Raw genomic sequence first — 144,179 nt, forward strand, 5'->3', positions numbered from 1 at the left:
AGACTCTGTAACATACCTCGGTATTCAAATCACTAAAGATAGGCAATCCAGAAACTCTGTAAACTTCAGCCCTATTATAGAAAAGTCCCAAAAAATATTTAATCACTGGCTGCAGAGAGACTTGTCTCTAAGGGGTAGAGTTCTGCTTTCGAAGGCAGAAGGAATCTCTCGTCTAACCTATGCTGCTCAGTCCTTACATGTCGATAACACAATCTGCAAATCAATTGATAAAATGTTAAACAATTTTTTATGGAAAAACAAAACCCACTATTTACGAAAATCTATTACTTTAAGCGCATATGACAAAGGTGGTTTGAATTTTATTGATTTTGGTGCACTCAACAATACCTTCAAGATAAACTGGATAAAAAAATATTTGAAAAATCCCACATCTATCTGGAATTTCATTTCACATCATGTGTTCTCAAACTTAGGTGGCCTTAATTTCCTGCTGCTATGTAATTATAGCATTCCAAAAATACCTCTGAAACTTTCTCACTTCCATCAACAGGTCCTTTTAGCGTGGGCATTGATATACAAACACAATTTCTCTCCACAGAATTGTTTCATCTGGAACAACTGTAATATTGTTTATAAAAACAAAACATTGTTTTTGGACAGATGGTTTAACAATGGTCTTGTTTTAGTTGGTCAATTGTTCAAAAAGGATGGGCTGCTATATAATTACTCTGAATTTCTAATGAGATATAATGTACCAGTAACGCCTAGAGAATTTTCGGTGGTATTTGATGCTATCCCTTCTGGTTTGTGCATGTTATTCAGGTCCTCTGGCAGCTCTCCTCTCATATCATTCAACCCTCCTGATGTGTCACAGTCTCCTCTTGGTACTGTCTGCCTCTCATCATGTAAACTTCTGAATTCCAGAATAAGAGCCATGTTTCAGGATAGCCTAGTTTCCGTCCCACCAGCAACATTTTTTTGGAACAACTTTGTGAATGATGTTGAATGGAAGAAAGTTTGGTCGTTACCACAAAGATTTTTTTTAACAAACAAAGTCAAAGAGATTTCATTTAAATTGCTACACAAATTCTACCCTGCAAAACAATATTTATCAAAGTTTAAAAATGATATAGATGTTGAATGTTCTTTTTGCCAAATGCATCCTGAAACATGTGTCCACTTATTCTGGTCATGTCAGTTCACTTATAAGTTCTGGAGAGACTTCCACAAGTTTATCGCTGATTTTGTCTTTTCTGATTTTCATATGTACTATAAGAATGTTATTTTTGGTTTTCATAATTTTAATCACAAAGATAAGTTTCATATACATAAATGTAAATTCTCCAACAGAAAGCCTCAACTCTGCACTTAAAAAAGAAGTCGAACAATATATAAGGACAATCTCTACTTCAAAAAACACAAAGGCTTTAAAAACTATCAACATTTGCAAATCTCTGAATCTGTTTACATAAAATATGATCTCACCTTTATTTACTTATTTTTTTCTGTTATTTTTTTTATAATTTACTTTCTCTTTTGTGTCTTTATTGTGTTTTATCTTCTATCTATTGTTTTTGTGATGTCTCGTGTGTCTATTTTGCTCTGTTTGAATGTATTTGAAGTATCAATAAAGTAAGAAAAAAAAGTTCATGTGATGTGGCTAAACAGTCCATCATTTCTTAACATTCAGCCGGCCGATCTGAACGCCAAGTAATATTACATTTGCGTTTATGTTCATGTCTTAGAGACGGGGGAACGATCGCGTTGCGATGCCGTCCGTATACTGTGGAGCGACGCTGACTGTCGGAGTGTGTGTGTGAATCGTGTGCGCCAACACCCGTTTGTCAATATTGTTGTCCGTCTAGTTTATTCTGATCCGGAATGTAGGATGCCGGCTAGTTCTGCGGTAATGGGCAGCCGCACCGTTACAACGTGGCTCTACAAATTAGGAGGTTGAAAGTGGTATCGGAATTGAACCGACATTAAATGTTACACAGGCTTACCATGTGAGTTTCCAAGCTGGATTTCCTGCATATTTGTGATATCAGGTCTATGAAAACTACCAAAATGTATTTAATTCAGGAATTTAATTACGCAAAATGTGATTTTGATGCCCACAGAAGCCATTCAGCAAATTGAAAAGGAAGGGGAGGGGTCTCAACCTGGTGGTGGTGGGTTTGGAATGGGCCCAAATGTAAATGTTCAAATAATGAAGTACACCCTCTCATTTGCTCTCTCTCTCTCTCTCTCTCTCTCTCTCTCTCTCTCTCTCTCTCTCTCTCTCTCTCTCTCTCTCTCTCTCTCTCTCTCTCTCTCTCTCTCTCTCTCTCTCTCTCTAACACACACACACACAGCACTTTGGTTTCACTAACTACTGTATCTTGCCGTTTGCCACCCCACATATTTCGGCAAATGTGTAGTGAGTTTAGTATAGCAATGATATGCTAAAAGTTGTAGGCTACAGATATAACATGTCAACAAACCACCAACTGACACCCTTGAAATTAGTCACTGCTGTCGATATGATTCAGTTGCTATATAGGAACTCCTCCTCTTGCATCTTGGACATCATTCCCACTAAGCTGCTCAAGGAGGTGTTTTCAACTATCAGCCCAATTATTCTGCAAATTCTTAATAATTCTCTGGCCTCTGTTTTTTTCCAGACAATTTTAAGCATGTCATTGTTCACCCATTGCTGTCCCTAAGTAACTACAGACCAATCTCCAAACTGTCTTTTCTATCTAATGACTCTGAAGAGAATAATTTCTTCTCAATTGACCTTTCGCAAAGTACCGCCCTAGAACGGTGCTTGTCCAACCCTACCTTAGCAACGGTCCGTCAAGCTTTCAAACGCACAACAAAATGCCGAAATGGTGTGCCTATGGGATCTGCAAATCTAGAGATGTCTGAGAAGTTTGGAGGGGGTGTAATTTTCCTTCCCTTCCCGAAACCCAGAAAGCAAGAAGCACAATGTCGGCAATATATTTCGCAGTATAGCAAACCCCATTGCCAGCTTAATCCACCCAAAATCAACAAAAATACCTGTCTGCTCCAAGCTAAGCTTGCTACTAGCTATTATTTATAGCTAATACAGCTAACGTATTATTACTGTTACTTTTACCCACACAGTGCGCTGATTTCTTCCTTCATGTTTTGATGTTTTCCAGCTTCTTCCTGGATAGTTCTGAAATGCTTGACGGGCAGTACCTAAGGGGGGCGGGACTTTGCGAAAGGTCAATTGATTTTTTTTATGAACACTAATGGTGATTTTAACAGATTCCAGTCTGGTTTTAGAGTACTTCATAGTACCAAGACCACTCTAGCTGAGGTCACTAATGACCTACTGCTGACTGCAGACAGAGGCGACTGCATGATTTCAGTTCTTTTAGATGTAAATGCGGCCTTTGACACAATTGATTACAACATCCTCTTACATCGCTGAGAGACTTGGGTTGGCATCAAGGGCTCAGCTCTTAGCTTGTTACGCTCTTACATCACCAACAGAACTTTTTGTGTTGTTCTGGGTAACTCTACTTCCTCGATGGCTCAGTCGAGTTGTGGTGTCCCTCAAGGCTCAGTTTGTGGCCCCCTTCTCTTTTCTATATACATGCTGCCCCTTGGCCAGGTCATTCAAAACCACGATGTGCTTTACAGTTTTTATGCTGACAACACTCGGTTATACATGCCACTAAAATCCATAGATCCTAGCACTCTGGCAAATCTCACAACTTGCCTATCTGACATTAAATCCTCAATGTCTGAACATTTTCTCAAATTTAATGATGATGAGTCTGAGGTCATTCTGTTCGGTCCCGAAAATTCCCTCAGCCCTTTTGTTACTAATCTTGGTGGTATGTCAGGTAGTCTTAAGCAGGCTGCTAGGAATCTTGGGGTAATATTCGATGCTAACCTCGGTTTTGATGATCAAATCAGCATGTTGTTCAGTCACACTTTCTCCAGCTGAAGCTAATCTCCAAAATTAGGTTATTTTTATCAATTACTGATCTGCAGAATGTGGAACATGTACGCTTTTATCTAGTCTCAGCTTTAACTATTGTAATGCAATTTATTCTGGTATCAGCAAGGGCTCCCTCCACCGTCTGCAGTTAGTACAAAATGCCACTGCTCGGCTCATTACCAGGACAAAGAGGCATGACCATATCACTTCTGTGCTTGCCTTTCTACATTGGCTCCCTGTTATATTTTGAATTGATTTTAAAATTTTATTGCTAACTTTTAAGGCTTTAAATGGTCATGGTCCTACATATATTTCTGATTTATTGACCTGGTATATCCCCTCTCAACCATTACGATCTGCAGATGGGTCCAGGTAGCATACCTGTTCGAATCCCCCGTGTTACCTCCAGCTTGGTCGGGAGTCCGTACAGACACAATTGGCCGTGTCTATGGGTGGGAAGCCGGATGTGGGTATGCATCATCGTCATTGCATTAGCACCTCCTCTGGTCGGTCAGGGCACCTGTTCAGGGGGAAGGGGGAACTGGGGGGAATAGCGTGATCCTCCCGCGTGCTACATCCCCCCGGCGAAACTCCTCACTGTCAGGTGAAAAGAAGCGGCTGGCGACTCCACATGTATTGGAGGAGGCATGTGGAGCCCTGCAGATGGAGGCAGATTGAGCCCTGCTGGTTATTCCTTGGTTTCGGTTTGTTACGAAGGGTGATCAGGCTTTGTTGTTAGAGCCCCCACGCTATGGAACACTCTTCCTGTCGAACTAAGACAAACCGAGTCTCTAGCTTATTTTAAATCTCGTCTAAAAACGTTTCTTTTTATGAAACCTTTTACAAATGTTTGATATTTGTTTTTATTTATTTATACTGTTTTTCTTTTTATTCTTATTTATTTGGCCCAACTCTTATTTTGTCCTTGTCTGGTTTTATTTCCTTGTAAAGCACTTTCTAACATTGTTTTAGAAAAGTACATTGTAAATGAAGTCCATCCATCCATTATCTTAACCGCTTATCCTGCTCTCAGGGTCGCGGGGATGCTGGAGCCTATTCCAGTAGTCATTGGGCGGCAGGAGGGGGGACACCCTGGACAGGCCGCCAGGCCATCACAGGGCCCACACACACACACACACACACACACACACACACCCATTCATACCTAGGCACAATTTAGTATGGCCAATTCACCTAACCTACATGTCTTTGGACTGTGGGAGGAAACCGGAGCCCCCAGAGGAAACCCACGCAGACACGGGGAGAACATGCAAACTCCACACAGAGGACGACCCGGGATGACCACCAAGGCTGGACTACCCCGGGGCTCCAACCCAGGACCCTCTTGCTGTGAGGCGACCGCACTAACCACTGCGCCACCATGCTGCTATATATATATATTGTGTGTGTGTGTGTGTGTGTGTGTGTGTGTGTGTGTGTGTGTGTGTGTGTGTGTGTGTGTGTGTGTGTGTGTGTGTGTGTGTGTGTGTGTGTGTGTGTGTGTGTGTGTGCGTGCGTGCGTGCGTGCGCGCGCGCGCGTGCGTGCGTGCGTGCGTGCAGCCGGATGCCTCAGCTTTTCATGCCGGGGATCGGGGGTTCAAACCCCGGTTGGGACAAGTCTCCAGTAAGAGACTGTGACTTAGACTCATTATGCTATACAAGCCAGCTACCTTGGACAGGAGTGAGAGTAACATGAACAGAGTCATACCGGCTTGGCTGTCACATGGGTTAACAAAGCCCGTACCAGGTGTTTGAGAACCATAGCAACCTTATGAGAAATGGACTACTGGAACAAGGCATTTATGGACAAGGGCTGAGAACCTGGAACTGATGAAACGCTAATGTAACAGCAGACCCCTGGAGAGGGGCTATGTCAGCGGTGGTTAACCATGTGCCTTTGAGAGCCATGTTATGCAGCTTTTCCTTCCAACCCAACTCCACACCAGGTGAGTTCACTGATACATTATTTCTCTTTGGTTGATGGATTGCTAATCAGTGAGAAATCATCTGGTGTGGAGTCTCGTTGGAATTAAAACCTGCATATACATGGCTCTCCATGGCACATGGTTAGACACCCCTGGGCTATATGAAGTGAATGTTGGAACTGTGGACCAGTAGGAGACCTACTTCCATGCTGACCCAGAAGCAGCTAGTGGCTCAATGTTCAGACATCAATAGAAGGAAGCTACTGTCATGACTTGAGATGCTCCAACAGGATGACTATACAGTTCAGCACCTTGAATGGCCACCCAGTATGCAGAAGATACATGAGGACAGATTCCAACCAGCTGAGACAATCCTACCAGCCATGACAGCTGAAGCTGCTGAGGTTCAAATGAGAATCATGGCCACACTAAAGACAGTCAATCCCCGGGCATGGCTTCCATGACTCAGTGACAAAGTATCATCACAAAGCCTGCTTGTGGATGTAAACACAGCTTTATGAAACATCTCAATTACCTCCATAACAGAGATCAATGAGCTGTTATATGCCACTGCAACCATAATCCTGGAGCTGCTTGGGTACAGGATTAAGAACACAGGTCACCAACAGTACACAGTAACACAGTGGAGAATGATACCGATGATGAAGGAGCTACACAAGGGTACAGCACCTTCAAACTACTGGCTGATAACCTGACTGTCCACAACATGGAAGATCCTTTCAGGCATCATAGCAGCTAAGCTGAATAGGCACATGAGTCAATACATGAGTGAAACTCAGAAATGAATTGGGAACAACACCAGAGGGTCAAAGCATTAGCTGCTGGTTGATAAAGCAGTCACCTAAGACTCTACATCAGACAGACCAACTTAAGCACAGCCTGGATTGACTATAAGAAACCCTGCAATTCAATGCCACACACCTGGTTACTGGAGTGCTTGACACTATACAAAGCCAACACGACACTAATATTCTTCATCAAAAACTCAATGCGGCAGTGGAAAACAACACTAGAGGCCAACTAAAAGACAATCACACAGGTAACCATCAAATGTGGTATATACCAAGGTGATGGACTATCCCCACTGCTGTTCTGCATAGGCCTGAACCCCCTCATTCAGATCATCACAAAGAATGGATATGGATACAGGTTCAGAAGTGGAGTTACCATCGGCCACCTCATATACATGGATGACATCAAGCTGTATGCTAAGAATGAGCGAGACATTGATTCGCTGATCCACCCCACCAGGATGTACAGCGACAACATCGAGATGTCATTCAGATTGGACAAGTGCAGTTGAATGGTGGTAAAAAGAGAAAAAGTGGTGAGCACTGAAGGGGTTTAATTACTGCGTGGCAGGATAACAGACATACAGGACAGTTACAAGTACCTGGGTATCCCAGAGGCAAATGGAAACCATGAGGAGGTAGCAAGAAGGTCAGCTGCAGCTAAATACCTCCAGAGAATGAGGCTGGTCCTGAGGAACTAGCTCAATGGGGAGAATAGGATCCAAGCCATCAACACATACCCTACCAGTCATTAGATACCCAGCTGGAATAATAAGCTGACTGAAGGAGGAGATAAAGGCCACAGACACGGAAACCCCTCACAGTTCATGGAGGATTCCACCTGAAATCCAGCAGCCTGAGACTCTACAATAAGCAAAAAGATGGGAGCTGAGGGTTAGTGAGTGTCAGGGCTACCATCCAGGATGAAACAAGGAACATCAATGAGTACATCAGAAAGAGGGCCCCCCAGGATGAAGTGCTGAGTGAATACCTCAGGCAGCAGAAGACAGAGTGCAGAGGATGAACAAAATAGGAGGCATCATGAAAGATCAAGCCCCTCCATGTGACGTACTATTGACAGAAGATGTAGCTGATATTGAGAAATCCTCCCAGTGACAAGAAAAGGCTAGACTGAAGGAGAGCACAGAGGCTCTGGTCATAGCAGCACAAGAACAAGCACTTGGGACCAGATCAATTGTGGCAGGGGTCTACCACACCAGACAAGCCCCAAGATGAAGGCTCTGCAAAAAACTCCTGAGACAGTCCAGCACTTAGTAGCAGGGTGTGTAGCGCCGCATTAAGTAATAACGCCGCATTATGTAATAATGTAATACATGTTCATATCATTATGTAATAACGCCACGTTTTTTTCAAATCAAGACATACATTTTGGTTGTTTATTACATAATGCACCAAATTATTACATTTTCTTCATAAAAAAGTGTAACATCCGCATTTTGTAATAAGTTGTTACATATTGCACCGGTTATTACAAAATGCGGATGTTACACTTTTTTATGAAGAAAATGTAATAATTTGGTGCATTATGTAATAAACAACCAAAATGTATGTCTTGATTTGAAAAAAACATGGCGTTATTACATAATGATGTGACAATTTATTACATTATTACATAATGCGGCGTTATTACATAATGCGGCGCTACAGGGTGTAAAATGCTAGCTGGGAGAGCGTACACTGAAAGGCATAACCAAGTGGCTGTGATAGTGTACAGGAATATCTGTACTGAATACAAACAGGAAGTCCCCAAGTCCAAATGGGAGAGACCACCAAAGGTGGTTGAGAATGGCAGAGCTAAAATTCTGTGGGACTTGCCATTCCAGACTGACAAGCAGGCGCTGGCTAGCCAACCAGACATTGTAGTGGTTGACAAGGAACATATTACAGCAGTAGTGATTAATGTATCAATCTTGAGCGATGACAACATCAGGAAGAAAGAGCTGGAGAATTACCAAGAGCTGAGGGAAGAACTAGATCGAATGTGGAAGGTGAAATCTATAATAGTCCCAGTGGAAATAAGAACACTAGGGTCTTTGACCCCTAAACTCTGAGGGCGGCTCCAGCAGATTCCCTGGAACGACATCTGAGGTCTCTGTCCAGAAGAGTATTGGAGCCTGTCCCCTCCCCTCTTTAGAGTGGTGGGACTTTGCAAAGAGAACAGGTTAGAAATAAACTGCATTCAAGTGACCGCAACCTACCAATCATAACTCTATATGGGAAACTTGGCATATCATGTCAAATGTGTTCGTACTTGAATTTTTAATTTCTCATCAAAAAAAAAAAAAATCTGCCTGCCACCAACATGGGCTTTCCAGTGGGCCTAGAGTCAGAAGACCCATCAGCTCCCCCTTCTACTCCGGAAGCATCATCTGCATTTTGAATATCTTACTACATCTGACCACATTAAAGGGACATTTCAGCAACTACTGATGGTCTGCATTGCCTATTAAATATGTAACTTGTGGAACTAATTTACAGAGAAAATGGTCTTTTCCTGTTCAGAGAGCCTGACCCACAGTTACTGCATGTACCAGCAAGTACTGACCGAGGACACAACCATCTTGACAAGCCATAATGCTTCTGATAAACCCGCTCTCTCTCTCTCTCGTAGTCTGCTTTTTACTTCCCAAAATGTGTGACTTTTTTGACATGTTATCCTTAAGCGGTGCTAACAAAGAATGATTTGGTCTCTGTACATGAATTATTACGAGAGCCGTAGGAATGAAGGACACAAACACAAAGGTAGGTGAAAGAAAAAGGTTTAATGGTAGGACACATGAAAGGTAATATACATTAAGACAGCTGACAGTACGCATTAACAACCAAAAAACTAAACGGCAAACCATAAATTCACAGAAAGATAATTGGAACATCAACAACAGCTGTGGAGTGCATAGGTGACTGAGGAAAACTGGACTGGACTCCGGGCTGGAGTGGCTGGAATAGGGAGCGGTCATGATGCAGATTGTATGGCACTCTAGTTACTGAGTGTAGTGTTGTTTTTGAGTGCAGTCTTACTTTAAAACCCATCCTTGCTTGAAAGTGGGCTTTATGATATATCTTAGCGAACACTGTCCCGGATGGGATATGGTTTGCTACAAAGCACAGTAAAGTGACTTTAAACAGTTTAGTGATATACCGGAAAACATCTAAAAAAGTCATTTTGGTAAATGATTCTGTGACCAACAACTTAAGAAATCCTGATCTATAAACCCCCATTCATTACTCCATGAAGACTAAAACACGTTAATAATCACCAAAACGCATTTGACCTTTCTTTACGAATAGCAGCCAGGAGCCAATAATCACATTGGTTGTACATGTCAAAATGAGGAGGAGCCAGTGCAAAACACAATGTTTAGGGATCTAAACAACAATGTGTTAGAAACTGACAAGCAATTGTTTTTCCTTAGCAAATAACTAGTGTGAATGCACACAGAGCAATACAAGTGATGGACACACAAATTCACCTTGAACATAAAAAACCTATTAAAATAATTACATTTTGTTTATACTTTTTATTATGACACAAATCACTTTTGCATTGCACTGTCGCTCTCACATTGCTACTGATAATAAAAAAAAATCCTTTACAGCATCCCATTGTTTCCACATGTTCAATTAAAATGTATTTTAGAGCTATATACAATACCTATTCCATCTGCACAACCACTCCGGTTGAAAGTTATCTACAGCTCCCTAAGAAATGTCTGGCAATTATTATATTGAATTTATTTTTTTAATTTTTAATTAAATCCTGTGTTTGTGTCCCCTGTGCAGCCACATCTCAAAGACTTGGTCAGTTGTGTGGAAGCATACTTTCCCCCCTTTTATTATGATCAAGAGCTTTCCTCCAGGCAAGGAGGTGTTGAGTTTCTGGGTGCCTGCTTTACATAGGTGCTTAATTAATTTGGGCCTTATTGAGTTATCTGTCACTTGATAATCATTCGCTTGAGGATTCTGTCTCCCCAGTGAGACAATGGCCCTTTATGCTAGCTACTCTTGTTTATGCAAACACTGGCCCATGTGCCAGGCCAAACCCAATGGCATTCAATGCGAGTTCATATACATTGTTCTCACCTTGCTGTTGGAGCCAGGAGGTCTATCATGCTATTGTGAGTGGAGATGATACAGCCCTGTGATTTTAACCTACATCCTATGGGTATTGCTATTCACTGCATAAAACTAATTGATTCTTTACATTCGGGGAGCCAGTCCATCATAATTGCAAATGCAAGGTTAAAGCAAACGGAACTTTTCCCTCCACAAATGTTGACTTTTAGAATTTATCTAGTTGTAGGAAAATTCTTCCATTGATGATAAAACCACTTTTTGAGTAGCTTTTGAAAGGCTGGTATGTATATCTATCAGTCTGACTTCTCTCAAAAGCCAGTACAGAGTTTATTCTTTATTTCAGATCCCCATTAATCACTGCCTCAGCAGTGGCTATTCTTCCTGGGGTCTAACAGTACAAATGGCTATAGTAAATGATCACTTTTCATTAGCATTCATATTTTCCTATATTATGACGATACTAAATATCTACAAGTGAATACTTCAAGCTTCATCCACCATCATTATAGCTCCAAATTTGTGTCATTCATTCAAGCATTAGGTGACAACAAACACTTGCAAACAGGTGCTAGCTGGCTGGCTACTTCCTCGATGTCTCTGAAGACTTATTCTATGAAGTCTCACACACTGCAATTTTGGCTGCCGTGGGAAAATTTGCCAAGTCAGGTGTTCTGACGAGTTATGCTGCGTCGTCGAAAAATGCTACCATAGCGCGAATTGATAGCAGTTTAACCCTTAACCCTAACCTCGCCACCGTGCTCAGAACCGCTAAGTAGCACATCTCGATCAGTAGCAAACATTGACAGAACACCGGCTCAAAGCGGTTCATTGTGGACGTTTGCAGATCGGGTGGCTCTCCCGGGGTTGTTCAGTGTGACAGGGTTTAAGCTGCTATGTGTAGAATTTTTATGTGATTGTGTCAACCTCTATCTGTACAAACACAATGATTGTATTAGTACAGACATACATACACTACCGTTCAAAAGTTTGGGATCACCCAAACAATTTCGTGTTTTCCATGAAAAGTCACACTTATTCACCACCATATGTTGTGAAATGAATAGAAAATAGAGTCAAGACATTGACAAGGTTAGAAATAATGATTTGTATTTGAAATAAGATTTTTTTTACATCAAACTTTGCTTTCGTCAAAGAATCCTCCATTTGCAGCAATTACAGCATTGCAGACCTTTGGCATTCTAGCGGTTAATTTGTTGAGGTAATCTGGAGAAATTGCACCCCACGCTTCCAGAAGCAGCTCCCACAAGTTGGATTGGTTGGATGGGCACTTCTTTGAGCAGATTGAGTTTCTGGAGCATCACATTTGTGGGGTCAATTAAACGCTCAAAATGGCCAGAAAAAGAGAACTTTCATCTGAAACTCGACAGTCTATTCTTGTTCTTAGAAATGAAGGCTATTCCATGCGAGAAATTGCTAAGAAATTGAAGATTTCCTACACCGGTGTGTACTACTCCCTTCAGAGGACAGCACAAACAGGCTCTAACAGGTACTATTTAATGAAGATGCCAGTTGGGGACCTGTGAGGCGTCTGTTTCTCAAACTAGAGACTCTAATGTACTTATCTTCTTGCTCAGTTGTGCAACGCGGCCTCCCACTTCTTTTTCTACTCTGGTTAGAGCCTGTTTGTGCTGTCCTCTGAAGGGAGTAGTACACACCGGTGTAGGAAATCTTCAATTTCTTAGCAATTTCTCGCATGGAATAGCCTTCATTTCTAAGAACAAGAATAGACTGTCGAGTTTCAGATGAAAGTTCTCTTTTTCTGGCCATTTTGAGCGTTTAATTGACCCCACAAATGTGATGCTCCAGAAACTCAATCTGCTCAAAGAAGTGCCCATCCAACCAATCCCACTTGTGGGAGCTGCTTCTGGAAGCGTGGGGTGCAATTTCTCCAGATTACCTCAACAAATTAACAGCTAGAATGCCAAAGGTCTGCAATGCTGTAATTGCTGCAAATGGAGGATTCTTTGACGAAAGCAAAGTTTGATGTAAAAAAAATCTTATTTCAAATACAAATCATTATTTCTAACCTTGTCAATGTCTTGACTCTATTTTCTATTCATTTCACAACATATGGTGGTGAATAAGTGTGACTTTTCATGGAAAACACAAAATTGTTTGGGTGATCCCAAACTTTTGAACGGTAGTGTATGTGATCTTGTGATCAATATATGTCTGTGTGTACAAACATGGGACAATCATGGTCAAAATTTAGATTATTCTGCATTTAGTTTCACTCTGTGTCCCTTGGTTCGAAACCCTGCGGAAACTGCCATACTAATTTATGGCACCATTCGCGTTATTGCCAATGACAATTCTTCAGGATTTGACTGGATCGTGCAAAACATTTTACGATATCATTGGTTGGAATGTTGCTCACCCGCCCACTTGAGCTTGGTGACACAATCACAAAAAGTTGACTGTTGTAGTAGGGGAGGTTAAGGTGATGAGACTTTAATGTAAAATTGGTATAACAAATTGTGATTATTTTTGGCACAAGTTGTTGAATATATTCGTATGGATGTTTATGTTTTGTTTGTTTGTTTTTTCTTCTTCTTGTTTTTGTATTGTCCAATTTTGGCATTCATCCTCAAGAATCAATTCAAGCATGTCATTATAAATATAAATGAAAACAAAGTTGTCCTCTGAACAGGAAGGGGGGCAAAAAAAGGGGAGGGGGGAAAGGGAGAGAAAAGGATAATTTACGCATCCATCTGAAATTGATTGACATACATCTGACCATTCACATGAGCTCTGCTTTCCAGTGTGATAAAGTCAGTTGTTTTACTTGTTCTGTCAGTTTTTCTTTGTTGGTTTGTATAGGCCTTGGTGTGCATTGGAGAGAGGGGGATAGAGAGGGGAAGAGAGCGGGATGGATTTTGTGAGAAGTGAAATTGTCGTTAGTGACATGTATGTACTGTCACTGCTGTCAGAACAGCAGCTAAGCGCTAAAATGAAGGTCAGTTTCTGCTGATAGTGAAAACACCCATCAACAAGGACCTTTCTCTCCTGCATCCTCCCGCTCAGTCTCCCTCTCAGCTTAACTCCTGTCAACATGAATAAATGAAACTGACCAAATAAATAGACAGCTGGCACTCCTTAAAAAAAAGTCCTTGTCCATTACTCCAAGACAGTCTTATTTTTATTCTATTGTGACAAATAGGCTACCAATGCCAACGCTGACTGTCACATGGTTGTATATGCACAACACATGGAAATGCACGTCATATATTCCACCCAAAAATTAGATATTGCCCCCAAAAATTAGCAAGTGGCTTTGGTGTGTGTGTGTGTGTGTGTGTGTGTGTGTGTGTGTGTGTCCGACCACTCAAGAATGGCGTGCCTTGTGTTTGTAACGATTCTAGAGAGATTTTTCATGTTTTGTGTAGACATTTAACTGACACTCATCGAGAGCAACTGTGTCCGTCATGGAGATTGGCTTTCCAACCGCTCCAACTGAAGGCTGAGGACGCGGCTACCTATGCCATCCTTGTTGCCGCTGTCATCATACCTTTATTCATTGCCATTTTTACTGACACGCAAAAGTGGTCTTGTCTTCTTTTTCTCTGATGAGGCTGCCGCCTTTCACTTCTCCTTCGCCGGCAGCAGCACTGTTGCTGGGTAGCGTGTCGCTGAGTGTGCTGCGGAGAGTCACCCGGGTCACGCTGAGCGAATGCTTCCTGGGGGCCGGGCGACGCGGCCGATGACACATGACATCCTTGAACATCTCCCGGAAGCGGGTGGACATGAGGTTGTACAAGATGGGGTTGACGGCCGAGCTGAGGTAGAAGAAGACCCCGGAGATGATGTGAACGTACTGAAAGGTCTCCAAGTGTTCTTCAGTCCAGTCACTGATGAAGCTCCACATGAGGCGGTCGGTGTGAAACGGGGCCCAGCAGATCCCAAAGACCACGACCAAAACAACTAGAGAAACAGAGAGAAAAGGAGGGAGAGAATGGGTGTGAGAGAGAAAGGATAGAGGTTAGTAATGGAGGTGAATTCTGCGAAATAATCCACTTGCACTCTGCTGTAGTTTGAACTGCTACTCTATTTCCCTTTTGAGTCGTCCTCTCACTTGTGTAATGTGTGTTAATGAGTAAAATCGCTCTATGAGGTGTGTGTCACAAAATTAAAGTATCTCCTCTGGATACACAGACTTACAGTTTTGCAAATCAATCAACATACATTTGAATTCAGTTGCCTTCATTAATTACCATTGGATTAAATTATAATTTGATTTATGATTGAAATCATTTCACTTGGGCATCCTCCTGGCTAAATCAGGTAGGAGTGTACCATGTCAGGTTCACTCCTGATTGCAGATTAAATCCAGCCATGGGACCTGGTTGTAGACCTGCTGGTTGTCTTTCCCCTGCTGTTTTCAACCTGTCTCCTGTCTGTCTCTACTATCCAGTCAAATAAAGTTAAAAAATGTCCACCCAAAAATCAAAAGACATATAAGTTTAACTGAAGCCTTCATGCTTCACAGTATGTGCTATCGTTATGTGGTTAAGTCAAACGCAATAAAACTTGCACTGTTTCTGTCAATGCTCCACATCACAGCTCTCGTCCAAAAGGTTTCACGTATCAGGAAAGAACCCAAAAGCAGATGGGACAACCAGGTAAGGGAGGAAATCAAGTCTTTACTGAAGTGATCGATCTCAGGGGTAGAGCAGGAGTTGGCTCGGTGGCAGGTAGACAGGCAGGCAGAAGTCCATGAATGGCGACGTTCCAGCGAAGACTGATCCACAGTGGAGGCTTTTTTAGGGTGCTGGCGATCGCTTTGATGTCAAGGGAGAGCGGCGATTGCTTTGATGGCCAGCTGGTGTACCGGGGTGAAGGGGGGGGGGTCAGCAGGTGTCAAGGGCGATCGCTTTGATGTCAAGGGCGAGAGGCTGATTGCTTTGATGTCAAGGGAGAGAAGGCGTGACCAGCTGGTGTACCGGGGTGAAGGGGGGGGTCAGCAGGTGTCAAGGGCGATCGCTTTGATGTCAAGGGCGAGAGGCTGTGACAGTACCCCCCCTCCGAGGGGCGCCACCGGGCGACCTATCAGACCCGTCAGGGTGCGTCCTGTGGAAGTCCCGGATGAGGTTCGCGTCCAGGACAAGGCGACGAGGGACCCAACACCTCTCCTCCGGGCCATATCCCTCCCAGTCCACGAGATACTGCAGGCCGCGACCGCGGTGATGAGAGTCCAGGAGACGACGAACGGTGTAAGCCGGATGATCGTTGATCATACGAGGAGGTGGGGGCGGGGGGGCCGGAGGAACTAGAGGGCTGGTAGAGACAGGTTTGAGGCAGGAAGGAAGGGTGAACCCGGAGAGTGCGGGGCAGCTTCAGATGGACCACAGAGGAGTTAATGACTTTGACAATGGGAAAGGGACCAATATACCTGGGGGACAGTTTTTTAGCGTCCGATTTCAAGGGTAGGTCCTTGGTAGAGAGCCATACCTGGTCACCGGGGGAGTAGTCCGGAGCAGGGGTGCGATGACGATCCGCCAAGCGCTGGTAACGGCGCGATCAACAACAGTCAGTACAACGGTGATACCGTCGGAGGCGGGCAGACCAGAGACGAAATCCAAGGACAGATGCGACCAGGGACAGTGTGGAACAGGCAGGGGCGCAGCAGACCGGCACTGGCCAGAGTGGAGGGCTTATTCTGGGCACAAACAGGACAGGCCGAAACAAAAGACCCAGTATCCTCCGTCATGGAAGGCCACCAGAACCGCCTACGGAGGAAGGCTAGGGTCCGGGTTACTCCAGGATGGCAGGTAAGCTTGGAAGAGTGAGCCCACTGCAACACACTAGATTTAACAGCATCTGGAATAAACAAGCGCCCAGGGGGACTGTTACCTGGGTCAGGCTGAGTCTGTTGTGCTGCCATGACCTCCCTTTCAATGTTCCAGGTGACAGCCGCAGCCACAACCACACAGGTAGAGGGAACGATGGTGTCAGGTTGGAGCTTGGGCTCAGACTCCTCTCCATGCACACGAGACAGAGCATCGGGCTTGGCATTCCTGGAGCCAGGTCTGTACATCAAAGAAAAATTAAAATGACCAAAAAAGAGCGCCCACCTGGCTTGGCGCGCGGTGAGTCACTTTGCTGACTGGATGTATTCCAGGTTCTTATGGTCAGTCCACACTATAAAAGGAAGCTCAGACCCCTCCAGAAAATGTCGCCATTCCTCCAGTGCCAATTTCACTGCCAGGAGCTCACGATTCCCCACATCATAGTTCCTTTCAGCTGGGGAGAGACGGCGAGACAGGAAGGCACAGGGGTGTGTCTTGCCATCCTCACTGGAGCGCTGAGAAAGGACCGCCCCCACCCCAATCTCAGAGGCGTCCACTTCTACAACGAACTGCTTGGTTGGGTCTGGCTGGATGAGGATAGGAGCTGTGGTGAAGCGGTGCTTGAGGGCTTGGAAAGCTGCCTCTGCTACAGGGGTCCACAGGAACTGTCTGGAGGTGGAGGTAAGAGCGGTTAGTGGGGCCGCAATGTGGCTGTAATTGCGGATGAACTGTCTGTAGAAGTTGGCAAACCCGAGGAACCTCTGAAGCTGCTTACGGCTGGTCGGGCTTGGCCACTCAAGAACCGCTCTGACCTTGGCGGGGTCCATTCTCACCTGCCCATCGGCCACGATGTAGCCCAGGAAGGTGACTGACGGGGCATGGAACTCGCACTTCTCTGCTTTTACGAAAAGGTGGTTCTCCAGAAGCCGTTGAAGGACTTGGCGGACGTGCATGACATGCTCTGACAGGTCTCTGGAAAAAAATCAGGATATCATCCAGGTAAACAAAAACGAAACGATCCAACATGTCACGTAGGACGTCATTGACCAGACTCTGGAAGACAGCTGGGGCATTAGTGAGACCAAACGGCATCACCAGATATTCAAAATGCCCAAGGGGGGTGTTGAAGGCAGTCTTCCATTCATCTCCATCTCGAACCCGGACCAGGTGGTAAGCATTGCGGAGGTCTAGTTTAGTGAACACTGTGGCTCCCTGGAGAGAATCAAAAGCGGAAGTCATGAGGGGCAGAGGGTACTTATTCTTGACTGTGATGTTATTGAGGCCTCTATAGTCAATACACGGCCGGAGGGTCTTGTCCTTCTTGGCCACAAAAAAGAACCCCGCACCAAGGGGTGGCGATAAAGGGCGAATAAGACCAGCAGCCAAGGAGTCCTTGATGTACCTCTCCATGGACTCCCGCTCAGGCTTGGAGAGGCTATATAGACTGCTGGGGAGGGGGGCGCCTGGCAGCAGGTCAATAGCGCAATCATAGGGGCGATGAGGAGGCAGGGAGAGAGCTTGCTGCTTGTTGAACAAGGCTTGGAGGTCATGGTAATCTGGAGGCACCATTGACAGGTCAGAGGTCTCAGAGCTTGCCACCTGACAGGGGACAGACTGAGGCAGAGCAGACTGGAGGCATATGGCATGACAGACGGGACTCCAACTTGAAATTCTGGCCGATGACCAATCAATATGGGGACTATGCTTAACCAGCCAGGGATGACCAAGTATAATGGGAACAAATGGAGAATTGATAACAAAAAAACTTAGCTCCTCTTGATGGTTTCCCGACAACAGGAGGCGCACAGGCTCGGTCTTAGAGGTTATCCGGGCCAGGAGACGTCCATCCAGGGCATTAGCTTCAAGAGGCTGGTCCAGATTCACGGTGGCAAGACTTAACTGCTTCACAACACTTGCATCCAAAAAGCTTTCATCAGCTCCAGAGTCAATTAAAGCCAAAAGTTTAGTGGACTGACCTTTAAAACTGATGGTAGCTTGCAACTGGGTACGTGGACGAGGAGACAGAGGGCAGACAGTTGGACTTACGAGGATCCTCCCCCTCCCTCGTGAGCCTGCTAGTTTGATGGAACGGTGAGGGCAGGAGGCGAGAAAGTGACCAGGCTGACCACAATACAAGCAGCTGTTCTCGGTGATGCGGCGTTGACGCTCCTCCGGGTTGAGCCGGAAGCGGCCGAGTTGCATTGGCTCCGAAGCTGGGGAAGAGTCACGCCTCGGGCTTTCTCGGAGGACGTCAGCCTCAGTCGAGCGAGCTCGGCCCCCAGAGTTTGGAGGTGTGGCCCGTGGAAAGTTGTAGTGACCAGGAAAGCGGCGCGTCCGCTCTCTCCTCCGCTCCCGGAGACGGTTGTCCACACGAATGGCCAGGGTAACCAATTCCTCCAGCCCTCCAGGCCCGGGGTAGGAAACCAATTCGTCCTTTATGGATTCGCTTAGACCGTTGGAAAACCCAGCCTGGAGGGACTCGTTGTTCCATCCGCTCTCCGCTGATAGCGTACGGAACTCAACTGAGTAGTCGGCGACGCTGCGGGAACCCTGGCGGAGAGAGATCAGTCTTTTTGAAGCATCCTTTCCCCACACGGGATGATCAAAAACCTGGCGAAAAGCAGTGGTGAACTCAGCGTAGGATGAGAAAGTGGAGGCCCGCACTTCCCACACCGCAGTAGCCCAATCCAGAGTGCTTCCCTGGAGAAGACCCATGATGTAAGCGACTTTGGCTCCATCCGTGGAATATGACTGGGGCTGCTGGTTAAACACAATCTCACACTGCATCAAAAAAGGGCGACAAAGTCCAAAATCTCCATCATACTTATTGGGCGGGGCAACCCATGGTTCCTTAGCCGAAGTTGATGGCGCTAGGGGTGGCGGAGTTGGAGGGGCGGATCCCGGGCTAGCGGAGGCACTAAATTGGGTCTGGATTCCGGAGATCTTTGAGCTGAGCCCACGGAGGGCATCAGCCATCCCCTGTAGCACCTGGCTGTGCTGGCCGAGGACCGATTCCTGGTTGGCTACAGCCTGGCAGACCGTGGCCAGGTCTGTGGTGGAATGGTATGCTGGGTCCATAGTGGCTGGAACGTACTGTCACGTATCAGGAAAGAACCCAAAAGCAGACGGGATAACCAGGTAAGGGAGGAAATCAAGTCTTTATTGAAGTGACCGATCTCAGGGGTAGAGCAGGAGTTGGCTCGGTGGCAGGTAGACAGGCAGGCAGAAGTCCATGAATGGCGACGTTCCAGCGAAGACTGGTCCACAGTGGAGGCTTTTTAAGGGTGCTGGCGATCGCTTTGATGTCAAGCGATGTTTCAGCTGGTTGGGGTGTATCCTCATGTATCTCCTGCATACTGGGCGGCCATTCAGGGTGCTGAACTGTATAGTCATCCCGTTGAAGCCTCTCCATCTCAAGTCATGACTGTGGCTTCCTTCTAATAATGTTCAAACTTTGAGCCATGAGCTGCTTCTGAGTCAGTGTGGAAGAAGGTCTCCTTTTGGTCAACAGTTACCACATATGCTTCATATAGCCCCTCTCCAGGGGTCTGCTGTTATAGTAGCATTCTGTCAATTCCAAGTTCTCAGCCCTTGTGCATGAATGTCTTGTTCCAGTAGTCCATTTCTCATCAAGTTCTCCTGGTTCCTCAACACCTGACACAGACCTTTTTATCCAGGTAACGTCCAAGCCTGGTATGACTCTATTCATGTTGCTCTCACTCATGTCTGAGCTAATTGGCTTGTACAGCATTATGAGTCTAAGCCATTGACTGTTACTGGAGACTCGTTACATACATACATACAAAAACAAACACACACGCACACAGACACACAGATACACATTCCCCATACTTTATTTAGTATTTTACTCACAAATCACAGATTGATACTTTTTTCTTTTTTACATTATATGGCTACTGAATGTGTCAGTTTAAAATGTTGGCGAAATACTTCATATTTATGCATTTTATTGGGTCAGTGGTGCAGTCTTTACACTGCTGCTTCACAGCAAAAAGGTCCTAGGTTGGATTTCCGACTGGGGCGGGTTTGGCACTGGGGCAGTTGCATGTTCTGAGCTGTAGTAGCTATCTTTTGTGTTCTCTGCATGTTCTCCTCATGCTCCGTTGGGTTATCTCTTGATTAGCAGCATTTCTGTGTGGAGTTTGCATGTTCTCCCTGTGCTCACATGGCTCCAGCATCAAAAAGAACCCCGATAAAATCATCCAGAACACTTCCCTGCCCAGTTCCTGACCATGGCATGGATATCCACATGGAATTGGTCCCTGGGTGCTGAAGAAAAGGGGTTGCTCACTGCTCTTGGCTGCCCCTGGAGGAAGGATAGCAGGATGGAAAAAATGCAAACCGAACATTTCTTCAGCCACCACTTCCTGCATGTGTGTGTATGTGTCCAGTGTGTGTCAGCTGTAAGATGAATAAAGTTTCTCTTCTCTTATTTTTGTTAAGCAGTGCATCATCTCAGTTCATGCCTCAGAAATTAATATCTGGTTGTCTTGTTGAGCAGTTTTCCTACTTAACGTTGTTGACCAGCTAGTTCGTTGTCAGCTTCAACTGGTAACAGACAGAATGGAATGAATATCTCAACCTGGATTTGCTTTGACTGACATTAATGATGAACTAATCCATTCGATGTCACTATCAGTCTCAGAATGGACCATCACTCTGCCTTTTGTCTATTCAAAGCTTCCGTAGTGTAATCTGCAGTCATTCCTGCTTGATTGACAGACCTCATCACCTTATTATAACACTTTGGTCTGATTGAGCCAAGTTCTCAAATAATGTCTGAGCAATAACATAGGAAATAGAAGTAGGAAAATATTGAACAGGAATACACTGAATAAACCCTAATTCATCCCACGAAGTGATTAATTATTCAATGCAACAAGGATGTTAAATAGGAAAACGGAACTTACAGTGGGAAAAAAATGTATATAGCGGTTTTTTTTTCTTCTTCCTGGAAACCATCAATGGTGTTGATAAAAGTGCTCAACAAATGAGGAGCGGAATATTAAGATAGTGGTAGGAAAAAAAACCGGGGGGCGGGAAATTTCTATCTATCTATCTATCTATCTATCTATCTATCTATCCACACACACACACACACACACACACACACACACACACACACACACACACACACACACACACACACACACACACACACACATAATCCCGTGAGTTAAGTAAATTATTTATGAGACAGTACAAGCCTGTTTCATGCCATAAGAAATCATCATGTTTCTTTTAACAAAGTTATATAAATATATACTTAGCACAAAAAGTAAGGAAATTTGTGTTTGGTAGATTATTTCTTTGTTGTAATAATGCTTCTTGGCAATAAATCTTATACCGCTGGAAAGCCTGTTTATTTGCCTTTTAAATGGTGCCACATTTGTAAGGAACATGCATTCGTGGGATGAGCAGCAGAGCTGAGTATGTGGGTTGCGCCCATGAACAATTTGCCAGATCTTCTCTGCCAATGCCAAACAGCTTATTTTGCTGTTGCTATTGACTCTTGTTTTGAGCTTCTGGTACCCCAGGTGCTGACAATCAGGTGCCTGATATAATATTTATTGCCAAGAAGCATTGTTACAACAAAGAAATAATCTACCAAACATACATTTCCTTACTTTTTTGTGCTAAGTTTATATATATATATATGTGTGTGTGTGTGTGTGTGTGTATATTTATACACACACACACACACACACACACACACACACACACACACACACACACACACACACATATAATCCAGTTAGTCAAGTAGTTTTGCTCCTGCACAGTATGTGCTATCATTATGTGGAGTCAAACTCAATAAAACTTACAATGTTTCTGTCAATGTTCCACATCACAGCTCTCGTCCAAACGGAAACTATATGTAGGCTGTATCTTTGAAAGAAAAGTTTTTTTTCATGCTTTTTCTGAGACAAAGCCTAGATTTGTATTCCGCTTTCCTGCCTACACTGCAGAAAAAAATAGTTGGACACAATTATTTAAAAGTGTTTTTGTTTCTGAGACAATAACTGTCTACCATTGAGTGTTTCTTTTAACAAGTTATATGTAGATTAATCTGTGATTTGTGGGTAATACACTAAGTATATCAAATAGATTAAGTATAGAGAAAAACATCTATTTCTTTGTGTCAAATTTTTTTGAATGAATTATAATGTATTTATATAAGCATCCATATTTTATGCTGGATTTTGTCATCTGAGAAGGTGACCTTCAGGGTCCCTGATAGTTGAGGGAAGGAGTTGTACCTGTTCAATTTACCCATCAAGCATGAAAATTTAAACTGCTTACCCTTTAGGTCCCTGCTCATGCATCTAACCTTTAGGCTATAGCCTTTCAAGCAAAAATGATAAAAATCTTAAATTAATACTTTGACATTTTGAATATGGACAACCTTTTTCTAAATGATATACTGGCAATGTCCTTGGGCGGTGTTGCTTAAAATAGAGGTTAGGTTGACACCAAGGCCATTTTGCTGACATTTGGTATTTGTTATGTCCTAGAGCTATCTTATCATTCATCGGGTGATGCACATTTCAAGAATGCAATGCTGCACAGAAAAGTGTGCAAAATGATATGGTGACTATATAGTGACTCAGAATACTACATTATGATTCCTTGATCAGATAATGCCATTCATGCACTGCATTACCTACGTTAGGAGTGTGAATGAGGCCCTGAGGTGTTTTGACATACATAGTCTGTTTGACATACAAGGACCTGACGGCATTTATATCAATTGTATGCATTATACCAAGATACAATCAGATGTAATTCACTTGCACAGCCAGCCTGTACCATGAGAAATAATCTCCTTCATGCTTCCTCTCACTTTCACCTCTGACCTGCACCAAAGCACATTTGCTGCTTCCTCAGGCTTTTCTGAAAAACACAATTAGATGAGCTGTCGTTTGATTCTGTGTTTTTGGTAGAGGACAGAAAGGGCAGGTTTTTCTTGGGTGTTGAGTGTCACTATGAATTATCGTGAAAGTCTATCACAATTAATTAACATTAAATGAAGAATAAGCTGATGACATAGGAATGGAAAGCTGTCTATTTAAAAAAAAAAGACACTGCGATAAAGCTTCTACTTGCTATATGTTCATAATATTGCCAGAGGAGATGCATTGCACTTGAAAAAGAAAAAAGTGACTTACCTGCGGAGTTGGTGGACAGCATGACATGGTAAACAGTTTTTTCAATAGATTCAAAACCTTATACAGAGTAATTAATGCCTATAACCATGCTGTCATGAATATGGTACATTATAAATATAGATGCAGGCAACAATTGGAGGTTTCAAGCCCCCTGACAAGAACCCTAAACATAACCATGTCATGCCATATTAAACGTGTGCAGCACTCAGCCATCTGGTGATCGTGTTCCTACCTCAGCATAAAATGGCTTGATTTCTTCATAGTGAACGTTTGATGTCTAAAATGTAATATTAAGGCAGTGATGCCACTTAGATTTGATTTGTGTCAATGTTTCTTGATTCTGTTACCTTTGTGAGCATGTCATATTGAGCATTTCAAAACATGAAATGCTAACAATGGAAGTGAATGAAGCTTGATTACAACTCGGATAACATTTAATTGTGATATTGCATACCATTGATCGCTATGCCATAATGAGTTTTCATAACATTGAATGGAGTCTCTACTCTGGCTGATTCACACATACAATTGATGTCTTTGGAGATTTAGTTAATATTGTCATCACTCAGTCTAAATATGATTGACTGATACAAAACTTGGTACTGTTGTTTTAAATAGGTTGTCTGGCGAGTCCAGGTAGCGTAGCGGCAGAGGTGGAAAAAGTACAAAAATATTGTACTCAAGTAAAAGTACCAATACTTTGATGAAATATTACTCAAGTAGAAGTAAAAGTACTCATCTGAAAAAGTACTCAAATAAAAGTAAAAAGTAGTTCATTTGAAATGTATTTTAAGTAAAAGTTCCTTAGTTACTTTCTTTGTGTGGGGTGTGAGGGTAGTAAAATAGGACAAGGGGTCAGAAATCCATAACTACTTTGTTTTTAATTAAAGAACAAGTGTAACAAATGTAAGCGCAATAACAACAACTTCACAACAACTGAACTTCTTGTTCAGTTTAAGTAGCATCTTAAAGTTAGTTGAGCTCATCCATTTAGTGGTACAACATTAAACATGCTTACTCTCACGTTTTCTCTCTCTCACTCTCTCTCTCACACGCACACACTCTCCCTCTCTCTCCCTCTCACCCTCTCTCTCTCTCACACACACAGGTAAAAAGTACAAAGTAATGCCCACATGATGATGCTCATAACTGTTGCTACAAAGTCAAACTGACATAAAGGAGCAGCAATATTCCAGAGGAGACATGCTTTTGTGTGTGTGTGTGTGTGTTTGTTAACCGTCAGAGAATGAGAATGTGTTAATGCCATCTCCACAGCTGCAAGAGCGCTATAGAGGGCATGTGTGTGTAAGTGCGATAACAACAAAGAATACCTACACAAATTTAAGTGTAATTACAACAACATACATGTCAACACCAACAGCTGTTATACTGCAAATCAAGGCCGCTAGTTTTGTGACACCCTGAATCACCTGTAACCTAGTCTACAAACTTCTTGTTCAGTTTAAGCAGCTGCTGATTTTCAAAGTTAATTGAGCTCATCCATTTAGTGGTAAAAAACATTAAACAGGCTTGTGCACGCCTACTTTCTCTCTCTGTCTCTCTCTCAGAGAGGTACAAACTACAAAGTAATGTCCACATGATGATGCTCACAAGTGTTACAAAATTAAAGGAACTAACATAAAAGAGCAGCAATATTCCAGAGAGGAATATTGCAAATCAAGGCCAGTAGTTTTGTGACACCCTAAATCACCCATAACCTAGTCTACAAACTTCTTGTTCAGTTTAAGCAGCAGCTGATTTTCAAAGTTAGTTGAGCTCATCCTTGCTCGCTTTGCAGTGAACAGTAATCCAGCACAACTGAAAAGCCGCTCGCAGGCAGCTGAAGCAGGCTGGCCAGTGTTGAGTTTCAGAGAGAGTTTTTTTTAAATTTGGAAAGGAGTTTAGCAAATCCATATTGTTTGGGATACAGGCTAGGTACCCTTCCAACTCCCCTGTACCTTCTGACCTTCTGGACTTCATTGAGGAGAAGAAATCATCTTCATCTGAGGAATGTTGTCCAACTTGCTCCACTTCCACCTCTGCCATCTGGTCAAGGTGTTGTCTGACATAAGCCAGACCTGTCGAGTGACAAACAACACATTTCTGACAATTAAGACTTGATTAATTTACCAAGAGTGCACCATAATGCATAATGCCTTATAGCACTGACCACATTGTATTGAGTATAAAACAAAGTAGATCTCCAATAAACTGTTGAAAAGCAGTTTATTATAAGATGCAATCATACCTGTTTCTATGACATCAGGCCTCTCTGTCCAGGTGGTCTTGAACTTCGGTAGAAGTATTGCTGCCGCAATCAGTTCTGGGTCCATTACAGGGCACCATCCTGAATGGCTTTGATGAGTGGTAGACACATCTTGGATGAGGTCTCCTGCCTTTTGAGTTTTGCTTGTGGCTGACATATCACTGGAAGAAGCCACCCTAAGTGTGTGTTGGTCTCTGACTTAAGTATGTTCAAGGCCTTTACCAGAGGTTTCATCACCGAGCAGTAATCAGTCAGGAAAGCAATTTTTGCTTGAGTCAGCCTGGCATAAATATAATACAAACAATTGTTAGGAAATCAAGCAGGAAAAGTTAAGTTTCAAGTATGTAAACACACATTCACACTTTCATACTGTTGAAATGCAAATTAAAACTTACGTTTTCAATTTGAATTCTTCACAAATATTCCTGATTGCCTCCTCCCCTTTCTCTTGTATGATCCGTATGATTCTCTCCACAGCCATGAATGTTGAATTCCACCGCATTTGATTTGGTCAGATGAGCTGGAGTCGGCAATGATCTTCCACAACTTCTGCTGCCATGTATGAAAGACCCGTATTGTTCCACATGGCTTGACATTTCCCAAAGGCTGCACGTGATAGTCTCTTGTATGTGTCCATCTTCTTTTCTGCTATCTCAGCATCTGTTGTGGCAACTAATTTGAGAAGATGGCATGCACACCTTTGGTGTGTAGGAAGTTGGTACTCCAGGCCATTATCTTGCTCCAGGATACTGAATGTGTCCAGGTAGTTGGCTGTGGGCTCATCATCAATTGAATCTCTGTCCGACTCAGCATCTGATTCTGCATCCTCAGACTGGCTCTGTTCTCCGAAGACACTAAAAGCTTTAACAAAGTTTGAGCCACTATCTGTTGTGGTTCTCACCACTTTGCCCCTAATTCTATACTGACAGTGTATGTCGTCAAGTGCCCCTGCAAGGACATCAAAGGTGTGGGACCCTCTTAACCTCTTACATGCAAGCGCAGCTGATCTCCTCTCAAAGGTTTCTTCATCCACCCAATGACCCGTCACCCCAATAAAACTTTGCTGGTGTGCAGTCCAACAATCTGTAGTGGTGGCAACGTAGCTCACTTTACTGAGATGGGACATGACATTCTTCTTCATCTGAATGGCAGATGCCTCTAATCTTGTCCAGACAGTGGGCCTGGAAATGACCTTGCATTGTGGATTTAGCGTTGTCAAAAGTTCTTTGAACGCAGGTTGTTCAACCAAACTAAATGTATGAAGGCCCTCACATATTAGCCTAATGATGATCTTGTCGATCTTGCCTTGTGGCACACGGCGGTTGCCTCCCACTGTCATGGCATCTTTTATATTTGTTTGCTTGCTTGGACTTGGTGGATTTGCTTGGTGGGTTCGCTTCCCTGGCTTTGCTCGGCTGAAAGCCAACTGTTTCGATGGATGTTTCCTATGTGAAAAAAAAGAAAAGGGTATTATCAGTAGAGGAATCAATGTGGTGCTTATTAAACACACTGAAATTAAAACTTTGATAAATAAAAGTTTTCTATTTCTTTAGTCATCACATTTTGTCTATTACATTGTATTAAGCACAATATGCCACAATCCAGAGGGCATTACAATGCTGCACCCTTCCCAACAAAATCAATGATTTGGATTTGAATGCTAAAATTGAGATTTCAAATCAACATCAAAAGCCAGTGTGTTTCTATAGCCTACCAGTATTATGATACAGAGGAAGGAGACATATCAATGCATGTGTAATCATCATAGCTGCTTGCATGCACACAAGAGCAACAATCGCCTACTAGTGATCTAATCCCTTGTCGTCGATATGAAGGAGTCAGAACAATCTTTTCTGGGTCTGCCTAGTAGGCGGGGAGCTACGAGGCCTTACCGTGCAGTCGTGCACCCTCCTTACAATCGAACGAAACCAACTTTTTTTGAAAGGTCTGACCATGCTGAACATGTTAACAAATGTTAACATTGAAAATTTTGGGTTGCACGTCATGTTTCAGGTACTCAATGCATTTCAATGTATTTCCCTCCATTGGCTCTCCACGAGCAAGGGGAAGGTGTGACATCTGTCTCTGCATGTTTAATCACATCTAGAGGACACAAGCTTTTGGAAAATGTATGGTTTCAGTGGTATTATTGGCTTTCCATAATAGTAGAGACCAAAATTTAAAGTCTTTCTACTTGATTTGCCTTGTAAATCGAGTAGAAAGACTTTACATTTTGGCCTTTATTATTTAGAGAAAGCCACTAATACCACTAAAACCATACATTTATCACTAGATGTGATTAAACTTGCAAAGACAGATGTCACACTTTCCCCTTGCTCATGGAGAGTCATGTTCCTGTAATTGTAATGCATTTCCAATGGAGGGAAATACATTGAAATGCATTGAGTACCTGAAACATGAAATGCAACCCAACATTTTCAATGTTAACATTTGTTAACATGTTCAGCATGGTCAGACGTTTTTTAAAAAAGTTGGTTTCGTTCGATTGTAAGGAGGGTGCACGGTAAGGCCCCTTAGCTCCCGCCTATAGTGGAGCAGCGCTGAGTGCCCTGTAATGTTGGTTAGGCAAAGTGCCTCACACTATAACCCTCTCTGTTAACACAGTTGATACATTTGATTTGACTGTAAATTCAAAGACACAATCAAATTGAAACCCGTGGCAATTTCGACGGGGTAACACCGACTATTCATAGCAGCTAAATTTAACCAAGGCTAATTTCCCCGAGTCCACTCAAGACTACTAGCAACTAACAGCTAGCCTTTACACACTCAAGTACCAGGGGCTAGCTGTTATGCAAATTTAGCCAATGTCCTAAAGACTTAAACAGACTGCAAATATACATTACGCGTTTTGTATCTGTTTGAAGTACGATAAACATGCGGATTGTCGGCTGGAGCGAGTTCATTTGGTACTTAATGATGTGTCACGTTTGATTATGTTAGCATAGCAGCTAATTAGAATGTGCTGGCTAGCTGTGGGGTTCTTCTACTGTCAATGGTTGCAGGTGCTAGCATAAAAATGCCCACGAAATGGGGTGAGCCTGGGTTGGCTATATTAAATAAAACTACTAATGAGACAGCAGAAATACTTACTGTTAGAAGACTAGACTAATACTTTATGTCTATCTCTGCGCAGATGAAGTGGATTATTAAACCGTTATAAAGAATCGTACTGACTACCGAACTTCTGCTGGAGGGAAAAATGCAGGCTTCGTTTATTCGGTCGTTTTGGAAGAAGAAAAATGAACAGCGTCTCAGTGACGTAATCAATCCGCGCATGCAAGCGCAACATCGCCCACTTGTGGACAAACAAAGTCGTAAACAAAATAATAGTACACAGTAACACATAGTCATACAAATACACTGGTGTCATATCTCAACACTTACCAAAACATGCTTCTGCAGATTGTTGTTGAAAGCAGACAGGTACTTCACTGCTGGAAGGCACATCTTGCACTGCATGATGATGCTGTTGCCTTTCCTACGCTTGAACAAAAAGAAATCTTCCAAATGTGGCCAAGGATTTTTTTCTTCATCTAGTTCTACAGACTTCGATGTTTCAGCTTGAGCTTCATCTATTATTTCTAGGTCCGGGTCTTCTGGACCGCGACCGCTGGCCGTGCCTGCTTTATCGACCTCCATTCTAGCACTAGAAACTAAAAACTTCGCGCCCACTAACCTAGCTTGTCCGCGCACGCCCTCTATGTTCACGCGCCAGTGCTAATCACATCATCATTTGTCACTGTTGGTTCTGGCCATTGGTTTACTGTCTGGTTCTGGCGCGTATTTTTCCCCTGTAGGTTGAATTGTTATTTTTACTCAGTAACGGATAGGATTTATAAAGTAACTAAGTACAATACTTGAGTCAAAACGTACTCAAGTAAAATACAAAATACCGATTTTAAATTGTACTTAAAAATACAAAATACACAAAAAAGTATTCAATACAGTAACGTGAGTAAATGTATTTCGTTACTTTCCACATCTGCGTAGCGGTCTATTCTGTTGCCTACCAACATGGGGATTGCGGGTTCGAATTCCTGTGTTACCTCTGTGTAGCCCGTGGAATTAGATACCACACAGGACACAATTACTTCCGGGGTTCTTGTAGCTTTAATTCTATTGTTTGAACCTTCGAATGCAGATCGTTTTACTGAGCGCATACATTCCTGTGTCTTTCGAGCAAACAGCTCATAAATGTTCACAGATGTGGCAAGTTTAACAGAAAAGATTTTAAAAAGGGAAATAATAAATACAAAATACGGTGCAAAATACGGCAGTGGACTATGTACGTTAAACAGGGTTTAACAAAGACATGTGGAACTTCCTGAAGATCGCGCAACTTCTCACTCTGTCAGTTACCTTTAAACAGAATTAAAATGCATATAAAACCTTTACATCCCAAATACAATGGCATGGTGTGGCTTTATTCACGCCAACATTACCTTGTCATGCCTGCAATGGCGAACAGCGGTCGACGGCTCGCGCCCAAAATCACCGAACATCAACTCCAGTAGCGTCTAAATCAAACCATCTTGTCAAATTACCGACATACAATATTGTTTGGAATAATGTTACAGGTATATTTCACAAGATATTTACCCTTACTTACTACGGAGTCAGAGCACTGTCACACCGCAATCTTCAGGCGCTCCACACAAGAAAAAAAAAAAAGAATACCCAAGATGCACTTGGATAACTTGCACGGAGTTACAATAAAAGTCCGCCACTGCCACTTACTGGTCAAAACATGCAATGACAACCAAAACTATAAAAATACACTCACAATCTGCCTCACAATTTAAATACATCAAATGACATTTTACATGGCTTGACAGTGTAACAATTACATATATTAACAGTTAAACTATACTACATTTAAGTGGAAAATCATTTAACATATTTAACAGATTTACCACCCGGCTACATACTCCCCTGCAAATATAGTCAACGTCCTCGGTGACTACGAAACATGAACTGACTCAAATACTCCCTGCAAGGCCTTTTCAAAGAGAGCAGCACCCAGGCTTGTCAAAACCTTAGAGACCATGTCTGTGCTGACTGAGACTGCATTACAGGCCGACTTTGGCAGATGAAATGGGTTTGAATGAGATCCAGCCATTTCCCGCTTGCTTTTCCTAATGGCAGGTTTAGGTGCATAGGTTCTACGTCCTGCTCCACCAGCATCCTCTGTTAGTGCGGGCCTGTCCCTGTTTTCAATAATGGGCAAGTCACTGTCGCTAACGTTTGGATGCACATCATTAACACATTCTGTTTCTGTGCCACAATTTCTCATATCTGAATAACCTTCCTCATGTCCTTCACCGTCACTCTCATCTGTGGGTGCTGTCACATGTAAACTAACACTTTCTGCTGCAAGAGGCAGGTTAGGTACTTGCACAAGCCGGCGAGGGATGACTTCCTCAACAATAACAAAATCAGCCTCAGGTGACTCAGGCTCATCCTCAGCTACAGGCTGTGTAGTGGTCTTTAACCTAGTTCTAGTTCTTGGTTTGGGAACTGGTTTCGCACAAGGTCGCAACTCTGACCTATGAACTCTTTTAATGGGACCTCCCTCAAAAGGTTCAACAGTGTGTGTGGTACCCTGGATGTCAACTACCTTGTAGACTGTTGAGGTCCATGTGTCCTGAATCTTATGTCTACCTGGGGGTCTGTGACGTAGGAAAACCAACTGACCAATGTCCACAGGAGGACAATACACCTTCTCATTTTGCAGTGAGATCCTCTCAGCTGCCTTCTGCTCTGAGTACTCTCTGGCTCTCTCATGTGCCTGTCGGAGTCTCTCCTGATGAACAGACAACCAATCCTGTTTCCTGTCTGACACACACTCACGCCCTAATAAAGCATCTACTGGGAGATGTGGCTGGCAAATAATAAGGCGAGTACCCTGTGGTGGAATGAGGAGTGACATTATAGGCATATACTACTTCAGACAGATGCTCTGGCCAACGCTTTTTTTTCTCTGGCGGAAGTGTCCTTAACAAGTCATGGAGTGTGCGATTGTATCTTTCACACTGACCGTTTCCCTGTGGCCTGTAGGGAGTTGTCCGTGTCTTTTTAACCCCATAGAGTTTGCACAGCTCTGCTATAATTTCACTCTCGAAATTTCGACCTTGGTCTGAGTGCAGTCTCTCTGGGACCCCATATTTCATGAACCACTCCCTGAGCAAAACTTTAGCTGTAGTGTCAGCCTTCTGGTCTTTGGTAGCATACGCTTGTGTGAACTTTGTAAACACATCGGTCACAACAAGGACATTTTCACGGCCATCTGAAGCTGCCTCCAACACTGTAAAATCAACAGCCACCACTTCTAGAGGTCGGGAGGCCAGGAATGCCTGAACTGGAGCATGGATTTTTGGCTGAGGCATCTTGGTCAAAATGCACCGCTCGCAGTTTTTAACCCAGCTTTCCACATCCTCGCATAGCCCTACCCAAAAACACCTCCCTCTTAGCAAGTTTACAGTGCGCTCTATGCCCTGATGTCCCATGTTGTTATGTACATTTTCTAGAACTTGGTCCCTCAAACAACTAGGCACGAGTAACTGCCACACTTCTCCATGACGTGGGTCTGTGATAACCCTGTACAACAACCCTTCTCGTTGTTGTATGCATCTCCATTGTTTCAACAATCTTTTCACTTGACTAGACAGGGCTGCTCTCTCTCTGGGACATGGCCTCCTCCCCCGATCCCAAAATGCCCTAAACTCTTTTAGGGTGGGGTCACCGGCCTGAAAACCTACCAGCTCCTCTCTGGTATAACCTGGCAGTGTGGGGGTGTTGCCCTGTTTAGTACCTGTCTCACCAGACCTCGACTCCCCAGCACGGATCTGTCTCACTTTGTAACACTCCAGACCTCTAGAGACAAGACCAGGATCCAGAACTGTTCCTCGCTCAATCAGGTTACACACAGTGATACAGTCGTCAAAATCCGAGTCAGGGTCTGTTTCAGGCTCCCCTGCAAACTCCTGCCTAGAGAGAGCATCTGCGGCGGCATTACTGCAACCAGGACGGTACTTAACCTCGAAATCAAAAACAGACAGTTGCGCTACCCACCTCTGCTCTATAGCACCTAACTTGGCTGTCTTGAGGTGGCAGAGGGGATTGTTATCAGTCAGGACAACAAACTTTGAACCAAGCAAGTAACCCCTGAATTTTTCAGCAACTGCCCATTTTAAGGCAAGCAACTCCAACTTCATGCTACTATAATTTCGGTCATTCTTCTCAGCCTGGCGTAGTCTGCGGCTAGCATATGCCAGGACACGTCTGGTGTCACCTTGCTGCTGACACAATACAGCGCCTAATCCATGCTGACTAGCATCTGTCTCAACTACAAATGGTTGTGTGAAATCGGCAAAACCCAAAATGGGAGCAGAGGTAAGTTTTTCCTTTAACTGCTCAAAGGAAGAGTCACACTCTGGTGTCCACATATTACAAAACTGGTGACCTACTTTCCCTGTCTTTTTCACACCTGAACATTTGTTGACTAGGTCATGCAGTGGCCCGGCAATCTGTGAGAAGCCTCGAATGAATCTCCTGTAGTAACTACAGAAACCCAAGAACGACTGCAGCTCTTTGGCAGTGGTTGGGACCTTCCAGTTCTTAACAGCAGAGACCTTGGAGGGGTCAGTTCCTATACCTTCTGCTGACACCTGATGACCCAAAAACTTTACTGACTGTTGTAGAAAAGCACACTTCTGCTACTTCACCTTAAGGCCCGTCTCTGCCAGTCTCTTAAACACAGTCTCAAGTCTCTCCAAATGCTGCTCAAATGTCTCTGAAAAAACCAAGATGTCATCTAGGTAGACCAGGAGTATCTGAAAAATGAGATCATTCATAGTAACTTGCATAAGTCTCTGAAATGTAGCTGGACCGTTACAAACACCAAAAGGCATTCTCACGTACTCATACAGACCAAACGGTGTAGTAAATGCAGTCTTAGTCCGATCTCTCTCATGCATAGCTACCTGGTGGTATCCGCTCGCCAGATCTATGGTCGAAAAGAACTTTGCCCCTCTCAGCGCATCAAAACTCTCATCAATTCTCGGGAGCGGGAATGCATCACGTCTTGTCTTTGAGTTGAGTTTCCTGTAATCTACACATAGCCTCAGACTACCATCTGCCATTCTCACTAGTACTATGGGCGAAGCATAAGCACTAGAGCTTTCTTGAATGACCCCTTTTTTAAGCAGCTTGCCAATATGTTCCCTGACTTCACTGTACTGTGTGGGTGGGATTCGTCTGTATGGCTGTGTTACAGGTATGTCATCTGTCAGATGGATCTCATGTTGTACTTTGTCAGTGTGGCCCAGATCTTCATCTTCTGTTGCAAACACAAAAGAGTACTTCTCCAGTAACAAAGTCAGCTGTGCTTGCTGTTCTGGGCTACCACAAAAATTGAGCTTGCCGAGAATTTCCTGCACATCTGTCGGTGTTTCGGGGTGTTCACTGATACTCACTTGTTCAGTGTCTGCTGAGATTCTCTGGAACTGTACCTCACAAAGCTCATCACTTTTCTCACAGTCTACCTGAGTCAAAACCCCTTGCCTAGTCCGTGGCCCTAGCCAGATATCTTCATCAGACATGTTCATGACTCGGACTGGAAAAATGTGATTGCCCGATGAAACCAAAGTAGGCACAACAACCAAACCTCCAGGAACGGGGACACCCACAGACTCCAGCAACAAAAAAGAACCATCCTCACTCACGGTCCTGAGTCCCCTAGCCATAACTGTAGCAGCAGATGAAGCAGGTATATGGACTACATCCTTACCAGCTACCCTAGCGAAAGAGAGTCTGTCTGTTGCATGTACTGCATGAAGATGATTAAAAGCCTCTCTCCAGTTTGAGTCAAACCTCTCCTGCAGTGTGGTGTCAAACTCAGTGTGTACTAGCTCTCTGCATTTTTTGACAATGTTCATCCCTATTAGACCTGGAACAGAGGAAGAGTGTTCAGAATCTTTAACTATCAGAAAACCTCGCTCTGGGATAGTCAGACCCATGGCTTCTACATCAAGCTCCACATAGCCCATATAGGGTATGTCTAATCCATTAGCTGCAGTGATCTTTAACCACTCAAATGCCGGGTGAATGTCTTCACCTTTCACTGACAGGTGTTCCCTGAAAAAACTCTCAGAAATTGTACTGACCTGGCTACCAGTGTCAAGTAAGCAGGACACTGTAACACCTCGTAGTTTCACCTCAACAGTTTTACATTCTCCGACTGCACGCTCTAAGATCCTGCTTCTGTCTGGAGTCTCTTTTGGTGAGCCAGCTTCCTCCCCTCGAGTTGTGTGGCTCATGACAACTGAGGGTGCGAGTTTTCCTGCACTACATAAGAACTAGGTGTTGCGTCCCCTTGACCCCCTCTGGCCTGTGAGCATTTTCTTGCAATGTGACCTATGCCTCTACACTTGAAACAGATAGGCTGACCATCTGGTGTGAACTTTGGCTGGGGTCTAGGTCGTGGCTTGGGCTCTACGAATGTCTGTTGAGTGCTGCGCTTACTCAGTTCACCTACAGCAAAGGCTAGATCAGCGAGTGTTTTGCCTAACTCTGCTAGCTGTTTTTCTTGATGGGCTACTGCTCTCCGAACATCATTTAATGCAATACCTTGGTCATTGTTTGTTTTAATAATAGAGCACTGGGTTTCCAGAACCTCTGATGTAACTTGGTTGCTCTTTATGACCCTGGGACGATGAGACCTGCTGTCCTCCATCTCCCACAGGAGGGCCTCGTCCCTCACATCTAGAAGACTGCTCTCTGGTTTGTCCCTAACCATTTTCCTGAGTTCACGCCTGAGTGCTGCTTCTCTTAAACCCTCAATAAACCGGTCTCTGAGCACAGTTTTCTCATTAGGTATTACATCTGTGGACTGTTTCACTACAGAGCTCAAAATCTGGGATAGTGCATGGGAGTAGTCACGGAGGTCTTCTCCATCAGTTTGGTTACGGTTGTAAAAGGTCTGCAAAAGCTGTGTGGAACTGCGCTTTTCCCCAAATGCATTGCTCAGGTAAGAGTATAAATCACTGGGCCCCACTGACTGACCCCTCATGCATAGTCACACCTCTTCCAATGCAGGGCCACGCAATAGAGATAGTATATAGTCACATTGTTCTTCTGTTGTTTGCTCTCTGTATCTTAAAACCCTTTCAACCTCTTCAATAAACTCTTCGACAGATCTCCTGTCTGTACCACACTCCCCACTAAATGCTTGGATCTGGCGTTCTCTTGGAACGTAGATGTATGAACGTGTGGGTGCACTGTTATCACTTGCTCTCTGAGCCCTTGCTTCACCATTTAACCTGGTGAGCTCACCTCGCAGTCTGGCGAGCTCTAGCATGGTGGTCTGCATTTCTTTTGTAGCACCTTCACCTATACCCGTTATGCCACCTGAGGTGTGGCCATTATCATTACGTGAACTCCCTTCATCACCAGAATCACTAGACATAATGATATATTAATCTTTACTCAGTCCAGTATAAATGAGGATATTTAGTTCAAAACCTGGTTCAAGGATACTACAAGGACAGTCTTTAACTTGGAGCCTTGCTGAATCTTGGTCTTTGTAGCTGAAGTTAGCGCTGGAGTCCTCTGCGCTGGTACGGCTGAGTCGTGTGAAACAGGAAGCACCAGAACCTCTTAGAGGCCCTCACGTCGTCTCTCGCTGGTCACCACCTCCACAGCAGGATGGCTTCAGACTCAACACCAACGGACGTCACCAGCAATCTTCACCACTGCCGTATTTTTTTTTTAAGTAAAAATAAGCCACTCTGTTGCCAATTCAAAAAAAAATGTTTTAGCTACACCCCACTCCTGGTACCAAAATTATGTAGCCCGTGGAATTAGATACCACACAGGACACAATTACTTCCGGGGTTCTTGTAGCTTTAATTTTATTGTTTGAACCTTCGAATGCAGATCGTTTTACTGAGTGCATACATTCCTGTGTCTTTCGAGCAAACAGCTCATAAATGTTCACAGATGTGGCAAGTTTAACAGAAAAGATTTTAAAAAGGGAAATAATAAATACAAAATACGGTGCAAAATACGACAGTGGACTATGTACGTTAAACAGGGTTTAACAAAGACATGTGGAACTTCCTGAAGATCGCGCAACTTCTCACTCTGTCAGTTACCTTTAAACAGAATTAAAATGCATATAAAACCTTTACATCCAAATACAATGGCATGGTGTGGCTTTATTCACGCCAACATTACCTTGTCATGCCTGCAATGGCGACCAGCGGTCGACGGCTCGCGCCCAAAATCACCGAACATCAACTCCAGTAGCGTCTAAATCAAACCATCTTGTCAAATTACCGACATACAATATTGTTTGGAATAATGTTACAGGTATATTTCACAAGATATTTACCCTTACTTATTACGGAGTCAGAGCACTGTCACACCGCAATCTTCAGGCGCTCCACACAAGAAAAAAAAGAAAGAATACCCAAGATGCACTTGGATAACTTGCACGGAGTTACAATAAAAGTCCGCCACTGTCACTTACTGGTCAAAACATGCAATGACAACCAAAACTATAAAAATACACTCACAATCTGCCTCACAATTTAAATACATCAAATGACATTTTACATGGCTTGACAGTGTAACAATTATATATATTAACAGTTAAACTATACTAAATTTAAGTGGAAAATCATTTAACATATTTAATAGATTTACCACCCGGCTACATCTGGCTTGGTTGGACATCCCTACAGAGACAATTGGCCGTCTCTGCGGGTGGGAAGCCGAATGTGGCTATGTGTCCTGGTCACTGCACTAGCACCTCCTCTGGTCGGTCGGGGAACCTGTTCAGGGGCGAGGGGGAACTGGGGGAAATAGCGTGATCCTCCCACACACTACTTCCCCTTGGCAAAACTCCTCACTGTTAGATGAAAAGAAGTGGCTGGCGACTCCACATGTATCGGAGGAGACATACGGTAGTCTGCAGCCCTCCCTGGATCGGCAGAGGGGGTGGAGAAGCGACTGAGATGGCTCGGAAGTGTAGGGTAATTCCTCACCTCACCGCACCTGTCCCGTAACCTCTCGAGAGGTCGTTGGGGCACCGCTGTTTAATCCGCAACCAGTCCTCACCATCTCTGTCTGTCCTCAACTGCCCTCTGGCCAATTACCCTGCCTACAATTGGGGAGGAATAGGAGGAACCCCCCCCCCCCCCAAAAAAAGTCGTCTGGTGAGCTCAGCAAGTTTCACAGCAATTGACCAATCACAAGCTGAGTTATCAGCTAAAATGTCTGAATATTTTTTGGCCACAGAGCGTGCATAACAAATTTAACAACATTTGGTCAATCCAATTATGGGATATATATTTTTGCCATTTGTAGCACCTCTTATTGGTTGTTAATGCAATGCCTTCGCAAACATAGTTAGTTAACAGCCTTTATCATTTACTCAAAGTTTCACAACAATCAAGCAAATTGTCGTGGAGCAATGGCCATTTTTCTTTTAGGCTATATTTCCTTTACTAGCTAATATCTTCAAAATATAAAAAGATATATATAAAAAAAAATCTGTAAAGAGAATCTGTAGGGTTTGCACCCATACTTTGTTCTGGCCAAATTTGGAGTTGATTGATTAAATTGATCAAAGGAGCAGGGAAAATGTGTTTTTCAAAAAAAAAAAATCAAAATGGATGCAAATGTATTTACAAGCGAGCATGAGTGGTCCAATTGGCAGAGTTGTAGAGTATATCTGCCTAGATATGTGTCCCCAGTTTGGTCTAATTTGGAGCAATGGTGTACAAGAAATGGCCTATCAAATTTAAAAATTTGGATCTTTGATTATAGCATCAACATGTGGCTGGGGACAGGGGCATTTCCTGGATTTTAGGACACTTTGGGCTTAGCCCAGACTTTTGTAGGGGGGTCTGGGGGGGATCCTCGCCTCGAAATTTTTTTGATAATTAAGCTGTATTTTTATGCTTTTTTTTAATACACTCTGGCTCCTTGTTTACATTCATTCAAAGTACATGTCTTAATCATTAAAAACGTGAAATGTGTATGAATTGTGATGTTAAAAATATTAGTTGTTAGAGTCAAGATTCAAGATTCAAGAGTTTTATTTGTCACGTACACACAAGTACAAGTCCTGAGTGCAGTGAAATGAAAAAAAGGTACGAGTTATTAATTATTATTAGTATTGAGTAGAAGCAGAATACTTCACAACTGCTATCATTAAACATTTATTGACTTGCGACAATACCAGACTAGAGGAAACAAAGTTAAATGTATTTATGTTAACATTAGTTTATTGGAATATTAAAATGTTCTCTCACTCACTCACACACACACACACACACACACACACACACACACACACACACACACACACACACACACACACACACACACACACACATACACTCACGATTTTCAGATACAGTTCATGCAGTGTTAGGGCCCTACCAAATTCACGGCCGTGAAAATCGCGTCACGATCCGTGAAATCAGCCTCTTCCCGTGTAATTGACCATTTGCCGTGAAATGCAGTGAAATGCAGAATTTAAGTGCGCAACCAGTTTGAGAAAATACTGTGCTGACATGATTGACATTTTGGATGCGCGAATAAAAGCATTCACGTGTCTAAGACATTGATTGGTTAAATGAGCATCCGGGGTGGTCGCAATGATCATAGTTGTTACTAGCATAGTTTGAGTTAGCTGTCGCCAGCATGTTAGCTTAGGCCCTAACGTGCTGAAGATGTCGAAATCTAAAGCCTCAAAAAACACGACTGCAGACGACAGAGTAATTGAGTTTGGAAAACATATTTTACACGCTGATGGCGGGAAATTATTTTGTACGAGTTGTAATATCTCCTTAGATCACAGTCGACGAGCAACGATTCAGCGTCACTTGGAAAGTGAAACTCATCTCCACAAAAAGAGGGCTGCCGAAAAAGAACCACAAGGTGGTTCGGAGACGAGTCAAACGAGAACATTACGCAAAGTAGATTTAAACAACCAGCGGCCGAATTCCTGAAAGCAGTGCGCATTTTTGACCCTGCACAAACACTTATTTTGACGGTGGATTTAAACTCACTCCGCACGGACATTCCTGGATTTGACAAAAACTGTAGGCTGGAATTGCCGAACTACAAACACATCGCACAAGAGGTGGACACAACTTTACTAGCGCTAGCTTTTTGGAAATCCTCCGAATCTAGGCTACCACACCTTGCTAAAGTAGCGTGGCGCTGTCTGTCAATCCCGACGAACTCTTTGGACGCGGAGAGGGCCGTGTCAAAACACGGACAAGTATTTTCATCGCAGAGACAGAGCATGAAGCCAAGCACCATCGCAGGATGCTCAATGCTTACATTAAACCACCAGTACGGTTATGCTGTGTACAGTAGGCTGGGCTATTCAGGCCCTGTGTGAATAAAAAGTGTAATTTAATAATTGCCGTGAAATGTCGCATTTTTCTTATAGATTCCGTGAAATCTGTGATTTTCGAGAAACTAGGTCCGTGAAATTGAGCGAAATGTACCGTGAATTTGGTAGGGCCCTAAGTGTAGTGCTGCACTGTTCCTCTCCATCATCTGCTGCTCTCTTTCTTCTCCCTCTCCGTCATCTGCTGCTGTCTCTCCCTTCTCTCTCTCCATCATCTGCTCCTGTCTCTGCTTTCTCTCTATCATCTGCTGCTCTCTGTCTGTCTCTACGTCATCTGCTGCTGTCTGTCCGTCTGCCTCCATTGTCTGCTAGAGGGTGGAATCAGGGTGGAAGTGTACTTCCTTGGGTTGAGCATTGCGAATCGGTCTATGATGCTGTTACGATCTATGGCACACGCAGCCTCCCTCTCATTTGACATCACTGCCAGGTGATTGAGCCTGTCCTGACCCACGATTCTTCTCATCCATGTGTGCAGCCGGCACAGAGCACCAAATGATCATTCGCAACTGCAACAGCTAACAGGAATTGCTAGTGCTGCTTGAGGTCAACAGGCAATTTCAACCATTATTAAAAAATTACCACGTAGGCTAAATTCTTACCCTTCCTTCTCTTGCAAAAATCCAAAAAGATTGAGTTGTTTGTTGCTTTTCCTGCACGCTCTGCCATTTCTCCTCTACTCGTCTTTTCTCACTTTAACTTCTGTCATGTCACTCAGCTCTGACCATCAAACCCTCTCACACGTGTGGCGCGTGCATGCACGCACACACACACACACACGCAGACACGTAGGTAGTTTAGAGACTTGCATTTATTTTGACAGGCTGTTACGTTATGAAGACTATCAGACATTCACACACGTTTTTTGTCGGGCTTCACATAGGCTTAAATTTAAAATCATATTTGGGGCTGCACTCAAAACGTTCGGGGATTAAGCCCCGGCAAAATGACCTGGCGATGCTGATGGCTGGGGATATTTTGCGTTGCTAGCATTTGTACATCAATATCTATAACTGGGCAAAGTTTCATGCCTTTATCATGTACCACTGCACAGGAATTGGCAAAAACATTTCTGAATAGCAAGTAATAAGTTGGAAAACAATAAGGTTTCAGCCCTTGGGATTAAAACTTTAATAATAATAAAAAATAAAAAAATAGTAGAAAAATAAAAAGGTTTCAAGCCCAAATCTATCACATAATGAAACAACAGCTCAGTATCCTCTGACATTTCCAATGTCTGTGCACGCATCTAGACACCCTCCTCCATTGTGTCAGGGGGTTCTACAACTCAGGGAAGTTCATTATGTTTGATAGAAGACCACCTCAGAGAAGATTATCCTGCTTGTTATATGGCTTCACTTTATGAAAGAAGTAATAAAATTGACATAAAATAATCATTTTGACCTGATTTTTTTTAAAATTTAGCTTGCCTATTATTAGCCTACAAAAGCTTTATGAAGCACATTAATTTGGACTTGAACAGGAATGATGATGAGGCCACAGTATTGACAATGATCTGCTATTCAGAAATACCTGACCACAGAATGCTTTAGTTTACCAATCAGAATTAAGTATTCAACATAGCTGAGTAATAAAGCGAAAAATAAGATATGTCACATTTTTACTTGGAACTCCCCGATTTCTCAGTGATATGTACTTTGTCGTCATCATTGGCGGTCACTTGAAGCAAGTATGACTGTCCTCTCTGTTGGGTTGTCTACTTGTGGGTCTTTAGATGGCCATAGAGGCCAATCCACAATCCACATCCTTTGGTGCAGTGTGGACAGGGGAAAGTGGTGGTGGTTGAGCCTTTTTTTTCCCGTGTCCTTGCGGTGTTGTTGCTTTTTTTCTGTGCCTCAGTGGAGTTCCATTTCATGATGTGTAGCTCCTTTCTGCACAGATTTCCTTCAGGAGCGCCAGTTGAGTGCAATGTTTTCCCAGTTGCTTGATGTGATGTTGAATTTCTTCAGACTAGTCTAGATATTGTCCTTGAAACGTTTCTTTTGCCTGCCAGGAGCTGACTGACCTTCCTTCAGCTAGGAGTACAGAAGCTGTTTGGGGAGACATGTGTTGAACATGCGGATGACATAGCCTGTCCATCAGAGTTGGTGCTGCATTGTTGTGGTGGTGATGCTCGTCATGTTGACTTCTTCCAGAATGCTGATGTTTGTGTGTCTGTCCTTCCAGTTGATCCTCAGGATCTTTCGTAAGGATCTTTGGGGGTATTGTTCTAGGGCTCTCAGGTGCCTGCTGTTGGTGGTCCATGACTCTGCTCCATACAACAGGGTGGGGAGAAAAACAGCTATGTACACCAGGAGTTTTGTTTTGGTCTTTAGGTTTCGGTCTTCAAAGACTCTTTTCCTGCGTAAGCACCAGTGGCACAACTCTGGCTGACCTCAAGAGGCTCTCCTCAAAAAAAGCCTGTCGGCTTTTGAGAAGAGAAGGCTACCGAGGTAGGGGGAAGTGATCAACGTTTTCAAGAATTTTGTTGTCCACTTTTGTGGTGGGCTGGGTAGATGGCTGGTTGGGTGGCTGTTGATATAGGACTTTCTAGACCCAGGGCTCTGTATGCCTTTGCAAAGGCATTCAGAATGTCCTGGAGGTCTTCTGCAATGTGCTGCGATGGTGTTGTAGTCTGCATACTAATGCTTCATGTAGGGCTGTCACAATTATTACATAATAGTCTGATCGTGATTATTTGACCTGACTGCAATCATTTTGCATAATTAGAATATTTTCCATTCATTTGTATAAAAACAGCTGGATGAAACTAACGGAAATGTCATATTTCCATTACGATTTCCACGCCGTTTTCCACCGTGTGTTGACTGGCGCTCTTTTGATTATGTCCTCTTGTGCCCCCCCTGCGATGGTTTAATGGCACATTTGACCTGACCACGATCATTTTGCATAAGTGTTAGAATAGTTTCCATTCATTTGTATAAAAAACAGCTGGATGAAACTAACAGAAATGTCATCAGTATTCCCACATCGTTTTCCACCGTTTGTCGTTTGACTGGCACTCTTTTAATGATGTCATTTTGTTGCGCCCCTGGCACGAGTGTTGAATTAGCGCCAACAAAAAATTGACAAAAAATTGTCGTCAAGAGTATATCTACAGGACTGATTAATCTTGTAAAGGCTCCTTTACTTTATGGTCCTTTTTCTGGAGAACTCCCCAAAATTGAAATAGGGGGCAAAAACCTGCTTGATCGCAAATGTAATAATATGCACATCAGGAGAACACTTACGTCAGACGGGAGCTGTGTTCCTAAAGCATTGTATATTTGGAAGCTAGCTTTCCCAATGTCTGTCAGCGAAAACATATGGTCTGAATCTAACAAGTTCTTCATACCCCATAAAGTCAAATAAATTCACTTGAAGATGCTACATAAATATTACCCATGTAACACATTTTTATGCAAATTTAAAGCAGAAATCTCAGAGAAATGTTCATTCTATAAAACAGACGAAGAAACTATTTTACATTTATTCTTTAATTGTCCGTATTCCTCAAAGCTATGAACAGATATTGGATTAATCATTTTTGATACATTTAACAAACTACTTAGTATAAAAGAAGGTATGGTCTTGTACCTTGATTGCACTACTGGCTCATCTACTGTGGATAATGCTGTCAAAATTCTGTGTTTGTTTGGGTAAATTTCACATTCACAAATCCAAGGTGATGGGCCCAAGTCCAATATTCGATTATTTAACATTGATCTGATATACTTTTTCAAGCCCTTACCAAAATAACCTCTAACGAAAAGGCAATGAAAACATCTATCATCTTGAAAAAAACAAAACAAAAGCAAAACAAAACAAAAAAAGGCAATGAAAACATCTCTCATCTTGGAAAAAAATACTAAACACGTTAGATAAATGAACAGCCTAGCCTAGATGTATATATTTTTTTTCTGAAAGACTCCTAACAGTGACTTTTATTATCATCATGTGATCTTCGACCTTCTAAGTTTATTTCTGTGTCTCCTTCCTTGTTGATGTATTTTATTTTATTCCTTTTCTTTTCTTTTTTTATTGTATTATATTTTGACTATATTTGTTGCTTTTTATGTTTTGACTCTCCCATGTACTGAAACTCTGACATTGCATTGTTGCAATGTAAAAAAAACAAAAAAAAAACAATTGTACATGACAAAAAATTAATAAAACATAACATAAAATATGTTAAAAAAATTAGCGCCAACAATGCTTATTCTATAATATTCGACGACTGCATTTCGATGAACATCTGTTGGCATTAACATCATAGACATAGGTTCAAAGCCAAACACCACAGCACCGCTGAGCCCATTAACTTGGAGGAGGTGATATTTGCAGCAACAAGGTGGCGGTCAAAAGCACTAATACCACAAATTTAAAAAATAAACAAAATCAAACAAACAAAAAAGCATATATAGATCCACCACCTCACCCAATTCACCGAACTTGGAAAGTACAGCCACCGCCGCAGTTCCATCCAGGCAATTGACTGTTCCTGAAGCTTTAGGACGAGTGTAAACGTGGCAGTACCAGATGGTAAGTGTTGACAGTAAGTGTAACGCAGTATATAGCCAAAGAAATGCAGCCGTCCAATACGGTTGAAAAACCAGTATTTAAATAAATGCTGCAAAAGTTTGACAAGCAGTACGAATTACCAGGAAAATACATACATCTCCAAAAGTGAAGGGTGATATTATTTTGATGTGGCTAAATGATGGACTTCTTAGCCAACCTTTCAAAGTTAACAAGTAAGCTTTTAATGACCGTAAGTCAAGCAAGTCATAACAGACACAAGTTTGTATTGGTCTTTGCTAAATCCTTTTCTTGGCCACCGATGCGACCTTATCTATTTGCCTACTCTTTACCCTAATGGTGGGAAATAGCATGTTGTCTAATACAACTTCTCTCATGTCCCAATTACCTTCCATCACATCACCGCTATCTGTAACAGCTATGTCAGTTTTTAACATGTTCAGTATCCCACAACATAACCAAAACATAGACACTTCAGTTGCATTGTGGGTAATATGCAAATGAACTTGGAGCAGGAACACTTTAGTAGAATTCAAAGTATGTGGTAGTCTGCAGGCCTCCCGAGATTGGCAGAGGTGGTGGAGCAGCAACCAGGACGACTCAGAATAGGGTTATTGGCCAAGTACAATTGGGGAGAAAAAGGGGAGGGGGGGCCCCAAAAATAATTAAATTGTTAACCGCAATTATTCGTATGACAATTAATTGTCAACTAAAATGTCATGATCGTGACATCCCTAGCTCCATGATGATGGTGTTGCAGACTTTGCTCTTGGCCTTGAACCAATTAAGGTCTGCTGTCAGTTCTGTATAGGATTGGGATTCCCCATGGCAGCTCTTCACCAATGAGGTGGAGTTTGGCAGCAATAAAGATGGCAAACAGGGTGGGTGCGATGATGCACCCCTGTTTATCCCCTGTTTCCACAGTGAAGGGCTCTGACTAAGAGCTGCTGTTGCTGAGCACATGGTGTCATGTGGAAGCCTTCATATTCTGATGTATTTGTCAGGCAGCCATATATTGATAGTATGCTCCACAGAGCCTTGTGGTCTACTGAGTCAAAGGCCTTTGTAAGGTCTATGAAAGCCATGTAGAAAGGCTGCCTTTGCTCACGGTATTTTTCCTGGAGTTGGTGTGCTGTAAATATCATGTCTGTATTACCTCTGGATGGGCGGAAGCCACACTGAGATTCTGGGAATACTTCCTCAGCCAGTGGTAGCAGTCAGTTTGCGATGATGCGAGCGATGACTTTGCCTGTGGTTTCTAGCCCCTTCCCCAGGTGGGGTGAGCAGAGTGGATCCTAAAGAGGGCTGCTCAGCCATGGGTGCAGCTACCAAAGGGCTCTTTCTACCTTGTTCTAAGATCCCAGAGACTGAATCTAGCACCCACTACCTGATGTGCTGACTCATGACTAGGGGCTTCCAGATCTCACAACCCTGCCGCCGTTGTCACTTGCCAGTCGCCACAGGACTTAATCCGGGATGTTAGGGTTGATTCCTTTTATGGAGGATGCCTGTGCATGACTGTTTAACGTGGGGAGACTGGTGCACAGACAGCCACCACATGGTCCTTGACAGATCTGGGTCAGGATCCAGTGGTATGAAGTCCAAGACGACTGGGGGCCCATTTCTGCTGCAGCCTTCATTCACCTTCCCAGCCATTGTGACACTTCCCTAAAGTTAGCCATCATCCTCCGCCTATTCCACCGTTGAGGTCTTGGTTGGATTGCACTTTGTCAAGGATCTCCCCCCTGACCTTACCACCATGGTTGACCCTACTAGGAGCATAGTTCCAGACGGCATCACTCTCGGGATCTCAGGACCACGCAAGCTTCTACACCATGACAAGGTGACATCCACAGAGAAGGATACTTTGTAATCTCCCGGTGACCCCACCATGAGAAACACTCAGTAAAGAAAGGTCTGACAAGTACCACTGGTGTCATCACAACATATGTATGAAGATGTTTTATTTAATTTAATTTTTGACCAGTTAGCATTGCTTCAGTAAACTTTTATGAGAAGCCAACTAGGATATCTGCCTCCCTTAGGCCATCTCTTTTTTTGTGACTTCTATGAGCCTTTCATAATTGTAGCACTCCAAAAAGCTGTTGTTTACTGGGGGTGCTGTTGAAGTGTAATGATGCCTGCTGTTCCATTACCTTAAAAAAATAGAATGTCTTAGGTAAAATATCAGAAGGACTTCATCTGAGAAGCTGGTAATTTTCAAATATCTGTCTCCTTGCTGAACGTTCTCGTAAATCAGATGATGGCAGGAAGAAGGATTATGTTGAAGTGAATACTGATGAAGATGTGAAGGAGCAGATACCTGTGGTGTGGGAAGATGGTGGCACCAACTCAGGTTTGCAGTGGCCTCACCCAGTACCAGTGTCGGAAGACGGCAGTGCAAAAATATGTTTGCGGCGGCCTCAACCAGTACCGTCCATGCAGTGTCTTTGCCCACATTTGTTTCTAAGTTTGTGTTTTTGTCTGATGGCTGGGAGAGCTGGCCCTGGGTCAGATGGAAGAGCTTGGTCTGCTGTGTCCTGTGGGCTCAGGCACCCCGGAGCTGTGCCCGAAGAGGAAACACTGAGGGCAGTCTGACAGGATGCGGAAGTGGGGCAGGCTAAGCTAACTGCTAGCCCATGCAGACCGGCAGTTCTGATAACACCAAGGGCAGTCTGGCGGTGGCCTCACCTAGTGTTGACTTTTATTGGTGTCGTTGTGTGGAGTGCGGGTAGGTGTGTCGGGGGTGTCTGGCTGGGAGAGCTGTTTCCGTTGGGCTCAGGGACTGCAGCCCTGCCGGAGCTGCACCCAAGGGGGGGGACACCGAGGGCGGTCTGGTGGGACGTGGAGGCGGGGCAGGCTGGGCAAGCTGCTAACCCATGCCGACTCGCAGTTCTGACAGTCATCCTGGCTAGCATTTGTTCTCTTGGACAATGATTTTTTTTTTTGGTTAGTTGGTTACATGTGTTTAGTTTGGATATGTTTCGTTTGGATATATGTGTTCTTAGTTTGGATATATGTGTTCTTAGTTTGGATATATGTGTTCTAGTTTGAATATATGTGTTCTTGTAGTTTTTGGATATGTGTTTTTATCTGTGTTGCACTGCTGTGGGCTGGGGGAAACAATATTTCATTTAATTTCATGTACACAAGTACATGAAGTTAAATGATAGTGTTCCTAAAAAATAGATAAATGGATGTATGCATTAAACCAGGGGTAGTCAGTTGTTCTGGCATCATTGGGCAAAAAATCCATAAAAAAAACTTTCAGCATATTGTAATTCAAGTAGTCTGAGAGAAAACTAGACTTCTGCAACTCTTCTTGGCTCTGTATTCAGGCTTTGGAAAATCTAGGTCGAAGTGGAAGATTTTAGCCAATCATGGGTCATTTCAGAGAGAGGGTGTTCCTATTGGCTATTCTACAAACGCAGATGTGCATGTACGTGATCAATTCGCATCTGTCCTCCTGCCTCACTGGTCACTTGTGATTGTAACCCTAACACTAAAAATCAATAAGACCACCTTAAAACATCTGCTTCACATGAACAATATTAGTGTAATGAAGAGATTCACTAAAAAAAATGTATAGATTAACAATACAGATTTCATTAGTCTTGCTAACATTTCCTGGTTGTACATGAGTGTAAGGGCCTGAAGAGTGATGTTGAGGTCATTTGGAGAGAGGAGCTTGGTGGAATGATACAAGGCAGCAGAGAGAGAGTGAGAGGGAAGGATTTGTTTTGGAATGTTAAATGTTACCTACTGCTGTTTTAAGGGGCCATCATATGAAATTCAAGGATGTTTTGCTAAGTCAAGCTGTCAAGCAATACAGGTATTGTTTTCAACTCATGTTTATTCTAGAGTGACTTGCTGGTTATTTGGTAGGAAATATTTTCTAGGGGATGGTACTCACACAGTACAATATACACAATTACTACACTGGTTAAAATTAGCGAAGAATCATCAAATACATTCCATAATGGAGAACTCTATTCCCTTTCTTCTCAGTTCTCCCTTCAAGGTTAAATTCTGGACTCCGACATGCTGGTTTAGGTATTTATTTATTTATCAACGGATGGCTTGTGCCAGTTTTAGAAACTGTTGTTTTAAACTGTTTTCCACTCTTTTCTTTTAAATGCATCAAAATGGGGGTCATTAGCAATCAGTAGGATAGGCTTTTGAATTCATAAGCATTCCCTAATCTCTTGACACTTTGCTATTACTGTCCTTTGCACTTGACCATTACAACAATGTATTTAATGTATAACTTCTTTATTCGGTAAATATAGTGTTTAGAAATAGGATCAAGAAACAATTTCAGCATCTTTATAGGCAGAACTGAATAATCTTGTTCAAGAAAGCTTTGACTGATCTGACTGTGTGGGTGATTACATCTCCCTATCCTTTAGGCCATGTGCACCAGGGTGGTGCTTGACCACCATGCTCCTTATTGAAGTAAAAGTATTTAGCAGTCTATTTCATCGATGGTATCCACTTAAAGAGTAGTTATAAATTTAAATAAGGTAACACCAGGAACATAGGAAATATCTATAGAAAAGGGCCCAAAAAAAGGGTAGTTTGACACTCACATAACATCTTGGTGACCTGCCGGCGCCGGGCTTTCTGCTGCTGTGTACGGAGGTTACAGAAGCTGCCTTGTTCAAAGCCTGACTTGGCCTCAATCGCTTGCAGCATCTTCTCTCGTTTCAGCTGCAGGCCAATGAGCATGTAGAGAATGCTGATGGTGAGCATGGGCAAAACAAAAAACAGCAATGTGGTCACCTGGATCGTCAGATTGTATATCCAACGTGGTTTCACCAGCATACAGATGGCAGAATCAGGAATCCCTGCATCTGGGTTTCCATTACCACCTGCATCTGGGTTTCCATTACCACCAAGGCCAAAAGTGCGACTGGGCAGGGTGGAAATGCCATGTAGACTTGTGTTGGGCACAGCACACAGCACTGATAGACCCCAGACAGTCAGGATGACACGCTTGGCATGGGTGCGGGTCACCACGTACTTGGCACGCAGCGGGTGCACCACAGCGATGTAACGCTCCACACTCAGTGCTGTCACATTGAGGATGGAAGCGAAGCACACTGTCTCGAACAAGAAGGTTTTGAAATAGCAGCCACCCTTTCCAAGGAGGAAGGGGTAGTTCTGCCACATCTCATACAGCTCCAGGGGCATTCCCAGCAACAATACCAGCAGGTCTGACACTGCCAGGCTGAACAAATAGTAGTTGGTCGGGGTCCACATTACTTTGTTCCGCGAAATGACGGTGCATGTCAGAACATTCCCCATGGCGCCCACCAAGAAGATGAGGAGGTAGGTGAGGCAGACAGGGAGGAACACTGAGGAGCGACGAGGCCCCAGATATTTCTCCAGATATTCTTCCTCAGTTAGACAAGCATCTACCATTTCAATGCTGCTGCCATTGACACCAGAGGTCAGGTTACCACAGTTAAGCTCTAGAAGGCAGCCCCAATCACCTCTGTCAGCAGGGAGTTCCAAAGAGCAGTTGTGACTTGACACCATGATGATCCTGAAAAAGCAAGAAAAAAAGAAGTGTTATCATAAAATATTGAGATGATTTATGGTAATTTGCATAACATTTGATGACAAAATTTCCAATAATCAATAATCTTACAGTGTGTGTGTGTGTGTGTGTGTGTGTATATATATATATACACACACACACACACATATATATATATATATATATATATATACACTGCTCAAAAAAATAAAGGGAACACATAAGCAATGCAATGTAGCTCCAAGTCAATCACACTTTTGAGATATCAACCTGTCCAGTTAGGAAGCAACACTGATTTGTGAATCAATTTCACCTGTTGGTAAATTGTCTAATTTCCACCAGGTGGAAATTAGACAACTTGCAAGACAACGCCTATAAAAGGAATGGATTTGCAGGTGGTGGCCACAGACCATTTGCCTGTCCTCATCTTTTCTGGCCGATCTTTGGTTAGTTTTTCATTTTGCTAGTGCCCTCACCACTAGAGGTGGCATGAGGCGGTATCTGCAACCTACAGAAGTTGCTCAGGTAGTGCAGCTCATCCAGGATGGCACATCAATGCGTGCTGTGGCAAGAAGATTTGATGTGTCTCCCAGCACAGTGTCCAGAGCATGGAGGAGGTACCAGGAGACAGGCCAGTACACCAGGAGACGTGGAGGGGGCCGCAGGAGGACAACAACCCCGCAGCAGGACCGCTATCTGGTCCTTTGTGCAAGGAGGAACAGGAGGAGCACTGCCGGAGCCCTACAAAACGACCTTCAACAGGCCACTAATGTGCAGGTTTCTGCTCAAACAGTGAGAAACAGAATGCATGAGGATGGTATGAGGGCCCGACGTCCACAATTGGGGCCTGTGCTCACTTCCCAACACCGTGCAGCCCGATTGACCTTTGCCAGAGAACATCTTGGTTGGCAGATTCGCCATTGGCGCCCTGTGCTCTTCACAGATGAGAGCAGGTTCACACTGAACACATGTGACAGACGTGACAGAGTCTGGAGACGCTGTGGAGAACGTTCTGTTGCCTGCAACATCCTCCAGCATGACCGGTTTGGCGGTGGGTCAGTGATGGTCTGGGGAGGCATATCCTTGGAGGGTCGCACAGACCTCTACGTGCTAGCCTGAGGTACCATGACTGCCATTAGGTACCGGGATGAGATCCTCAGACCCATTGTCAGACCATATGCTGGTGCAGTGGGCCCTGGGTTCCTGCTCATGCATGACAATGCTCGTCCTCATGTGGCCAGAGTGTGTCAGCAGTTCCTGTATGTTGAGGGCATTGATGCTATGGACTGGCCTGCACGTTCCCCAGACCTGAATCCAATCGAGCACCTCTGGGACATCATGTCTCGTACCATCCGCCAACGCGATGTCGCACCACAGACTGTCCAGGAGTTGACCGATGCCCTGATCCAGGTCTGGGAGGAGATCCCTCAGGAGACCATCCGTCGTCTCATCAGGAGCATGCCCAGACGTTGTAGGGAGTGCATACAGGCACGTGGAGGCCACACACACTACTGAGCCTCATTTTGAATCGTCTTGAAGAATTTCCACAGAAGTTGGATCAGCCTATGTTCTCATTTTCCACTTTGATTTTGAGTATGATTCTGAATCCAGACCTTAATGGGCTAATGATTTTGATTTCCATTGATCATTCTTAGGTTATTTTGCTCTAAACACATTCCTCTGTCTAATAAATAAAGATTTTCAGCTGAAATATTTCATTCATCGAGGTCTATATTGTGTTTTTAGGTGTTGCCTTTATTTTTTTGAGCAGTGTATATATATATATATATATATACACTACCGTTCAAAAGTTTGGGATCACCCAAACAATTTTGTGTTTTCCATGAAAAGTCACACTTATTCACCACCATATGTTGTGAAATGAATAGAAAATAGAGTCAAGACATTGACAAGGTTAGAAATAATGATTTGTATTTGAAATAAGATTTTTTTTACATCAAACTTTGCTTTCGTCAAAGAATCCTCCATTTGCAGCAATTACAGCATTGCAGACCTTTGGCATTCTAGCTGTTAATTTGTTGAGGTAATCTGGAGAAATTGCACCCCACGCTTCCAGAAGCAGCTCCCACAAGTTGGATTGGTTGGATGGGCACTTCTTTGAGCAGATTGAGTTTCTGGAGCATCACATTTGTGGGGTCAATTAAACGCTCAAAATGGCCAGAAAAAGAGAACTTTCATCTGAAACTCGACAGCCTATTCTTGTTCTTAGAAATGAAGGCTATTCCATGCGAGAAATTGCTAAGAAATTGAAGATTTCCTACACCGGTGTGTACTACTCCCTTCAGAGGACAGCACAAACAGGCTCTAACAGGTACTATTTAATGAAGATGCCAGTTGGGGACCTGTGAGGCGTCTGTTTCTCAAACTAGAGACTCTAATGTACTTATCTTCTTGCTCAGTTGTGCAACGCGGCCTCCCACTTCTTTTTCTACTCTGGTTAGAGCCTGTTTGTGCTGTCCTCTGAAGGGAGTAGTACACACCGGTGTAGGAAATCTTCAATTTCTTAGCAATTTCTCGCATGGAATAGCCTTCATTTCTAAGAACAAGAATAGACTGTCGAGTTTCAGATGAAAGTTCTCTTTTTCTGGCCATTTTGAGTGTTTAATTGACCCCACAAATGTGATGCTCCAGAAACTCAATCTGCTCAAAGAAGTGCCCATCCAACCAATCCAACTTGTGGGAGCTGCTTCTGGAAGCGTGGGGTGCAATTTCTCCAGATTACCTCAACAAATTAACAGCTAGAATGCCAAAGGTCTGCAATGCTGTAATTGCTGCAAATGGAGGATTCTTTGACGAAAGCAAAGTTTGATGTAAAAAAAATCTTATTTCAAATACAAATCATTATTTCTAACCTTGTCAATGTCTTGACTCTATTTTCTATTCATTTCACAACATATGGTGGTGAATAAGTGTGACTTTTCATGGAAAACACAAAATTGTTTGGGTGATCCCAAACTTTTGAACGGTAGTGTATATATATATATATATATATATATATATAACGGATACAGGAAAAAAAAGGTTTTAATGCACTGCATTGCATTAAAACTTTTTTTTTCTTTTCCTGTATCCGTGTTGATATTCCGCTCCTCATTAGTTGAGCACTTACCACACCATTGACGGTTTCGGTAAAAAACGCTATATATATATATATATATATATATATATATATATATATATATATATATATATATATGTGTGTGTGTGTGTGACGTTACTTTATTAGAAAGTGAGAAGAGTACTTTTATTTTGAAGTTTATTTGCTCCCTCTAGCCTTCCTCACGCGACTTTAATTCGGGAAATAGTTTGCTCCCTGGTAGTCACGGTAACAGTACAGTCCAGCTTTCCATGCAGAGTTTCATATGTTTGCGCAGCTCCTGTGTTTATTGCTTCTATCTACGTTTGTGCCTTGGAGAGCATCGTCTGTAAGTTCAGTTGTGACATTATTTAAGTGATTGATGATGTCTGTTATAAGAACTTCGTTGTATTCATGTTAATGTAGCCGGGTGGTAAATCTGTTAAATATGTTAAATGATTTTCCACTTAAATGTAGTATAGTTTAACTGTTAATATATGTAATTGTTACACTGTCAAGCCATGTAAAATGTCATTTGATGTATTTAAATTGTGAGGCAGATTGTGAGTGTATTTTTATAGTTTTGGTTGTCATTGCATGTTTTGACCAGTAAGTGGCAGTGGCGGACTTTTATTGTAACTCCGTGCAAGTTATCCAAGTGCATCTTGGGTATTCTTTCTTTTTTTTTCTTGTGTGGAGCGCCTGAAGATTGCGGTGTGACAGTGCTCTGACTCCGTAGTAAGTAAGGGTAAATATCTTGTGAAATATACCTGTAACATTATTCCAAACAATATTATATGTCGGTAATTTGACAAGATGGTTTGATTTAGACGCTACTGGAGTTGATGTTCGGTGATTTTGGGCGCGAGCCGTCGACCGCTGTTCGCCATTGCAGGCATGACAAGGTAATGTTGGCGTGAATAAAGCCACACCATGCCATGGTATTTGGGATGTAAAGGTTTTATATGCATTTTAATTCTGTTTAAAGGTAACTGACAGAGTGAGAAGTTGCGCGATCTTCAGGAAGTTCCACATGTCTTTGTTAAACCCTGTTTAACGTACATAGTCCACTGCCGTATTTTGCACCGTATTTTGTATTTATTATTTCCTTTTTTTAAAATCTTTTCTGTTAAACTTGCCACATCTGTGAACATTTATGATCTGTTTGCTCGAAAGACACAGGAATGTATGCACTCAGTAAAACGATCTGCATTCGAAGGTTCAAACAATAAAATTAAAGCTACAATAACCCCGGAAGTAATTGTGTCCTGTGTGGTATCTAATTCCACGGGCTACATAATTTTGGTACCAGGAGTGGGGCGTAGCTAAACCATTTTTTTTAAATTGGCAACAGAGTGGCTTATTTTTACTTAAAAAAAAAATACGGCAGTGGTGAAGATTGCTGGTGACGTCCGTTGGTGTTGAGTCTGAAGCCATCCTGCTGTGGAGGTGGTGACCAGCGAGAGACGACGTGAGGGCATCTAAGAGGTTCTGGTGCTTCCTGTTTCACACGACTCAGCCGTACCAGCGCAGAGGACTCCAGCGCTAACTTCAGCTACAAAGACCAAGATCCAGCAAGGCTCCAAGTTAAAGACTGTCCTTGTAGTATCCTTGAACCAGGTTTTGAACTAAATATCCTCATTTATACTGGACTGAGTAAAGATTAATATATCATTATGTCTAGTGATTCTGGTGATGAAGGGAGTTCACGTAATGATAATGGCCACACCTCAGGTGGCATAATGGGTATAGGTGAAGGTGCTACAAAAGAAATGCAGACCACCATGCAAGAGCTTGCCAGACTGCGAGATGAGCTCACCAGGTTAAATGGTGAAGCAAGGGCTCAGAGAGCAAGTGATAACAGTGCACCCACACGTTCATACATCTACGTTCCAAGAGAACGCCAGATCCAAGCATTTAGTGGGGAGTGTGGTACAGACAGGAGATCTGTCGAAGAGTTTATTGAAGAGGTTGAAAGGGTTTTAAGATACAGAGAGCAAACAACAGAAGAACAATGTGACTATATACTATCTCTATTGCATGGCCCTGCATTGGAAGAGGTGCGACTATGCATGAGGGGTCAGTCAGTGGGGCCCAGTGATTTATACTCTTACCTGAGCAATGCATTTGGGGAAAAGCGCAGTTCCACACAGCTTTTGCAGACCTTTTACAACCGTAACCAAACTGATGGAGAAGACCTCCGTGACTACTCCCATGCACTATCCCAGATTTTGAGCTCTGTAGTGAAACAGTCCACAGATGTAATACCTAATGAGAAAACTGTGCTCAGAGACCGGTTTATTGAGGGTTTAAGAGAAGCAGCACTCAGGCGTGAACTCAGGAAAATGGTTAGGGACAAACCAGAGAGCAGTCTTCTAGATGTGAGGAACGAGGCCCTCCTGTGGGAGATGGAGGACAGCAGGTCTCATCGTCCCAGGGTCATAAAGAGCAACCAAGTTACATCAGAGGTTCCGGAAACCCAGTGCTCTATTATTAAAACAAACAATGACCAAGGTATTGCATTAAATGATGTTCGGAGAGCAGTAGCCCATCAAGAAAAACAGCTAGCAGAGTTAGGCAAAACACTCGCTGATCTAGCCTTTGCTGTAGGTGAACTGAGTAAGCGCAGCACTCAACAGACATTCGTAGAGCCCAAGCCACGACCTAGACCCCAGCCAAAGTTCACACCAGATGGTCAGCCTATCTGTTTCAAGTGTAGAGGCATAGGTCACATTGCAAGAAAATGCTCACAGGCCAGAGGGGGTCAAGGGGACGCAACACCTAGTTCTTATGTAGTGCAGGAAAACTCGCACCCTCAGTTGTCATGAGCCACACAACTCGAGGGGAGGAAGCTGGCTCACCAAAAGAGACTCCAGACAGAAGCAGGATCTTAGAGCGTGCAGTCGGAGAATGTAAAACTGTTGAGGTGAAACTACGAGGTGTTACAGTGTCCTGCTTACTTGACACTGGTAGCCAGGTCAGTACAATTTCTGAGAGTTTTTTCAGGGAACACCTGTCAGTGAAAGGTGAAGACATTCACCCGGCATTTGAGTGGTTAAAGATCACTGCAGCTAATGGATTAGACATACCCTATATGGGCTATGTGGAGCTTGATGTAGAAGCCATGGGTCTGACTATCCCAGAGCGAGGTTTTCTGATAGTTAAAGATTCTGAACACTCTTCCTCTGTTCCAGGTCTAATAGGGATGAACATTGTCAAAAAATGCAGAGAGCTAGTACACACTGAGTTTGACACCACACTGCAGGAGAGGTTTGACTCAAACTGGAGAGAGGCTTTTAATCATCTTCATGCAGTACATGCAACAGACAGACTCTCTTTCGCTAGGGTAGCTGGTAAGGATGTAGTCCATATACCTGCTTCATCTGCTGCTACAGTTATGGCTAGGGGACTCAGGACCGTGAGTGAGGATGGTTCTTTTTTGTTGCTGGAGTCTGTGGGTGTCCCCGTTCCTGGAGGTTTGGTTGTTGTGCCTACTTTGGTTTCATCGGGCAATCACATTTTTCCAGTCCGAGTCATGAACATGTCTGATGAAGATATCTGGCTAGGGCCACGGACTAGGCAAGGGGTTTTGACTCAGGTAGACTGTGAGAAAAGTGATGAGCTTTGTGAGGTACAGTTCCAGAGAATCTCAGCAGACACTGAACAAGTGAGTATCAGTGAACACCCCGAAACACCGACAGATGTGCAGGAAATTCTCGGCAAGCTCAATTTTTGTGGTAGCCCAGAACAGCAAGCACAGCTGACTTTGTTACTGGAGAAGTACTCTTTTGTGTTTGCAACAGAAGATGAAGATCTGGGCCACACTGACAAAGTACAACATGAGATCCATCTGACAGATGACATACCTGTAACACAGCCATACAGACGAATCCCACCCACACAGTACAGTGAAGTCAGGGAACATATTGGCAAGCTGCTTAAAAAAGGGGTCATTCAAGAAAGCTCTAGTGCTTATGCTTCGCCCATAGTACTAGTGAGAAAGGCAGATGGTAGTCTGAGGCTATGTGTAGATTACAGGAAACTCAACTCAAAGACAAGACGTGATGCATTCCCGCTCCCGAGAATTGATGAGAGTTTTGATGCGCTGAGAGGGGCAAAGTTCTTTTCGACCATAGATCTGGCGAGCGGATACCACCAGGTAGCTATGCATGAGAGAGATCGGACTAAGACTGCATTTACTACACCGTTTGGTCTGTATGAGTACGTGAGAATGCCTTTTGGTGTTTGTAACGGTCCAGCTACATTTCAGAGACTTATGCAAGTTACTATGAATGATCTCATTTTTCAGATACTCCTGGTCTACCTAGATGACATCTTGGTTTTTTCAGAGACATTTGAGCAGCATTTGGAGAGACTTGAGACTGTGTTTAAGAGACTGGCAGAGACGGGCCTTAAGGTGAAGTAGCAGAAGTGTGCTTTTCTACAACAGTCAGTAAAGTTTTTGGGTCATCAGGTGTCAGCAGAAGGTATAGGAACTGACCCCTCCAAGGTCTCTGCTGTTAAGAACTGGAAGGTCCCAACCACTGCCAAAGAGCTGCAGTCGTTCTTGGGTTTCTGTAGTTACTACAGGAGATTCATTCGAGGCTTCTCACAGATTGCCGGGCCACTGCATGACCTAGTCAACAAATGTTCAGGTGTGAAAAAGACAGGGAAAGTAGGTCACCAGTTTTGTAATATGTGGACACCAGAGTGTGACTCTTCCTTTGAGCAGTTAAAGGAAAAACTTACCTCTGCTCCCATTTTGGGTTTTGCCGATTTCACACAACCATTTGTAGTTGAGACAGATGCTAGTCAGCATGGATTAGGCGCTGTATTGTGTCAGCAGCAAGGTGACACCAGACGTGTCCTGGCATATGCTAGCCGCAGACTACGCCAGGCTGAGAAGAATGACCGAAATTATAGTAGCATGAAGTTGGAGTTGCTTGCCTTAAAATGGGCAGTTGCTGAAAAATTCAGGGGTTACTTGCTTGGTTCAAAGTTTGTTGTCCTGACTGATAACAATCCCCTCTGCCACCTCAAGACAGCCAAGTTAGGTGCTATAGAGCAGAGGTGGGTAGCGCAACTGTCTGTTTTTGATTTCGAGGTTAAGTACCGTCCTGGTTGCAGTAATGCCGCCGCAGATGCTCTCTCTAGGCAGGAGTTTGCAGGGGAGCCTGAAACAGACCCTGACTCGGATTTTGACGACTGTATCACTGTGTGTAACCTGATTGAGCGAGGAACAGTTCTGGATCCTGGTCTTGTCTCTAGAGGTCTGGAGTGTTACAAAGTGAGACAGATCCGTGCTGGGGAGTCGAGGTCTGGTGAGACAGGTACTAAACAGGGCAACACCCCCACACTGCCAGGTTATACCAGAGAGGAGCTGGTAGGTTTTCAGGCCGGTGACCCCACCCTAAAATAGTTTAGGGCATTTTGGGATCGGGGGAGGAGGCCATGTCCCAGAGAGAGAGCAGCCCTGTCTAGTCAAGTGAAAAGATTGTTGAAACAATGGAGATGCATACAACAACGAGAAGGGTTGTTGTACAGGGTTATCACAGACCCACGTCATGGAGAAGTGTGGCAGTTACTCGTGCCTAGTTGTTTGAGGGACCAAGTTCTAGAAAATGTACATAACAACATGGGACATCAGGGCATAGAGCGCACTGTAAACTTGCTAAGAGGGAGGTGTTTTTGGGTAGGGCTATGCGAGGATGTGGAAAGCTGGGTTAAAAACTGCGAGCGGTGCATTTTGACCAAGATGCCTCAGCCAAAAATCCATGCTCCAGTTCAGGCATTCCTGGCCTCCCGACCTCTAGAAGTGGTGGCTGTTGATTTTACAGTGTTGGAGGCAGCTTCAGATGGCCGTGAAAATGTCCTTGTTGTGACCGATGTGTTTACAAAGTTCACACAAGCGTATGCTACCAAAGACCAGAAGGCTGACACTACAGCTAAAGTTTTGCTCAGGGAGTGGTTCATGAAATATGGGGTCCCAGAGAGACTGCACTCAGACCAAGGTCGAAATTTCGAGAGTGAAATTATAGCAGAGCTGTGCAAACTCTATGGGGTTAAAAAGACACGGACAACTCCCTACAGGCCACAGGGAAACGGTCAGTGTGAAAGATACAATCGCACACTCCATGACTTGTTAAGGACACTCCCACCAGAGAAAAAAAAAGCGTTGGCCAGAGCATCTGTCTGAAGTAGTATATGCCTATAATGTCACTCCTCATTCCACCACAGGGTACTCGCCTTATTATTTGCTTTTCGGGGTACAGCCACATCTCCCAGTAGATGCTTTATTAGGGCGTGAGTGTGTGTCAGACAGGAAACAGGATTGGTTGTCTGTTCATCAGGAGAGACTCCGACAGGCACATGAGAGAGCCAGAGAGTACTCAGAGCAGAAGGCAGCTGAGAGGATCTCACTGCAAAATGAGAAGGTGTATTGTCCTCCTGTGGACATTGGTCAGTTGGTTTTCCTACGTCACAGACCCCCAGGTAGACATAAGATTCAGGACACATGGACCTCAACAGTCTACAAGGTAGTTGACATCCAGGGTACCACACACACTGTTGAACCTTTTGAGGGAGGTCCCATTAAAAGAGTTCATAGGTCAGAGTTGCGACCTTGTGCGAAACCAGTTCCCAAACCAAGAACTAGAACTAGGTTACAGACCACTACACAGCCTGTAGCTGAGGATGAGCCTGAGTCACCTGAGGCTGATTTTGTTATTGTTGAGGAAGTCATCCCTCGCCGGCTTGTGCAAGTACCTAACCTGCCTCTTGCAGCAGAAAGTGTTAGTTTACCTGTGACAGCACCCACAGATGAGAGTGACGGTGAAGGACCTGAGGAAGGTTATTCAGATATGAGAAATTGTGGCACAGAAACAGAATGTGTTAATGATGTGCATCCAAACGTTAGCGACAGTGACTTGCCCATTATTGAAAACAGGGACAGGCCCGCACTAACAGAGGATGCTGGTGGAGCAGGACGTAGAACCTATGCACCTAAACCTGCCATTAGGAAAAGCAAGCGGGAAATGGCTGGATCTCATTCAAACCCATTTCATCTGCCAAAGTCAGCCTGTAATGCAGTCTCAGTCAGCACAGACATGGTCTCTAAGGTTTTGACAAGCCTGGGTGCTGCTCTCTTTGAAAAGGCCTTGCAGGGAGTATTTGAGTCAGTTCATGTTTCGTAGTCACCGAGGACGTTGACTATATTTGCAGGGGAGTATGTAGCCGGGTGGTAAATCTGTTAAATATGTTAAATGATTTTCCACTTAAATGTAGTATAGTTTAACTGTTAATATATGTAATTGTTACACTGTCAAGCCATGTAAAATGTCATTTGATGTATTTAAATTGTGAGGCAGATTGTGAGTGTATTTTTATAGTTTTGGTTGTCATTGCATGTTTTGACCAGTAAGTGGCAGTGGCGGACTTTTATTGTAACTCCGTGCAAGTTATCCAAGTGCATCTTGGGTATTCTTTCTTTTTTTTTCTTGTGTGGAGCGCCTGAAGATTGCGGTGTGACAGTGCTCTTACTCCGTAGTAAGTAAGGGTAAATATCTTGTGAAATATACCTGTAACATTATTCCAAACAATATTGTATGTCGGTAATTTGACAAGATGGTTTGATTTAGACGCTACTGGAGTTGATGTTCGGTGATTTTGGGCGCGAGCCGTCGACCGCTGTTCGCCATTACAGGCATGACAAGGTAATGTTGGCGTGAATAAAGCCACACCATGCCATGGTATTTGGGATGTAAAAGTTTTATATGCATTTTAATTCTGTTTAAAGGTAACTGACAGAGTGAGAAGTTGCGCGATCTTCAGGAAGTTCCACATGTCTTTGTTAAACCCTGTTTAACGTACATAGTCCACTGCCGTATTTTGCACCGTATTTTGTATTTATTATTTCCTTTTTTTAAAATCTTTTCTGTTAAACTTGCCACATCTGTGAACATTTATGATCTGTTTGCCCGAAAGACACAGGAATGTATGCACTCTTTAAAACAATCTGCATTCGAAGGTTCAAACAATAAAATTAAAGCTACAAGAACCCCGGAAGTAATTGTGTCCTGTGTGGTATCTAATTCCACGGGCTACATAAATATGAAAATAGCTATGTGTAATGTTAGCTTCTCGCATTTTCTGTTAGCTAGTTAGCCAGCTAGGCTTTCGGTTGCTAGTTAGCTGTGTCAGCTCCGTGGTAGAAATGTCACGTTATGCTGTCTGCCCGTATTCCGCCTATATTATAGCATATTGATCTATGTAATATGTACATCAGTTACAATTAGTTCGTAAGTCATTCATAATTCATGTGTGATTTCGTAATTCCTAGGTTATGTACAGCTATTTACATGCAGTTACGTAGCCTACAGTTATTATTTACATGCAGTCACGTGCAGTTATTTACATGTGTTATGTAGTTATTTCATAGACGTGCAATAACATTTTATAATTTATGTAATGTTTATTGAAACATTCTTTCTCTGTATTGCCCCCCTATACAGTTTTACAAAAAGGTTTGAATTCTCAAAGTTCACCAGTAAAGTTCCTCAACTTGGACCGGTACTCTGTATTTCTTTGGGATTCTTCATGTTGGCTATCTGTCGGCCTGTTTATACATGGACACAAACACGTAGGACAGAATAATATATATATATATATATATATATATATATATATATATATGTGTGTGTGTGTGTGTGTGTGTGTGTGAGTAGGGGGCATCCAGGTAGCGTAGCGGTCTATTCCTTTACCTACCAACATGGGGATCGATCACCGGTTCGAATCCCCGTGTTACCTCCAGCTTGGATGGGCATCCCTACAAACACAATTGGCTGTGTCTGCGGGTGGGAAGCCAGATGTGGGTATGTGTCCTGGTCACTACACTAGCACCTCCTCTGCTCAGCCGGGGCGCCTCTTTGGGGGGGAAGGGGGACTGGGGGTAGTAGCGTGAACCTTCCACATACTACATCCCCCTGACGAAACGCCTCACTGTTAGGGGAAAAGAAGTAGCTGGCGACTCCACATGTATCGGAGGAGGCATGTGGTAGTCTGCAGCCCTTCCCAGATTGGTAGAGGGGGTGGAGCAGTGACCAGGACGGCTCGGAAGAGTGGGGTAGTTCACCATGTACAATTGGGGAGAAAAAGGGGGAAAAAGCCAAAAAAGAAAAACCCAAACTATATATCTAAATCTATATCTATATCTATCTATATATATATACACACACACACACATATATATATATATACATATGTACACACACACACACAGACACACACACACACACACACACACATATACAGTGCATCCGGAAAGTATTCACACCCCTTCACTTTCCCCAAATTTTGTTATGTTACAGCCTTATTCCAAAATGGATTAAATTCCTTTTTTTCCTCATCAATCTACACACAATGCCCCATAATGACAAAGTGAAAAAGGTTTTGTAGAAATTTTTGCAAATTATTAAAAATAAAAAACTGAAATATTGCATGTACATAAGTATTCACACCCTTTGCTATGACATTCAAAATTGAGCTCAGGTTCATCCTGTTTCCACTGATCATTCTTGAGATGTTTCTACATCTTGATTGGAGTCCACCTGTAGTAAATTCAATGGATTGGACATGATTTGGAAAGGCACACACCTGTCTATATAAGGTCCCACTGTTGACAGTGCATGTCAGAGCAGAAACCAAACCATGAAGTCAAAGGAATTGTCTGTGGACCTCCGAGACAGGATTGTATCGAGGCACAGATCTGGGGAAGGGTACAAAAAAATGTCTACAGCTTTGAAGGTCCCGAAGAGCACAGTGGTCTCCATCATTCGTAAATGGAAGAAGTTTGGATCCACCAGGACTCTTCCTAGAGCTGGCCGCCCAGCCAAACTGAGCAATCGGGGGAGAAGGGCCTTGGTCAGGGAGGTGACCAAGAACCCGATGGTCACTCTGACAGAGCTCCAGCGTTCCTCTGTGGAGATGGTAGAACCTTCCAGAAGGACAACCATCTCTGCAGCACTCCACCAATCAGGCCTCTATGGTAGAGTGGCCAGACGGAAGCCTCTGCTCAGTAAAAGGCACATGACAGCCCACTTGGAGTTTGCCAGAAAGCACCTAAGGGACTCTCAGACCACGAGAAACAAGATTCTCTAGTCTTATGAAACCAAGATTGAACTCTTTGGCCTGAATGCCAAAAGTCACGTCTGGAGGAAACCAGGCACCTCTCATCACCTTGCTAATACCATCCCTACAGTGAGGCATGGTGGTGGCAGCATCATGCTGTGGGGATGTTCTTCAGTGGCAGGAACTGGGAGACTAGTCAGGATCGAGGGAAAGATGAATAGAGCAAAGTACAGAGAGATCCTTGATGAAAACCTGCTCCAGAGCGCTCAGGACCTCAGACTGGGATGAAGGTGTACCTTTCAACACGACAACGACCCTAAGCACACAGCCAAGACAACGAAGGAGTGGCTTCGGGACAAGTCTGTGAATGTCCTTGAGTGGCCCAGCCAGAGCCCAGACTTGAACCCCATTGAACATCTCTGGAAAGACCTGAAAATAGCTCTGCAGCGACACTCCCAATCTAACCTTACAGAGCTGGAGAGGATCTGCAGAGAAGAATGGGAGAAATACCCCAAATATAGGTGTGCCAAGCTTGTAGCTTCAGACACAAGAAGACTTGAGGCTGTAATCATTGCCAAGGGTGCCTCAACCAAGTACTGAGTAAAGGGTGTGAATACTTATGTACATGCAATATTTCAGTTTTTTATTTTTAATAAATTTGCAAAAACTTCTACAAAACCTTTTTCACTTCGTCATTATGGGGTATTGTATGTAGATTGATGAGAAAAAAAAGGAATTTAATCCATTTTGGAATGAGGCAGTAACATAACAAAATGTGGGGAAAGTGAAGGGGTGTGAATACTTTCCGGATGCACTGTATATATATATATATATATATATATATATATATATATATATATATATATATATATGTACACACACACACACACACACACACATATATATATAAAATCCAGTGAGTCAAGTAAATTTTTTATGAGACAGTACAAGACTGTTTCATGCCATAAGCAATCATCAGCTCACATAGCATGAAACAGACTTGTACTGTCTCATAAAGAATTTACTTTACTCACTGGATTATTTTGCTCCTCGTTTGTTCAGCACTTTCCCTACCCTTGGAGTGTTAGATATACTATAAAGAGAGAGCGTTTTTTTTTTTTTTTGGAAACTGTCAATGGTGTTGATAAAAGTACTCAGCAAATGAGGAGCGGAATATTAAGTTAGATGTAGGGGGAAAACAACTTTGATTCATAGCAATACAATATTGTTTCGAAACAGTCTTGTACTGCTATGAATCAAAGTTGTTTTCCCCCCTACATCTGTCTTTATATGTGTGTGTGTGTGTGTGTGTGTGTGTGTGTGTGTGTGTGTGTGTGTGTGTGTCTGCCCCCGAAGCTCAACACAAATCAAAATTTAGCATTCTGATTGCAAAATCATGTGCATGGGCACAAATGAATATTAGGAAGGAGATGCTTAAAAATATCAGCTTGAAAAGCTCTCCCCACTGTGCATTCTTGCTAGTGCCAAAAAACGTTTAATGTCTGTTTTTCCTGCTTGTAACTTTTGAAACTACTCCCAACAATCTCTGGAGGCTGAGAATCAAATAAACAAATTTTCCTGAAAGATATAGTGGAATTAATTTCCTTTTAGAAGTTGTATCTCATTTCACCCATGATAATGATTTGAACTATGTTGAGTTTTCACTGAACTCAATTGCAAATGAAATCATAGAAATCATCTCACAAGAAACAATTTTAACCAAAATGCCATTATTTGGTGTCCTGAAACACTCAGTATTTTTGTTTGGCTCATGTTTATTAATAAGTGCTTTTGGGACAATGACTGTTGCACAGTGTTAAGGTTAATGTAAAAACGGTCAAGCCAATTAATGTAAGTTTAACTATGTGTGTGCCATGTAGGCTGTTGCCCACTGCAAATGAGATGCTTTAATCTGAGCCAAAACCAGAAACATACTGAATTGCTGTAATTTACAAGGCAATGACTTCATTTTATTGCAGTGAATTTGGAGGGGGAGCTGGCCATGAGCCAATCCTTTAAAAACAACTGTTTCATAATAATTTCTCAGCTCTTGCTGTTGGCGTATGGTGTTGGTAGCCAGGATGGTGCTGGTAAATCTCTGCAGCTCATGTTCTTGTGAGCCTTGAGCTACTATCTGCTTCTTGTGCCTTGCTGGACACCTTTTGAACTGCTACCACACAGGTAGGGGGCAAAAGCCAATGATTGTTTTGCTTTTCAATCACCGCCATGAGGAATGACCTTGGGCCAGACTACTGACACTTCATAAATGGAGCTAAAGCTGGAAACCTCAGAATAAGTTTCTCTGAGCAGGAAAATGAATGGAAGTCCTTCACTGGCAGGGGCACAAGGAAGGATGCCTGATTCTTTTTCAAGCCTCCAATACCAGAATAAAAGCAGCCGGGTGATTTCGATTCCTCTTATACTTCAAACATATTGATATGATCTGCAATATCTAAATTGGCAGAATTGCACTAACACCAAAAGGATTAGATGTCCTGTTTCTCTATGTATTACAATGAATAGAGTATTTCAGTGTGTATTTGGAGTCTCTGGTGTTCAGTTATTCTCTTTCTAGTGTTGATTTATTTTATTTATTTATTTAGCACCTTAATGTAAAAATTTAATGATAAAAAAACATATAAAAATACATGAGAAAAATGTGTGAGGAAGACCAAAGAAATACAAGAAGGGCAGCTGGGTTGATAGCAGAAAAACAAATATGTATACACTACCGTTCAAAAGTTTGGGATCACCCAAACAATTTTGTGTTTTCCATGAAAAGTCACACTTATTCACCACCATATGTTGTGAAATGAATAGAAAATAGAGTCAAGACATTGACAAGATTAGAAATAATGATTTGTATTTGAAATAAGATTTTTTTTACATCAAACTTTGCTTTCGTCAAAGAATCCTCCATTTGCAGCAATTACAGCATTGCAGACCTTTGGCATTCTAGCTGTTAATTTGTTGAGGTAATCTGGAGAAATTGCACCCCACGCTTCCAGAAGCAGCTCCCACAAGTTGGATTGGTTGGATGGGCACTTCTTTGAGCAGATTGAGTTTCTGGAGCATCACATTTTTGGGGTCAATTAAACGCTCAAAATGGCCAGAAAAAGAGAACTTTCATCTGAAACTCGACAGTCTATTCTTGTTCTTAGAAATGAAGGCTATTCCATGCGAGAAATTGCTAAGAAATTGAAGATTTCCTACACCGGTGTGTACTACTCCCTTCAGAGGACAGCACAAACAGGCTCTAACCAGAGTAGAAAAAGAAGTGGGAGGCCGCGTTGCACAACTGAGCAAGAAGATAAGTACATTAGAGTCTCTAGTTTGAGAAACAGACGCCTCACAGGTCCCCAACTGGCATCTTCATTAAATAGTACCTGTTAGAGCCTGTTTGTGCTGTCCTCTGAAGGGAGTAGTACACACCGGTGTAGGAAATCTTCAATTTCTTAGCAATTTCTCGCATGGAATAGCCTTCATTTCTAAGAACAAGAATAGACTGTCGAGTTTCAGATGAAAGTTCTCTTTTTCTGGCCATTTTGAGCGTTTAATTGACCCCACAAATGTGATGCTCCAGAAACTCAATCTGCTCAAAGAAGTGCCCATCCAACCAATCCAACTTGTGGGAGCTGCTTCTGGAAGCGTGGGGTGCAATTTCTCCAGATTACCTCAACAAATTAACAGCTAGAATGCCAAAGGTCTGCAATGCTGTAATTGCTGCAAATGGAGGATTCTTTGACGAAAGCAAAGTTTGATGTAAAAAAAATCTTATTTCAAATACAAATCATTATTTCTAACCTTGTCAATGTCTTGACTCTATTTTCTATTCATTTCACAACATATGGTGGTGAATAAGTGTGACTTTTCATGGAAAACACGAAATTGTTTGGGTGATCCCAAACTTTTGAACGGTAGTGTACATACTATAAAACATGCAGATAGATAACTGGCTATTAAATAAGCAACAAGAAAATAGCAATTCCGTTAAAAATAGATAGCACATTATGGTTAATAATAACTGGCTCACCCTTCCTTTGATGAAAAGAAGGAAACAATCTAATACAGCAACAGGAAGTTTGTTAGACATGCTATTACTTCTGAAGCTTATATTAAATTGATGCATACTGGTATGAGTTGCAGGAAACTGAAGAGGAGTCTAAATTAGCAATATTACTTTAGCATTAGAGTATTGATAAAAACAGAAGTTTGATTCCTAGTTGGGCAAAACATTTTAAAAATGTATCCTACACGGATGTCACAGTGTTGAAGAAATAATGCAGCCCTCACTTAAAGATATTTTTCCTTGACTGTAAATGATTCTATTCACCACGGGAATTTTCATCATTTGTTCTAGTTGGTGTCTATATCCCACCCCAGGCCTGTGTTAAAGAGGCGTTAAAACACCTGGCTGATGAAATTACAAACATGGAGCGCAAATATCCAGACTCCCTTCCCATTATCCTTGGGGATTTTAACAGAGCAAACCTTAGCCACGAACTGCCAAAATACAGGCAGCATGTTAAATGTCCCACCTGAGACAAAAACACTGGATCATTGCTACACAATATTAAAGGACGTCTGTTGCTCTGTCCCCCGTGCAGCCCTGGGCCTTTCTGATGACTGTCTGATTCATCTTATCCCAACCTACAGGCAGAAACTAAAATCTGCAAACATGTGGCTAAAACTGTGAGGAAATGGTCCAATGAGTCAAAACTGGAGTTCTAGGCCTGCATTGACTTCACTGACTGGAGTATTTCTGAGGCTGCATCTACCGACCTGGAAAAACTTACTGACACTGTGACATCTTACATCAGCTTTTGTGAGGACATGTGTGTGCCACCAAAACCTTCTGTACCTTTAACAACAAAGAGCCTTGGTTCTCAGCTAAACTCAGGCAACTTCATCAGGCCAAATAGAAGGCCTACAGGAGAGGAGATAGGATCTGGTACAACAAAGCCAGAAATACACTCACAAAGGAGATCAGAGTGGCACAAAGGTGCTACTCTGAACAGTTGAAAAATTGGTTTTCTGCCAACGACCCATCATCAGTCTGGAGTGGTTTGAAAGACATTACCAACTACAGGAGACTATCCCCCCACACTGCAGGGAACGATCAACTGGCTGATGACTTAAATGGGTTTTACTGCAGGTTTGAAAATCAAACTTTCACACTCCTCCCTCCTCCAGCCACAATACACAACCAACGGTACTCCCTGCCAGCCACTCTCCCCTCCCCACCAAACCCCCACCCACACTTGGGATTTGTGTTGAGGACGTGTGCCAGCTCTTCCCGAGAGAGAAGTCCAGGAAAGCACTGGGCCCGGATGGCATGTCACCCTCCTGTTTTAAAGTCTGTGCTGATCAGCTGGCCCCCATTTTCACACAATCTTCAACAGATCACTGGAGCTGTGTGGAATCCCCTCCTGCTTCAGTAGCTCCACTATCATCCCGGTCCCCAAAAAACCCTGTACCACAGGATTAAATGACTACAGGCCCATTGCCCTAACCTCTGTGGTCATGAAATCCTTTAAGAGACTGGTGTTGGCCCACCTGAGGGAAATCACAGGTCCCCTGCTCAACCCCCTGGAGTTTGCCTACCAAGCAAACAAGTCAGTGGATGATGCAGTCAACATGGGATTGCACTAGACCTTCCTCACCTCGAATACCCAGGGACATATACACGGTCCTGTTTGTGGACTTAAGCTCAGCGTTCAACACCATCATCCCAGATATCCTCCACTCCAAACTCACCCGGCTTACTGTACCAGCCGCCATCTGCCAGTGGATTAAAAACTTCCTGACAGACGGGCGGCAGCTGGTGAGGCTGGGGAAAATCACATCCAGCACCCAGACAATCAGCACTGGCACCCCCCAGGAATGTGTGCTCTCTCTTCTACTCTTCTCCCTCTACACAAATGACTGCGCCTCAGGTGACCCGTCTGTTAAACTCCTGAACTTTGTAGATGACACAACCATCATTGGCCTTATCTGGGATGGTGACGAGTCTGTATAGAGACCGAAGATTGATCAGCTGGCCCTCTGGTGTGGCTATAACAACCGGGAGCGGAAGTACAGCACTTTCGACCAGGAGCTCCTGGTTCTCTTCCTCGCCACCCGACACTTCAGGTTCCTGTTGGAAGGCCGCCGTTTCACTGCCTTCGTTGACCACAAGCCGCTGACATTTGCCATGGCCAAGACCTCTGAGCCATGGTCCGGGCGCCAACAGCGTCAGCTCTCTGCCATCTCTAAGTTTACCACGGACATCCTGCATGTGGCTGGCAAGGACAACTTGGTCGCTGACTGCCTCTCCCAGGTGGTGGCAGTGTCCATTCACTTGGGACTCGATTACGCTACTATGGCTGCAGACCAAGCCAATGACGGGGCTGCGGTTGGAGGATGTGGTGTTTGACAGCGCCAACGCCACACTCCTCTGTGACGTTTCCAGGGGCCAGCCCTGCCCCATGGTGCCCACCCGCTGGCGGCGCCATGTTTTTGACGTTATCCATGGCCTTTCCCACCCAGGTGTGAAGGCATCCACTAAGCTGGTGGGGGGCCAAGTTCATCTGGCCCGGCTTTAGGAAGGATGTCGAGGCCTGGGCTGACTCCTGCGTGGTGCGCCAGCGTTCCAAAGTATACCGTCATACCAAAGCCCCCTTGGCACCATTCCTGGTGCCCGAGAGGCGTTTTGACTATGTGAATGCAGACCTGGTGGGCCCCCTGCCCTCCTCCCACGGGTTCACTCACTTTCTCACCATGGTGGACAGGACCCACAGGTGGCCGGAAGCTGTTCCCCTGTCATCGACCACATCTACTGAGGTGGCCTGGGCATTCGTTGGGTCCTGGGTGGCCCGTTTTGGCACGCCGGCTGACCTCACCTCCGACAGGGGCCCGCAGTTCACGTCGGACCTCTGGACTGCAGTCGCGGAGGGGCTGGGGGTGAAGCTCCACCACACCACAGCATACAACCCACAGGGCAACAGACTTTGTGAGCGGTTTCATCGGTCTATGAAGGCCGCTCTTCGTGCCAGCCTCACGGACAGCAACTGGGTCGATCACCTCCCGTGGGTCATGCTCGGCTTTCGCTCCGCCCCAAAGGAAGACCTCCAGTCCTCATCTGGTGAGCTGGTTTACGGCCAGCAGCTGCGTGTTCCGGGTGAGATTCTCCCAGACGCCGTGGCCCCCTGGTCTGCAGCCTCTCATCGGGCTGTGGCCCGGGATGGTGCCAACGCTTTTGCTCCAATCCCTACATCTCACCACTACCTCCCTCAGTCCTACGTTCCCAAGAATCTGCTGTCGGCCAGGTACGTCTTTATCCACCACGACAGCCACTGTATCCCCCTGCAGTCCCCCTACGATGGGCCCTTCCACGTCCTGGAAGCGGGGCCTAAGAACTTTGTGGTGGACATGGGGGGCAAGACGGAGCGGGTCTCGGTGGACCGTCTCAAGCCTGCCCATTTGGACCTGGATGGGCCGGTCAAACTGGCCCTGCCCTTGCGGCATGGACACCCCCCTTCTCAGGCCCCCGGCCCAGCCTTGGCCCCTGCCCGGGCTCTGACTCGGTCCCCTGCCCCTGCCCCCACCCCTATACCCATTCAGCGCAGCCGTTTTGGCCGCCTGGTCCGCCCCCCGAGACGTTGACTATTTCACTGAGGACTGTTCGCCTGTTGGCTGTTTGTGGTTCACTGAGTAGTTTTGTGTTACATTATTGTTTTGCATTTTTTCGTGATGTTGAATTCTGGGGCGGCCTGTGTGGTGATACACAATTGAGGGTAGAGTCACCAGGGGCTGCTGCTCCTTTAAGGCAGACGTTCAGAGTGCTGACGTAGGCAATGCTTAGAGTTTCAGAGGTGGAGCCATGCTTGCAGCAGCCTAGCAGTGAGCTGGTTGCCACGAGAGATTGTGCTGTGTCGGTGTTTTTTTTGTGGTAAGTAAAAGGAATTGACTCGACTCGATCTCTCCATCTCCTCATTCCTGCACTCCCACAAGGTCATATTTATGCAGAAATATAGAAAATTCTAAAGGGTTCACAAACTTTCCAGCACCACTGTAGTACTGAGACTGTATTTCCTGGGGTGCAGTTCCCTAGGTGGTGTTGATGGCTTTAAAGTATCCTGCCCCTAGTAAGACACGTTGCATTCTGATGTTTTTGGCAGGACTTGTAAAGCATAGGGGTGGCATGGTGGCGCAGTGGTTAATGCGGTTGCCTCGCATCAAGAAGGTCCTGGGTTCGAGGCCTGGGATAGTCCAACCTTGGGGGTCGTGCGGGGACGTCCTCTGTGTGGAGTTTACATGTTCTCTCCATGTCTGCATGAGTTACCTTCGGGTGCTTCTGTTTCCTCCCACAGTCCAAAGACATGTAGGGTCAGGTGAATGGGCCATACTAAATTGTCCCTAGGGGTGTGTGTGTGTGTGTGTGTGTGTGTGTGTGTGTGTGTGTGTGTGTGTGTGTGTGTGTGTGTGTGTGTGTGTGTGTGTGTGTGTGTGTGTGTGTGTGTGTGTGTGTTGGCCTGGCGGCCTGTCCGGGGTGTCTCCCTGTTTGCCACCCAATGACTGCTGAGATAGGCTCCAGCATCCCCGCAACCCTGAGAGCAGCATAACCTGTTTGGGTAATGGATTGATGGATGTAAGGCATAGATGTGAATCAAAGTTTTCTTTTTTTCAGTCACTTGGTTTACAATTTCATTTTGCAGACACTTTTATCCAAAACGAAATACATCTGAGAGGTAGTTGGCTTGTATAGGAATCAAAGCCATGTACTCTTACTGGAGACTCATCCCAACCAGGATTTGAACCCCATCTCCCTTCGGCGGGAAAGCCAACATTCATACCTACTGAGCTTTCCAGCAGCTGATGTTTGTCTGTCTGCCCCCCCCCCCAATTTGGTGCTAAAGCCTTATTGTTGAGTCGGAAGTAATATTGTGTTTAAAAGCAAAACAGCAGTGGGTCAAAGACAGCCACACATGGATCACTGGTTGCAGAACAAGGAGTCCTGACACATCCCAGACTTCCCAGAGTGACTTACTGTTTGCTTTCTATTGCAGGGATGAGGTTAGGCAGTTGCAGGCTTCCAAGGGACATCTCGTGCAGGAATAATCTAAATCCCAAACAGCCAGCAGCACAGCCATACCTAGGCTAGTAAGTGGGCCATCAGGCTCAGAGATTGACACTCATGCTAAGACCCCCACTCCCTTGTAAATGTGGTAACATAACAATTGGTCTATATCCCAAGAGACAGAAATTGCCATCATTTCAGAGGTAGACATGGCATAAGCATCACTGAGTGGGTAGAAGGAGCTCAAGCATGAGAGTGAGGATTCTACAAAGATCACAGCTATCTTTCAGGATTTATATAGGCGTCCCCAATCATATATTGTCTTGCAGGAGAATTCCTTTTCTAGAAAACATCAAGAGGGGAAACGCTGCAGGAATTCTCACATGCATTGATGTGTTTAATGGAGAAAGAAAGTGCACCAGGCGGTATGCCCAATTAAGATGTTTTGTTGAGAGAGCAATTTTTGGAGTATGTTAATTACTGTGCCCTTCACAGGGAGTTGAAACAGTTGGTGTGTCACTGGCCAACTGCAACCCCGTTGAATGTCTGTGGTGAAGCCATCAGTTGGGAGGAGTTGCCAGGGGGTGCTTGGTAGCGAAGTCAGTCTGTGGAGGTGTCAAAACAGGTCATTTTGCAAGTGTTAAGAAGAGAGTTCCCATCCCAGTACTACCATCTGCCCCACAGTCCCAAACACATAGGCCCCAGACCACTAGTCTGCCAATGGGAAACTAGTCTCCTTTGAGTTGCTGAGCCACAGCTCAGACGTAGGGACACTCTGGCTCCCTCCCTGCAATTGACCTTTCGCAAAGTCCTGCCCCCCTTAGTTACTGTTGCTATGCCCATCAAGCATTTCAGAACTATCCAGGAAGTAGCCGGACAACACCAAAACATGAAGGAAGAAATCAGCGCAGTGTATGGGTAAAAGTAACAGTAATAATACATTAGCTGTATTAGCTATCAATAATAGCTAGTAGCAAGCTTAGCTTGGAGCAGACAGGTATTTTTATTGATTTTGGATGGATTAAGCTAGCCATGGGGTCTGCTATACTGCGAAATATATTGCCGATATTGCGCTTCTTGCGTTCTGGGTTTCGGGAAGGGAAAGAAAATTATACCGCCTCCAAACTTTTCAGATATCTAGTATCCGATTGGCAGATCCCATAGGCACACAGTTTCAGCATTTTGTTGTGTGTTTGAAAGCTTGACGGACCGTCGCTAAGGTAGGATTGGACAAGCACCGTTTTGGGGTGGTACTTTGCAAAAGGTCAATTGTGTTCCCTGATCCTGAGTGTCTTGTACGTTAATTTCCTCGTGGAAGTTAGTATTGTGTTACAGTTCCATATCTGTTAGACACTGGCTCCATGGCCCACAGCTATGGAACTCCTACCTTAGGAAATTAGGTTAGCAAACTCAGTAGCTTCTTTTAAGGCTTTTTAGAGTAAATCTGTTGTTGACCAATTTTATATTTCTTTTATCACTTATTACACTTGTTTTAATCATACACTTTGTTTTATCAGTTTCTATGTTTTATTTATGTTCTTGTGATCTTTATCCTGACTGTTTTACCTTGTTCTGTAAAGCAGATTAGGTCTTATGCTTTTGTTTTTTTGTTTATTTTCTTGACTGTGTGTACTATTATCTTGTATCGTAAAGTACCTTGTAACATGGTTTTGAAAGGCGCTGTATATAGTTTATTATTATTACTATTACTGAGGGCTTTTTCCACCAAAACTTTGAGCGCTGGGGTCATGACAAACTTAATGCCTGTCCTTGGTTACAGCTGTCCACCACCAATGGTTTGGGGATACATACCATTTCTTGGTTATTTAGAACTTTAGGTTGAGGTGTGGGATAGGGTAATCCCAAAGCATGGGTTGTTGGTAGTCAAGGACCAAGTTCATACCCCAGCACTTGGAGACCCAGGTGTCTTGGGGATGAATGTCAGCAAAGGGTGTTATAAGGAACCTTTTAGCCAAAATGGCCCATACATGTTTGAAACAAAGCTAGTTTCTCAGGCATCTGCCCTGTGCAACCGTTGTTGCAGCATTGCCACTAGGCTTAAGTTCAAAACCCCCCAGTTTTTCTGGTGTTGTCCGGGTGCGAGGGGACAGAGTGTCCCGTGTTGCTGGAGGTACCATGAATTTAATATCCACTACCTGTTCCCAGAACCATTTGGCTGCGACACAGTTGCCCTTTTTGAGCCCCCTCAGTAAGATCTACCAGCAAGTCTGCTTATCTTTCCAGCAGTGGTTAAGATTATCCATGACACCTCTTATGTCCCTGTGGTCAATGAAGGGCACTCTGATGTTGTTCTCTATCACGCACCATTGTGGGCACATCTAGTGAGTTTACCTAAGGGTGTCACTGAGACCTGAGGTGAGGTTATAGCTACCTTCTCCTCAGTCACCAGCTCTGTACAGGAGAAGATAAATTATGTTGACTTGAGTGCACTGACAGAGTAGGAACAAGCTGAGGTAAGAGCATTGCTACAGAAGTTCAGCGCTCTCAGTCCATGATGTTTATTTGGGCTGTACCAATCTTATCTCCCATGATTTTCCTTTGGTAGATGATGTACCAGTGTAGGCCAGTGGGCCATGACAGAAACGTTTAGGGAGTATCTGCTGGGCCAGAAGTGTATAATTTACACAGACAACAACCCACGGTGTCACATTAACATGGCTAAACTAGGTGCTGTTGAGCAACATTGGGTAAATCAACCGGCTGACTTTGACTATACCATCAGATACTACCCTAGCCGACAGAACAAGACTGCAGATGCGTTGTCCCACCAACATCAGCCTGAGTATGCACCACCAGATGGCGCTCTAACCACTCAACTACCAGAGCTACTACAGTGGGCCCTTCATACAGAGTTGCCATAACAGGTAACACAATCTTCCATTTCTGCCTTACCTTGCCGCCCCCCCTCTGATTTACATTCCTTGCAGGAGGCTGATCCTGCCATAGGTGCCGTCCTGCAATACTGGAAGGAGGAAAGTGGCCCAAGTGCAAAGGAATGGAGCTGACTCTCCAAGGGAGTTCTGGGATTGCTTCAGCAATGGGATCATATGGTGGAGGTAGGTGTACTCTACCACTGTATCCAATGGCCGGATGGAAGAGAGGAGGTCCTCCAGTTGGTGCTGCCTGAGTTGCTTAAGAGTGAGGTCCTGCACCAACTCCATCAGGACCATGGACATCAAGGGTTTGAATGGACCACAGAATTGGTGCATCAACATTATTGGCCAGGCATGCATAAATACATCAAACAATGGTGCCAGGTTTGCAAGAGGTGTACAGTGGCCAATGATAACACAATCACAAGCCTGTGCCTACGTGGGCCATTTGATGGCCACCAAACCAAAATCTAGCCACTGATTTATACCCTGCTGGAGTCTACAAGTGGGGTAGAAAATGAACTAATAATGACTGATATGTTTTTGAAATTTACGCAGGTAGTGACTACCCGAGATCAGTGGGCTTCTACTGTGATATATTTGTCCAGGAGTGTTCCACCCCGATCAGGGGAGAAGGTTTGAGAATGGGCTTATGCAGCAGCTTCGCAGAGTGGGGCTGACTCATGCCAACCCCTATCATCCCTGTGGCAATGGCCAATGTGAACACGTCACAGTTTGCTTCAGACAACATCTGCAATCAGAAAGAAGGATTGGCCTTCCTGTCTTCCACAGCTTGTGTTCTCTTACAGCACCATGCCCCATCAGTCTACCGGTGAGTTCCCTTTCCACTTGATGTTTGATCAGGAAACTCAGTTGCCGTTTGACTTCCTTCCAGGATGGGTCAGTGAACCCTCCATGGGCAGCATCCACGACTGGGTCCAGGAGCATCAAGCCAAACTGGAGACAGCCTTTGTATGGGCCAAGGACAAGTTGCAGATGAAGGCAGTTAGTTGCAGGCCAGCCATGAGAAATTAGGTCAAGATGAGCCAATACAACAGGGGCATCAGGTTTATCTACACAAACTTGGGGTGCAGGTCTGCAATAAAATGTAGGATGCCTAGGCCTCTGAGGTGTATCAAGTGCTAAAGGAACATAAAGAGGGAGGCTCAGTGTACACCATTGCTCCACTGGATGACAAGACAAAGGTTAGGCATGTTCATTGAAACTAGTTAAAGTTGAACCCTAAACCCTTGCTTGCAGTTCCAAGGAATGCTGAATTAACAGTCAAGGCTCCACTAGATGATAATTCCACCATTGCCAATAACCTCTGCATGCTGGTTGTGGAGGATGTTCATTTGCAAGCAGCAGACCTGCCTCTGGAACCACCGGAAGAGATGCCGCTTTCTAGTAGCCCACTAGTGGAAATAGTAGCCCCACTGCAACAGCCTCTACAGGCAAATGGAAATCATCCTCAGGTAGCTCCAACTTGAGATAATGTGGCTGTTGGTGATAACACACCCTTGGTCAGCCAAAGAACAACCAAAGCCACTGCTGGAAGACATTCCAACCATCACCACCTGCCTGAGGCAGTTGGTTGATAGAGTAAGGGGTACTGCAAACTCCCAAATGAATGTGTCTAACCATATGGTCTGTTTTATTTAGGCCCTGGGAAGACAGTTCCCTCTTCAGGACAACAATGCAGAATCTGGGGGGTGGATTGTGACAGGGAGAGACAGTAGGCGGATCCCTGCTTGCTTGTGACCCGCCCCTTACATAGGATGTAACCCAAGGGTGGGCAATCTTATCCAGAAAGGGCCAGTGTAGGTGAAGATTTTTGTTCCAGCCAAGCAATTACACACCTGTGTCTCCTAATCAAGTTCCTCAGCAAAGACTCTATTGGTTGATTAGTGGGATCAGGTGTGTAACTGTTGGGTCGGAACAAAAACCTTCACCCATGCTGGCCTTTTCTGAATAAGATTGCCTACTCCTGATCTTATCCTGTGAGGTCTCAGGATCAAAATGGGTAGCATGAGGCATAATTGTGTCTAATTCCCCACTCTTATCACAGGGAGTACATATAGCTCTTGAGAGCAGCGTGGGACTTGTTAGTTTGGTGGCAGTGCTCCCATGCTGATTTATTTGTAGCCCAATTGTTTGATGCCTGTAGCCCTCTGCCTCTCTATGACTGAGCAGGAAGTAAGGTAATGGGAATATCTGCTTTGGTCTTATTCTTTTGATGGTCCAGCACTGAGTAATGTTGATCCTCAAATAGGAGTGAGTGTCCAATGAAGACAGTCCCAAGGCAGTTATAGCACACTCCAGAGGGATTACAGAACTCTTGGTACGAGGGGGTGTTAGATGTGCTCAAAGATATTTTCCTTTTAATATATATATTACTTTGCAAGTCTGACTCAAGATTATGCCTGTACTTATTTGCATTTTTTCTTTTGAAGGTTGCCACCCCTGCTGTTTAGCCTTTGCTATAATACGGTTTAGTTTGCCCCTTTGCCCTGAGGTTAGACTGAAATGGCCCAAGGAGTTGCTCCTGTATGGAGGTAGCGTTTTCCATTATTTTAGCAACCCCTATATTCTAGCTCTTGTGCTTCCAGAGTAACAGTGGGTTTTTCTTTGCTTTGTATGTTATTGTTATTGTTATCATGTTACTGATTTTGGCAAACCAGCTGTTACAAGTGTTTTTCTCTCTTTTGTGGTACTTGTGTGGTGTGTTGATCAGCCTCATCTAGTAAGTCCTTCTCCCTGCCATCAGCTTCCCCACTCTTCTTCCACCTAATACTAATGTAGACTAATATAAGAATATGTGTTCATTAATAAAATTGCCAATAATTTCTCTCCTTCATAGCAGCTTCCAGTGCCTAGTATTGGTTAATAAAGCAAATCTTCTTTTGGTTGAATTTGGAAGTCATGTCTCTGCTTCTTTGCATTGTGTGTATATCTTAAGTAGAGGTAGTACTGAGCCTCTGTTTCCCAGAATGCAATTCCCTAGGTGGCGTTGACAGCTGTTGAAGTATCCTACCCCCAGTAGGCCATGTTACATTTGGAAAAAAATGCCTTCCTTGACAATAACCAGGGGAATATGATAATATTAATTTTGAAGATTTACATTTTCCCATTTGTGGCATTTAACATCTCTTGGAGAAAGCTATTGTGGGTTCCATCAGAGATGCATTGTCTGCATGTAACCAACCTTCAAGTCAGAAAATGAGCTGGCAACACAATCGATGGTGTATGTGTCAGTGCACAGCAGCCTTTCTGTTGCACTACAATGATTTGCATATCATCAAGTATTCCCATGCTTCCTCAGAGTGCTGCTGCTAACTGTGGCCTACTTGACAGAAAGGCTAATCTCTTACAGGACATGCATCCTGTAACGCCTTGCATCCATCAAGCTGGTGGGTGCTTGTCTATCGTCCTCATGGGAAACTGACGTTGTTGGGGTTTTTTTTAATCTCAAGATAGAAAGCTCAGAGGATATATACAATATCTAAGAAATAAGTGTCTTCTGAATACCGATCCAGGGCTAGTTTTGAATGTTAAATGTCAAGCTGTGACCCTTTTGCTATAGCTGTACATATGTCTTGTCTGAAGCAAATCACAAGACACAGTAAACCAATATTTGGCATGTGTCAACTGGCTTCCTCATATGGTAGGGAGCAAAATAAATCAAATCAGCTTTTTACTTCACTCTGAAAAACCAATTTGTAGTTTGTACTCCGCAGTTACTTGTTTTAGATTTTATATGTCTATCGTTTTAATGGTAACTGTGACCACTATTTCAGCCTGTGAATTTAACACACGCACATTAGACCACAATATTTGTATCTGCCGGGTTTTCTCCTTTAGCTTTTGGCTGTGGGTTGCTGTCAAAACAAGATAAACACTTAGGGGGGCTGAAACCTGTTGCAACTTTGAATGAACAAATCTGTATACTTTAGGTTGAATGTAACACTTTTAGTCAGGACGTGTTTCCTTTGCAAACCCTGAATGTGGACTCAGAATTTTACAGAAGCACATAAGTCATTTTAAGATATCATTTCAATAACTGTGTGCATCAAGGCAAACCCTACACATGGTCCACACACAGCACAGAGCAGTCAATCTCTAATTTGTCTCTTATTTTCCATGAGTGCTAGGTTACATCTCCAGGGTCAGCGCCGGAGCGTAAGGAATGGATGGGCAATCAACTTTGTCAGGGGGGTAATTTTGTTCACCTCACATAGCTTTTATTAAGTGTATGATTAACATTATCATGTTTCATGCAAGAAATAAACTGATGAAAGCCATACATACATACTGTCACAATATGCACAGTTGCCCACACACTACGTCCACAAAACCAGAGGTTATAAACTAAAATGCACGGGGATATCCATTAAATATTTTGCATTTAACCAAATACTGCAAGAGGCAATTGTGCATAATTAATAAACCTATACATTGGGCCACCACCTTCACAGGTTACACAAATTAAAGGATAAACATCCTTTAGGCCACATGAAGAACTGGTATGCATAATTATAAAACCATATGCGTGCTGATCCAGAAATGTAGCCACAATTACAAAAGTGTAAACAATACCAATCTTAAATAGCACAGTGTACAAAGCAGGAGACATTTTCCCAAGGTGCGTAAGTGGATTTATGAACTCACCACTAGAACAGCTTGCTAAGTTTAAGTTTTGTTTATCTCCAAGAAAATATCTATATTAGTGCCATGCACCAAACATCTCTAAGTGAAAATATGTTAAACCTTGTAATATAATTTATTGGCTGATCATACAGTGTTAATATGGTAGTTTTTTGTTTTTTTTGTTTTTTTTTAATTGGCTCGACAGTTGTGTGGTTATTTTTAGTAAGTTTGCATTTAGGAAACCATTTCTATCAATGGTCTGTGCTTTATTTTGCATTACAGTGTTAAGTTCCATCACCAAATTGTCTGACTTAATTTTGCTTATAGCTGTAAAAGTATTTTAGTTTTATTTTTTTATTTTAATATATTTTTATTTATTTATTTATTGTCAGGGAGAGATTTCAGCCCTGGAAGCACATTGGACAGGGCTGGGTCGCCAAGGTCCGCCCATAATGGTGACGCTGTACATCTCTGATGATTGTCTCCATAACTAAATCATAAACACAGTCTTGCACTTATGTTCCCTTACTCAGGTTAAAGGGAAAATTCTTTGTTTTGTTTTTTTTCAACCCCATCTCCAAGTTTTAATCATAGCAGTGCTATCTCTTTCACCAAGACAATACTTGCCAATGTTGGCTGTGTCGCCGTTACCCATTGTTTCAATCTTGCCTACTTCCGTCATCCATTGAGTGGATGGCAAAAGAACTTAGCTGAGATGTTCATTTTCTAATCTCTGCTGTTGAGAAACGTGTGCAGTGCATATTGGTACACGTAGGCAATGTGTAACAGTCTCATCTAGGGAGAGAGCATCAGTTTCTCTGTCAAACTACATTTCACCAAAATGGTTAAGTTTTAAAAGATGAGATAAACTACTGGCACTTACTGGACATGCAGAGAGTTCCCTTTAAAGAATAAGTTTCATGACCACTAAATGGCAATTGGCAGTGCTACAGAGGTTCCAAAACACACACACACACACAGCTAAGCTGCTCCTCACCCCTTCGCTCCTATGTCTACTGTGGCCAAAGTGTAACAAACAATGTGCTTGCAATCCATTTTTTTCTGTGGAATTGTGTTCGTAGATGATTCAAAGGTGGTACAGATGTTCTGTTTCTTCTGGGTGTGTAAGTATGCAGTTGTTTGCAAAGATTTTAGCCTAAGAACTTGCTAACTTCATGTATGTTTCTGTTATTTCGCTTGCTTCCGCTTCCAGTGTGGGAAGTTGGTGGCGCAAATTCACGTTTGCAGCGGCCTCACCTAGTACCGTCCAAGCAGTGTCTTTGTCCACGTCTGCGTTTAAGTTTGTCTTTGTTTGATGGGTGGGAGAGCTTGCACTGGGTCAGCTGGGAGAGGTTTGTCTTCTGCGTCCGGTGGGCCCAAGGACCACAGCCCTGACTGGAGCTGTGCCCAAAGAGGTAACACCGGGGGTGGTCCGACAGGACGCAGAAGTGGGGCAGGATAAGCTACCTGCTAGCCCACACAGACCGGCAGTTCTGACAGTCATCCTGGCTGGCGTTTGTTCTATTGGACAGTGTTTTTTTTATGGTTAGTTTGGATATATCTGTAAGTTTGGATATTTGTGTTAGTTTGGATATACACTCACCGGCCATTTTATTAGGCACACCTGTCCAACTGCTCGTTAACGCAAATTTCTAATCAGCCAATCACATGGCAGCAACTCAATGCATTTAGGCATGTAGACATGGTCAAGACGATCTGCTGCAGTTCAAACCGAGCATCAGAATGGGGAAGAAAGGTGATTTAAGTGACTTTGAACGTGGCATGGTTGTTGGTGCCAGACGGGCTGGTCTGAGTATTTCAGAAACTGCTGATCTACTGGGATTTTCACGCACAACCATCTCTAGGGTTTACAGAGAATGGTCCGAAAAAGAGATAATATCCAGTGAGCGGCAGTTCTGTGGGCGAAAATGCCTTGTTGATGCCAGAGGTCAGAGGAGAATGGCCAGACTGGTTCGAGCTGACAGAAAGGCAACGTAACTCAAATAACCACTCATTACAACCGAGGTATGCAGAAGAGCATCTCTGAACGCACAACACGTCCAACCTTGAGGCAGATGGGCTACAGCAGCAGAAGACCACACCGGGTGCCACTCCTGTCAGCTAAGAACAGGAAACTGAGGCTACAATTCGCACAGGCTCACCAAAATTGGACAATAGAATATTGGAAAAACGTTGCCTGGTCTGATGAGTCTCGATTTCTGCTGCAACATTCGGATGGTAGGGTCAGAATTTGGCGTCAACAACATGACAGCATGGATCCATCCTGCCTTGTATCAACGGTTCAGGCTGGTGGTGGTGGTGTAATGGTGTGGGGGATATTTTCTTGGCACACTTTGGGCCCCTTAGTACCAATTGAGCATTATGTCAACGCCACAGCCTACCTGAGTATTGTTGCTGACCATGTCCATCCCTTTATGACCACAGTGTTCCCATCTTCTGATGGCTACTTCCAGCAGGATAACGCGCCATGTCATAAAGCTCGAATCATCTCAGACTGGTTTCTTGAACATGACAATGAGTTCACTGTACTCAAATGGCCTCCACAGTCACCAGATCTCAATCCAATAGAGCACCTTTGGGATGTGGTGGACCGGGAGATTCGCATCATGGATGTGCAGCCGACAAATCTGCAGCAACTGCGTGATGCTATCATGTCAATATGGATCAAACTCTCTGAGGAATGTTTCCAGTACCTTGTTGAATCTATGCCACGGAGGATTAAGGCAGTTCTGAAGGCAAAAGGGGGTCCAGCCCGGTACCAGCAAGGTGTACCTAATAAAGTGGCCAGTGAGTGTATGTGTTCTTGTAGTTCTTGTTGTTTTTTGGATATGTGTTTTTGTCGTTGTTTTGCACTGCTGTGAGCTGGGGGAGACGATATTTTGTTCCAGTGTTCCTGATTCCTGATTGCTTCCTGTCCTCTTTGCGAGCACGCTAGGACAGTGGTTTTCAACCAGGTCCTCAGGTACAACTAGTACTGCCGATTTTCTACTCCACCAGGTGTAGTTGATTACATTCACCTGCTGTGTGTGTCATGCATCCCAGCCATCTAATCGTAACAGGTGAGAACACTGTCTAGGGTGATGTTACCTGTGGACACTTGTCCCAGACAAGATTTTTAACTTATACTCAGTATGTGACCCTAACCTCAACATAAACCTTAGTATATTTACCTCAACCACTAGAAAATAACTGGAGGGGCTTTTTCAGACAAGACAATATATATATAGACACACACACACACACACACACACACACACACACACACACACACACACACACACACACACACACACACACAATGAGCTGAAAGTTAAGGAAAACCGTAGACTGGAATGTTGATTCTCACTGCGGCTGCCAGTACTAGCAATCCTTTCATATTGCAGGGAGTCATTTGATTCACTGTAGATATCATGAATATTTTATTGTCAATCTCCAAGACGCCCACTTAAATATCTGTTGAGCTACTGCCTTTCTCCAAACAAGGTGACACAATGACGAATAAGCCTATCAACCAGTGATAGCCCTTGCAATTGCGTTAAAAGGGAACAATACAAAAGTATGTTTGTGGCAACATTCCCGCCAAAAATCCCGAGCGTCACACAGGAAGTGAGATGTTTTACATCACCCAGCAGTGGTTGGTTCCACCCTGAGAGGATAGGAGGAACCATCATGCTGTTTGGTGTTGTGGTGGACAAACTATTTAGCAGTTTTGAAATGACACCTGGGATGTGTAGGCCAAAGGAGAACACAATAAGAATCAGAGATTGCCACTTTACTGCATCTTAAAAAACTAGAGGATTCTTTTTGCCTCAAGCTTGACAACAAAATAAAGGTTGACTAATCAAATGCATGGACAGAGCTATACAATACCACCTTTGCAATCATAATTACCTATTTCTTTTTAGTGTGTCTGATTTACCATCCAATCAGACATAATTTTCTAGGTAATCTACATGAATATCTATGTTGTATCGAAAAGGTGCCTGGGAGGGTTATTATTAACTACCATTTTCTTATTCTCTGTAATCACTTGGACTTGACCCTGTTATACATGGGGGCTCATTTGTGTAACCACAAGACTTCAAAAAGTAAGAACTGTGAAATGCAGCAGAAAACGACACGTGATGTTTATCTTTTCAATCTACTTTAATTGTACAAACAGTAGCACCTCACTGTCATAAAGCATTTTTTTGCAAACTCTGCAAAATGGAGCCATTATAAAATTACCCTTGAGCTCATTTAAATTTAACTTTCATTTTATCTCATCTGATTTGATAATCCCTCCGTTTTCATAATAAACAACACGAACCCATCAGTGCCAAATAATAAGGATCACTATTACAGATTATATTACATAATAACAATTTCTCTTAATGACTTATATCCCCATAGAAGTTTGATATGTCTATGGAAAATACAAATGTGTCGACGACAAACCTCAATTATTTATTTCAAATTCTTTCACACAAAATATGAGCATTCGGGGGACGGGGGGCATCTATTCTTACAAAGTCAACGATAGCACTAAAGAAAAACAATGTCGGTTGCCTTTTCAAGTATGATGAGCAGACAGACTGGAACTGCTGATCTGCTAAATGTGTCACATGTCATTTGAAGACCTCACAGTGGCAATTTGTCTCCAAAGTAAATAAATCACCTTCTTCATATCAGGATTTTTAGAAAATATAAAAATGGTTACTTACTTTCTTGTTCACCTATTAAGGATTTTAGTCGTCCGGGTGACAAACAGCACTCACCTTAGAATTGCTCAGTGTCTGATGGCAACGGTGTTTTAATCTGTGCTTCTCTCGGTCCACTCTACTTGGTCTGTCAGTCTCTTTCTCTTCAAGCCGTGTACTGCTCGTTCAGGAAACTCTCCCACTTTCTCTCTTACTCTCTCTCTCCCTCTCTCTCTCACCTTCTCTCTCCTCTCTACTGCACTGCACACACACGCATTCAGATACACTCCACCTTGACACTCACAGACATTATCCACACACAAACACACGCACATTCACAGATGGACACACTTTACACACATGCTCTCTTTCAGCCCATCAAATATGCAGATAAGCATGACCACACATTTGCAACAATTTTACACTGATAATTATTACATTGTAGAGTCGGATTTTCTTGAGAAATTGCCTTTCTCAGGCCCAGATACTGAGAGGAAATACCTCGGAATGCATAGACGTCTCTCACGATCTAAGTTTTGAATAGACACCTTGTGAGACATTTCGTATACTGTGTTGCGCTGTGTATGAGGCCCTGAAATATCTGCACGGCACAAAACTGTTCTCCGAAACTCTGTGAGTTATTACCACTCTGGATCAATATCACCGAGATAACTTATTTTAGCTCTATTGCGTCTGGCCCATGAAGTGGTCCTAATAAACCAGTAAACAACTTTGACAACCTGCAAAATAAAATCACATCTGATGATTTGAAATATTAATTGTCGATGTGGGTAAAGTAGGTCATTGCAGAAGCCGAGAATTGTTCAACTATCCATCCATCCATTTCCACACCGCTTTCCAGGTCTGGGTAGCATTGGCTGAACGTATCATGAATGAAGACCAGAGGCCAGTGTAGCGAAACCCAAACGACGGGCGAACACAGAGCACCGAGAAAACCAGAAGGCAATTTTAATGCAGGAAAATAAACAACACAGCCACAGGGATGATAACAGGGGAATCTCAGTTGGGGGTTGTTGTGACGATGTACGTGCGCCTGGCTACCAAAGTCCGAATCCGTAGAGCGAGGGGTTGTCCGAAGAGGTCCGGGTCCGAGATCCAGGAAGTCAAGTACGAAGGGAGGGGTCCAGGGAGAGAGACGCGGAGGGAGATCGCTGGAGGGGTCCGGGGAAAACGTGATGGTCGCTGGGGGCGAGCAGCGAGGGAGCCGTGGAAGTCGCGGAGGGAGGGTCGCAGGGTTCAATACGTCGAAGCACAGAGAGGCGTTCTGGGCGGCTTCTTGTAGAGGGCTACCTGATTGCCACAGGTGTGCCTGATATATGATGGCAAACACCTGGTGCAGCGCTCATCTCCTCAGAGCGCGAACCGAGCGCTCGGATGTTTGCGGTACGTCCGAGCTGGGAGCGTGGCTTGAACGTGCCGGGGAGGCAGCTCGGGGCGGTATAACTACAGCAGGACCCCCCTTCTACTACACCGGGCGACCGTCCAATGGCGTTGGGGTGGGCTCGATAGAACTCCTTCAGGAGTGCGAGGTCGGCCAGGTAGGATCGGGGCACCCAGCTGCGGTCCTCGGGCCCGTAACCAACCCAGTCAACCAGGGTATATGTAACCCCGGCCCTGGCTGTGAACGGCGAGCAGTCGGTTGACGTCCCAGACCAGATCGCCACCGTGGAGGACCCTGGGAGGCGGAGGAGCTTGGACAGGGGGAGACAGGAGGCTGGAGGCTACCGGTTTGAGGGGAGAGACATGAAACACAGGATGGATCTTAAGTGAGGCAGGAAGGAGGAGACGTACCGTGGAGGGGTTGATGATACGGTCAGTGGTGTAGGGACCGATGTAGCGAGGGGCCAGCTTCCGTGAGAGTGTCGGGAGGGGAAGGTCCTGGGCCAGTAGCCACACCCTTTGGCCAGGACAACAGGCCGGGGCTGGCGCTCTCCTCTGGTTGGCACCGTGCCAGGGTCACTCTGTAGCCCGCAACATAGTGGCCCGGGCAGTCTTCCAGATGTGACGGCACTGGAGGAGATGGGCCCTGGTGGACGGGACCGCCACCTCCAACTCCTGACAGGGAAACAGAGGGGGTTGGTAACCGAGGGAGCACTCAAAGGGGGACAAACCAGTAGCAGAACTCTCCATTGTGTTCAGGGAATACTCCACCCAGGGTAGATGCTTGCTCCAGGAGGTGGGGTTGCTGGTGGTGACGCAATGCAAGGCTGCCTCCAGGGCTTGGTTGGCCCGCTCCGCCTGCCCATTCGTCTGGGGTAGACTGACCGTGGTGGGGACCCCGATCCCCTTACATAAGGCCTACCACACCTTAGAAGTGAACTGGGGACCACAGTCGGAGACTATGTCCTGAGGGATCCCATGGAGACGAATAACATGGGAGATGAGGAGGTCTGCCGTCTCAGCCGCAGAGGGGAACATGGGAAGGGCAACAAAATGGACAGCCTTATGTTACGTTTCATGAATGAAGACCAGAGGCCAGTGTAGCGAAACCCAAAAGGACAGACAGACAACAGAGCACCGGGATAATCCGAAGGGTGATTTAATGCAGGGAAGAAAAACAAACAAAACTGCCACAGCGGATAATGACAGGGGAGTCTCAGGTGGGCGTTGTTGAGACGATGTGCGCCTGGCTACCAAAGTCCAAATCCGTAGAGCAAGGGGTTGTCCGAGGAAGTCCGGGTCCGAGATCCAGGAAGTCAAGTCCAAATAGGAGGGGTCCAGGTAGAGAGACACGGAGGGAGATCGCTGGAGAGGTCCGGGGGGGAAAACGTGATGGTTGCTGGGGGCGAGGAGCGAGGGAGATGCGGGGAGCCGTGGAAGTCGCGGAGGGAGAGTTCTGGGAGGGAAAAAAGAGAGACACGAATATAGACACTGGGAATAAACGGAATAGCAAGAGGGCAAGGAACGCTGGAGGGCTTGTCAGAGCTTTACCACAGGGTTCAATACGTCGAAGGGCGGAGAGACGTTCTGGGAGGCTTCTTGTAGAGGACTGCCTGATTGCCGCAGGTGTGCCTGATGGATGATGGCAAACACCTGGTGTAGTGCAGCGCTCGTCTCCTCAGAGCGCAAGCCGAGCGCTCGGATGTTTCCGGCACGTCCGAGCTGGGGGAGTGGCTTGAACGTGCCGGGGAGGCAGCTCGTGGCGGTGTAACCACAACACCTTAGAGAGAACCGGTCAACAATGGTCAAGATAGTATCATATCCTTGGGACACGGGGAGGCCAGTCATGAAGTCCAAGGCAATGTGTGACCAAGGTCGACCGGGGACAGGGAGGGGGCGCAGGAGACCCGCCGGTGGGTGATGGATAGCCTTACTGTGGGCACAGGTGGGGCAGGCTGCCATGAACTCTTTCGTGTCCACCTCCATAGTGGGCCACCAGAAGTGTCTGCGGATGAGGGCCACCGTCTGGTGGATGCCGGGATGACTGGCGAACAGGCTGGAGTGACCCCACTCCAGCACCTGGGACTGGATGGTGGACAGCACGGGAATCATGATACGGTTGACTGGTGGGAGGCTCGGAGGGACTGGGAGCTGGAGCTGGGCTGGGCCCAGAGACTGGGGTCAGAGCAGGAAAATCGCTGATCTTGGACACTGTCACTGTCAGAGCAGTGATCTGCACGGAGAATGAAGCAATGGTGCTTGTCGAGGTACGCGAGTTAGCCTGGAGCCCGCTGATTCTCCAGTGATCTGGGAGAAGGCGGTGCTAAACTCTGAATGGAGTCAGGCACGTAGCCAGGTAGGTGGTTTTCGTGTCTGAACCCCCCCCCCCCGAAACCCCACGGCCCGTCTGAAATGGCACCAATAATTATTTAGTTATCGTTTTGATTATTTGTCACCGCCCCTCTAGCCTACTCATACACTGCATCTATCGTGACTGACAGGCGTTAAACCTGTCAGTTAATTTGTTTCTAAACATGATGTATCTTATTGGTCTGTTTCGTAAAACAAATAAAATCACACGCTTTTGATTGGCTCAGGGGTCTGACGAGTCAGCTAAGCAACCTGCCACTGGTTATGCTAGCTAAATGGTCGATCTATAGTTTGCTTTTCAAAAGCAATGGAGCCGCCGAAAGCTACCTGTAAATCAGGCAAGAGCAGTAAAGTTAATATTCGTAAAATCAGTGATTTTTTTGTTTCAACGTGTCCCGACTCAAAAAAGAAAAACAAGAACATTACAGATGATCTGGTCACTAACGTTACCGATTTCCCGGAGCAAGTGTTAGCAGACCCACTGCCCTCCTCCTCGGAAACGGAGCCAGAGTTAGCAGACCCGCCCGCCGTCCTCTACCTCGGAAACGTTTTCACACGATTTTGTGGATTATATTGATGGGAAACTATCAGACGAACAGAGAAGAGAAATATACTCACTGGACTGGACGGACAATATCGGACAAACATTCCCTACAAAACTAGGAGGTAAACGTCATTGGATTGACCAGTTTAGCTGGCTAGTATACTCAACAAGGTCCGACGGTTGTTTTTGTAAGCACTGTGTTGCGTTTGCAGTCGAGCATGTGGGCAAGGGAGGGCACAGAAAAGCTGGCAAGCTAATTAATGTCCACTTCTCAGACTGGAAACATGCTTTAGAGACGTTAAAAGACCACGCACAAAAGGCATATCACAAGGATGCAAGTTTGAAAGCGGACAATTTCCAAATGGTTCTCAACAATAAAATGGATGCAATTTCACTGAGGCTAGATTCTGAGAGAAAAAAGCGAGTCCAAGAAAACAGAAAAACTCAAAAGCATCATTGCAACGTTGATTTTTTGCGGTCGCCAAGAACTCGCCCTGAGAGGTGATATTGATTCAGGACCAGTGACATTGAATGAGCCAACTCACAATGACGGACATTTCAGGGCTTTACTCAGGTTTAGGGCTACATCTGGCGACACAGTACTGTTACAAGACTTGAGTAAATGTGCAGCAAACGCTAGCTACTGCAGTCCTGATGTACAAAATGAAATAATCAGCATAATTGGAGATGTGATAACAAACAAACTGGTGCAGATAGTAAACTCCACGCAGTGTTTCGCTGTGTTGGCAGATGAAATGAAAGATGTTTCAGGGCGGGAGCACCTTTCTGTCTGTGTCAGATACGTGAACCAGCATGACAGCCAATATAGCATCAGAGAGGATTTTTTGTCCTTTGTTGATATCGAGAAGTTAACCGGGGAGGCAATCGCCAATTCAATCGAAAGTCAGTTGACAAATGCAGGCGTTGATTTACAGTTTTTACGTGACCAGGGATACGACGGCGCATCTGCCATGAGTGTCCGTATAAATGGTGCCCAAGATAAAATCAAAGAGAAGCACAAGCAAGCAGTTTATGTGCACTGTGCCAGCCACAGTTTGAATTTGGTCCTAAACAAGTGCTGCACTGTACAAATGGTGCGAAATTGCTTTGGAATTGTCTTGGAAATCTGCACTTTTTTCCATGATTCGGCTTTGCGGTCTGCCAGTCTGCGACACGAGACGGAGCGTCTTTTACCCGACTGCAAGAAAACGCGACTGACGAAGTTGTGTGAAACGAGATGGGTCGAACGCCACGACGCAATATCTACATTCAACGAGCTTTTAGACCCTGTGCGATCCAGCCTGCAGAAAATCAGTGAAACCTTCACAGGAGACACATCTGTCAAAGCCACTCAGCTCTTTAATTCAATTGACAATGCAGAATTCATGCTGTCCATGAATGTGAGTGAGAAGATGCTTGCAAAAACCTACCACCTGTCCACCTTCCTTCAGAAGGAAAATTGTGACTTGGTGAGTTGCGTTTCAGCTGCTGATGCTGTTATTAAGCAGGTAGATGAGATGAGGGCTAACTCTGAGATGGAGTTCAGGCAGATTTTCCAAAAGACCTCTTCCCAAGCAGCCAAGTGTGGGGTTGAATTTCGACCACAAAGAGGCATGGACTGCAATGAGGATCCATTGAAGGCCTGTGAAAATCACTACCGGCAAAAGCTTTTCATAGTCATGCTTGACTTTTATTCGTCACAGATGAAGGAACGCTTCAGCAAACACAGAAATGTGATCTCCAACCTCTGCTCCTTACTGCCATCTAAGGTCAGCATGCTGAACGACAGCTCAGCTCAAGCGCTCTCCAACCTGTATCCTGATGAAGTGTCACCGCATCTGGAAGTTGTGAAGTCAGAAATTGACACCTGGCGGGATAAATGGAAAGATGCAATTTATGTTCCACAAAATGCCATTGAGGCATTAAATGCCTGTAACAGTAAGTTGTTTCCAAGCATCTTCAAGTTTCTCCGCGTTTTGACCACGCTTCCTGTCATCAGTGCCCATGTCGAGAGAAGTTGTTCCCGTCTAGGAAGGATCAAGGACAAAATGCGCAGTACAATGACGGAAAGACGGCTTAATGGACTGACATTGCTCTCGGAGCACAGAGACATTGTGGTGACGCCGGAAGAGGTACTGGACATCTTTTGCAGACAAAAAAGACGATTGGACCTGCTTTTATAAAGTAAGACCCACTTTTATTTATTAAGGCATTGATGATTATCTATGGGCCATTAATACGTTGACATTTACCGTACGTTTGGGTATTAGGCTATAGTATACAGTGTGGGAATTTTATTTACCGGTAGCTTTCGGCAGTGTTGCCCGACCCCCCCCCCAAAAAACATGTTTCTGGCTACGGGCCTGAATGGAGTTGAGTGAGTTGAGTGCTGTGGTCCTTTACCACTGCCTTGAGAGCTATAGGATTCTGGGGCTTAGAGGCTATAGCTGCCTCAGTGACCGCCTGCCACCCGGGTTTGCTTTGGCTCATTCTGGCTTCGACGTTCTGTTACGTATCATGAATGAATACCAGAGGCCAGTGTAGCGAAACCCAAAGGACGGACGGACACAGAGCGCCAAGAAAACCCGAAGGCAATTTTAATGCAGGAAAATAAACAACATTGCCACAGGGATGATAACAGGGGAATCTCAGGTGGGGGTTGTTGTGACGATGTGCGTGCGCCTGGCTACCAAAGTCCGAATCCGTAGAGTGAGGGGTTGTCCGAGGAAGACCGGGTCCGAGAGCCAGGAAGTCAAGTCCGAAGGGAGGGGTCCAGGGAGAGAGAGGCGGAGGGAGCTCGCTGGAGGGGTTCGGGGAAAACGTGATGGTCGCTGGGGATGAGCAGCGAGGGAGACACGGGGAGCCGTGGAAGTCGCGGAGGGAGGGTCGCAGGGTTCAGTACGTCGAAGCACAGAGAGGCGTTCAGGGAGGCTTCTTGTATAAGGCTGCCTGATTGTCGCAGGTGTGCCTGATAGATGGTGGCAAACACCTGGTGCAGCGCAGCTCTGGTGTCCTCAGACCGCGAACCGAGCGCTCGGATGTTTTCGGCACATCCGAGCTGGGGGAGTGGCTTGAACGTGCCAGGGAGGCAGCTCGGGACGGTTTAACCACAACATTGGCAACAGGCAGGCCCGCTGCTCCCATAACGCGCATCACGCACTGTGTGTAGGGCACCAACTGCTGGAGCGGGGAATCAGAATTATTTATTTATTTATAATTTTCATAATGATTAATTATTTACATTTAACATGAAGCACAATTATAATTGGTATTATAAGACCATTATAGATAATACAAAGATATACATATTTTCTCGAAATAATACAATTAATTATGGTGCCCCCCTCCTCCTCCTTCCTGTGGTCTGTGCGATTGTACAGTGAAAACAAACAAACCGTTAAAAAACTGTTTTTTAGGGTTTGTTTGTTTTGCAGTGTTTGTGAAGTTGTGTAACTTTTCTCCTGCTTTGTGTGAATACTTGAACAGTTCTGTTTTTCTTATTTATATTTATTTAGCAGTTGCAACATTGATAATTGCATATATTTCTTTGTTTGTATTTACTGAATAAGATTGCACTTTAAAATATTTCTGTGCCATATTTTCTTACCACACCTGTGTTTTTTTTCTCCCCCTGGGGAGGTTTGTGGGGGTGGGGGGTGGCTGGTAGTTTGTGCACCACCACACGGCGGAAGGGGGGGCACCACAAATCAATTACGCCTAGGGCACCCAAATAGCTAGCAGCGGCCCTGGCAAAAGGACTGAATTTCCCACAGCGCCCTGCAGGCAATTCAAAGTGTTTAGTTTAATTGCCATAACTCCAAAAGAAGTTACCGAGAGAACATCTCAATTCAATCCTCTCAGTGAGAGAATTAACATGAAGAAAATCACAAGACAAGCAAATAATTCTCATTGACACCATCAGAAATTACCAGGACCACTACAGAAAAAACATATCAGCCCAGCATCTTCTCTGATGGATATGAAGATTTTTTTTTTTACTTTCAACAATACTTTAATAAAAATCACACAAAAATTACAACACATAGACCAACATGGTCAACACAATATTTATAGAATCTAAATCATCTCAGGACACTCCCCAAGAGCAACTCTTCATCAACAACAAAGCAGGAGTGTGGTCGTGCATCTTCAGCAGTTCTTTTTTTTTCTTCTTCTTCTTCAGTAGTTTCTAACATGGGAGAACAAATATGGAGGGATATTTGCACTGAATGTGCTTTTTATTTGTTCAGGTGTAAGACACCGTTTGAGTATGTACGAAAAATATGAGTATTAAATAAAATATCACATGAAAATGCTTGTCACTGATGTGATTTCTCAAAAGTAAGGTGACACATATACCGAAACCACATTAAAAATATCAATATCGCTAAAGAATGGCATTTGCAAATAAAGTTTTGTTCAAGTGTGAAACTCATTAAAATCAATATTCAGAATTTGACACTTGAATAGCCAACCTGGAAAATTCTTGCACAATTGCAGGTGAAATGCATCTTATTTCTATTGCACATATCAGCAAAGAAATTTCAATGAAAATTAAGCTTGGAATTTGAACGCAATACAGTGCATCCGGAAAATATTCACACCCCTTCACTTTCCCCACATTTTGTTATGTTACAGCCTTATTCCAAAATTGATTAAATTCCTTTTTTCCCCCATCAATCTACACACAATACCCCATAATGACAATGTGAAAAAGGTTTTGTAGAAATGTTTGCAAATTTATTAAAAATAAAAAACTGAAATATTGCATGTACATAAGTATTCACACCCTTTGCTATGACACTCAAAATTGAGCTCAGGTTCATCCTGTTTCCACTAATCATCCTTGAGATGTTTCTCCATCTTGATCAATCCATCAAGCGTTCCTCTGTGGAGATGGGAGAACCTTCCATAGGGACAACCATCTCTGCAGCACTCCACCAATCAGGCCTTTATGGTGCAGTGGCCAGACGGAAGCCTCTGCTCAGTAAAAGGCACATGACAGCCCGCTTGGAGTTTGCCAGAAAGCACCTAAAGGACTCTCAGACCATGAGAAACAAGATTCTCTGGTCTGATGAAACCAAGATTGAACTCTTTGGCCTGAATGCCAAAAGTCACGTCTGGAGGAAACCAGGCACCTCTCATCACCTTGCTAATACCATCCCTACAGTGAAGCATGGTGGTGGCAGCATCATGCTGTGGGGATGTTTTTCAGCGGCAGGAACTGGGAGACTTGTCAGGATTGAGGGAAACATGAATGGAGCAAAGTACAGAGAGATCCTTGATGAAAACCTGCTCCAGAGCGCTCAGGACGTCAGACTGGGGCGACGATTTACCTTTCAACACGAAAACGACCCTAAGCACACAGCCAAGACAACGAAGGAGTGGCTTCGGGACAAGTCTGTGAATGTCCTTGAGTGGCCGAGACTTGAACCCCATTGAACATCTCTGGAAAGACCTGAAAATAGCTGTGCAGCGACGCTCCCCATCTAACCTTACAGAACTTGAGAGGCTCTGCAGAGAAGAATGGGAGAAATACCCCAAATAGGTGTGCATAGCTTGTAGCTTCATACCCAAGAAGACTTGAGGCTGTAATCGCTGCCAAGGGTGCCTCAACCAAGTACTGAGTAAAGGGTGTGAATACTTATGTACATGCAATATTTCAGTTTTTTTATTTTTAATAAATTTGCAAACATTTCTACAAAACCTTTTTCACTTTGTCATTATGGGGTATTGTGTGTAGATTGATGAGAAAAAAAGGAATTTAATCCATTTTGGAATAAGGCTGTAACATAACAATATGTGGGGAAAGTGAAGGGGTGTGAATACTTTCTGGATGCACTGTAGATGCATTCCCAGCTGAGTTCATTCAGTTAATAAGCAACATAGGACAATGGTTAATGGACTGCATTTTGTATAGCGCCTTTCTAGCTTCAATAGCCACTTAAAGCACTTTACAATTAATTAATGCCTCACATTCTCACACACACACACACACACACACACACACACACACACACACACACACACACACACACACACACACACACACACACTCATACACCGATGGCAGCTCATCAGGAGCAGTTAGGGGTCTTGCTCAGGGACACCTCGACATTTTTGCAAGGAGGAGCCAAGAAGCAAACCAGCACCATGCAATTACCAGAGGACGTGCTCTACCTCCGAGATACTGCAGCCCTGACAACGTCAGGTTAATTGCATAAGCCTTCATTATACTGTTTATTTCACGTTTGTGTTTATTTCATTATATATATATATATATATATATATATATATATATATATATATATTCTCATTACTTTATTTTGGCTATTACACAGCTCAGTAAAATGGTTGGGTGTAATGTTTAGTATTTGGAAAATGAGGTTCATGTGTTGCCGTATTTGCTTTCTGCAGCTGGATCACTGCTGCTAGTGAGCAGCTGCCTGCCGACCTTAAAGGGTGGTTGCTGTGGTTCCCTCTTTTCCCTTTCTATTTCCATTTCTCTCAGTCCCTCCCTTTCTTTCTTCAGCTCTTTATGCCTGTCACTCTTTTATTATGGTTTTGTTTCCCTATCGCTCATTGTAAATGTAATGTAATGTAAATGTAAATTACAATGTGTCATTTCCAAGTGTCCCTGCAGAGTATTTAAGTGAGTGATAAATGAATATCCAGTGTGCCAATGTCCGGATTCAAATCTGCTAATTTGGTAATTGCAGTAAGTGGTAGTCAAACGTTTCCTTGAGGAAAAGGTGAAAAGAAGTGGTGGGCTCGCCCCAGGCGTGTCGGACACACATGGAGTCTCCCGTGCTGTCAGCCACCTCCAGGGCCCTGCAGGACCGCAGCTGAACAAGGCCATTGGATGTTTAAATTGCATTGAAAAAGGGGAGGAAAAAGCAAATGTTGTGGCAGGATGAGGAAAAAACACAGGAGACGAAGGCGAGTTTGCTGTTTATTCCTCAGCTCCAAAAACTAAACTACAGTAGGAACAACCCTGCACCAGCAAGCCCGGGAACGTAAACCACGCCCCCAGCTCACAGTCCTGCTGGGTGAGAGGCATAGCACCTAGTGTCCGCCACACAGCCCCCCCCCCCCGAACACCCAGAAGGGACTCCTGGAAAGAAAATTAGTGTCTCGCTGGAGGCTTAAGCAGCCTGCCATAACGGCTGCGCCGTCCCTCAGCCGAAACAGTAGGTGAAACACTGTCCAAAGTCGGCTGAGAAGCAGAACGCTGAACCCGTGAAGACACTGCCGGGGTCCTGGAAGGAGGACGACCCCGACGGGGAACCTGGGCCGGAAACACAACTTCGCCTGCCACCCTGTGCGCCGGTTTAAGCCTATCAAGCATGACACGCTCCCTACGCCCACCCATATCCAGCACAAAACCCTTAGGACCCGTCTCAAGAACCCGAAATTGGCCATCGTATGGGGGTTGGAGGGGTGAGCGGTGAGCATCATGCCGTACAAAAACAAAACGAGCCGACATGAGATCCGTAGGCACGAACGACCGCGGAAAACCATGGTGAACGGGGCCTGGAACTCGAGTGCTGTCGGACAAAAAAGGATAAACGGCCGGACGGGGTCGAGGAGCGGAACTCCCAGGCAAAAATTCCCCAGGGACGCGGAGCGGCTGACCGAGCACCAGCTCAGCGGGCGAAGCGTCGAGGTCCTCATTAGGAGCCGAACGCAACCCGAGCATAACCCAAGGTAAACGATCCACCCAGTTACCATCCGAGAGCGCAGCGCACAGCGCTGCCTTGAGCGACCGGTGAAAACGTTCACACAAGCCGTTAGCCTGAGGGTGGTACGCGGTAGTGCGGTGTACCTGCACACCCAAGGATCGTGCAAGTGCCGACCAGAGCTCTGACACGAACTGGGGGCCCCTGCCTGAGGTGATATCTGACGGAGCGCCGAAACGGGCGACCCAGGAGGAAAGAAAAGCGCGAGGTTGTGGAGGACAGAGGGACAGCCTCTGGCCACCTGGTGGTCCGATCCACCGTTGTGAGCAGGTGCGTAAAACCCTGTGAAGAAGGTAGAGGGCCCACCAGGTCCACATGCACGTGGTCGAAACCCCTTTACGTCCTTGCGGAGGCCAGGCCAGATGAACTTGGAACCGACCAACTTCACCGACGCCCGAACTCCAGGGTGCGAGAGGGAGTGAATCGAATCGAAAACTCAACGGCGCCAGGCCACTGGAACAACGGTGCGGGGACGGCCGGTGGAGACATCGCAGAGGAGGGCAGGACTGCCTTCCTGCGTCACAGCGTCCTCCAGCTTGAGGCCGGTACGCGTTGACCTAAGGGCAAGGACGTCTGGGTCGCTGGGCTGGTCGGCAGCCATAGCGGAGAAAGCCACACCGAGGTGCACAGGACACACAAGCACACGCAACAGACAATCAGCAACAGGGTTGGACTTCCCGGCCACATGCTGAATGTCCGTTGTGAACTCGGAGATTGCCGCTAGGTAGCGCTGCTGACGAGCAGACCACGGCTCAGTCACCTTGGACATGGCGAAAGTCAGCGGTTTATGATCCACATAAGCCGTGAATGGGCGACCCTCCAACAGGAAGCGGAAATGCCGGGTTGCAAGGTGCAGTGCCAGCAACTCCCGGTCAAAAACGCTGTACTTGCGCTCGCTATCTCGCAGTTTGCGGCTAAAAAATGCGAGTGGCTGCCACGCATTCGCCACACGCTGTTCAAGCACAGCCCCCACGGCTATGTCAGACGCATCGGTTGTTAAAGCTATGGACGCCGTGGGTGTGGGATGGGCGAGGAGGGCAGCGTTAGCCAGGGCGCACTTAGCTCCATCGAAGGCCTGGACCCGTTCGGGAGTCCAGTCGACAGGGTCGTTAGCCTTCTTAAGCCGCAGGGCTTCGTAAAGTGGCTGAAGGAGGTGGGCAGCGCGAGGGAGGAAACGGTTATAGAAATCCACCATGCCCAAAAATTCCGGCAATGCCTTAACAGAGACCGGGCGGGGAAATTCCGCCACCGCTTGCACCTTAGAAGGCAACGGGACCGCGCCTTGCGGCGAAATGCAGTGACCCAAGAAGTCAATCACCGGCAGTCCAAACTGACACTTGGCCGGGTTGACTATCAGGCCGTGTTCGTCCAAACGACGGAAAACCTGTTTCAGGTGCGCCAGGTGCTCTTCAGCTGACGGACTGGCCACTAATATGTCGTCGAGATAAACGAACACGAAATCAAGGTCACGCAACACCGAGTCCATCAGCCTCTGAAAGGTTTGCGCAGCCCCCTTCAAGCCAAAAGGCATGCGCATGAACTCAAAAAGCCCAAACGGGGTGATCACTGCGGTCTTGGGCACGTCCTCTGCGCGCACGGGAACCTGATGATAGTCGCGCACCAGGTCCACCTTAGAGAAAATAGTGGTATCCGCCAGGCGTATGGAAAAGTCCTGTATGTGTGTGTAACGGGGGCAGTCCTATGCTGTTCTGTGCTGGTCAGCCTGCTGCATGCCCGTCACTCTCATCATTAGCTCTGCGTTGTGTTCTAGTTGGGTGGGGCCCCAGGTGTTGTGGGGGGCCCTCAGTCTCTCATCATCATCATCATCATCATGATCAAGGAAGGAGCGGGGACACACAGGACTCTATTTGGCCCACCTTGCCATTTATTTTGGTTTCAAACCCTTCGACAACCGTCCAGTCCTCCAGCGGGAGCGGTGTTTCTTACGGACGTGGGGGTCGAAGTTCAACCACTGCCCGGACTCCACTCGTGTGCGTTAGAAGTAGAAACCGTCCACGGGACTCCGATGTAAGAAAGGATAAACAAGTATTTTATCCCACAGCTTGCAGTATCTTCTTACAGGGATACTCAAGGTTACGTTCTCCTCAACCAGCAAAACTGTCCCACGGTAAGAAACACGTGTGGCTCGGCTCGATTGCTGCTTGAGACTCCTCCCACAAAACAAAAATGGCCTCTCCCGCGTTCCCTCTTCCGTGTACCCACAAGACCTCTCTCTTAAAGCGACAGTACACGTATATGACGGTCGTTGGAAAACATACATAAAAGTAAATAATGACATAAAATAAAATGTAGTAAACACAAATAACAGCACACAGACAGGATTTGGTGATATTTCATACTCAAACAAAATAAAATAAAAACATTAATTTTAACCTGGTTACATTCACCCCTCCTGAAATTCACCAACATCCTGACAGCAGGATAAAAAGAGAAAGAGGAAAGGAAAAGCCCATCACTGACTACTGGCACAAGTGAAAAGAAGGACCTAGTCCTCCAGTCAACTTAGGAGCTACCTCGGTTACGAGGTTCAGAAAATAATGAGGTTGATCAAGTCTCAGTATTCCCCTAGATCAATGTGACGCCTGATACGCCACACCATGCACTTGGCCCAAAACAACCCTGTCTGATAGACACCTAATAACTCACATTAAACTAGTTTGAATGACTCCAACCTCCATCAAAGTTCAAACCCTCACACTCCGTAGAAATGGCATCTGAGCCATAGATTCTATTAACCTGTTCACTGACCTCACCACCCTCCCTGTGCGTGTCCTAACCCGACCATCGCTCTCTACTTGTGTGCGTGAGACAGTGCGAGCTGCAACATCTGTATCGAGTGAGTGTGGTGCTTCTGTGTGCGAATCAGTGTGAGATATAACACCAACATCGAGTGAGTGTGATGCCTCTATGTGTGGTGCATATGTGTTGTGTGGTGCGTGTGTGTTGTGTGGTGCGTGTGTGTTGGGTGGAGTCTGAGCAGTGGCCCCCACAGGACTGACTACCAGACTAGACGGAATGAACTCTTCCGCTTCTGCCCACTCAGATCTAGGCGAGTCTCCAAGTGATGAGACTGCTAGCCCCACTGCATCCCCTGAGACCGTCAGGCCATCTGCACTGTCCTCCTCATCGGACTCTGCGCAGTCAAGCAACTGACTGGTTGTACTGGACTCCTCACCCTGATCTAACTCAGGAAGGGGCAAGAAGTTGACCTCCAACAAACGGTTCCTGTGCACCACTCTGGTGTGCCCCTCTGCATCCTGAATCTTGTAGACGTGGATATTGGGGTTGACACCGACAACCGTGTACACTCCGTTCTCCCATTTGTCAGCCAACTTTCTCTTCCCTCGCTCACTCTGGTTCGCAACCAAAACACGATCCCCGACAGACAGGACAGTGCCCTTGGCATGTCTGTTGTACTGTCGCGCCTGATGCTGCTGCTCAGCCGTGGAGTGCTTCTGAGCGATCTCCATTGCACTCCTTAGACAGGAAAGCAGAGACTGAGCATAAGAGTCATAGTCAACAACGTGAGGATCATGCAAAACCTGCCTGAACATAACATCCACCGGCAGTCTTGGGACACGCCCATACATCAGGAAGAAAGGTGCATAACCCGTGGTCTCGTGAACAGTGGCATTGTACGCGAGCGTGAGAGAATGGATCTGCTGAGGCCACTGTTGCTTCTGCTGAAGCGGAAGGGAACGGAGCATATTCCCCATCGTGCGATTAAAACGCTCTGTCCCGCCATTACCCATAGGATGGTAGGCCGTCGTGTGGGACTTCGCTACACCCGCCAACTTGAGAAGCTCTGCAATCAGGTTGCTCTCAAAGTTTGTGCCCTGGTCAGAATGTATTCTTTCCGGAAACCCGTAAACACAGAATACATGATCCCAGAGTTTCTTGGCGACCTGCTTCGCTGTCTGATTGGTGCAGGGGAACGCGTGAGCAAGCTTAGTGAAGTGGTCAGTAACCACTAAGACATCGACTGACCGCTGCTTACTGTCCTCAGCGGACCAGAAATCCATACACACAAGCTGCATCGGTGCGGAAGTTTTAATGCTCTCCAGGGGCGCGCAAGCAGCTGGCTCTGGGGTCTTCCCAAACACACATCTCCGACAGCATCTGACATATGCTCTGATATCCCTCTCCATGTCAGGCCAATAAAAACGCTGCCTTGCAAGAGAGAGAGTACGGTCCTGGCCCTGATGACCAGCGTGATCGTGGATGCCAGACAGTGCCTTGTCTTTCAGACTCAGAGGTAAAACATACTGAGACCTCCTCTGCTTGGACACTGGGTCCTTTGTCACCCTGTACAAGACACCATCATTGACTTCCAACTTCTCCCACTGTTTCAACAGCCTGAGGACCTTCTGGTCAGCACCATGCCTCTCACGCCTCGATGGCCGCTTCCGAACAGTGACAAAGGGCAACACCTTGGAGATGCAGGGGTCCTGCTCCTGACTCAACCTGAGCTCCTCGGTGGATAACATTGGCAGTGTATCCTGACCACCCGACAGATGCTGAACGTGCTGGACCAAACTGAGTGCTGTGAATACTGATGCATCAGGCCAGTCACATTTGGCTTGACAAAAAGCCCTGACCTCAGCTGCATCACAAGCAAACCCAGATCGCGCACTACTCAGTGTTTGGGACTGGCAACTGAGTCTGAAAACATCCTGCACAGAGTCCCCCTCAACCCCGTCGGCTTCCTGAACAAGGGCCGGGTAGGGCTCCCTAAGTAGCCTCTGACTGACGGGCTTGGAAAAAGGGTCGCGACTCAATGCATCCGCCACCACGTTTTTCTTCCCTGGCAGGTGTTTGAGATCGAAGGTGTAAGACGCCAACTTAGACACCCAGCGGATCTCACACGCGTCAAGCTTCGGCTTCGTTAGGAGATAAGTCAGCGGATTATTATCTGTCCAAACGGTGAAGCTTTGACCCTTCAGCCAGTGGCTGAACTTTTCACAAACACTCCACTTCAGCGCCATGAACTCCAGTCTATGAGCTGGATACTTCCGCTGTGAGGCACTGAGGGACTTGCTTGCAAAACCAACAGGTCTGGCCTTGGACTCTCCTCGGGGCACTTGAGACAGCACCGCGCCGAGTCCGTCCAAAGACGCATCGACCGACAAAATGAAAGGCACCTCAAAGTCTGGATGGGCAAGCACCACACACTCCAGTAACATCGTCTTCAACAGATCAAATAATTCCCCACATTCCACCGTCCAGTCTGCGGAGGTAAGCTTACGGAAGCTGCCATGGGGCTTCTTATCCTTAGCCGACCTCCCCCTCCTCTTTTGTCCAGCTGTAAGGGCGAACAGGGGCTTAGCCACGGAGGAGCAGTTCGGGAGGAAATGCTGGTAGTAAAATACCATACCAAGGAAAGATTTGATCCTACGAACAGAAGGCATGCACCCATCACCTTCCATGAGATCCTGCACTGTCATGTTGGAGATGACCTCTACTTTGGAGGGATCGACAGACACACCTCCGCCATCAACCACGTGGCCCAAAAACCGCACCCGCTTCTGCAGCAGATGACACTTCTTCGGAGCCAGTTTCAAGTTGTTCTCCCTCAACCTCTGAAACACAGTGCGGAGCCTCGACAGAGCCTCAACCTCTGACGGCGCGAAGACAAGAAGATCATCAAGATAGCACAAAAGCTTCGTGAAGTTCAGATCCCCAAAGATCCCAATCATCATTCTCATGAAGGCTGCAGGGCTATTACAAAGGCCCTGTGGCATGCGATTGTATTCATGCAACCCAAGGGGAGTCGTGAAAGCAGTGTACTTCTTGTCATCTTCATGCATTGGGATGTTGAAGAAGCCAGAGGTGAGGTCCATCGTACTAAAGAGGCAGTTACCACCCAGCGCGGCAAGACAGTCCGACTGGCGTGGCAAGGGTTGAGCGTCTTTCAAGGTCCGAGCATTCAGCCATCTGAAATCAGTGCAGATCCGAAGCCCGCCATCCTTCTTCCATACCATAACCAGCGGTGAAGCGTATGCGCTCGAGGACTTCCGGATAATCCCTTTCTCCTCCATATCAGTGAGAACCTGTCTCAACTTCTGGTAGTGGGCTGGGGGAACCCTCCTGTAGGGCAAGCGAAAGGGGCGCTCATCCACCAGATGGATGCGATGTGTGTATCCTGTGACCTCGCCACAGTCCAGAGAGTCCCTGGAGAAGATGTCATGGTACTCGGTGAGCAGCTGAGTGAGCTGGGACTTGCATGCCTCACTAACCTGACAGGAGCTGAGGTCAATGTCACTGAGTCCGAGCTCTGACAAACTCCTAGCCGGCTGGACAGGGGGACAGGCACTATCTGTGGCGTTGGACTCATGCCTCCCTGCAACTGATTGCAGTCCCTGGAAAACATTAAAGTCCTCAATCGCCAAGCATGGAAACACATCAGCCAACTTGCAGTTCCTTTTCAGTGTGATGGCTTTGTCAGATGGATTGACAACAGTCATGGGTACCCACCTATCACCCCAGAGCGGTGTGACAAGTCGACCTACGAGGACACTGCGTGGCATGGCCTTGGAGTCTGTCGGCTCCACAGCAACAGTGCTTCCAGCTGACATAGGCACCTTAGCAGGAAGTCTGCCCCAGACTAAGTGCTCGTGCCTCGGTAAGAGTGTCACGGCCTGGGTGAGCTTAACAGTACCTATCTTCTCAGGAACTGCACCACCCCTCCAGCGCTCTACATTCGTGAACATGGACAAGAACTGTTCAACGTCAGGACTAGATGGATGTTCCTGTCTGGACGCGATGTCCCAGTACTCAGTACCACTCTTGAATACATGGGCCACATGTTTAATGACGTTTGTGCCGACTATCAGATCATCATGCTGACCGGGCACGACCAGAGTGGGTATGACAAAGGAAACACCATAAAGCTGCATGTTGAGGTCATAAAAACCATCAGGCCTAGTCTCCAGACCACCGCAGCCAATCAAGACAATGTTCTCTTCAGGCTGCTGCTTCTCAGGTAAAACACCCCCAGAGCGGAGCTTCTCTACTGCATTTTCACTGATACTGCATGACATAGAGCCAGTATCCAACATGCCATTAAGCTGCACACTCTGGTTGATAAGAACAGGAGCATAGAACAAGTCACTGAAAGCCTGAATCCTCTGTGTCGCCTGAATGACCATACGCGAACCCTGAGGTGCTTTGGCACACTTGTCTTCATACAAGTGAGCCAGGTCGGAGACATCAGTGAGGGATACATCTACATTACCCACACCATCCCTCTCTAGGTGTGGGTTTAGTAGTTTAACGGACGAGACTGACGACCAGCTCTTCCACCAGGCTGAGAACGGAGCTGGTTGGGCGGCTGAGGGTGAGGACAGTCCCTCTTCCAATGACCAGGAGACAAACAGTTTATACATCGGTTCTCCCGGCTGCAGTGGGAAAATGTGGAGTGATCCGGAGACTTACAAACCCTGCACAACCGCTGCGGTGCGTCTGGCACCAGCCCTGCGGTGCTAGCTGGCGGTTGAGTCCGCGTCGGTGTCTGGACCGCAGCGCTAACTGGAACCTGAGTCTGCATTGTGACCAAACGGTCTAGCAAGCTCACCAAACTCCTCATATAGTCATCACCGCCAAAGACAGGTGCGGGAGATGGTGTAGGACACCTTGCACAAAATGATGTAGATGACGCATGAGCCGGGACGGGAGATGGCACCACCGGCACGGTCGTGTTCAAGTCGGGAGCCACGTCGACTACAGGGACATGAACCTGTGAATGGAACCTACGCTCTACCGCGCCTGCTTCACATTGTCCACCTGCAGCAACACGGTACTTCCTCTCCAGCATGTGCTCATCAAGCCTCTCTTGGATCTCGCTAGCAGACCATTTCCCTGTGGACTTGAACTTAAAAACATTGGCAAGAGACTGATCTGGACAGTGTTTGATAAACATCATGCTTACCTCATGGCTTGGCTCTTCAATACTACGGCCTTGCCGCTTCAAGCATTCGTCAGCCACCTCCACTGTCTTATTAAGCCTAATCCAATACTCCATAGCATCCTCACCTGGCTTGGGCAGCGTACTGTAAAAGTCCGCCAGGGGCATGCTCGAGTATGTGAAGTCACTAAAGTGTTGCTTCAGTACATCAAAAATAATGTGGGGGTTCGCTATGTGGTCGACAGATGTGTTGCGCAGCTTTATCCTCACCACGTCCCTTGCTTTCCCCATAAGCTTAGCTAGAATCTCATGTGACTGCTCACTAACTGGAATGGCTCGCTTCCTCAAATACAAAGTCATAAGGCTCTCCCACTCATGAACTGTAAACTTATCAGAGCTGTCGCCCCTGAAAATAGGAGGCTCCCTAGCGTCTGTCTGCATTACTACTCTAACACTAGGCACTGTCTCCGAACACTGTTCAGCAGACCTAGCACTGTCTGTGTGTGTGTTTCTAAGCATTTGTGTTTCCTGCAGCTTAGCAGTGATTGACTCTCCTATCTTCTCTGCTAACCGAGTAATGAGCATGGCTAACTCACCCACTGGCTGCTCGCTGTTACCCAGCACAGCCCCTTCGCTGATACCTGGCCTGGCCCGTTCTACGTAGCGTGTGGAGGTGAACTGAGGAGTGCCAAATGTGGTCGGGTCTCTAGGTCCTGGTGCTCTGGTGTCTGGTTCCCCGCCCTCTAAGAGCTGCCCGAAACTCCTACCTACACCTAGCCGTAAACCCCCACCCACATCTAACTGGTACCCCCTCTCCATAGCACACTGGCAATCCAAAAGATCCTGATCAGCAATGTTACCCCCACCTACGTACGAACCACCCTCTGCCATGTTCCTACCTCTAACACTCAGATAAAATAAAAAATAAAATAAAAAAGTGAAAAGCTCAATTCATTTAAATAATTGAATCTAGAAATCACTAAGAGATTGAAACAATCACACACAATCAACAAATTCACCAATAGATTAATCACATATGCACATATCCAGTAGTTTAGATCAATAGATTATTCACACGAGTCCTTCAATCACATCAACATTAACCTTTTTTTCCTTTTTTTTTCGTGTGTTTTTCTTCCTTCAGTATATACAAATGTCCTGTTCACAAGCCCAGTCCATGGTAACCACAGCTATGACTGTCCAGTGTCCACACAGCTCAACTCCAGTCCACTGTAACATGAGTGTACAGTCTGTAGAAATACCTGAGGACGTCTGGGGCTTGATGACGACAGCAGCCTCCCGCGGCAAGCAACTGATGTCACTCTCAGAATCCAGGAGGGTCACGGCACCAATGTAACGGGGGCAGTCCTATGCTGTTCTGTGCTGGTCAGCCTGCTGCATGCCCGTCACTCTCATCATTAGCTCTGCGTTATGTTCTAGTTGGGTGGGGCCCCAGGTGTTGTGGGGGGCCCTCAGTCTCTCATCATCATCATCATCATCATCATGATCAAGGAAGGAGCGGGGACACACAGGACTCTATTTGGCCCACCTTGCCATTTATTTTGGTTTCAAACCCTTCGACAACCGTCCAGTCCTCCAGCGGGAGCGGTGTTTCTTACGGACGTGGGGGTCGAAGTTCAACCACTGCCCGGACTCCACTCGTGTGCGTTAGAAGTAGAAACCGTCCACGGGACTCCGATGTAAGAAAGGATAAACAAGTATTTTATCCCACAGCTTGCAGTATCTTCTTACAGGGATACTCAAGGTTACGTTCTCCTCAACCAGCAAAACTGTCCCACGGTAAGAAACACGTGTGGCTCAGCTCGATTGCTGCTTGAGACTCCTCCCACAAAACAAAAATGGCCTTTCCCGCGTTCCCTCTTCCGTGTACCCACAAGACCTCTCTCTTAAAGCGACAGTACACGTATATGACGGTCGTTGGAAAACATACATAAAAGTAAATAATGACATAAAATAAAATGTAGTAAACACAAATAACAGCACACAGACAGGATTTGGTGATATTTCATACTCAAACAAAATAAAATAAAAACATTAATTTTAACCTGGTTACATGTGGGATGGGATAGCGGTCATTGGCGGTGACGTTGTTCAGGCGGCGAAAGTCGCCGCTAGGCCGCCACGACCCATCCGCCTTGGGCACCATGTGAAGCGGCGAGGCCCACGGGCTGTTGGAACGCCTCACTATACCCAGACGCTCCATGATGGCGAACTCCTCCTTGGCAATAGCCAATTTTACCGTGTTGAGGCGCCGCGCGCGCGCAAAAACTGGCGGTCCCAGAGTGGGAATGAAATGTTCTACCCCGTGTTTAGTAACCGCGGTGGAAAAGGCAGGCGTAGTCACCGATGGAAAATCCGCCAGCAAATGCTGAAAAACATCCCCTAATGCTAAAAAGTTAGCGTGTGTTAACGGCCCGGCTCCCCCTGTCTCGCACGAAACAGTGGCGAAAGACACAGCATCAATTAAACGGCGGTTTGCAACATCAACCAGCAGACCATTAGCACACAGAAAATCCGCGCCGATAATAGGAACAGTAACGGCTGCCACTACAAAGTCCCACTCAAAATGGCACCCGTGGAAACAAACAGTCACCAACCTTGTGCCAAACGTCGCAATGGACGAACCGTTAGCTGCACTTAACTGTGGGCCGCCGCCTTCGGTCGACCTGTCTGTCTTAGCAGGAGGGAGTAGGCTCTTTTGCGAGCCTGAGTCCACCAGAAACCGTCTTCCTGACATCGTGTCCTTAATGAAGAGCAGCTCACTACGTCCGCCAGCGCCCACAGCTGCTACTGAGCGCTGGCCCTGGAGTTTCCCGCCGCCTCAAACGTGCACGGAGGGACGCAGCGCCTCGCCTTGTCGCCGAACCGCTGGTGGAAGAAACAGAGGCCTCTACCGCGCCGTCTCCGGGCAGTTACTCCAGCCACCAGCGCCGGGTCCGCATCCTCCGACGCCGGCTGCAGAGGCTCAGATGCCACACTCCGCACAGAGAACCGTCTGGTAGCCAGCAACACCCGATCGGCCTCCTCAGCCAAACCTCGGCAGTCACCAGCGGCCAGACACGGGGAGTTAGCCAAAGCCGCGCGCACAGGAGACGGAAGCTGGCGCAGGAAAACGTGCGGGAAAAGGAATCCGCCTTCGTCCGAGCCTAGCAGCGACAGCATATTGTCCATGAGATCCACAGCCGTCCCGTCGCCCAAACCGGATAGGGAAAGGATTCTATCTGCCCTCTCTGCGGCAGATAGGCTGTACCTCCGGAGCAGAAGATGTTTGAGGGCCACGTATTTATCGTGTTGCGGAGGGGCGCGCAACAGCTGCATGGCCCGGCGTGTGGACTGCTGGTCCAGCGCAGCGACGACCAAATAGTATCTGGAGTCGTCCGCAGAGATTCCACGCAGGTGGAAGCACCTCGACATGCTGTAACCACGAGGCCGGGTCGCTCTGCCAGAACTCTGGGAGTTTCACAGCCGCGGCGAGAACGGCCGGCTGTGAGAGTTGGGGCGGCGTGGCCGAAGTGGATACACACTCATCTTCTGCTCCAAACATGTTCAATTCGGGGTCACCAATGTGGCAGGATGAGGAAAAAACGCAGGAGACGAAGGTGAGTTTGCTGTTTATTCCTCCGCTCCAAAAACTAAACTACAGCAGGAACAACCCTGCACCAGCAAGCCCGGGAACGTAAACCGCGCCCCCAGCTCACAGTCCTGCTGGGTGAGAGGCATAGCCCCTAGTGTCCGCCACAATGTCTCCATTTACCCTCCCCATTTGTTCTTGAGCAAAGTGACTCATGCTTGGGAAAAAAAAACAAAACAAAAAACGGCGCTGCTGCGGATTTATATATTGATTTCCCCTTATTCATTCTGGTTTGGCACGTCCAAGTCATTCGCTCTCCTGTTGTTGCACGACTGCTACGGTGGCTGGGAAGGGCGTAGATTTCCCTATAGACGCTCTGCTACAGAATTTGGTCATGTTGTGATTTTATTGGATTAACAATGAAATTTCTTACCTTAGAGTTTGATATATGATCCGACAGCTCGTTATATCTAGATTTTCGTGCCTGTAAATGATGAATGTTAAACACGTTGGTTGGTACATCTTTAATTTTCCCAGCACAACCCAGGCATTCAAATAAATATAGCTATAAATTTCATCATGATACCACTTCCCCAATTATAATTTTTGAAACATTATTAAAGGCTTATCACGTTGTAATGGGAAATATATTAATCCAGTCCTAAATGCAAGTCAAATCCTCAGATCCTCAGACTGTCTACTTATAAAATACTCTGCTGCTGTAACTAAAACCAACTGCTGCTTCGAAATAATATATGTAGAGATACATTTATATATGTGACTTATTTGCTAAATAATTTAATGTTTGTATTTCATTCCCAAGGATAAATCACACCTACAGCACATAATGAATAAACAATGTAGTACAATAAATAAAACATGAGCAAATGTATATAACCTTGGTCTTTCTTATTTTTGTTGTTTTTTTCCATCATGCATATCAGTTATAATATATGCTGGGCATATTGGGAGAAGGATGCTGAATATGGAGCTTCCAGGGGAGAGGAAAAGAGGAAGGCCAAAGAGGAGTTTTATGCATGTGGTGAGGGAGGACATGCAAAGGGTTGGTGTGACAGAGGAAGATGCAGAGACAGGAAAAAATGGAAATGGGTGATCCGCTGTGGCGATCCCTAACGGGAGCAGCCGAAAGTAGTAGTAGTAGTAGTAGTAGTAGTAGTAGTAGTAGATATCAGTTATACTATAATTTTACTCGTGGGCCTCGATGTGGAGATTTTGGACACAGGACCAACACTGGACACGGTTTACAACGGCGTCTTAGGAGGCAACTGAACACAAGCCTTAAACCAGAGGGGTATTCCATCGAGGCAGATAAAGGAAAATCCTGGCTTATTTTGATTAAACTCGCTAATTTAAGTGAGAGATCTGTTCCATTACTGTGGCTTATAGGATTTCCTGCTCAGGATCCAAGGTAATTTATACAGCTGAACTAGCCTTCTCCATAGCAGTTAACTGTCAAACTGAATGTAGCTGTATGTCAAATAATTTTGGACAGGTGGATACAGAATCCCAAAAGACTTTTTTTTTTCTTCTGGATTTTCCCCCATTTTTCTCCCCAATTGTATCCCACCAATTACCCCACTCTTCCAGGCTGCTGCTTCATCCCCTCTGCCGATCCGAGGAGGACTGCAGACTACCACATGTCTCCTCAGATACATGTGGAGCCACCAGACGCTTCTTTCACCTGCCAGTGAGGAGTTTCGCCAGGGGGACGTAGCGCTTGGGAGGATCACGCTATTCCCACCAGTCCCCCCCCCAACAGGTGCCCTGACAGACCAGAAGAGGCGCTAGTACAGCAACCAGGACACATGCCCACATCCGGCCTCCCACCCTCAGACAGCCAATTGTGTCTCCAGGGACACCTGACCAAGCCGGAGGTAACAAAAGACATTTCTGTCAAGTGATCTTGTCGTGCTCGCATCATTTATCAATGTTTGGAAACACAAGTTCAGACTTTTTCATCACAATGTAACCAAACATGCATTTTTCGTGTTTACTTTAGTTCCAAAGACCATATTAATAAAAATAAACATCTTGTGAAAATGATGTCTTACCGCTTTCACTGTCTTCAAAAGCCGCCTTCTTAGAGTTAAGGTAAAAAATATCAAGGTCAGAGGCAGAGTAGGGGTGAGTCTTCGCGGAATGCAGGTGGGAAATAAAATAACAGCCAAAAGCCAAGAAGTTAATCGACATAGGCCTAGGCTATAAAAGCAGTGCATCTTACGAACAGTTACAACCAACTATGGCATGTCCATTCATTGACGACTCGAGCATTTACACCACCAGCCCCAAGGGTCTTCAGAGACAGGTGTAATCCACTGGGCTTCCCTGATGAGTATCTGTGGGAGAGGAACAGGTTCAATAGTCCAAGCATAGTTTACCTATGTAGTCTGCTGGACCCATACATAAGGAAGCACACTCACCGTAGCCAAGCCTTGACCACCATTCAGTCTGTCTGCACAGCTCTGCGTTTCTTTGCATGTGGGACATTCTTGTACAGTGTTGGCGATGCAGGTCTTGTGAAGGTAACTGTATGCCAGGAAATAAGAAGGGTATACCTTGCTCTAAAGCAGTACCTACATATCGTCATCACTTTACCTGGTCATCTTGAAACACAGAAAATCAAAGAGGCATGGTATTCCGTTGCAGGTGTGACAATTAAAATAAATGTGAAGTAGCCTACCAGGTGACATGTCTCTGTGTTAACTTAATCCTCTCTTTCATGCTTCCCCAATGTTATAGGAACCATAGACTGCACCCATGTGCATATCCAGACCTCACCTGGACCTGTGAAGGCAGACTATGTCAATCTGAAAATTGTCCTTGGCCTAAATGTACAGGTATGTACTGGAGGCAGCTGTCAATATACACTGTCAGGCAGAATAATAATAATTGGATCTGGATGAAATGTGCACAATTGTGATAACGGATCAAATTAGTTTTGTTGTCAACACTTCTTTAGATAAAAATCCTGTTACCCTGACAGTTTTTCACAGAAATGTCCATTTCAATGTCAGCCGGACACAAAGAAGCAACTGCACTTTACAGAGATTGTGTTTCATTTCACCTATAAGCACAGATCGATGAATTACATGAATAAAAAACATCAGGTATTTCCTTTCTTAGGCCCTGTGATGGACTTGCAGCCTGTCCAGGGTGTCTCACTGCCTGCCGCCCAATGACTGCTGGGATAGTCTCCAGCATCCCCGCCACCCTGAGAGCAGGATAAGCGGTTTGAAAGATGATGGAATGATGGATGGATTTCCTTCCCTAACCAAATATGTCGTACCCCTGACATGGAGCTGCAGAAGGCCTATACAAAACCAGATTTGAAATCTTACACAATGTCGGACCCAAAGTTCCGAGTATGATTCCAGAATGTAAACAATGTTCATATAATTAGGAATTAGATTGTACCTTCTGAATTATTGCTTTGCCAAGTGAAGTGTGCCACATCATTGACAGACACCCTCTATGCTGTCAAATTATCTGTGATGGAAGTTGCTTGATATCCAACACTGAGGCAAAATGGCTGGGCTCTGTCCATGATTCAAGGACTATTTGAGCATCATCATTGTCACAGAGGTTTGCACAAGGCTATCACAGGGCAGACACACACACACACACACCCATTCATTCCTAGGGACAATTTAGTACCGCCAATTCACCTGACTTACATGTCTTTGGACTGTGGGAGGAAACCGGAGCCCCCCGGAGGAAACCCATGCAGGCACGGGGAGAACATGTAAACTCCACACAGAGGACGACCCAGGATGACCCATCAAGTGTGGACTACCCCGGGGCTCGAACCCAGGACCTTCTTGCTGTGAGGCGACCGCACTAACCACTGCGCCACCGTACCGCCAATGTGTGTGTGTGTGTGTGTGTGTGTGTGTGTGTGTGTGTGTGTGTGTGTGTGCGCGCGCGCGCGCTTTATTCAGCTAATAGGTCAGCTCACATGTATGCAACATGACTTTCACGCATAGTCTACTGTCGTAAAACCCCTTTCATGTCAGCCACATCTCACAGTTTCTGTCAGTTTCTGTCTCCCCCCCTCTCTTTCCCCCCTCTCTCTTTCTCTCTCTCTCTCTCACTCCCCCTCTCTCTCTCTTTGTATGTATGCACACACACACACACACACACACACACACACTCGTTTCACTATCCTTATGAGGGCCCCTCATTGACTACATTAATTTCCTAGCCCTTAACCCTAACTTTAACCACACAAACTACATGCCTAACCCTAACCCTTCCCCTAACCTTAACCTAACCCTAATTCTAACCTTAACCCTAAAACCAAGTCCTAACCCTAAAATAGACTATTTTACCTGTGAGGACCTCTAAAATGTCCACACAAGGTAGGTGGTTTCTGGTTTTTCTATGCTAATGAGGACATTTGGTCCACATTAGGATAGTTAAACAAGTACACACACACACACACACACACACACACCATCATCATCGGCGAGTATGACTGTCCTCCTTCTTGGTCCCTGTGGGTCTTCAGGTGGGCGAGGAGGCCGATCCTGGAGCCGTACATTTTGGTGCAGTGTGGGTAGGGGTGGGTGGTGGTAGTTGTGGGATTGGTTTGGGCCTTTTTGGTGGAAACTCCCTCCTTTCTGAGTCTGTGCTTGTCTTCTGCAGCATGACGGAGATTGTTATTATATAGTGCAGCTCCTTCCCGGACAATTTTCTCCAGGTCGTCCCTGTTGGTTGCTGTGTCTTCCTAGGTCTTAGGGTCTATGTGGCATTTTTTGATGTTCACTTGGATGTTATTCTTATACCTTTTCTTTTGACCTCCCGGGGCATGTTGACCTGTGAGAAGCTGGGAGTATAGGACTTGTTTTGGAAGGCAAGAGTCAGGCAAACGGTTGACATTGCCAGTCCATCTGAGCTGGTGTTGGGCGATGGTGACAGTGATAGCGGGAATGTTAGCCTCCTCCAGGACACTGGTGCTGGTGCGTCTATCTTGAGAATTTTTCGGAGGCACCTCTGATGATGTGCCTCTAGTGCCTTTAGGTGCCTGCTGTATGTGGTCCAGGATTCTGATCCACACACACACACACACACACACACACACACACACATTCACACTCATTAGCTACCTTATTAGGTAAAGCTATTCATTAACACAAATAGCCAAACTGCAAATTGTGTCTGCAACTCAATTTAAAAGGCGCGCAGACATGGTCAAGATGTTCAGCTGGTCAGCCAAACGACTTTGACCTTAGAATTGGTCCCAGACAAGGTGGTTTCAGCATCTCTGGCTATGATTTTCACACACTACAGTCTTGAGAGTTTACAGACAATGGTGTGAGAAAAAAAAACATCCAATGAGTGTCAACTCACTGCATCAACTATAAAAGATGTGAGCAAGAGCAGTCAGGTGGGAATAGCCAGACTCATTCAAGCTGACAGGAGGGGCACAAATGCTCACGAATCACTCTTTATAATAGTGGTGTGCAGAAGGGCATCTCAAAATGCACATCAAGTGAACCTTTGGTTCCCCTCCTGTTAGCTAAAAACAGGAAGATGAGGCCACAGTGGACACGAAATTGCCAAAACCGGATGATTTAAGGCTGTAGAAATGTTGCCTGGTCTGATAAATCTTGATTTCTTCTATGACACTGTTGCTAGGATCAGGATTCACCATAGACAGCACAAATCCATGTATCCATCCTGCTTTGTATAAATGGTACAGGCTAGTGGTCGGGGTTGTCTGATAGTGTGGGAAGTGCTTTCTTGTCACACATCAAGACCCTTAATACTGGATGTGAATCATTTCAATGCCACAGCATAACTGGAAATTGTTGATGACCAAATGCGAGGCAAGGCAAGGCAAGGCAAGAGAACTTTATTTATATAGCACATTTTATACACAAGGCAGACTCAGTGTGCTTGACATTAAAAAAAATAGGATTTAAAAGTAATGCATAAAAAGACATTTAAATTAAAGAATAAAATGATAAAATCAAAATGTAATGTAAGGTTTAAGGCTTTGCAAAAGTCAAAGTGCAGTGTTTGCAGTTTAGCAGAAACCAATGGCCAACATTCATTCATTCATTCACTCATTCATCAGCCGTTTCTCCAGGGTCGGGTCGTGGTGGCAGCAAGCTAAGTAGGGCACTCCAGGCATCCCTCTCCCCAGCAATGCCCTCCAACTCCTCCTGGGGATCCCAACATGTTCCCAGGCCAGATTGGACATGTAGTCCCTCCAGCGAGTTCTGGGTCGACCCCGGGGTCTCCTCCCAGTTGGCCGTGCCCAGTAAACCTCCAAAGGAAGGCGCCCAGGAGGCATCCTAATCAGATGCCCCAACCACATCAACTAGCTCCTTTTGACGCGAAGGAGCAGCGGCTCTACTCCAAGCTCCCTCCGGATGTCCGAGCTCCTCACCATATCTCAAAGGCTGAGCCCAAACACCCTACGGAGGAAACTCATCTCAGCCGCTTGTATCCACAATCTCATGCTTTCATTCATTACCCAAAGCTCTGACCATAGGTGAGGTTTGGAATGAAGATCGACTGATAAATTGAGAGCTTTGCCTTCTGGCTAAGCTCCCTCTTCACCACAACAGTCCAGTACAACGTCCCCAATAATGCTGATGCTGCACCAATCCACCTGTCAATCACCCGCTCCATCCTACCCTCACTCGTGAACAAGACCCCGATATACTCGAACTCCTTCACTTGAGGCAACAACTCATCTCCAATCTGGAGGGAGCAATCCACCATTTTCCAGTAGAGAACCATGGCCTCAGACTTGGAGGTGCTGACTCTCATCCCAGCCATTTCAAACTCAGCTGCAAACCACCCCAGTGCACGCTGGAGGTCGCGTTCTGATGAAGCCAATGAAATCACATCATCTGCAAAGAACAGAGATGCAATTCTGAGGTTCCCAAAACGGACACACTCCTCACCTTGGCTGCGCCTTGAGATCCTGTCCATGAATATCACAAACAGAATCGGAGACAAGGGATAACCTTGGCGGAGTCCGACACCCACCGAAAACGTGTTTGACTTTGTGCCGAGAATGCGGACACAGCTCTCACTTTGGTTACACAAGCACCGGATGAGACCGTTATACAAGCACCGGGACGTGGAATGTCAATGGTAAACAACATTTTTAATATGGATTTAAAAGTAGTCAATGTTGGAGTAAGTCTCAAATCTTCTGGAAGTTTATTCCAGCTATTTTTTTGCATAGTGGCTAAAAAGACATAAAAACACGCGCATGTCAGGGTCAACACTCCAGTTTGTGCCCCTGACCAAGGCAAGGCAAGGCAAGGCAAGGCGCGTTTATCAATATAGCACATCTCCGCAACAAGGCAATTCAAAGTGCTTCACACAAAACACAAAAGGTATGAAGAGAAGCAAATTAAGCCAATAAATAAATTAAAAATATAAAAACCAGTAAAAAGAAAGTAAACTTAAATTGCAGTGTTATATGAAAATCAAAAGCTTCAAGCTTTATCTAATAAAAGGCAGCGGCAAAGAGGAACGTCTTCAGCCTTGATTTAAAAGAACTGAAAGTTGTAGCAGACCTGTAGTTTTCAGGAAGTTTGTTCCAGATATGTGGTGCATAAAAACTGAAAGCTGCCTCTCCATGTTTAGTTTTCACTCTGGGGACAAAAAACACACCAGTCCCGGACAATCTGAGTGGTCGAGAAAATCCATAGTGTAAGAGAAGCTCAGAAATGTATTTTGACCCTAAACCATTCTGTTGTGGTTTCACCGCCCCGAGCTGCCTCGCCGGCATGTTCGAGCCACTCCTCCAGCTCGGACGCACCGGGAACATCCGAGGGCTCGGTTCACGCTCTGAGACGAGCGCCTGCGCTACGCTGCTCTACGCTGCGCTGCACCAGGTGTTTGCCATCATCCATCAGGCACACCTGCGGCAATCACGCAACCCTCTACAAGAAGTCCCCCTGTACGCCCCTCGGTGCTTCGACGTACTGAACTCTGCGGTAAAAGCCCTGACAAGCCTATTCCAGTGATTCCTAGTAACACCTTTCCCGTGTCTATTCCCACGCTGTTGTTTTGTTTCTCACAATATCTAACTCCTGTGTCCCTGTTTTTCGTCTCGCTGTTTTTGTTCCCTCAAGACCCCCCCTCCGCGACTTACACGGCTCCCCGCGTCTCCCTCGCTCCTCGTCCCCAGCGACCATCACGATTACACTGACCCCCTCCAGCGATCTCCCTCCGCGTCTCTCTCCCTGGACCCCTCCCTTCGGATTTGACTTCCTGGATCACGGACTCTGACTTCCTCGGACAACCCCTCGCTCAACGGATTTGGACTTTGGTAGCCAGGCGCACGCACATCGTCACCACACTCCGTCAAACATATTTCCATTATTACACGTAGGTAAGATTTTGCAAGTTAGACACCAGCTTTCATTACACACACGTAGTATAGCACACATCTCACAAACAGACCCCGCTATCCGCATCATACATTACCCCCACCTTAGATTCCCCTGTTATTATTTTGTGGCAGTTCGTTTATTTTATCCTGCATTAAAATTGCCTTCGGGGTTGTCAGTACTCTGTGTCTATCTGCCTTTGGGTTTCGCTATAATGGTCTCTGGTCTTCATTCGAGAGTCATAACACATTCAGTGCTTTATAAACCAAGAACAGAGTTTTAAAATCAATTCTTTGATGGACAGTGGGAGCAAGTGTAATGCCTCAGAACTGGAGTGATGTAATCCACTCTTTTGGTCTTGGTAAGGACTCGAGCTGCAGCGTTCTGGGTCAGCTGCAGCTGTTTGATCGATTTTCTTTTTTTTTTTTGTAATAAAGACCTGCCAAGACAGCATTACAGTAGTCAAGTCAACTGAAGATGCATGTATGGACAAGTTTTTTCAAATCCTGCGGAGACATAAATCCTTTAATTATTGATATTTTTCTCAGGTTAGTAGGCATAATTGTCTTAATGTGGCTATCTAAATTCGGGTCTTGAGTCCGTGACTATACCAATATATCTGGCTTGGTTCATGGTTTTTAACATTACCGATTGTAGCTGAGTGGTGACTTAGTCATTCTTCCTTGGCTCCAAAGAAAATTACTTCAATTGTATCTTTGTCCAAAACCGTCAAAATTACAGCCTTGGTCATTCTAGTGTTAACTGAAGAAAATCCTGAGACATCCAATCATTGATTTGTTCAGTGGACTTAATCAGTGCTTGTATAGTCCCCTGGTGATATGGTTATGTACATCTGCGTGTCGTCTACATAATTATGGTAACATTTTGTTGATTTCCATAGTCTGGACTAGTGGGAGCATATAGATGTTAAACAGAAGCAACCCTAGAATAGAACCTTGGGGAACTCCACAGGTCATTTTTGTATGCTCATATTTGTAATTACCTATAGACACAAAGTAGTACCTGTCCTTTAAGTAAGATTAAATTCAGTTTAGTGGTGGGCCAGAAAGTCCAACCCAGTTCTCCAATCTGTTCAGTAATGTGTTGTAGCCAAGAGTGTCAAATGCAGCACTGAAAGCCAATAAAACCAGGACTGAGATTCTGCCACTGTCTGTGTTTAAGTTGTGTCATTAACAAGAGCAGTCTGTGCTGTGATGAGGTCGAAATCCTGACTGGAAGACATCTAAACTGTTGTTTAGTGCCAAAAAGTTGTTGAGCTGCTGGAAAACAGATTTCAATTATTTTACTCAGAAATGTGAGATTTGATATGGGCCTATAAGTGTTCGTTAGTGAAGTGTCTAGATTATTCTTTGCTAGAGTGTCTTGATGACTGCAGTTACCAGGGCCTGTAGGAAAATACCCGAGAGAAGAGATGTTGACAATTTGTAGAAGATCTGAGGACATTCAAAAAGAAACATTTTTGAAAAAAGTCTTTTGGCAGAATATCAAGGCAGCAGGAGGAGGATTTCAGATGTTGTACAATGTCCCCCACGTTTTTATGGTTGATGGGATCAAATTGTGATATTGTGGCAGGAATGAGGTAAAACACAGGAGACCAAGGCGAGTTTGATGTTTATTCCCCAACTCCAAAAACCAACTGCAGCAGGAACAACCCTGCACCGGCGAGTCCGGGAACGTAAACCACGCCCCCAGCTCACAGTCCTGCTGGGTGAGAGGCATAGCCCCTAGTGTCCGCCACACAGCCCCCCCCCCCCGAACACCCAGAAGGGACTCCTGGAAAGAAAATTAGTGTCTCACTGGAGGCTTAAGCAGCCTGCCATAACGGATGCGCCGACCCTCAGCCGAAACAGTAGGTGAAACACTGTCCAAAGTCGGCTGAGAAGCAGAACGCTGAACTCGTGAAGACACTGCCGGGGTCCTGGAAGGAGGACGACCCCGACGGGGAACCTGGGCCGGAAACACAACTTCGCCTGCCAACCTGTGCGCCGGTTTAAGCCTATCAAGCGTGACACGCTCCCTACGCCCACCCATATCTAGCACAAAACCCTTAGGACCCGTCTCAAGAACCCGAAATGATCCATTGTATGGGGGTTGGAGGGGTGAGCGGTGAGCATCATGCCGTACAAAAACAAAACGAGCCGACATGAGCTCCGCAGGCACGAACGACCGCGGAAAACAGTGGTGAACGGGGCCTGTGTAACGGGGGCAGCCCTATGCTGTTCTATGCTGGTCAGCCTGCTGCACGCCCGTCACTCTCATCATTAGCTCTGCGTTGTGTTCTAGTTGGGTGGGGCCCCAGGTGTTGTGGGGGGCCCTCAGTCTCTCATCATCATCATCATGATCAAGGAAGGAGGGGGGACACACAGGACTCTATTTGGCCCACCTTGCCATTTATTTTGGTTTCAAACCCTTCGACAAACGTCCAGTCCTCCAGCGGGAGCGGTGTTTCTTACGGACGTGGGGGTCGAAGTTCAAGCACTGCCCGGACTTCACTCGTGTGCATTAGAAGGAGAAACCGTCCACGGGACTCCGATGTAAGAAAGGATAAACAAGTATTTTATCCCACAGCTTGCAGTATCTTCTTACAGGGATACTCAAGGTTACGTTCTCCTCAACCAGCAAAACTGTCCTACCGTAAGAAACACGCGTGGCTCGGCTCGATCGCTGCTTGAGACTCCTCCCACAAAACAAAAAATGGCCTCTCCCGCGTTCCCTCTTCCGTGTACCCACAAGACCTCTCTCTTAAAGCGACAGTACACGTATATGACGGTCGTTGTAAAACATACATAAAAGTAAATAATGACATAAAATAAAATTTAGTAAACACAAATAACAGCACACAGACAGGATTTGGTGATATTTCATACTCAAACAAAATAAAATAAAAACATTAATTTTAACCTGGTTACACCTGGAACCCGAGTGCTGTCGGACAAAAAAGGATAAACGGCCGGACGGGGTCGAGGAGCGGAACTCCCAGGCAAAAATTCCCCAGGGACGCGGAGCGGCTGACCGAGCACCAGCTCAGCGGGTGACGCGTCGAAGTCCTCCTTAGGAGCCGAACGCAACCCGAGCATAACCCAAGGTAAACGCTCCACCCAGTTACCATCCGAGAGCGCAGCGCGCAGCGCTGCCTTGAGCGACCGGTGAAAACGTTCACACAACCCGTTAGCCTGAGGGTGATACGCGGTAGTGCGGTATACCTGCACACCCAAGGATCGCGCAAGTGCCGACCAGAGCTCTGACACGAACTGGGGGCCCCTGTCTGAGGTGATATCTGACGGAGTGCCGAAACGGGCGACCCAGAAGGAAAGAAAAGCGCGTGCAACATCCGAGGATGTTGTGGAGGACAGAGGGACAGCCTCTGGCCACCTGGTGGTCCGATCTACCATTGTGAGCAGGTGCGCAAAACCCTGTGAAGAAGGTAGAGGACCCACCAGGTCCACATGCACGTGGTCGAAACGTCTGGCCGGGATCGGAAACGGTTCGATGGGCGATTTAGTGTGCTGCTGGACCTTAGCACACTGGCACGCTACACATGCAGCCGCCCACCCCTTGACGTCCTTGCGGAGGCCAGGCCAGACGAACTTGGAACCGACCAACTTCACCGACGCCCGAACTCCAGGGTGCGAGAGGGAGTGAATCGAATCGAAAACTCGACGGCGCCAGGCCACTGGAACAACGGGGTCACCAATGTGGCAGGAATGAGGAAAAACACAGGAGACCAAGGCGAGTTTGATGTTTATTCCTCAACTCCAAAAACCAACTGCAGCAGGAACAACCCTGCACCGGCAAGTCCGGGAACGTAAACCACGCCCCCAGCTCACAGTCCTGCTGGGTGAGAGGCATAGCCCCTAGTGTCCGCCACAACATGCTATTTGATTTGATTTTAGGTGGACTTAAGGACAACATATGTCCTATACCTAGTCTGGAGGCACTGGCTGCCTGTCTAATGTTTTTAATTTTATCATTAAAGAAGGAGGCAAATTCATTGCCATACCTTGGTAGGTAGAAAATCAAAGGCAACTGCAACTGAGGGGTTTTGTTAGTCTGTCAACAGTAGAAAACGAGACACATACATTATTATTGTTTTTGGCAATGATGTCAGAGACGTAAGACTGCCTTGCATTTCTCAGTTCCAAATATTAAACACGCGGTTTACAGATTTCCTAATGAACAATAAGATTTGTTTTTCACCACCTGTGTTCAGCTTTATGATAGTCTTTTTTTCTGTTCTGACCAGTGTGGCACATTACCCTGGAGGTATTTTCTTACCAGAGACCACCTTCATCTTAGCGGGTGCAATAGCATCGGTAACATCTGTAACTTTAGAATTAAAATTATCTACAAGCTCATTGACTGAGACCCGAGAAACAGTGGGTGTGGAAGAGAAAGCATGAATACATATTTCACGGGTGCTTTCAGTGATATGCCATTTTGTGATTACCTTTGTTTGAGCATTTGTGCACATGGAAAGAGTAGTACTCTCAAAGAAAACACAGGAATGACCGGAGAGAGTGACATCAGTCACCAGAAATTTAGCATTATTCACAATCTTCCCTTTTCCAATGGCTACTACTACTACTACTACTACTACTACTACTACTACTACTACTACTTCCGGCTGCTCCCGTTAGGGGTCGCCACAGTGGATCATCCGTTTCCATTTCTTCGTGTGTTCTGCATCTTCCTGTGCCACACCAGCCACCTGCATGTCTTCCCTCACCACATCCATAAACCTCCTCTTTGGCATTCCTCTTTTCCTCTTCCCTGACAGTTCCACATTCAGCATCCTTCTCCCAATATACCCCGCATCCTCTCCTCCACACATGTCCAAGCCATCTCAATCTTGCCTCTCTTGCTTTGTCTCCAAACTGTCCAACTTGAGGGGTCCCTCTAATATAATTGTTCCTAATCCTGTCCTTTTTCGTCATTCCTAGTGAAAATTAGCATTATCAACCCTACCACCTCCAGTTCCACCTCCTGTCTTTTCGTCAGTGCCACTGTCTCCAAACCATATAACATAGCTGGTCTCACAACCATCTTGTAAACCTTTCCTTTAACTCTTGCTGGTACCCTTCTGTCACAAATCACTCCTGACACTCTTCTCCACCCACTCCACCCTGTCTGCACTCTGTGCTTCACCTCTCTCCTGCACTCCACGTTACTTTGGACAGTTGATCCCAAGTATTTAAACTCATATGCCTCCATCACCTCCATTCCTTGCATCTTGACCATTCCACTGTCCTCCCTCTCATTCACGTATAGGTATTCTGTCTTGCTCCTACTGTCTTTCATTACTCTTCTCTACAGTGCATACTTCCACCTCTCAAGGCTCTCCTCAACCTGCACCCTACTCTCACTACAGATCACAATGTCATCCGCGAACATCATCGTCCATGGAGACTCCTGCCTGATCTTGTCCGTCAACCTGTCCATCACCATTGCAAACAAGAAAGGGCTCAGAGCCGATCCTTGATGTAATCCCACCTCCACCTTGAACCCATCTGTCATTCCAACTGCACACCTCACCATTGTCACACTTCCCTCATACATATCCTGCACCACTCTTGCATACTTCTTTGCAACTCCCGACTTCCTCATACAATACCACACCTCCTCTATTGGCACCCTGTCATATGTTTTTTCTAAATCTACAAAACCCAATGTAACTCCTTCTGGCCTTCTCTATACTTCTCGATCAACATTCTCAAAGCAAACATTGCATCTGTGGTGCTCTTTCATGGCATGAAACCAACACACACACACACACACACACACACACACACACACACACACACACACACACACACACACACACACACACACACATTCATACCTAGGGACAATTTAGTACGGCCAATAGGATTGACAGCTGATGATTGCTTACGGCATGAAACAGGCTTGTATTGTCTCATAAAGAATTAACTTGAATCACTGGATTTTATATGTACTTGGGGTCAACTGTCCAAAGTAACGGGGAGTGCAGGCGAGATGTGAAGAAGAGAGTTCAGGCAGGGTGGAGTGGGCAGAGAATTGTGTCAGGAGTTCTTTGTGATAGAAGGGTACCAGCAAGATTTTTTTCTCTTTTATTCTATAGAAAAAACATTCAAAATACAACACACATACCAAACAAAGAGGGAAATAAAACATTTCACAAACCCATCGAACTCTACAGAATCAAAGATTACAACACAGGTCAACCAAACAGAAAGTAGTGAGGTAACCTGTAGGCCTTGGCATGGCTTCCAGCCTACAGACCCCCCACACCAAATCAAAGAAATCAGTCAAAAAATACACATATACCACACACAGTATACTGTTTAACCAAAATCCAACATTACCATCCCTCCTTCCCCAATCACAACAAAAGTGCTCCCCTCCACAAATCCACAACAAACTCTTCTCTAACATAACCATGCAACATATTAACATTTCTTTCCATTATACTCCTAAAAATATTCCACACCTCAGCTTTCCTCTTTTCATAATGGGCTGTATTCATCCTTAGCTTGACAGCAAACCTTGCATGGCTTAAAACACAATTTAATGAATTAACATTGCATCTGTTCACTTTGCCAGTGCCAGCCACCCCAAACAACCACAATTATCTCCATTCCGTTCTGTCAACCAACCCACCACTTCAACATCTACTTATTAATTCCTTCATTTTCAACATGTATCCCTCCAGTTCACAACATTCAACAAACTCATGCATAAATGTTTCACTCCGACACCACACACATCACATTCATTCTTCACATTCACATCAACCTTACTGATTATTAACTTATTGCACACCCTATTGTGCTTTAATAAAAAGTCAAAATTCTCACATTCAACACTGTTCCACTTCACTCTCAGATTTCTCCATATCCTCCCCCCATCCATCTCATTCATAACCATCTCCCACACTTTCTCCCCAGCCGGTCTTCTTACTTCTTCCCCTCTTAAACATCTATACATCAATCTCATTTTCACATTCATCAGACTCACTCTCCTCTCTCCTTCTCCCACATACATTTCTATCTCTCCTTCCTCATCCAACACAGCCTCTCTCTCAATCATACTGACTCAATCTCTCAGCATCCCCTCCTGACCTTTCCAAATATCCTCTCTGCCGTTCCCAACCACATTCCATCACCCCTTCCCCTCACTTCATCTACCAGTATCTGTGCCCTCATAAAGCCTGGTACATATTCATTGACTAAATCACTTATCTTTCTAAACCCCACTCTCCAAAGTTCAAGTACTTTATTTGTCACATGCACAGAAATACAAAGTAAAACATGCAGTGAAATGAAGAGGGGTACTCCGTCTGTCATTGTGTGAAAAAAAGACATAGGCCTACATAAAAGACAAAAGATCAGTGCATTTTTTTCTCTTTTTTAAGTCAAAATAAACATTGAATATAAAAAATAAATAAAAACTAGCTGTCTCAAGTATGTGAAATGTCGTATATGTTGAGAGTTCTTATGGCCTGTGGATAGAAGCTTCTCTTTAGTCTCTCTGTTTTGGCCAGGGGCGGATCTACAGGGTGGCAAGGGGTGGTAGCTGCCACCTCTGGGACACAGTCTTGCCACACCTGTTGCCACCCCATTTATAAATCAGATAATATGTTTTTAAAGTATATTTTATGTACATGCATGGTGAAGGTCAATGAGACCCGCACCAAACTCATCTCAAACAGAAGTCGCCGATTTAGAATCCCCCTCCCCCTCACAGGCGCGGATCTACAGGGTGGCAAGGGGTGGCAGCTGCCACCTCTGGGACACAGTCTTGCCACCCCTTTGCCGTCCCAGTAAAAAATCTCTAGATCCACCACTGGTTTTGGCCCTAAGACTACAGAGGCGTCTACCAGACCCCAATAGCCTGAACAGTCCGTTGTTAGGGTGAGAAGTGTCACTCATGATCTTCTTGGCTCTTGTCCTCACCCTTCTGATGTAAGTGTCCTGCAGGATGGGGAGGGATGTTCTGGTGGTGCGTTCAGCTGAATGTACCACTCTCTTCAGGTCAACTCAGTCACGGGCAGAACAGTTTCCATACCAGGCGATGATGCAACCTGTTAGGACGCTCTCAACAGCCGAGGAATAGAATTTCTTCAGGATGGAGGGTGAGGCCTTGAATTTCCTCAGCCTTCAGAGGAAGTAGAGCCTCTGTCTAGACTTCTTTAGAGTGTGCTGAGTGTGAATAGTCCAGGTGAAGTCCTCAGCAGTGTGTACGCTGAGGTATTTAAAGCTGGAGACCCTCTCCACAGGTTCCCCGTTGATCTTTTGTGGGTTGTATCCTTTCCCCTGCTGTCTCCTCAAGTCCACCACAATGTCTTTGGTCTTGCTGACGTTCAGGGTCAGGTTGTTGGACTGGCACTACTGTGCCAGGTCATCTACTTGGTTCAGATAGGTCTGGTCATTGTTGTTGGAAATCAGGCCTATTACAACTGTGTCATCTGCAAATTTGATGATGGAGGTGGAACTGTCAGTGGCTTTGCAGTCATGTGTGTAGATGTTGTACAGCAGAGGGCTCAGCACACAACCCTGAGGAGCACCTGTGTTGAGGATCAGTGTTCCGGAGGTTAGGCCGCCCACCCTAACCACTGGGGCCATTCAGTGAGAAAGTTGTACACCCAATTGCACAACAGGGTGTTGATTCCTAGCGACCTCATCTTCGTGACCAGATTGAGGGGGACTGTAGTGTTAAACGCTGAACGGTAGTCAATGAACAGCATACGTGCAAATCAACCTGTTGTAGATTGTGTTGCCCTCAAATGTGATTTTTGGATTTAAAAACAACAGCAAGAGTTAAAGGGAATGTTTACAGATGGTTGTGAGACCAGCTATGTTATGTGGTTTGGAGACAGGGTCACTGACAAAAACACAGGAGGCAGAGCTGGAGGTGGCAGAGTTGAAGATTCTAAGATTGTCATTGGCAGTGATGAAGAAGGACACGATTAGGAACAAGTATATTAGAGGGACAGCTCAGGTTGGACAGTTTGGAGACAAAACAAGAGAGGCAAGATTGAAATGGCTTGGAGATGTGTGGAGCAGAGATGCTGGGCATATTGGGAGAAGGATGCTGAACATGGAGCTGCCAGGGAAGAGGAAAAGAGGAAGGCCAAAGAGGAGGTTTATGGATGTGGTGAGAGAGGACATGCAGGTGGCTGGTGTGACACAGGGAGATGCAGAGGACAGGAAGACATGGAAACAGATGATCTGCTGTGGCGACCCCTAACGGCAGCAGCCAAAAGTAGTAACAGTAGTAGTAGTGTGTGTGTGTGTGTGTTTGTGTATGTGTGTGTGTGTGTGTGTGTGTATATATATATATATATATAAACTTTGTTTAAATAAACACTCAATGGTAGGGAATGTGCTCAACAAAAAGGAGCAAAATAATCCAGTGAGTCAAGTAAATTCTTTATGAGAGATTACAAGCCTGTTTCATGCCATAAGCAATCATCAGAGCATGTAGTGAAGAGCGAGGAGTGGGAGTAGTCATTATTTCATTGTATCGATGAGCGCCATGTTTGAAGATTGGTAGTTGCCACTTTGGTATCACTCAGTTCACAATGCTTGGCTACTCATAACTTTAAGTAGAATGAATTTAGGGCACTGAAAGGTGGAGTTTGTGAGGTATTTCACCAAAGCCGTGAACAAAACGTGCAAGTTGTAAGACTGCAATGAAGAAAACAACTGATGAGCAGGAAGTTGAAAGAGAATATGTGGAGTCAGTTTTTATGAACAGGATTCCTTTTAGAACCTCAATTGGCCCATTAGCAGGAAGGATTACGATGTCTCCAGCTGTTCTGGAACAAACAGTAGGTGAAACAAATAACACATAACTATTACAGTCATTCTCTTTTTTAGCTGAATATCAACCCAAAACGTTTCTGCATTTAAATACATTTCATATATTAGTTCTGAATAATGCCTCACTTTGCTTTTGCCGGCTTTAAATTGTCAAATAGAATTGTATGTATAAGGCCTATAAAACAGTGTAGGACACTTAACAAATATTATTAAAAATATGTTATTATTATCACACTCCAAAGATCATCATGTAAAAAATAACCTTAACATCAGAGCACACATTTTCTTTTAGCATGAGTGGTTCAGAAATGGATGAATGACCAAGTGGAGCTAACACACAACCTCCTACATGTTTTGTATGTACACTGCTCAAAAAAATAAAGGGAACACATAAGCAATGCAATGTAGCTCCAAGTCAATCACACTTTTGAGATATCAACCTGTCCAGTTAGGAAGCGACACTGATTTGTGAATCAATTTCACCTGTTGGTAAATTGTCTAATTTCCACCTGGTGGAAATTAGACAATTTGCAAGACAACCCCTATAAAAGGAATGGATTTGCAGGTGGTGGCCACAGACCATTTGCCTGTCCTCATCTTTTCTGGCCGATCTTTGGTTAGGTTTTCATTTTGCTAGTGCCCTCACCACTAGAGGTGGCATGAGGCGGTATCTGCAACCTACAGAAGTTGCTCAGGTAGTGCAGCTCATCCAGGATGGCACATCAATGCGTGCTGTGGCAAGAAGATTTGATGTGTCTCCCAGCACAGTGTCCAGAGCATGGAGGAGGTACCAGGAGACAGGCCAGTGCACCAGGAGACGTGGAGGGGGCCGCAGGAGGACAACAACCCCGCAGCAGGATCGCTATCTGGTCCTTTGTGCAAGGAGGAACAGGAGGAGCACTGCCGGAGCCCTACAAAATGACCTTCAACAGGCCACTAATGTGCAGGTTTCTGCTCAAACAGTGAGAAACAGAATGCATGAGGATGGTATGAGGGCCCGGCGTCCACAATTGGGGCCTGTGCTCACAGCCCAACACCGTGCAGCCCGATTGACCTTTGCCAGAGAACATCTTGGTTGGCCGATTCGCCATTGGCGCCCTGTGCTCTTCACAGATGAGAGCAGGTTCACACTGAACACATGTGACAGACGTGAGAGAGTCTGGAGACGCTGTGGAGAACGTTCTGCTGCCCGCAACATCCTCCAGCATGACCGGTTTGGCAGTGGGTCAGTGATGGTCTGGGGAGGCATATCCTTGGAGGGCCGCACAGACCTCTACGTCCTAGCCAGAGGTACCATGACTGCCATTAGGTACCGGGATGAGATCCTCAGACCCATTGTCAGACCATATGCTGGTGCAGTGGGCCCTGGGTTCCTGCTCATGCATGACAATGCTCGTCCTCATGTGGCCAGAGTGTGTCAGCAGTTCCTGTATGTTGAGGGCATTGATGCTATGGACTGGCCTGCACGTTCCCCAGACCTTAATCCAATCGAGCACCTCTGGGACATCATGTCTCGTACCATCCGCCAACGCGATGTCGCACCACAGACTGTCCAGGAGTTGACCGATGCCCTGATCCAGGTCTGGGAGGAGATCCCTCAGGAGACCATCCGTCGTCTCATCAGGAGCATGCCCAGACGTTGTAGGGAGTGCATACAGGCACGTGGAGGCCACACACACTACTGAGCCTCATTTTGAATCGTCTTGAAGAATTTCCACAGAAGTTGGATCAGCCTATGTTCTCATTTTCCACTTTGATTTTGAGTATGATTCTGAATCCAGACCTTAATGGGCTAATGATTTTGATTTCCATTGATCATTCTTAGGTTATTTTGCTCTAAACACATTCCTCTGTCTAATAAATAAAGATTTTCAGCTGAAATATTTCATTCATCGAGGTCTATATTGTGTTTTTAGGTGTTCCCTTTATTTTTTTGAGCAGTATATGTATGTATGTGTATGTACACACACACGCACGCACGCACGCACGCACGCACACAGCCTATAAAAAGTATTCACCCCCTTGGAAGTTTTAATGTTTTATTGTTTTACAACATTGAATTAGAGTGGATTTAATTAGGCTTTTTTTGACACTGATCAAGAGTAAATGAAATTCATGTCAGAGTGAAAACAGATCTCTAGAAAGTGATCTAAATGAATTACAAATAAAAAACACAAAATAACTGATTGCACCCCTTTTATTGCTTTATTAATTACTCACCCCCTCTAATGTTCCCCAACTAAATCATAACTGGTGCAGCCAATTGGATTTAGAAGTCACACAATTAATTAAATAGAGATAACCTGTGTGCAGTTAAGGTGATTCAAATGACTGCAATATAAATACACCTGTATCTGGAAGGTCCAGTTACTGGTGAGTCAGTATCCAGGCAAAAACTAAACAATGGAGACAAAATAACACTCTAAGCAACTCTGTGGAAATGTTATTGAGAAGTGTAAGTCAGAGGATGGACACAACAAAATTTCCAAATTGCTGAATATCCCTTGGAATACAGTCAAGTCAATTATTAAGAAATAAAAAGAACATGGCACAGCTTTAAATCTGCCTAGAGCAGGCCATCCTCAAAAACTGAGTGACCGTGCAAGAAGGGGACTAGTGAGAGGGCCACCAGCAGACTTATGACTTCTCTGGTGAGTTACATGTTTCAGTGGCTTTGATGGGAGAGACTCTGTGCTGGAAGAAAACCTGATGCAGTCTGCAAGAGAACTGTGATTTGGGAGAAGATTTGTTTGACCACTTTTTAAGATTTTTCCAAATTATGCAGCGGGTGAGGTTAGGCTCAGATCTGGGGAAGAAGTTACACATTTAATGCACATTTGGCAGCAATTACATCCTTGAGCCCGAGTGGATAAGTTCTATTAGCTTTGTACATTTGGACACTGCAATTTTTTCCAATTCTAAACTGCCCAAGCTCTGTCAGGTACAAAAAGTTGTGCCCCCTCTTCTGTTTTCAAGTGTTCTTTAGTGAGCTTGAGCTGGTGCAAGGCCTGATCTAAACAACTTATTTGGAAGTGTAAATGAAATTATGAGTTATTGCCCAAAATGTCTACTATCATTAACAAAGGTCAAACAAATTACTGAGCCACTTCCTGGTTCAACTTGCAGGAATGACATTCTTATGTTGGTTGTATTAACTGTCAATAAACTTCTCAGTCAGCACAATTGAGAAGTCATCGATAATGGGAAATCACGCAAATTATGTGTTTTTCTTTGTTTTTGTTGAAAGGACAGGTTTAGGGATCATCTTCCGTGACCCCATAAGAAGCCATTGTAAAGCTGGATCCAGCAGTGGCCCCTGGTCTGAGAGTGCCACAGTTAAGCCGGTGAGTGGATTGATATGGTAGCTAGTTTGCATGATGGTAAAACTATGAAAATAAGAAAAAAACAGGATTATCCTCTAAAGTATGAGTAGCATTTTGACATTATGATGACAAAAAAAAGAAAAAAAGAAAAAAGCGTTCAGTCAATCAATCACTCAAACTCGCTTGGGTGTTTCAAGTCACAGCTGAAGACCTATCTTGTGCTTGAGTCATGCACACTATTTTGATTGGTGATGTCGATAACTGCGGGTGCTCCGGTTTCCTTCCACAGTCCAAAGACATGGACTGTTACCCTTTTGTTAAGCACTTTGTAACTAGGTTTTGAAAGGTGCTATATAAATAAAATTTTACTTGCTTACTACTGTACTTACTCACCATGACAGCTTACAGGGGGAAAAGATCCCCCCCCCCATCGCCTAACTGGTGAGCACTGTGGGTTGTTTCTCATGGATGCAATTATCGGTTGTTTTCTGATGTTCCAAACAATCGACTTGTAGTCATTTCAGAGATTAATCATGTTGGTTCACCCTTTCAATTTGCTGTTGCTATGGCAGCCACAAGAATACATCAATATGTTATGCTGTAGGATATTTACATTCCTTTATCGTTCAACTATATATGCTGTTCAGTGTGAACAAACCATTACTGTTTCATGTTTTATTTTTCTTCCCAACTGACGGCATGCATCGCTCCTTTGCTTTAGGTCCAGGCACATTGTTGTCATACAATGTCAAGTGCATATAATGTCAAGTGCAAGTAGAAAAGGGCACAACAGTAGGCACCAATAATAACGGTGTTTAAAGCTACAACATGCAATTTTGGAGAATTGAGTGAGCTAGATTTTGAAATGACACCATAAAAAACAAAATAAAAACACAACACCTCCCTTTATCTGCTTCCTCCTTCCCTCCCGTAACCCCTCTGACAAAACCAGCTTCATGTACACTACCGTTCAAAAGTTTGGGATCACCCAAACAATTTTGTGTTTTCCATGAAAAGTCACACTTATTCACCACCATATGTTGTGAAATGAATAGAAAATAGAGTCAAGACATTGACAAGGTTAGAAATAATGATTTGTATTTGAAATAAGATTTTTTTTACATCAAACTTTGCTTTCGTCAAAGAATCCTCCATTTGCAGCAATTACAGCATTGCAGACCTTTGGCATTCTAGCTGTTAATTTGTTGAGGTAATCTGGAGAAATTGCACCCCACGCTTCCAGAAGCAGCTCCCACAAGTTGGATTGGTTGGATGGGCACTTCTTTGAGCAGATTGAGTTTCTGGAGCATCACATTTGTGGGGTCAATTAAACGCTCAAAATGGCCAGAAAAAGAGAACTTTCATCTGAAACTCGACAGTCTATTCTTGTTCTTAGAAATGAAGGCTATTCCATGCGAGAAATTGCTAAGAAATTGAAGATTTCCTACACCGGTGTGTACTACTCCCTTCAGAGGACAGCACAAACAGGCTCTAACCAGAGTAGAAAAAGAAGTGGGAGGCCGCGTTGCACAACTGAGCAAGAAGATAAGTACATTAGAGTCTCTAGTTTGAGAAACAGACGCCTCACAGGTCCCCAACTGGCATCTTCATTAAATAGTACCTGTTAGAGCCTGTTTGTGCTGTCCTCTGAAGGGAGTAGTACACACCGGTGTAGGAAATCTTCAATTTCTTAGCAATTTCTCGCATGGAATAGCCTTCATTTCTAAGAACAAGAATAGACTGTCGAGTTTCAGATGAAAGTTCTCTTTTTCTGGCCATTTTGAGCGTTTAATTGACCCCACAAATGTGATGCTCCAGAAACTCAATCTGCTCAAAGAAGTGCCCATCCAACCAATCCAACTTGTGGGAGCTGCTTCTGGAAGCGTGGGGTGCAATTTCTCCAGATTACCTCAACAAATTAACAGCTAGAATGCCAAAGGTCTGCAATGCTGTAATTGCTGCAAATGGAGGATTCTTTGACGAAAGCAAAGTTTGATGTAAAAAAAATCTTATTTCAAATACAAATCATTATTTCTAACCTTGTCAATGTCTTGACTCTATTTTCTATTCATTTCACAACATATGGTGGTGAATAAGTGTGACTTTTCATGGAAAACACAAAATTGTTTGGGTGATCCCAAACTTTTGAACGGTAGTGTATGTGCATGAGTTTACCTGTCATAAATGGCAAAACTCATATTGTTGATAATTTATTCATATAAAAAATGTTTTTCAGTGAATCTCTTAATTACACCAACATTGTTCTTGTGAGATGCTGTTTTACTTACCAGTGAAAGATAAAGATTGAAATTTCCAAATCACTGGTACCTTGTGTTACCACCTTTGTCAAAGATTCACAATGACGCCATGAGGAGAACATTATATATCTCAGCTTATAATATATGCATGAAAAGATTCTTTTGTTTACACCAGCGTTGGGCCTCATTCATGAAATATTCTCAAATTTGTTTTTACACCCTTGTGGAGTTTTGTAGCCCTCAAGTTAGTCTTACAGACATGAAACAAAGGCTGACAGTTATTCTTTTGATTCTTTTGTTTACACCAGCATTGGGCCTCATTCATGAAATATTCTCAAATTTGTTTTTACACCCTTGTGGAGTTTTGTAGCCCTCAAGCTAGTCTTACAGACATGAAACAAAGGCTGACAGTTATTTGTAACCCCTTCCCCCTGACATCTATTGTCTACTACTCACAACTAACAATCATCCAATGCTTGCAAAGCATTAATGAGACCCAGCTGGGTTCTAGATTCAGGGACTCTACATCCTGTCTCTGAGACAAACTTGAGGGTTAAATACTCCAAAAGTGTGTAACAAATTTTAAAGTAAGATAATTTCATGAATGAGGCCCATTGTTCCTGTAAAGTGGTTTTCCTCTCCGTATAGCCTAAAAGCTATAGGTGAAGTAGACTGTGGTTTTCATTTGGCCAAGGGAAACAAGTCTACTGTAAACGGGGCTTTACACTAGTAAACTGCCAAGCATGCAAGTCAAATTGCAAGCACAAGGTTGATTGACAGCCAGGAGGTCCACTCCTTCCCTTTGAGCTTCTCTGACTGGCCTGTTCAGAGACCCTGTCTGCAATTACTACATGCACCAGAAAGCAGTGTGTGAGGACACAAACCTCTAAATATGCTACTTTTAATAAGCCTGCACTCTTTCTCTTGAGAAACAAAGTAATGTACAACTTGAATAAACTAAAAATTACTTACCCATGGTTCGCTCCCATTTGCTGTTATTGCTTATTTATTTAACAATGAAACTGGAAACGCAGGGATTAGGTCTCTGTTGGCACGGCAGGACAGTTTGTACACAAACACTGTCAGTCACCACAGGCTGTCCTCCCGCTCTGTGTGGCTGTCTGCAGACAACTACAGATGAAACCCTACAAGTAATGAATGCATGGTTGAAAATTGGTGTCGGGTTCCCTTAAGTAGCTAAGGGGGCAACAGTAACAGCTGGTGTCAATTCATATAATCAAGCTAAAATGGATAACCTCACTATAGAAGGAGGCAGACACGGCACAGAATGTATTAATATGTAACATTGTGATGATTTGCTCTAGTGAGACATGAAATGACAAGAACCTGACATCTCATCTCATCATCAGCCGCTTCTGTGGGGTCGGGTCACGGTGGCAGCAAGCTAAGCACTCCAGAATACCTCTCCCCAGCAACACCCCCCAGCCTCTCCTGGGGGATCCCAAGGCGTTCCCAGGCCAGATTGGACACATAGTCCCTCCAGCAATTTCTGGGTCTACCCCAGGGTCTCCTCCCAATTGGACATGCCCGGAAAACCTCCAAAGGAAGTTGCCCAGGAGGCATCCTAATCAGATACCCGAACCACCTCAACTGGCTCCTTCCGATATGAAACTCTACTCCGAGCTCCCTCCGAATGTCCGAGCTCCTCACCCTATCTCTAAGGCCGAGCCCAGACACCCTACGGCGGAAACTCATTTCAGCCACTGTATCCACAATCTCATGCTTTCATTCATTACCCAAAGCTCATGACCATAGCTGAGAGTTGGAAACCTGACATGAACCTGACATGACATACTGAAAGACTTTTACTCCAAGCTATCCTACTCACCCAGCATCTGTGTAATGAATAATGCCATGGAGACTCCCTAGCTATATGCATGTTGACTGAAGACTGTCAAAACTGCCAAGAGACATATGAAGGGCTTCTAAAATATCCTGCAGACAAGGAAAAGGTCAAGTAATTTCTCATCAATCTTTTTTTTTTTTTTGTGATTGTGAACAAGTGATTATGAATTTTAGCGTTAAGGCTGGCATGAGCCTAAAGTCAAGGAAGAGCAAGTGCAGGAGCATTGCTGAATTTAATATTCCATGGTTCCTCACAACCCATTTCCTTAATTAATTTCTTAAGCTTTCTATTGGTTCATGTGTGAGTGTACTATTGACTGAGAAGAACACTCTCATCCATTCCAAGTGAGAAATTTCAGCATAATGCGTTTTCTCTGTTCCTTTCTCATTGGTCTGAGGTAGATGGGACTTAATTTGGAAGTTGATGACAGCAAAATTAGAAGTACACTTCCATCAGCTACATCTTTACTACAAAACTTGGAGTTATTTTTTTTGGGTTCACCTAATATAACATTTAATTAAAAAAAGGAACACTGATGTGAGGGAGGAAACCAAGAACACGCTTTAATATGTACATCATGCACAATAACCAGCAGGGATACACATATCAGCTGTACCCACCTGCGACAAGCTCCAAGCAAAAAAACAAAAAAAACATGGGGCAACTTTGCTTGCACTGCACCATGATTGTGCAGTCACATTGCAAAAAACTCAGTAAAGTCTGTGACATCATGTAATTTAGATAGTTGATGTAAGCTTGACTCCCATGTACTTATTCTTTGCCCTCTTTTACTTTCTTTCTTTTAAGTCATCATTCATTGTTCAGTTGAATAATGTTAAATTTCTGGAGGTGGGACCTAGGTATCTGGCAGTTCCAACATATATGGCTGCACTGTGTCAATCCTACATGATGCTGCTGTTGCTAATAGAGCACTAACTAGCTATTACTGACCACCATGTCATTGGGTTGTTTCTTTACACTGCTGGCAAGATGCCACTGTCAACCATTATGAGCCAAGACTACAGTCACTCAGTCACAGTCCTGGTGGAGAGATTAGAACGGGTTAACGGTGAGATTTTTGAGCATGTTTAACTATAGTAATCAATGCTTTTTTTCAGATGAAACTTTGATTTTGTACCTGTTTGACGTTGAATTTTTTTTCCCAAAATTGAGACAAACTCATTGTTTCTTTAAGTAAGACGGAAAAAAGAGACTTGCATTACGAGACCCTTAAATGCTACGTTGCAATCTACTTTCAACTGAGCTCATCTGTAGAACAGAATAGAATACACTTTGTCATTTTTGCATACATACAATTAAACTCACTCTCTGTATTTAATCACAGGAGTATTAACCCTAACATGCATGCTTTTTGATGGTGGGAAGAAACCGGAGCACCCAGAGGAAACCCACGCGGACACAGGAGAACATGCAAACTCCACACAGAAAGGACTTGGGACGGCCTGGGGTTCGAACCCAGGACCTTCTTGCTGTGAGGTAACACTGCTGACAACTGGACCACCGTGCCATAGAAGAGTAATGTTGCAATGGGTGCTCTGGCCCTCCTGGGTGCCCACAAGTGTGAATGTGTGTGACATAGTGAGTGTGAAGACAGGCATTACTGGGGCCCTTTGCCACATGTCACTGCCCTGGAAACTTTAAAGTTTAAAAAGAATGTGAGAAACAGATGTCAGTAGTGGAGGATTTGGTCTCATGAACAGCGTTATTTGACTGAAAAGATATTCTACAGCCACTATGAAGAGCCTTTAGTCTATTAGCATTTTTACGGCAATACTACTGTAATGAAGACCCATCTTTATGCCGGCTTTGTTCTTTTACCCCGAACCAAACAACAACAAACAAAGGCGTCATAATCACGCCACAGTGTGGGATTTTTACAAAGCATGCCTGCGTTCTGGAAGCAGAGGCGTTGTGACATGTAACACAACAGTGTCAGCTGTCCAGTCCTGTCAGCTGTCCCTTTTACACAGACATCATTCGGCTTTGTGACTCCCTCCGCTTAACACCAATACTCTCCCATTCCGTGTTCGCAGGTTTTACACTGAACGGTGAGGGGGCTTAATGGTGCAATGGTCCCACTTTGAAAAGACGGTGTAAAAAGCCTCTGTCTGCACCAATCTCAGTCCCCACACAGTGCATAGAATTGTCTGACACATAGAAATTGATTTTTTTCCAAGGACAGGAAATGTATCCCCAGGAATTGATTACATTGTCAATAACAGTATACTGGGCAGCTCGGTGGCACAGTGGTTGGCACGGTGGCCTCACAGCAAGAAGGTTCTGGGTTCCAGCCACGGGGTAGTCCAACCTGTGGGGTCATCCCAGGTTGTCCTCTGTGTGGAGTTTGCATGTTCTCCCTGTGTCTGCGTGGGTTTTCTCTGGGTGCTCCGGTTTCCTCCCACAGTCCAAAGACATGTAGGTCAGGGGAAGCAGCCATACTAAATTGCCTATGTGTGTGTGTGTGTGTGTGTGTGTGTGTGTGTGTGTGTGTGTGTGTGTGTGTGTGTGTGTGTGTGTGTGTGTGTGTGTGTGTGTGTGTGTGTGTGTGTGTATGGACCCTGTGTGATGGCATGGTGGCCTGTCCAGGGTGTCTCCCCGCTTGCCGCCCAATGACTGCTGGGATAGGCGCCAGCATCCCCGCGATCCTGAGAGCAGGATAAGCAGTTTGGATTATGGATGGATGGATAATAGTATATTGGCGGTGGAGCATAGGACACGCATAGAAAGTTTAATTCCACATATATTAGGTCCATTATTGTGGCAGTGCTAGATGGCAGGATGTTGGTGCAATGGCTATTTTATCTAGAAGGTCTTGATATGCAATACAAATCCATTATCCAAGATTTCTTTGCTTCATTCAGTCTGAAATAAAGAGGTCAGAAGGTGCAGTTCTATGTGAGAGCTCTATGATAGCTCAGAAGACTGAATATGTTTTAATTAAAGGCAGCAGTGATACATGGTCAGGCGGGTTCGGGTAAGCTTAGTAGAAAATATCACGGCTTTGAGGGGCCGGGTCAAAAAGTGACAAAGCAGTGTTCAGAGTAAGTTATACATAAATTAGAGAAACATTGCGTGCAATAGGCTAGGCTGTGCATTACTAGTCCATATTTTCTTCCATTCTTTCTGTTTCTCTCTCTCTCTCTCTCTCTCTCTCTCTCTCTCTCTCTCTCTCTCTCTCTCTCTCTCTCTCTCTCTCTCTCTCTCTCTCTGTCTCAAACACACACAAAAGTACAAGCAGTTTTGTCATCAATTTGCGATTGTGGTTTTGGTCGATGCATGTGTTTTACTGTGTTGAGGCTTCACCTATGAGTTCTAGCAAAACTTTTTTTTTTTGGTCAGAAAGAGAAAGTGTGTGTGCGTGAAAGAGAGAGAGAGAGAGAGAGAGAGAGAGAGAGAGAGTTTGTGTCTTTAATGAAGAGTTACTTGTTTTGCGGCTATTCAACAATGAAGAATACCATTTGGAACAATTTGTCTGTTTATTTAGCAGCCTAGACCCAGACACTATTAGGGTGAGTTATGTGTTGCAATCACTGTATTATGCTGGGCAAACAACCCAAAAATGAAACAGTGCAACACTGCTCACGTTGCTGTAGCATCGGCTAAATTTGGATTTTTGCGGGCCGGGTTGGGTTCCGGTGGGTAATTAACATATTTTAGAGGGTTGGTCTGTGTGGATTGGCTGCGGGTATTTAAATACTCTGACCCCACATCACTAAAATGCAGGGTGAAGGATTTGAGCCCGTTCAAAGCTACCCAGACTAATGTACACAGGCATGCTTTGACTAGAACACATCAAATAGCATATGTATTATCTATCTGGTCTGGTCTTGGAAAAGTGAATCCTGCAATCAAGATAAATCATTGTACCCTACTCCTAAACTGCAAACGCTCTGAAACAGTGACTGCATCAAAACCTATTCAAAACAAAACCTGTATTCATTCATTCAGTCACCCTTTTCCCAGTCTTTGGACAAGCTACATTAAAATAATTTGAATTTGTGAGAATATTTTGTGTAATTATAGAAAAACTCCTTCCAGTCAATGGAATGTGAATATGGTGCTATAGCAATAAAAAAAATGAGAGCATCCCCATAGCTAAATGGTTAGCACACATGATTAACCTGTAACTAAGTGGGTATAGCTCAGCAGGTACGAGCGGGTCGTCTCATAATTGGAAGGTCGCTGCAGACAGCGTATCGGAGTGTCCTTGAGCAAGACACTGAACCCTTAACTGCTCCTGATGAGCAGGTTGACGCCTTGCATGGCAGCTTCCACCATCAGTGTATGAATGTATGGGTGAATGCGAGGCATACACTGTAAAGCACTTTGAGTGGTCGGTACACTAGAAAAGGGCTATATGAATGCAGTCCATTTACCATTTAAGTGGTTAGCAGTGTGGCCTCAGAAGAAGATGGTCCCCTGTGTGGATGTTCTCATTTCGTGTAACTCCTGTACTTGTTTGTGTTTTCTTCCGATTTTCCTCCTACAGTCCAAAGACATCCATGTTAGGTGAACTGGAGTCTATAAATTGCCCCTAGGTTTGAATGAGGTGGTGTGTGGGGCCTGTGATGGACTGGTGACACGTCCAGGGTGTCTCCTTGCCTTTAGCCCCATGACTGGTGGGATAGACCCCAGCTCTCCGTGACAATGAATTTGATTAAGCAGGTGTAGATGATGAGTGAATGACAAATTGCGTATTTTCAGGCAACTGTGTTCATGAGAACTGAATGACTGCATTTCTATTGTATAACACTTTCTCTTTAGTGAAATGTTGTGCTTTTCCCACCTACAAATTTTTGAGCCCACAGAAAAGTGCCACATCTTACTTTTCTTTGAAGAGTCTCCTCGTTTAATGCAGGAAAGAAGTGCAGGATTGCAAATGAGATTCACTCAGTGGATAACAGCTCACTCTTAGTGAACTGCCTTCTTCAGCCCTTATCAAGATATTCCATCATGCATGAGGACTGATGCATATTGTACCAAAATCATTAATGTATGTCTTTGTGACATGAATGAGAATGACTACCTCCAGACAGTTTTTTGTCTCCCCCTTGACATTAACAGCCTCCCTTAACAGTCTCAAGTACTCCCTTGGAGTTAGGGTTTTAAGATGGACAGCTTTGCATAAAAGTAGGGTGAGTTGGAGAAAAATCAGGCCCTCATTTAGTTTCATGCTATAAAAAAAAACAGAATAAAATACTGGAGGTGGTTAATCCTCTATATACAGGGGAAGGACTATGAGTGGAAACTCTTTTTAATTATTTTCCAGCACTTTTTCTGGCAGTATGATGGTTAGGGTTAGGGTTATTTCTTGTAATAGCAAGTCATTAGGGAAAACATTTTTTTATAGAGATAGTAAGCATTTCTGTATATTTTCTGAGTTGAAAACATGCTGGTATGGGCCTAAGATGGTAGAACTGATTCCTCCCAAGATAAATTCCGCCAAGAATGAAATGCCTCAAGGCAGCTTTAAACAAGAGCATTGACACGTTTACTTACTTTCATGGGACACCGCAAAGTATGATCAACCCTCTCTAGACGGCCTTCTTAATGTGGCGTCATCAAAGATACCAAGACCCATGTGACGTAGGCGACACATGTTAGATGTGCTTATTTGTAAAATGCTTTTTTTCCTTTTCACAAAATGCTGTTCATTCATTCATTCATCTTCAGCCGCTTCTTCGGGTTCAGGTTGCAGTGGCAGCAAGCCAATTAGGGCACTCCAGACGTCCCTCTCCCCAGCAACGCTCTGCTGCTATGCTGTGCTGTGCCCTTCCTTGTTGGTCTTCCGAAATTACCATGGCTTTCTTAAGGTCTGGCTGACCTGCTGGTCTGAAAAACCTAAACAAATGTGACTGTCTTTTTGACATTCTTTAATCAATGGCTTTTGATAGAGCAGGCGGCTAGTTGTTGTGAGTCTAATATCGTGGTAATGTTAGCTCCTATGATGTGGCGTGCACTGCGTGACTTGAGCGAGTGACGTTTCTCTCTCTCTCTCTCTCTCTCTCTCTTAAAAAATAGCTGATTTAAAATGCATCAAACGTAGGCAAACAAGCAATTTACAAAAAATGTCAATGGGAAATAATAGAGTGACAGAACAGATAACACTAAATATTAGAGAAAATGTTTTTACAGATTTTATAGTGACGAAAGAGGTGGCGGAGCCAATCAAATAGGTGCCGGTTCAAATCTGGGAGGTCCCGGAGAATGCTCCGGCATAAATTAAGCCCTGCTCACAGTCGTATAGAGGCGACCCTCTCATTCCCTGGGGAGAACTCCAACATGGCGATGCTCAACCAGGGACTTTTGAGGATCCCCACACCCACCCAGCCCGTCACCTTGGCCGACTCCGGAAATGTAATGAGTCCAGCCCTTCTCCAGGAATTTGGTACCAGAGCCCTTGCTATGTTTGGAGTTGAGCCCAACTATATCTAGTTGGTACCGCTCCACCTCTCACACCAGCTCAGGCTCCTTCCCTCCCGGAGTTGAAATTCCACATCCCGAGGACCAATCTGTGATGATGGAAGTTGGCATGCCCCGGTCCCCTCTTTTGCCTGCCGCCTGGTCTGCATTGCACCCTATGCTCATACTCGCATGTGGTGGGTCCACGGGGTGGTGGGTTAATGTTGTTTTTTCGGTTTGGGCATGACCGGGCCCCATGGGCCAAGGTCTGTCTCCAGGAGGGGGCCCCGGTTTCCCTTTTCTGGGTGAGGTGCTGTAACTCTGCTGGTGTAATTTCATTGGATTTCTAAGGAATCGGTCTTAGTCTGGCCCCTCCCCTGGGACAAATTTGCCTTGGGAGACCCTACCAGGGGCTATTGTCCCCGATAACACAGCTCCCAGGACCACCAGGACCCACAAACCTCTCCACCATGTTAAGGTGGCGATTTTCGGAGGGGACAAAATGCTATTTTGCCACAAAAAATTGGAAGTCTTTGATTAGAAAGCAGACAAATTCGATATTTTTTTTTCTTTCAAAACTTATCCTTAAAACTGACTACTTACACTGTTATTTGCCAATGATTTATCTATTTCGGCAGCCGTATCCATTGTGTATCCACAATGGATACACAATCGGTTTTCTATAGCAATAATGCTGGTGAGTTCACGCTGATGCTGGGCACATTTTTCACTTTGAATCTAGCAAGTTAACAGTGTGAACAGGTTGCCTATTCTCGCTGTTTTAACTAAGACTATGTCTAGTCTGGGTGCAGAACACATGTAGCACGTAAGACAACCTCACTGACAGAGGAGAATGCTATGTGTTGTTCCAAGCTGCTGTCCCCGGCAGCATCACTGTGTTGCCATGTAACATAGGTTACTGAGCATGATGCGGACAGACAGGGGAAGACGCATGTAATCTGACTGGTTAATTGAAATGCATCAAAAGAAATGCAATTTGAATTGATAGCAAATCATATATCAATGTGGTTTGAATCTGATGTGAAAGCATTGATTCCATGTGGGATTGTTGCTCTTCAGACTACAGAAAAGCAATCGGATTAGAGTCAGACTTGCCAGAAAAAAAAAATCAGATTCAGGCAATTGATTTGGGCTGTTCTATTCTCTACTGTCGTTGCCCCTGCAGCCTCTATTTATTTTTTTATTTTTTTTGGGGGGGGAACGAGAAAAGATTGAAAACAATATTATTCTGTTTTAAAATGTCTTGAAAAGTGAGGACGTTTCAACTTCTCATCTCATCTCATCTCATCATCAGCTGCTTCTCCGGGGTCGGGTTGCGGGGGCAGCAAGCTACGTAGGGCACTCCAGATGACCCTCCCCCCAGCAACGCCCTACAGCTCCTCCTGGGGGATCCCAAGGTGTTCCCAGGCCAGATTGGACATGTTGTCCCTCCAGCGAGTTCTGGGTCTACTCCGGGGTCTCCTCCCAATTGGACGTGCCCAGAAACCTCCAAAGGAAGGCGCCCAGGAGGCATCCGCACCTCAACTGGCTCCACTCCGAGCTCCCTCCGGATGTCCAAGCTCCTCACCCTATCTCTAAGGCTGAGCCCAGACACCCTAAAGAGGAAACTAATTTCAGCCGTTTGTATCCGCGATCTCACCCTTTCGGTCCATGTGAGGGTTGGAATGAAGATTGATTGGTAAATTGTATACCAGATGTAAACGTATACCAAATGTGTGCTATACCTTTCTACTTGTATAGTTAATATTCATTATCCCTAACATACAAGTAATTAAATGTTAAGCACCACCTCAAAGTATGTAACCGCTATATCTCTGGCTATAAACAATAATTTTCCAAGTCCAAAGCAGAAATGAGAAACACAGTAGGTGAAAAAGTAGCCTCATCAATAAGCTGAAACTGAAATGGTTTCATTAGCAACCTGTTTCAACGTAACACCTGAATGGTTCTGCTTTCAGAGGATTCACACAATCACTCACCCCTACACATCTTGTACACAGATATAATGAAGAATTGCTAAAATAACTTGTTAAAGTGTGGCTTAGTGGGGGGTATGAGGCACTGAAAGAGACAGCGATAGCGGCTTCATCATCATCGGTGATCACTCAGGGTCAAGTATGACCATCCTCCCTCTGGGTCCTCAGTGGGCATAGAGGCTGATCCTAGAGCCACATAATGGGTTGATGCCTGTGTGTGACAGCTTTCTACTTGGAGTGGCTGATGCGCCTGAAGCCACCACATGGTCTGTGGCAGGGGATGGCCAGAGTCGAATGACATGGAGAACCAAGATGATTGGGGACCACCCTCTGTTGCAGCCTTCACTGCCATTGTGACCTGGAGAAATAGTGGTTTCATTCCCTCTGCGGCAACCCATGTGGCAACCCATGCCTAAAAATGTAGATGCCCCTGCTACTGTGAGGTGCTGTGGATAAATACATATATCCAGTGTCATCACATTTTCATCATTTATCTGATGGTCTTTACTGGAGCACCCCACAATGAGTGGAATAAGTTGTATTTTCTAGGTCATCAGCATTGCTAATGATCAATAGTAAGGGGTGCAATGTTAGAGTGATGCTGTAAGGGGATAGTGTGAGGGAAATATATGAAAGAATAAGTACTGACGAAATTAATTTTTAAGCGTAATGCAATCATTGTATTTTGCTTGACATTTAGATTGTAGCAAGTGCATCCAGCAACTTTAGCAGTCAACCTATTGCAGCAACCTGTGAAGGCAGTCGCTCTGACTGTCAGCGGTTCTGCACTGGGGGAGCACAATGGGTAATGTGACTGTTTATGTTAGAATTAAAATTGTGTTTTAATGATGGTACATTACATTACATTATAGTAATTTAGCCGATACTTTTATCCAAAGCGACTTACAATAACTGCATTTAACATAGGAAATCAGGAGAACTACTAGTCATCAGAGGTCATAAGCACATTTTCTTTCTAAACAAGCATCTAAGAGCAAAACCAGTGCTAAAGTAAAAGCGCTAGAAAGAGATTTTTTTTTTAAATGAGTGAATACAATAAGTGCTACGAGCAAGTAGCAGGGTAGTAGTTCTTGAAGAGGTGAGTTTTCAACCTGCTCCAAAAGATGGGCAGCGACTCCGCTGTCCTGGCATCAGTGGGGACTTCATTCCAACACTGTGAAGCCAGGACAGAAAAGAGCCATGACCGGGTCGATCGGCAGCAGGGGCCTCTGAGTGATGGGCAACCGGGCATCCCGAGGCAGCAGAGCGAAGTGGTCGGGTGGAGGTGTAGGGCTTGACCATGGCCTGGCAGTAGAAAGGAGCTGTTCCTTTCACTGCCCTGTAGGCTAGCACCAGTCTTAAACTGGATGCGAGCAGCTACTGGGAGCCAGCGTAGGGACATGAGAAGGGGAGTTGTGTGGGAGAACTTAGGGCAGTTGACCAAAGCCTGGATGAGCACCTGTGCCGT

The 144,179-nt window shown here is 44.9% G+C and overlaps 1 protein-coding gene across 1 annotated transcript; it reads right to left on the reverse strand.

Moving 5' to 3' along the window:
* Positions 1-14,298: 14,298 nt before the first annotated feature.
* On the reverse strand, positions 14,299-76,024 carry nmur1a (neuromedin U receptor 1a). The gene is made up of 3 exons (XM_056276848.1): positions 75,765-76,024; positions 49,595-50,553; positions 14,299-14,693 (listed from the first exon to the last, which is right to left on the reverse strand). The coding sequence occupies exons 1-3, from the start codon at positions 76,022-76,024 to the stop codon at positions 14,299-14,301; spliced, it is 1,614 nt and encodes a 537-aa protein (XP_056132823.1).
* Positions 76,025-144,179: the final 68,155 nt, after the last annotated feature.

Source organism: Lampris incognitus, chromosome 3 (assembly GCF_029633865.1).
Source record: "Lampris incognitus isolate fLamInc1 chromosome 3, fLamInc1.hap2, whole genome shotgun sequence".
NCBI classification, from domain to species: Eukaryota; Metazoa; Chordata; class Actinopteri; order Lampriformes; family Lampridae; genus Lampris; species Lampris incognitus.

Excerpts from the sequence above, each read along its gene's own strand:
- nmur1a (XM_056276848.1), bottom strand. The coding sequence starts at position 76,024 with ATGTCCATGGTCCTGATGGAGTTGGTGCAGGACCTCACTCTTAAGCAA. Across the intron at positions 50,554-75,764 it reads ATCAGCCTCCTGCAAGGAAT|GATCATCATGGTGTCAAGTC; the intron begins GTAAATCAGAGG and ends TTGCTTTTTCAG. Across the intron at positions 14,694-49,594 it reads GCAGGTCACCAAGATGTTAT|TTGTTTTGGTCGTGGTCTTT; the intron begins GTGAGTGTCAAA and ends CTGTTTCTCTAG.